The sequence below is a fragment of the Rhinolophus sinicus genome, chromosome 1 (assembly GCF_057876585.1).
Source record: "Rhinolophus sinicus isolate RSI-liver-muscle chromosome 1, RSI-T2T, whole genome shotgun sequence".
Taxonomy (NCBI): domain Eukaryota; kingdom Metazoa; phylum Chordata; class Mammalia; order Chiroptera; family Rhinolophidae; genus Rhinolophus; species Rhinolophus sinicus.
In genome coordinates this window covers 152,203,251-152,325,146 of record NC_142501.1, presented here as the reverse complement: position 1 = coordinate 152,325,146, position 121,896 = coordinate 152,203,251, and the positions used below count along the sequence as shown (strand labels likewise).

At 33.3% G+C, this 121,896-nt stretch overlaps 3 pseudogenes; all 3 read left to right on the top strand.

The window, feature by feature from the left end:
* The first annotated feature begins 225 nt into the window (after positions 1–225).
* On the top strand, positions 226–65,838 carry LOC141569999 (elongation factor-like GTPase 1 pseudogene; annotated as a pseudogene).
* A 154-nt stretch (positions 65,839–65,992) lies between these two features.
* On the top strand, positions 65,993–66,964 carry LOC109456113 (elongation factor-like GTPase 1 pseudogene; annotated as a pseudogene).
* Positions 66,965–72,668: 5,704 nt separating this feature from the next.
* Positions 72,669–74,269, top strand: LOC141566979 (elongation factor-like GTPase 1 pseudogene; annotated as a pseudogene).
* Positions 74,270–121,896: the final 47,627 nt, after the last annotated feature.

Sequence of the window (121,896 nt, the reverse complement as noted above, 5' to 3'; positions counted from 1 at the left end):
TCCTCATATACTCTTTCTCAAACTTGCATAAAGGAGATAATAACAAACCTATCTCACATGGTGTTGTGAGGATTTAATGATTTAATGCATATAAAGTGCTGAGAGTCATACCTATGGAGGGAAGTCACTCAGCTCTCTTAGGATCCTGGCTGGGTCTGAAAATTAAACTGACAAAGACAGATTAACAGCAGAAAAGCCCACACATTTTATTAATTTTTGACGTGTATGTGGGAGCCTTCAGAAGAGAATGAAGATCTGAGAAGTAACAAGAACCAGCTTTCAGAACAAGACCGTAAATTTGTGAAGAATTGAGAAGACAAAGGGGTTTGGGCCAGGGGTAGTATGACTACCACTAGATGGCTCTTAGCTTTCTGAACTGGTAAAATAAGGGTTAGATTAACAAGGTTTGTTTGCAGATTCCTCTGGTGACATTTCTGGGCTGTTGAGTCTGTCTCCAGAAAACGGAAAATTTATTTACTGCCTTAGGCAGAAAGGGGGAGCTTTTCCTGCATTTACTGCTTCTTAAGTGCCTTCAGCTCAAAATAATCGTTACATCAAAGAGACATATCTTGGGGTGACATACTTTGGTTTACTTTATCTAATATATAAGTGAGCAATACGTATTAGCTTTTCTCTGTTTTCATTATCCTAAACTGGATTTCTGTGAGTTATCTTAAATTTGTTCTTAATATTCTGAAAGATTAAAAATGAATTTTTAAATATTTTTGTCTGAATATTTTCTTTTAAATTTGAGGGAAACAAAATCTTCAAGTTTGAAATATATTTGAATCAAGTATCTTATTTCTGGAACTGTTTAATATACTAGAGTTCGCTAAGTATTTGGATTTTGTAAAAGACCATTTTTTTCCCCTAGGGGAAAAAAAGTAATACAGAAAAGTAGCATCCCCTTAAAAATTGTGGTTCTCAAAGAAATAATCAAAGGTCAGGCCCGCACGAAGGTTATGGCTTTTATTCCTGTGCTGGTGCCCATTGCAGTTAGCTTTCAAAAATAGAAGTAAATCATTATTAGACAGAGTGCTTCTTATTATTTGAGAAATCCCATCCCACGAGATGGGCTCTAACATTCACACTGTCTGCTGAATGAAAGCCCTAAGACAAGAAGAGTGAGTCTAGGCTTCAATGGAATCTGACAGTAAATACTGTTCCTGTCAGTCAGGCTCAACCAGCCAGTGGGGCTTCCATGATTTTTGATATAATTAAGCTTCATGCTTAGCATAAGAGATGGATTTAATCAGCCATATGATTCACATTATATGTCAAATGATCAAAAAATGACATACTGCACATGAGTGTCTCTTTGCATTCTGAAGATCACTCTTTATATGGCATAAGATAACAAAAAAGATAATTTGTAAGAAATGCCTTCCCTTTGTCTTCCCATACTTTTCTAGGTTCTCCTCATTTTCAAACTAAATATTTCTAGATATTATAACACAAGTGACTTCTAGCTGTGAAAATTTCCCATGGGGGTTAAATAACAAATTAACACTAGTTTGGGTAAAGGTTTCTTAATTAGCTGATCAAGGCTATCAGGACCTGAGAGGAAGCAAACCACCATGATATTCTTAACACTTAACACATTCCTCGCTCATCATCTTCCCCTCCTTCCTGCTAATTCTATACGATTAGTTCAGTGGTCTTGAAATCTGTTTAGTTTTTATAAAGAAACTTTTGTAAGTTGCAGTCTTTTTTCCCCCAAATATGTTTATTGTCAGCAAGCCAAAAGGACACTAAAAAAAAAACAAAAAATCTTCTGTAAGCTTCATCTAAGAAAGATCAAGGTTTATAATAAGAAGGCTATTTGCATATAAATTATGTCTAGAATGTACAGAGGAGTGGAGGCTGCCAAATGCTATTATTTGGATAGAAAATAGAGGGCAATCCCTGATAGAAATCCATTTTTAAAAGTTCTGTGAAATTGGATGGTTTGTATTTTTTGTGGCACAACCAGCTGCAAGTTCACGGGAAATTGTGGGCAATCTGCAGTAGTCCAAGCCAAGAGCTTGTATGACATTTAATTGGAGATGAACATTCTGTGGGAGTGTATACAAAGGGATCTGTGTGATATCAGAAAGTGAAGTTCTCCGCCTATTCTGAGTAACAGAGAAATTTAAAAGATTCTGGTGCTATTTGTGTATATCTGGAAACTTACACGAAATTAAAAATAGCAAAACAATAGAGCACTAGTCAGTAGAACACTAGCACAACAAATACACTTAGAACAAATATTCCTTCACACATATTCCTTTCATTACTGTATTAACTTTGCAAAATAGTGATATTCATGGGGACAGAACGTTTCTGACTATAAATTTGGCTTTCAGCAGTAGTTTGCTTCCACAGTCACGTTTGAAATGAACTCTATCCAATATTTTAAAATAATTTTGATGAAAAATTACAACTTGAAAGAGAAAATCTTCTACCCTGCACTGGGAGGTCAACATTCCTAGAAATATAATAACATAATTTGTATGGAACACTATCCTTGATGAACTTTAGCAATCCTTCTGCTCTCGTATTCCCATGTTACCCAAAAACTAGGAGAAACTTATGAATTGACTACAGCATGATGCAGGTGTATAACAAGAGGACCAGTTGAGTAATTTGTTTCTAATGGGGAAAAAAAAAAAAAAAAAGAATGAGGACACCTTCAAGGCATGAAGACACCTTGCTAATGAGATAACACCTGGCTAAATTGAAAACCTCACCTAGCCTGAAGTCATTTAAATTTGTTCTTTGTTCATGTCTCTTTGTTCCCTCCTCCCTCTTCTCCCTAATCTCGTACTGATTTTCACATAGTTAAGCTCCAACGTGATGGTTATTTTATTTTGATATAAATGGTGAGACTTCATATGAAATGTATGGGATGCAAATAGTACATTATGTTTTTAACATCAATAGATCCTCAAATTTCCTTAGTATAATTTAAGTCTCTTAGAGGCATGTGTCCTCTGTTCAAGTTTTCTTTTCTTGATTGTACCTCACTTAGATGCAATACACGGACTGTTTATTAAGTGCATACTGTGTACAAAGCTACATAGTCAAGATGATAAAAGTTAAGAAACACATATATGTAACGGTAAAAAATTTCCTTCTGGCTAATCTATTTATTAGGACATTCAAGGCCTTTAATTATAGGTTTTTTTTGTTTTGTTTTGTTTTGTTTTTGATTAATTTTGGAATTCTTTTCCCCCTATCAAACTCTATGCTGCATTGGTAACAAAATAGAGTTAAATTGTTTTAAATAACCGCCCTCCACTTTACCTCTCCACCAAAGATACTAAGGTTCTTTATTTCCTCTGCACATCATACTGATAGATCTCCACGACTTCTGCCCCATCTAATGATTCTGATCCTTACCAAAAATATGTTATATTTGTTTTAAAATATTTTTTATGTAGTTATCATTTGATTGTTATTACAATTTAATTAGATATTGAGTAAACCAATGAAACATGTATGAGAAAAGGCCGTTATTTCTATGAAAACTGAATTAATTTTTTTAGAAAGAATGAAGTGACACTAATAAAAAATGAAATGGATAACTATAATAGGGGAAATTCTGAACTTACATTGCTTTATAAATGCCTTTCCACTGTAGCTCCATTCTAAAGAAAAACAAAATTGGAAAGAATAGATCATAAATTATGGGTATGATTTATGAAAACAACTACATGGATTCCAATTTGTGGCCACCATACTCTGAAAACATCTTTAATAAGCATGTTTGTATGTAGTTGAAATTAAAATGGAATGTTTAATGTATGCATGTTTACAATTTCTCACTATAATGGATCGTTAGAATTAATTAACCAACAAGAGATCCCAGTAGCTTAGGCTAAAGAATGCTCAATGCTCTCACACTTTGATATTTTTATACAAGCTGTTCTGATGGCTTAAAACAATCAACCTTTCTGTTTTCCTCTACCGAATTTACTACTTGACCATTCTCTTTCTTCCCCTTCCTTATTCTAACTTGGTTAATTCAGGCATGTTTTTTGGTACTTATCTAAGACATATAATATATATTCTAACTTGTTAACAGTGAATGTTTGTTTTTATTTCCTATGCATTGGAAATAGTATTCAGGCATTTTTTATATTAAATTAATTCAAATTATTACATTAAAAACTCTACATTTTTCTTAAATGTCTATTTATACCTTATACATATTACTCCTCTGTTTATAACATTAGCAAATTTTAACAATTACTTAGGTGGTCTTTTGATTAGTACTCATTCTAATATACAAACTTAGATACATTCACTAAAATTTTAAACTGCATTTACATATTTAATACATTTGGTTTTCTTATTAAGTACGCTAATAAATCTTCTAAAGCAGTTAAATAACACTTGTGAATCTGATAAATTAAACTTATAAATATCTTTATACTTAAGTTCACTTAAGGGTTCCAGTAAAGTTTATAACCTGAGTAAAATTTCAACTTAAATGATAATTACACATATTATATTATCACGGAATATTTTTGGAAGAACTGTGATTCAATTAAGCCAAATTCTCTGAAGCATTATATCAAATATGCACAGGAAATATTCCTTAACATAAACACAGCTTTTATGTGTTATTTCATTATTTCTACACCAAACTCTAAACCTTCCTGTAGGTAAAATATACGAACTCATCAAGGAACAATTATGTAGTCCTTTGGTAGGCAGAATAACACCCCTTCCTTGTAGATGTTCACACCCCAATTTCTGGAAACTGTGAATCTTTATCTTATGTGGCAAAAGTGATTTTGCAGAGTGATTAAGGGTATGGATTTGGAGATGGAAAGATCTCCTGGATTTCTACTTTAGCCCCATCTACCGTGTTTCCCCGAAAATAAGACCTAGCTGGACAATCAGCTCTAATATGTTTTTTGGAGGAAAAATTAACATAAGACCTGGTCTTATTTTACTATAAGACTGGGTTATATAATATAATATAATAAATATAATATAATTAATATAATATAACATAACAAAGGGTCTTATATTAATTTTTGCTCCAAAAGATGCATTAGAGCTGATTGTCCTGCTCGGTCTTATTTTTGGGGAAACAGGACAATCCCATAAAATCCTTAAAAAGAAGACTCTTTTCTGGCCTGGACACAGAGAAACATGACAATGGAAGACGGGCAGAGAGATATGACATGAGAAGGACTCAATCTCCTTTTGCTAACTTTGAAGATAGAACAAGGGTTTGGGGACAAAGCCCCAGAGAGCAGTTTTTAGGCTCTCGGCCTCACATAGAAAGGTGCTGGCTCGGGTAGTAAACGGCCATCAACTGTGATTGGATGGCCATCAGCTGTGGCTAGTTGGCCATCAGCTGTAACCAGTGAGCCACTGGCCACAAATATAATTGCTGTGGCTACGCTAGCAGGAAATGGGGGCTAGCAAGAAGATGGTGGCTGGCAAGCATGGATTGCAGTTAGCATGGATTACAGTTAGCAAGTGGAGTCGGTCAGTTGGCAGAAAGCGGACAGCAGGTTGCACGTCCTGTGAATCCAGCCTCCAGTGAGACTATAGTGGTGTGACTCCCCTACCTATGGCTCTGTGGGTGTTGCTTTTTGGCCTCACCATATACTGTGTTCTCGTGTGGGGAGTGGGAGCTGAGATCCCGCATGACACCCCATGTGACAAAGGGAAATGTGACTGTCTTAAGAGATAAAGCCTTTAAGGAGGTAATTAAAGTTAAGGAGGTAAAGTTAAAAAATTATAAGGGTGGGATTAGTGTCTTTATAAAAAGAGTCTTCTCTGTGTGTGTCCAGAAGAAAAGCCATGTGAGGAAGCAGGGAGAAGGTGGTGCCTGCAAGCTGAGGAGACAGGCTTGTCACACGGGGCTTCCTGTGGGGTCTCAGCTCCCGCTCACCACACAAGAACACAGGATATGGTGAAGCCAAAAAGGAACACTCACGGAGCCATAGGTAGGGGAGTCATACCACTATATTCTCGCTGGAGGCTGGGTTGGAGACACAGGAAGCAGGAGTGACACTATCTGCAACCTGCTGTCCACTTCTCTGCAATGTGCAACCCGCACTCCACCGTGCTAACTGCAGTCCACGCTTGCCAGCCACCATCTTCTTTCTAGCCCCCATTTTCTGCTAGCATAGCCACAGCAGTTATATTAGTGGCCAATGGCTCACTGGTTACAGCTGACGGCCAACTAGCGACAGCTGATTGCCATCCAATCACAGTTGATGGCCATTTACTACCCAAGTGAGCACCTTTCCACATGAGGCCGAGAGCTTGGAAACTGCACTCCTGGCTCTGTCCCCACACAGGCCTCACCGACCATGCTGGCACCCTGATCTTAGATTCCCAGCAACCAAAACTGGGATAAAATAATTGCTATTGTTTAAGCTGCCCGGTTTGTGGTGTTTTGTTAAGGCAGCCCAGGGAGAGTTATATACTTTTCAATTAATATATAATTATGCTCATATTTAAAAGCAGGTGTGTCACTGGAGCCAGAATTCCCGAGCTCAAGTCTTGCTTATTTCCTTATTAGCTGTTGGAACTTGAAAAAAGTGAGTTAGCTTGTGTCTCCATTTCCTCATCTATTAAAATGAGGATAATCATAGCTCCTACCTCATAGACTTATGCTGAAGATGAAATGACATATTATAGCTAAAGACCTTGGAACAATCCCAGGAAATAAAATAATGAGTCATGATGAAGATGGTGGTGGTGATAATTATCCAGACTTGCTGGAGAATCAGAGCTCTAAAAGTTAATTATAGGTGATTTAATTGTGTCCCTAACAAAATGTGAAGGCCGTATCTCAGAATATAAAATAGTTAAGATGGTATATATTTGTGTTTGGGGCAGGGTTGCTGGCACAGTCAGCTTCATCTGCAAACCCTCAGCAGCACCTAAGTTTCTCCAGTGGAAACCAAGTGTTGACATCCTTAAAATATAGTTAGTATATAGAATACAGCTGCTGTTTAGACAGGTGCTCCATATTTTGAGATGATTTCAGGAACTATATAAGGGCAGCATCAAATGAAAATGGTTTCAGTTAGTGGAATAATTTCACATAATTATTATAGTTAAAACTTGGCACAAAAACTTTTTGATATCTTTTTCTCTGAACTTAAAATATTTTGAGACCCACTAACCTGGTTTTGGCATGTGTTGAAGTACTGGTCACCTCATGATCCTGCCAGCACTGGTGTTGGCTCTTACACTGCTGCAGCATTCCAGGTTTAGAAACTGAAAAAGAAAAACAACAAAAATGACATTTCACTAATCTGACCCCCTTCTTTGAAATAGACCATCAGAGTCAACTGCAAGTTTATCAGAAGAAAGAATTCCCTGAACTCTATCTCTCTTGAGCCATGGACTGACATTTCTTTGCTGTTGGAAAAGAGTGACTTTAGACAACAGTATTATTTAACTGAAAAGGAAAAACACATCTTGTTGGGTGCATAAGAGGTTATTCCTGCCCGCCTTCCCACACAAACATGCATGTGCTATACAAATAAAAAGAAACAAAAGAAAAGAAAACAGTCATATATTTCCAAGTGATTAAAAAATTAGAAAATAAACTTTTAGGAATTCATTTCATGCATCATTTTTGTTCATAATATAAGGTTTTGTGTGGCCTTTGTAAAATAAATAGATAATAAACAAACAAACAGATAGACAAATAAACACTGAACAATGAACCAACATCTAACCATTAAGAAAAACCAGATCTGAGTTGTTTGATTTTCAAGGATTTGGAAACCCACATATACAAATACAAAATAATGACACTGAATAAGAGAGTTTTGTTGTTCTTGTTGTTTTTTTAGGCTCTACATAAATTAGATGAAATAGTATATTAGTGATTGCATGAGAATAGATCCTCCTACAGTTTCTTTTTTTTTTAATAAAAATGTATTTACCAAAAATAAATTGAAACCCTATTGATTTTTTGCAGTGCAATACATTTCAAGGTTGACATTTAAACATAAATCCAAGGTTTAATAATGTTCTTAAACCAAAATGTAGTTCTTTCACAGAGACAAAGTGTAGTATTGAAATAAAAAAGAGTTCTATGAGTGAATGGGCTTACTGAAAAAAAGTTTCTAATAGGGTATTACAAGGAAAGCTATTGTAGGGATTCAAGTTATTATTACTTTAATTACTTAATTTTATTTTTATCTTTCTAGCAGTAAATATCACAGGTCATTGACTTGATTTAGAACACCAAAAAGTTATTTCAAGTATTCTAATATCAAAACAACTGCACATGAAATATTCACATACTTAAATAGTAAATGCTGACCAAAGTAAAGGACATTCTGAAAAAGTTTGGTCTGCTCAGTGGCCTGTGGCCAAGGCTGATATCAGAGAAAAGATTCAAGTCTTGAATCAACCATGAACTTTACGAAGTATATCATTTTGTTTAAGATAGTGATTATTTTTGTTTCCTTGCTTAGTTGATTTACCAGTGAAAAATGTGAATGATACAAATTAGAAAGCAAAAAATTACAGATAATGTTCTATTTATTAACAAATAGTATGTCTCATATTTGTACATACATATGTGCATATGTGTATATATATTTACACACATACACACCACTGCCCTATGGCACTTACATTCCAACAGGGAGAGGATGGATGACTTGGTGATAAGTGTACTCTAGTCAAAAGGTCTGGGAATGGGAACTAGCCTTTTTTGGAAATCAAAGTATGGCCACTGAAAAGCTGGGTGACGTTGGACAAGTTATTTCATTCCTTAAAATCACAAATTTTATCTTTAGTATTAAGATAAACATATTGTTTTAAAGGAATTTTGACCAATATTAGGGATGCTGTCTTTCAGTTTGTCAAGGTTTCTATTAATATTGGTTTCCTTTGGCAGTTGGAACTCTGAGAAATCAAAAAAATAGGAGGTAGATTGAAGCAATTTTTTTTTTAACCAATGTGGGTTTTTTTCTCCCTACCAAAGCTAGCATTGGATAATAAATACAACCCCTGACCCTTGTTTCCTTGTGTTCTGATGATGAAGTCTCTTTCCTTGACAGTTTCTAGGTTACCGATCCTAGATTCCAGATCCTGTGTCTGAGGAGGGGAAGACAAAGAGGTTGTGTTTCCATAGACACAATCTGGACACTCTGCTTCTCCCCTTTGAGACAACCTCCCTCCCTCATTTATACCTAAAATGATTGACTGTGATGACATCTAATTACAACTTTTTCATTCTCATTTGCATCACTAAGGGGCTGGCTTCTCTATTCACCATGAGAAATATCACAATGTGGCAAGCATGAAAGCATTTCTCATGACATAATGTGGGAAACAAAAACAAAGGAACATTGTGTGCTTTCATTCCATTTCCCTGGTATAATGACTTAAAGTGCTTCATGGCAATGGAATGGCTTAAGCCTGGTTCTATCAGGCTTTCTTTGTGACAATTTTCCAATTCCAAGTATTCGTAGATGACAGAGCATTGTTCCATGGAAAAGGTCTGAAATCCCCTAGACCACTAGAGATAGAGTTTTTCAAAGATCCCTGGCTACATCTATCTCTCAGTCTTTATTTCTACCTGTCTCTCTCTCTCTCTCTCTCTCTCTCTCTCTCTCTCTCTCTCTCTGTCTATCACTAATGCTGTCTACCATATAAACATACATGTAAATATATGAGTATATACATACATTCATATATGCACACATACATGTGTATATATATATATACATGCATATATGTGTATATATATATATAATATATATATAATATATTATATATATATTATATATATATATATATATATATATATATATATATATACACACACGCACACACACACATGCATATATATCTTCACCCATACATGTACATATATATACAGGTCCCAGATTTGGAATGTATATTAATGAGAAAACAGGTATATTAGGGTTCTTCAGAGAAATAGAACTAATAGGATGTGAATATATACAGAAAGATATTTATTATAAAGAATTGCCTCATGTGATTATGAAGACTGGCTAGTTCAAAATCTTGAGTGTGGTTTGGCAGGCTTCAGACACAGGAGAGCTGTTGTTCCAGTTCCAGGCTAAAGACTGGCAGGCTGGAGACAGGGGAGCTAACTGTGCAGATGAAGTCCAAAAGCAATCTGCTGGAGAATTCCCTCTTACTCAGGGAGTGTGCCTTTTAGATACCCAGAGCAAAGATGAGCCTGTGACTCAAAGAGCAATTTAAGTTTAGCATAATTTATACATATGTGGATTGTTCTTTTTTATTATTTTAAAATTTTCAATGAAGAAGTTGCCTTCCCTTGAATATTGCACATAAAAAGTAATGCTAAAATGTGAAAGAAACATCAAGGCATATTACTAAGTGAAAGAAGCCAATCTGTAAAGGCTACCTCCTGAATGATTCCAACTATATGTCCTTCTGGAAAAGGCAAAACTATAAATAAAAGGATTCATTGTTACAAGGATTTGGGGCAGAGAGGGTGGGAATGATGAATAGGAGAAGCAATCAGGAGTTTTAGGGCAATGACAATACTATGTATGATACTCTAATGATGGATCGTTCAGACCTGTACAATCTACTACACCAAAAGTGGACCCTAATGTAAGCTATGGTCTTTGAATGATTACGATGTGTCAATGTAGGTTCATCAATTGTAACAAATGTATCACTTTGTTGGGGGAATGCTGATAATGGGGGGGGGGGGACTATGTATGAGATTGGGGCACTGGACATATGGGAAGTCTCTATACCGTCCTCCTAATTTTGCTGCAATTTAAAATTGCTCTAAAAACTTTAAAAGTCTTTTTAAAAAGCTGCACTTTTAAAGCCACAGTCATCCTCATGATCTTTCCAATTCATGGACAATTTCCTGTTTTTCATATGATATATTTAGTATTATTTCCAAGCTCAATCAGGTATCCTTTATCCAATATTTTCAAGTCAGAACAAAATTCTGAACCCATCAATTTAAATGGCATTCAGTAAACGGAATAAGAAATGTCACTTATGTACTGAGATTTAATATTTAAAATTAGGTTATTTAAAAATATTATATAACTCACTTCATAACAAGAATTGCGTTTTTGCCAAAGTCAGTGTGTGGCTATCTGACTTCATGCTGGATATGGGGTATTGTCTTGTTTAATAGTTGACACTATTAGGGACATGCCAAGAAAGATGTCAAATCAGAGGGGCATCATTATTTATTACCTATGTAAATAAATATTCACTGCACTTTTCCATTGTAAAACTTAGAAGATTATTTGGCATATCATAAGTACTGAATAACTGTTTGCTAAATTGTTCACCTCTAGCTCTTCCTGAGTCTTGTTGGGTGACAGGGTTTAAAGTGAGAAAGCTAAGAATACAGCATAACATTTCTTTCACCCTTTTATATTAAAATGTGTTGAAGTACTTTCTCTTTGTCACATTTTTCTTACAAAAATGTACTATACCCTGGATTCTTTGAGAGAATCACTTCACTGTTATTATGGAAAAGAAAAGAAAAAAAAACAGCATGAGACAAAAAGATTATGTTCAAGGTATAGAGTGGTTGGCGGGCAACACATACATTTTTATAATGAAATAGAGTTCTGTTAGAAAATTCAGTAATTCATATACTATATTTATTATTGATTTACAATTAGTTTAAAAGCTAAATGTTAAGTCAAACACTTCTGGGTGTTTTCTGTCATAAGAATTTCTTAGGATTGCTTTTCTTTAATATTCCCAGAAATTGAAGTCTTTACAAACATTTCAATTAGCTAACTAAAATGTCTTTCTATAGGTGAAACTAAAGGAAAAAAAAACCCTTATAAATAGTTGGTTCAAAGCCTTCCTTGTCTTACCCAGTGTTGCACAGATTTCAATGCTCTGCCGATTCATCTTAATTTTACTACCACTTCTTAAAAGTCATGTAATATAGATATTACAAATATTCCTCATATAAGAACATAGATTTTTTTAAAAAGTATTTTAAAAAGCTTTCACAATTTTCGAAATTATTAAAATGAAAGATTGAGAAAAGAAAATTTTATAGGAGATGCTTTCATATCCTTTTGATTATAATATTTGGAGAAAATAAGATTTAGGATTTAAAACCCTCTTTTGTGGGCTACATAAAACATTCCTTCAGGCACATGTCACAAAATAAGTTGTCAGCTAATTTACAAAGTCACCATAAATCCATACTATCCATATCCTATTAATTATATTTTTAAAAGTGGCGTTGATACCATATGCACATTGGATTTCTACATACAAACCAAATTATTTGATTTGTAAGCCAGTGAGTGATCATTCCAAACCATAATTTCATCCATAAATAGGTTTGCTACAATCCAGAAGTTAATCACACTCAAATGAATTCATTAGCTAACCAACATATTTGTGATAAAACTCCAATCTGTTGGGCATACGAAACTGTCTAGGATTTGATTTTGTTGGTGTTAGAACCATATGGTATTTTTTTTTTCCCAAAAGCACATTGGAAGACCTCTTGCTGTGGCTTTTCATTTAATAATTTCAATTTTCAAAAAAAAAAAAAAAATATTTTCAAATACTCATTTGATTGTCCATTCTAATCAGTACAATTAAAGAATGCTTAAACAAAACAAATTAAGTTGTGTCAAATGCAGTTAGTTGAAATCTGTAAGAACTATGTTTATACAAATAATATTTGCTAGGCACAATCTATATGTACAGCATTTTACTAATCACTGAGAGGATATATAACTGTAAGAAATAATTACTTCCAAGAATTTTGTTATGGAGCTTCCACCAAAGTCAAGAGATTAAGTAAAAAGACTATAAAGCTACATGTAATTAAGTTGTCAACTACATAATAAAGAAAATAAATTCAATTGTATCATTAACATGACTAGTGAATTTTGATAAAGGATGCTAGAGAAAGTGTGAATTGAGTTTGTCTTTGAGAAAATATATTGCTTTAATATAGATACCAGCAGAAGAAAGGTCTCTAAAACTTGGAGAGCATACTCTTTTTTTTTTTTTTTTGAGTGGTGAGGAATAAGAGGAGATGAGAATGGTTAGGTTGGAGAAGTAAGTTTGGCTTGGGAAAAATAGAAACTAGAGTCTGATTAGATTTTTGAAAATTTTGTAGGAGGCTGAAAATGTCAGGTGTTATATAATATAATAGGTAAAATTAAAACATCAAATGTTTAAAAATAGAGAGCAAACATTTTTGTTTGTTTGTTTTAAGGATTAACCGTGTAGCAGTGTATATATACATTGGGCAACCATGGCAGGACTCTAATACAAGACACTACAAGTTTAAAAACAGAAGAAACCTGGTATTTTATAAAGAAATATTCAAGGCAAAAGGTACTGAGTATATGAATAATTTGTTGTTAAATTAAAATAAATAAGACGTAAAAGTAGAAATACACAAGGGTAATGAGTTGGATGCAGTAGTTGAAAGAAAGTACGGATAATAGCTGATCAAGTTGAGTGATTAGAAGAATGGTTTGAAAATAATGGAGTTATGTTGTTTAGTAGAAAAAAACCCATTATGGATGGTGTGATGGAGGTGACTCAGGGAAATAGAGGGTGATGGATTAAGTTAGAGAGTTATTTAAGTTTGAGGTGCTGATGAGGGTTTATTTATTCAACCACTGAAAGGCCAGGAAAGCTGTCATTTTAATGAGGTATAATGAGTACAAGTAACAAGCAGAAAACTCTTCACATGACCTCTACCTCCTTTTGATGTGAATGGACTCACTTTATTAGTTGTTTTGAGAAACTCGGGATGCTTTTAATTCATTTATTTATTAAATTATTCGAAAAAAGATTTAATGTGGATTGCATTATCAAGTGTATAAGTTAAAATAGATACAGATAGAAACATAAAGGGCAGTCAATGAAATAATATTGGGAAAGGTACTAATTTATAAATTTGTACATACTGTTGTCTTCTAATCACTGCTGCTGTTGAACCAATGTGACTATATTTTCTAGCAAATTCTCAAAAGAAAGAAACAATCTCATAATTCTTTCAGGTCTTTCAGTGCAGTTTTTGAGATTAATTCCTACAGTGTTGGTATGCTTTTGCATACTTTAAATAGTACTTTAAAAAGTTTGATCCACTATTTATCATTATTATGTGGAGCAGTTTAATGTGATCATGCCATTTCTCAGCCTTCACTGGAAGTCCTTCAACGTTCAATTTCTGTTGTCTTTTTCACCATCAGAGCCATGTTTTCTATTAAACCAACCACAGTGTGTTTGTTAGGTTGTTTGTTGTTGCTTTTTGTTTGGGGAAATTTATTTTTGTACAACTGTGTATAAGTTGGTACCAATTGTCTCTTTGATGTTAATGAGCTCCAAGAATCTCTCCGTAAGTATAACAGCACTTCACGTATTTTTGTTATTTATAACTTTCAGTGTTATTTTATTGCCCATTAGTTTTCTCATTATATATTAGTGAAATACTTCAGGAAACATTGCTTCATGACAACTGGCAACATCACAGTCTTCATTTTGCCACTATTTCTGTTTGGATTTGTCCACTTTTAAAAGATCAGTTAATGGACATAACTTGAAATATTTTTCTCCTTTACTTTTGCTCTGCTTTCTATAGCTCTCCAAATTACTTTACTCATAGAATTAATTTGCATTTTTGTTGCAAAGAACAATTTCAAGAAATGAAATATCTTGACAAGTGACTCCCCATCACTTTATTTTCTTCAAACTATTTCAAGTAAACAGAGGATAATTTTCAGAGATTTTCATAATACATTAATATACACTTACAAATCTCAATGTTTTCAAACAAATGTCATTTTTTAAATATATTTTCTGTTTATTTTTGACTTACTTTTAAGTAGAAACTCTGTATGCATTTAGCTAATTCTTCTCTATCAAGGATTTCTCTTTGGGAATTATAAAAGTCTTCATGAGTAACAAAAAATTAAATCCATCACACATCCAAATATCATGGTTCTATATAAAATTATAAAGTAACCTGAACTTTCATTTTCAAGGTAAATTTAAGTTGATAGCATGTAGCATTTTCTTTTTGTGATTTTCAAAGTATATGCAGGATTTATGGCATAGGAAGAGTTTATAATAAAAATTCAACTATTTTTGACAAGTGATATTTTAACTTCAATATTTCTATTGATTCATATTCAACAGGAAAACCAAAACAGAAACCATACCAGGTATTTCAACAGAAGATATTTCATATACAGAATTTGTTATAATGCTGAATAAGGCTGTATGAGCAAAAAGAGAACATAGAAATAACCTACAGATAATAACTACAGAAAAAAGCAGGGCTGGAAGAACAAAAGGAAGATGTTAGATTGACAGATCCTAGAATTTCTGAGGAAGGGCACCACTGATCTGAAACTTATATCCTTGAGAAAGAAATGTTACTTGCCTGCGGCTGGTCTCGCTGAAGAAGAATGAGGAGACTTGTTCTAAGAGCCTGAAAAGAAGCTTGGGGATAATCACCTGCAGCTGTTGGAAAACATAGCTACCACTAAGCAATACTACTAGGGACAGAAAACAAAAAGTTAAAAGGATTTCCTTCTCTCCTCCTCCTGCACTCCTGTCTCCTTGTATCACCTTCTATTTGGCACTGAGAGAAAATCTGTAAATAACCAATTCATTCTTTTGGTTACTCAGTATTGGAATGCATCGTCCTACAATTATATTGAATTAAAATAACAAATACAAATAATATATACTTCCGCCTAACAAAACGTAACTCTCCTTGTACAAATAAAGTCTTTGCATCCTCTTCACAAAGAGGGTAGATGCAAATTCTCAACGATTTTGCTATCTATCACTTGGCTTCTATAACAGTATTCATGTTCTTTCTCTTCTTTACTTATAATCCCAGCTGACTATCATGCAACCTAAAGGCAGCATTGTAAAATTAACCTACAATCCTTATGTAAACTAGTAAGGGAAATGGAGAGAGAAAAGAAAAAGAATTGAAGTTGAGAAACAAAAGAAATAATTGGCACCACATTACTTTTGGATAAATAAGTATTTGAAATAGAGCCGTAAAGGGGTCATGATTGAAACAGTGCAAGTAAGAAAGTGCTAACTGAAATTTAAGACTTGTGTTTTATTTTTGATAATAATTTCTAAATTTTTCTTTAACTTTATAAAAAGTTTTCACTCTCATAAATTAAAGACATCATTTACCGTCAGAATTCCCACACTGTTATTATTTTATACTTTTCTTCCTAATATGTTCTTTCCTTTGCAGAAATCTGAGGAGATATATGTAATTTCCCATTCACGACATGCTGTTTTTGATGACTAGTACCTTGTTTTTCTATCTTAGAATTAAATTCTTGGATGTTCCCTAAAAAATGTTATTTTTTTCACCCATAGTTTAATTTACTATAAAGGTGTTTCCATGCCCCTGTTATTTTTATTTATAATGCTATCTGTCATCGTCTTTAATAATCTGTTTAGGGAGTTTTTACATATGCTCAGCAGCATAAGTATAATAATGATATAACAAAAAACTAAAGATCAAAATATATAAGTCAAAATCAGGATAATTTCTCTGTTTTAATATTATGGACTTCTGAGTAATATAACAGTATAAGAAATTATTAATAACCACTGTTATTTGTTAATCTATTAATAATGGTTTACTCTGCACAGTAATACAAATATCACACTGGTATGGAACTTCAGGGTTTCCCTCCCGCCACAAGAGAAATAGAAAAACACATACACACAAAAAAACCTTTCACACTTTTGAACTCAGTTTAATTTCAAACCACACAACCATGAACTCTTCAATCCTAGGAAGTGATGATCACAGAGGGAGCTCATCCTTTCATCACAGAGTTGAAGAATTAGTTTGCTTTGTGCAATTCTACTGGATACATTGCGACAGATCTTCAATTTCCATTTATTTTCTAATCAAAAGAATCATTTCCTTGAAAGTGGTACTGGTCTGAGTAGTTCAGGAGGAAAAAATAGAATCAGCAGGGGTAAAGTGTATGATATTTGAAATATCATTCTCTATATTTTGTCGAAAAATTAAAATGAAAGTTTATTTATTAGGAGATTCAAAACCCTTTATACAAATAAAGTTCAGTGGCTAACCATGTGGATGTTTTGAGGCTTTGAAGCTTTTGGTTGCTACTAGAAATATTGATGAACAAGACTGGCAGGTCTCTGTTACATACTGGATGTGAAGGGGAAAAGAGAAGAAATGGAAAGTGAAAAGAAGAAAAAGTGTAGATAAGAAGGTAAAAAAAAAACAAAAACATATCAGAAGAAAAACTTTCATCTAGTGAGGAGTAACTTATTCTAAATTCAGGATGTCAGATATAGTTTACATTTGGGATTGTCCCGTATCTCAGAATATTTTATGGTTTGTTTTTGTTTTTTTAATTGTGAAACTTCAACCTGGAAGGACAATGGTGGTGGTAATCACTTTGATCCATGTTTACCTTCCTCTTTTCATGTTTTCTATTGATGACAATAACATTTATTGTGCTGTTACTAGGTATATGCAAAGGAAATTATAGGATTTATTTCTTGTATCCCTTTCAACACTATGAAATAGCTATTATTATAACCTCCATTTTAGATATCGGAGGGCTAATGAGGTTAAGTAATCCAATATCAGATCTGTCTTTAACCCGTACTGTGCCTGTGAATTAGACAAACATGTCCCTTCTGAGCAGCCACAGCCCTTTCTATAGTCTGTGGGTTAGTAAGTAGAGCTCTGGATAGTTTTCACTGTGACCCAAGCTGGTTTTCACCCTTGACCAGACACCTTAGTACAACAAACACCCAGTACAACTTGCAAGGTCACATAACCTGTTATTGGTAGAACTAAGATTCAAATACTCCCAATCTTGTATATGTCACTAACTACTTTGTACTTCAGACTCTCAACTGACTCGTGTCAATCCTTCAAACCTCAGATGGGTCATCTCTCCTTCCTCCAAATTCCTTCTCTAAGTGCCCACTCTGAACTGAGTAGCTCTCCTACAAGTTCCATCACATCTTGTAAATATTTCCAACATGAAGATATCATATCGACTGTGATTGTGAACTTATATATTTTCCTCAGTGAACTGGAAACATTTTGATAATGGGGATTGTCTCAGAACCCAGTACAGAGAACATTACATATTAAAATTTCAATGAATCTATGTTGCACAAATAAAGGGAGTTATATACCTCATGGAAATCTGGTAAATGTATGTCAGGAGCTCCCAGAACCAGAATATGAATTGAATCTAAATTCTGAATTTGAAAGTGTCAAATAACATGAAAATAATAAAGAACACGTGAAAGGACAATTCCTTCTATCAGTCTATCCCAGTTGAAATGGAGATGACATAGGAGCTTGAGTGGTTCGTGCAGCAGAATTGGAGGCATTAAGCTCTCTTTTCTTTTACTGTCCCCACTTAAGCTCTTTCTCTTTTATGTTCTATTTCAGCTTATTTGCTATATGTTTCATTGAAATAAGATGATACGTTATCACAGATATGAGGACGAAATATATATATTGACTTCAATATATAAAAACCTTAGTTTGAAAACAACTCAAAATACCCTCTGGCCCACATCTATTTTGTTCTTTGGTATGACATTTAAAAGAAAGATAAGAAAATGGAGTGTCATTTTTTTTTTTAAATTACTGCTCAGTTGACATTTCTAAATAGCACAGGATTATAACAATATTAGATATAACTTGACTAATCATCTTACATTTGACCTCAGTTTGTGAGCATATTTATATGATCAAATCCTACTACTTTATCAGAATTTTAAAATGCCTCAATAATAACATCTCCATGAAAAACTAAATGTTCTATGCCTATATTTATAGATGCTGTGTAAATTATTTGGCCTGTCATTTCAAAAGTCAGTTTATTATTTAAGTGGTTATTGTATGGAAATATGGCCCATAATGTGTATGGTTTGGTGTCTTTAAATATGATTGATTCTCAGTCTATGTGTACACTAACCAGAAGGTTAAAAACTGGTCAAAATTTCCAATATCTCATTGGTACTTTACCCTTGTAAACATGTTTAATTTAGTGGGTGTGCTTCCCACATGATTAGAAGGAGATCTAAAGTCTGGGTAGAATTACACAGAGCCAGGGCTCTAACCAACCCAGAGTAATTTGTGCTATATTCCAGTTCTTATGTCTTTTATTAGGCTGGTGCAAAAGTAATTGCAGCTTTTGCAATTATTTTTAACTTTTTAAACCGCAATTACGTTTGCACCAACCTAATACTTTTAACTGGCTTCCTCTTAACAATGTATGGGTTAATAGGTATAATAAGTAGTTCGTTTTTTTTTGTTTGTTTGTTTGTTTTTCCCTTATGATACTTAGGGAACAAACTCTTTGTGTCTCTCTGGAATTACAAAAAAAAGCATGAATGATAATTGTCTAATAATTGGCGAAGATCAAATTAATAGCATAAAAAATGGTAACATACCGTACACATTTTATGTAACCTATGCATGGCACAACGCTTACCACATGCTAGGCATTGTTGAAGTGCTTTACATATTTTAATTCTCCTATCAACTTCAAAAGTAAGTCCTATTATTATCCCTATTTTACACGTGAGGAAACTGAACCACACAAAGCGTAAGTAACATGCCTAAGGTCATAGAGTGTAAGTGGCAGTCTGGATTTATACTCAGGCAGTCTGACTGCAAAATCCATGCTTTTAAATTCTACTCTATGCTACCTGCTCAGCACTGTACAAATACAAGATAATACTATTCGAAGAGGAATGTTTAAAAGTACAAGGAAAAATCATACATATCTCAGCAACTGCTTCAGCTTTGACACAAAAGGATAACGACTGATGAACATATCTAGTCAATTTCTTATGACTGAAGCCATTTCAAGGGCATGATGTCTACATAGGGGGCTGTGGTTTCAGATTCACCAGGAGTGCATGGTGAACTGGTAGATAAGACTTATGATGTGTTTATTTACAGGAGATACTGAGTACTTTCCATGAGGAGAGAGGTAGCCTGCCTCAGTGGAACAGTTAAGAGCCCAGAGTTGGAGCCAGCATGCCTGGTTTTGAAAGCTGAATCTTCTTTTATTAGTTGGTAACCTAAAGTAACTTAACCTTTCTCTGCTGACTTTCCTCATCTGTGAAATGAGGCTAATAATAGTACCTGATTCTTAGAATTGATTGCAGTGAGAATGAATTGGGTTAATGTTAATAAAGTTTTGGAACAATGCTTGGCACAAATTAAGGGCTTTAAAGATGTTTCTAAGAAAATATAAATTTAGTGGGCTCAAACTTGATTCCATAAGAGAATATTTAGTTTAGGGAGAGGAAATGATTTTAGCGCCCAGTGGTTTGTCACTCAAATCCTTCCCTAACCCACCTCATGAATTCATGTGTAGTGACCACTGAAGAAAAGGAATCTGTAATTTAAATCTGTAACAGTGATTTTACTTGGTAGAATTGGAATGACTATAAAATAAAAAGAAAAGATAAATAATCATTAGCTTCTGACCTCAATGTGCCAAATATGCCTCTAGTGTATTGAGGAGTGCAGCACTATCAAAAGTGGTAAGTGAAGCTAGTTGAAGTGTTGGTAGTACCATGACAGAGATGGCAGTGCAGGATTGGTAGCAGTGCACCAGCAGTGCCCGGGGGCCAGTAGTGCACGCAGGAAACAACAGCGGCTCCTCCCTGAAACAGTGGGGGTGGTCACCGGGTTTAGGGCAGTAGTAACGCTGTAGTGTAGGTACCACTTGGAAGAGGTTGGAGTTCTCATGCCTTTTAAAAGAATCTAGTGGAAAATCCCTAAAATACTTGGGCACTGAATAGACTCAGGAAGATAACAAGCAAACGTGGATTAAAAACAGGGTTCTTTCCTTAATGTAGCTTTCATCTGTATGAGTATGTGGATATACAGCTAGTAGTATTTTCATATAGAATCATCATCATCATCACACTCATTCCCTTCAGTTTTGTGTAAATGACAGTCATAACTTTTTTAAGTTTAGTATTATTAACCAATTTTCTATCTTATTTTAGCGTTGTCAACCAAGTAGTATATAGTGGTATATTGAAGGCCTAATTTTGTAGTTCAACTGATTTTGTACAATCTAGTACAATGTATTTCCTAACAGTTAAGTAGGAAAACATTTGAAGACAGTAGTGTGAAATTACAAAAAAAAAAAAAAAAAAGTAAATGTCTTAAAAATGCAAAGTAGTCCTTTTAAGCTCAAAGAGTAGAAATAAGGAGGTGAAAAACAGATAGTGAAATGGATGAATGTTAGCCTTGTTCCAGAGACTTTAGAAGGTAAAAACAAATGGTTCACACTCAGCTCCAGAAAATACTCATGAAGTGTTATTTGAAAAGAATACCCTTTAATCCTTGAATCTGCTGAGTAAAAGCTACTACACTGTAATAATTATTCTTTATGTTTCTTTATTTATGTGTAAATGTTCTTTATGTAACTGCCTGCTTAAGACTTTGTCTCAGATACTAAGTCTGATAGTTTGACAATACTCAGAATCTCCACTGAAATTAGTAGGTCTTTTCTGGGTTTGAAGGAATTCCTTGTTTTACTATTTTGGGGCATTTTTAATGATATGTGTGTCTCGTCTCATATATTAGTATGCATTCATCATTTTAAATCTATTTCACTTGATTTTTTTTTTTCCCCGATGACTAAAGAACTTGAAAAGTAAAGAAAATTTAATTAAAAAAATGAAAGAAAAACTGAAACATTATCCATAATCCCACAATCAGGCAAAAAGATTTTCTATTTAACATTTTCCTCCCTTATTACTTTGAAGATGACAAATAATAGTACAGGTTTTTCACGTAGAAGCAAAATATGATGAAGACAATTGCAATTCAGGTGCTGTAATTCGAGGCCAAAAGACCAGCAATGATAGCTACATACTTGTATCCTGGGTCACAAATGTAACAGAGAAATGCATTAAGCAAACAGAAAACATTCAGCAACCAGAGGCAGGCAGGTGGGAATGGTTGGGGGCTGATGGTTTGAGAGCTATTCCGACTGCTAGTTTATCATCTACACTTCAGTGACCTTTATGGAAATGACCAATAAGTCAGACTGGTACAAATAAGTCCACTGAGGTAGTTCTTAATACCCATTCTTATCAAATTGAATCACCATGGAACTAATCTTCTGCAAATTATTTCAGCGAGTTGACATTTTATGTGCACATTAAAGCTTCCTGGAAAGGGCCCATCAATCTGGAGAGGGGCACAGCTGATTCTTGTCAGGTTTCAACTGGGTATTTATTAAGCTAAGTCTGTGTATATCCTTTAGCACTGAGTGAAACATGGCCATCCTTAACTGACTCAAGGTAGAGGCAATAAGAGAAAAAGTGGAGAGGAAAGAAGAGAAAATACAATTGCGTTAAAAAGAGAACAAATAAGTGTACTCAATAATAGTTTGTCAGCATTTTGACTTCAGATAAATGTGTAGATGATACTGACTCAACATAGTTTAATGGATGCACTGTCAATACTGACTGATTTGCTTTGTAACTATTTACCTCAATTAATTACAATTTCTAAAAGCCAGTGGAAGAAATAATTATCGTGTGAACACAATGAAGACGTAGCTGTACTGAAGTAGAAGTTCCCTAGGTATGTCTGAACACGTGAAAACCAATAAATTTATCTAACATAATTTTTTGAAATTTAAATAACACATTTTAGGCTAAACATATTATTTTGGACTGTAGGAAGACACACAGATATAGAAAACATAAACATTTCATTCAGTACTAAAAGTTCAGAGGGGAGAACAGTGGGGTTAAGAGGCAGAGGGCAGAGGTTGAAATACTGGGTAGCAAGACCAGAGACAGAGACATCATTTCGTATATTATTATTACAAATAATCAGATCAATCTATGTCTTATATAATTTACTTATAATTTTATTGATTAAAGAACATTATCCTTATCCATTTCCTACCCCTTTTCCTTTCTGAATTTTCCAATCAATCCTGAGATATAAGCTAGTTACTACCATTATACCTGTTATTACTGAGCTTTATAAGCGATGCATACTTCTAGTCAGGTGAAGTTTAGCTTTGACTCAGTGTTATCACTTCAGGGCCAGTGTTCTTATCACCATCCTGTGCTGTATCCCATATAAAATTACGCACATGGAATACTTGAGAATTATCAATTTTACGTAGTAAATATATTAGAAGAACCCTTTTCTGTTTAATGATATGGAAAATTTTACCACTTAACACTATGCTTCATATTGTATAGCAAATGCATTAATTCTCTGAGTCTAATGTTTATATTAACATACCCAAACTAACATTTTTGGTGTATTTAGTTTTTATCCCCATTTCTCTACCATTTCAGAATCACTAAGCTAACTGTGATCTCTGTATCATTACATTCTAAAGATATTTTGCATGCTTTATTATATTCTAACTCCAAACAACACTGACTGCATTCACCGATTCACCTCCTTTCTGCTATATTCTCTTCCCCTGGTTTTCTCCTACCCCTTAGGGTACATTTGTTGATCTCCTTTGCCAGTTTGTATCTTCCTCTCAAATGTCTGAGTTCCTCAAGTGGCTCCTACACTATTTTCCCCTATACTTCCTCTTTAGGCAATCTCATCATTACTTATAGCTTTAATGATCAACTATCTACAGATGACTTCCAAATTTAAATCTCCTTGAAGACTTCACCTGTGGGCACCATAACTATGCATTTATCTAACTCTCTGATAGGTCCTCTCGGATGTTTGAAAGAGACTTCAAACTTTACACTTCCAAAATTAAACTCATCATCTTCTCCCATCACCTCCCATCATTCTAGCCCAAACTTCTCTCTCAGCACCACCATCCAGCTAACTGTACAAACTAGAAACCTAGTAGTCATCTTGTACCCAACCCCATGCCTCTCTTATTCTATCCATCACCAGACCTTCTCTATTTACCCACCAAATATGTTTTAAAAATCTTTTCTATCTGTCCATGTCCATCACAACCACATAGTCCATACCTTGATTGCTGCAAGAAGTTTCTGACTTGTGTAGAATTTTGACTTATCCGACCTCACTCCCTACACATCAATGTTCCTCTAGAATGTAACTAGAGATATCTTTTCCAAATGAAATAAGATTAATATGATTATGTCACAACTTGCCTCCGATTAAAACATTCAATGGCTTTCTACATCTCTTATGTCACAAAACAAAAATTCTTAACATGACATGCAGGACACTTTATGGCAAGCCCCTAAACTAACTTTCTTGCTTCTGTATCACTGTGTCCAACTTCCTTTACAGTCACAGTGGACTTGTTTTACTTTCTCATATGCACCATGATGATTCCTACTACAAAGCAGGGACATTTTCTTCCCTGAATGATTGTTCTTCTTTGTCTTTTTATGGATCCTCTGGTAATCCTTAATATCTCAAATTATTTGAGAGCTCAAGGGAGACATTACCAAGATCTTTAGCCTTTCAGTTTTATAAAACCATCTGCCTTTCCATTGTAACATATTTCATGGTTGAACATTTATGTTTGTTTAATATCAATCTATCTGTTTTTCCTACTAGTCTATCCATAAAATAGGAGCCCTATTTGTCTCCTGTTTTGCCCACCATTGTATCACCAATACCTAGCATAGTTCTTAGCCAATACATCTTTTGAATAAATGAATGTATGGATAACATACATACTAACATATGTGCAATTTTAGTGTCCTAAATAATGCACCCTGTAGTCTCCATTGTACACAATATATATATTATATAAAATTAAAATTATATATATGTGTGTGTGTGTGTATATATCTATATATATATATATATATATATATATAAAATTTTCTACCAATTTTATTAAAGTTGTATCTTGGTAGAGTTTATGCTTAGAAGTTTGTTGTTGTTGTTGTTGTACTTTATATCACAAATTATGCCCCTTTTCTAGATTCTTATATTTTTAACTTTGACTAGTAACAGTTAATATCTACTGATGGTGAATAAAAATGGATACATTTCTTGTAGAGAGCAGTCAAAAGACAAATTCTGCATACTGAATGAAACAAAGCAGAAGATGAGTTTATTGCCAGGGTTTCAACGGGCAAGCCAGGAAATTCAAGGCTATGGGAGCAATGAGTTTTGAGTTGATCACAGACTAAGGAATTTTTATGGGATTATTACAGAAGTTATTTGGCTTTTTCAGTTGATTGGTTGCTTAGAGGTCTTATTTGAATCAGGGTAGCTCAGTCAGGTGAATAAGGAAGTCCAGAGATTCCATGAATGGACCCAAGTTTGTTTTGGGAATTGGCTGGTGTCCTTTGCTGATTTCTGAGAAGAGCTGAAATTCCTGTAAGATTAGTTTAAGTTTCCTTACGCACATAAATTGACATTCTCCATTTTGTCCTTGATATAAAGGACTCCATTTTAGTTTGGTTCTACAAAGCAGTTTCACTGAAATTCAACTGTATTTGATTTTCCTCTAAAACTAAGCTACTTAGAGAATAAAAATGATTAAGAAAATGGCTTTATAAAAAAGAGCTTGACTTGGTTCACTAATTTTGATATGGTACACAACCATATATAGATTAATATTGTCATATTAATTTTTTATAACTGTCAGAGATAAAATTAAAACTCTCATGATATTTAAAATAATTAAGTAGTTCAGAGCTCTTGATTCACTCAGTTTCTAAGAAAATTAAGTGGAAAAAAGAGTGAAGGACAACAGCTGGACATATACTGCACACATAAACACACACAGATAGACAGAGGTGGAGATAAATAAACTATGTAGTCTAGAAAAAATATTTAAGAATAGATAGAAACTATATTACATTTCAGAAATCTTTAGTCTCCAAATATCTAACCCCCTGATTACCTAATCTCTAGAGCCTAGAGCATGGGTGTACAAACTTTTGTCAATGTTTTTTACCAAGGGCCATATGTGGTAAAATACACAAACAGGCGGGCCACTCACTCGAGGTGAAGTACATATTGCCTCACGTGGTTTATTTAAGTAAACTAAATATAGTTTTGGAATTTACTGTGGGCCAATTAACAATGGATTTCGGGCTGCAGTTGGCCCAAGGGCCGCAGTTTGGACACCCCTGGCCTAAAGATACATGTTTGCTAAAAGATTATTTGCTTTTCAAAAGTAATACATCCATTATCTGTACTTATCAGAAAAAAATTATTTTAAATAGCCAAATACATACATCAAAGTACTACAATCATGCCAGATTTTTTCTCAGTTTTATGTTTAAAAACAATGTATTTATTCTTTTTACTTATGATACTGCTTTCAAGTTTCCAAAATTGCCCCACACATGATAATTTTGACTAAAAATAATATGCTTGATTTTGTTTCATTAAAGAAATATTCAAGAACCTATGGAGGATTAAACAGAAATTGCATCTAATTAAACTAAGGCCATGTAGCCACGCAAATTAGCCTTGTTTGAGAAATATTTTTCCTACATTCATAGATACTCCCTATTTTAAGCCATTTTACCTGTTCAAGTATTTAATTAGTATTTCCAAACATGGCTTAAACTTTTCATGGAATTGTCATATTGCTACCTTTAAAAGGAGTTTAATGATTCTGGCAAAGTAATTTCCAAACAAATGGATGGCCAACCATTTCTTTCATGGACAGCTGAAAAATGATGGCCACAGCAAGGCCATCTGGAAAAATACAAGTAAGAATATTGGACTACAGAAAACACCTTGGTTTAATATTTCATCTGGAGAATCTTTATTTCAAGTTCATTAACAAAGGCAACACTGCCTAGTTATTTTGAAACTTTGTTAAACAATTCACAACTTCCAGACTAATTTCTTTATATGATTTTTTAAAATGCACAATAAAAATAAATTTTACTCTGGCTAATTTATTAGAATATGTAAGAGGAGATAATCAACAGTAAAAACTTTGGGAAGAAGCTGTTCTTTTTTGCATTAATTAACTACTATACACAAATAAAAATTTACAGTGAAATGACTGAGTACGACACAAGTAATGAACACATTAAATCTAAATTTTATTCTTGGTTGCTGTTATTCTGATCTTATTGAAGTCAATTTTAATCTAAGCCCCATGCATCTTAAAAGGAATTTGGTTGAAACATTATGTTCTGTTTGTTTTGATTTTAATAAAGGGAAAATATTTTTTCTAATTATAAATTATTTCAACACATTGTAAATAATTAAAACAAAATTATTTGTAAACATTTAACGGATAACATGATTGTGGCCCCTATGAATTATAATATCAATTCTTACTAAATAAAAAGTATATAAACTTGACTGTTGACATCATTTTTATACAGTATTGATGAGATAACAAGGAGAAAAGACCAATTCTTTGGGCATATGATGCAACTATTTTAGACCAAGAAGGAAACCAACATCAACTTCCTCCCCAGAGGTTGTCCTTACATCTTTCAGTGGAATATTAATATCTCTGTTTTTTGCTTACAGACTATTAGTATGATAGAATGGTTAACAACTTTCCTCTCTGATCAGACTTATACAAATAATTGAAAAATAAATGTGACATATTAAAAATTAAACCATTTTTTGATGTTTCTATGTTGTGTTTGATCTTTTCCTGAAATTTAAATGTGCTTGTTTTTTTGGCATTTGTCACTTTCTAATGAATATTATTTTATATGTGTTTCTGCACATATCTCTGTGTATACACTGCTTATTTCAGTTTTCACTTGACCATACTTTAGCATTTTATATTAATATAATTTTATATTTATTTTATATTATATTTATTTTAGATTTTATTGTATTTATTTGCAGTTACTTATAATTTAATATTTTATAAAATAATACATAATATATTTTAATATAATATAAAATATGAAGTTATTTACATGCACTTTTTAAATCAGATAAATGAATTCATAAGATAAAATGTTGTAGATAAACCCTGAAGTTCTGAGAGTTTTTCTCCCATCTAAATAGTAAGTGCTGGAGCTGGATTCCAATACAGGCCATTATACCTACTAAGTAAATATGTTAATTAAATTTTAGAAAGGGGTTCCATTCCCTATTATACCTTAAAATAGTTAAGACTGCAATGGTAAGAGGAGGTCAAGTTGACTGGAAATCTTAGCCAGCATATAAAAGGGGAAAAATAATTGTTTCAATTTTTTCATGATTTCTACATCCTCTAATGGTTTTACACAGACACATGATTTTCATATTCAAATTAAATCTGGGAAATATTAATACATCCTTCAGATTCACAATGCAAATAAACATTTTAAATGATTCTTGAGACACAATTCTCCATGGGATATTGCATTTCTGGATGTTTTATGGAAGAGGGCACAGAATACCTTTTAATCTGGACTAACTTTTCAAGTATATTTGTATAGTGAACAGACTTGGAAGAGAGGAGCAAAGAGAAGCATGCCTACTGCACATTATAACGTATTTGGGTTCACTAATTTGAGTTCACTAAAGTTCACAAATTTGAGTTCAGGGTCCCTGCCTTGTAATGTGACCCACTGCATGTGCTGGCTTCCTTTGGGTCCACTCATATTGCCTCACTGGGACATAAGGGCAAGGGGAACTGCAGCAAATATCCTGATGTTGTTGCTGCCTGCTATCATGAGTAACAAAATTATTTGTTTCTGAACCAGGACTCTTATGACTTCTGCTGTCATCCACAAAACTGTAGCAGGCTAACTTGCTATCTTGCAAGTAAGGTGAAAGCCCAGATCTTTACAGATCTTAAAAATGTTCTGACAAGTTCTTCAGTCAGTAATGATTCACATTATTTAAATAAGCATTTCCAAATATCTTCATCCATGAAACATTTTAATCTGTAACATTTATTAAGATTACACAAATTCATTGTACAATGAACATTAAGATATCCCGATCTAAGTAGTACTTAAATGAATGATCTTCCAAAATACAATTTAGTTTGATAAAGTACTAAGATAAATGTATTAAATTCAAGTTTTCCATTAACACATGGTATACCATATCTTCCATTATATGTCTTATCCATGGCTGATCATTTTACTTTAGCTAACCATTTACCATAAAAAAATATATTCCCATTTTTGATTACTGGCAGTGTTGTCATGGAAATATAGGCTGTAATATATAGTTAGAGGAAGGAAGGTGAAATAACATGTATCAAAAACATGTAGTTAACTTGAGGAAAACAAGGCAATAACTCAAATGAAAATGTAAGTTGATGATACTAGTGCACTGAATTCAATTTTGGGATTTTCACAATTAAGGAATGTGTTTCTTTGAAAAATAAAATTAATTGTGTTTATGCAATATTACTTAAAGTATTATGATTTTATTAGTAATCTTATTCAATTTACAAATGACAAAAATATTCTTAATTTATAACTTGTATGTAAAGTGAAAAGAAACGACAAAAAAAAACAATGAAGTGCTTCACCACCAACCTCTATTTATTATATTTTCTTAATTACTACAGTGAAACTGCTCCTATCACATGAGGTAAATACTTTTGTCAAGTGAAATAAAACAAAATGAAGGAAGTTGACAGGAATGCTTTTAAAATTAGGGGCTTCTCTGAAAATGTGACAGTTTCCTTGGTGGTAAAGCTATGACAACTCTGTGAAAAGATATAATCATTCTGGTTTTGAAATTGCTTGTCACTCACTACTCCCATGACTTATTAGCAAAACTTTGATTTTTATCTCACTTTTAATGTCCCTAGATATTATAGTTCTCTTTTATAACACTTTAAAACCACAAATTAAAAAAAAAAAAAAAAAATGCATTGACAATTGTTAGTAAAAAGTGTTTTTTTCAATTTTTTCATTTAAAATGGTGTTAGTTCTCAGAGAGTTTATGAGCATAAATATTGCCCTTGTTCCCCAAACTCATGTATTTTAAAAATAAGTTTGTGGATTCAAGAGATCATCCAAAATCCACCAAATTCCTACGGCCAATGGGAATTTAATGCTTAAAATTTGAAGCACAGGACAGCTGAAAGAGTTAAGCCCATCAATGCATCCGTCATTTGATGGGCTTTAGTGAGTGGACTTTTCTTAAAATATATTCCTAAATATTGTGGGGAGCGGGCTGTGAGCTGACAAGGGCCTTGCAGCTGCAAGGTCATTCCCATAGGAAGCCTCCCCTCAGCAATCTTCCCAGAAAGTACAAGATAACACTAATGAAGTCACAGACACACAAACTGGCCAATACACAAAACAAAATGTTCTAATAATACCTGCTTGTTCTGCTAATACTTGTTTGTATAGATAACTATTCTAAGACTGTGTAAAAACTGTGTGTGAAATAAAGACTGCGCCACTGCTCTGCCATCCATGGATGGTGGACCTCCCCATCCCAACTTTCCTGTCTCTGTCTTTTCTCAATCTCCTCACCCTTCCCCCTCAGGCAGAACCCTCCTGGTCACGCGGGCCATGACAAAATATATATGTGATTATAAATGTAATATATGTACATGGTTATAAGTTTACAAAATAAAGAAATTAACAAAGACACAAATAAAAATTACACATGAGCCTACCACTCAGAGATAATGGCTCTGGTATTTGGTATGAATACATAAGAAAATAACTGGAAAAATAATGAAAGGGTTTTGTTTTATTTGTGTTTTAATACTCATATTTTAACTTCATATATTATCAGTATTTCCCCAATCATTAGAGTGTTTAACTAATTATTAATTTATCTCTAAGTGATATAAATGTATAATTTCCTTGAATTTTCTTTATTTAGTTTTCAAATGAAATAGTAACTTTATGAAACTATCTGGGAATATTTTTCTATTCAAGTAATGACTTTTAATTTGGTTAATTACTTAAACTTCCTTGTTGAATTGAATTATAGTAATTTCACAAGTAGAATATTTTTCTACTTCAACTAATGACTTACTTTGGTTTCTTATTTACTCTTTTGTTGAATTATGTAATTTCACAAATAAATGTTTAATCTTTCTGTAATTTATTTTGTCATATGGTGAGATGATTTGTTTTTGGTTCAGATAGCCAAATTATAAACCAATATTTTTGAGGAAATGCATGACATTCCTTATAATGGTAACATTGGCTTTTATGATGTTTTGAGATCTTAACTATACTAGAAATTATTTCAGGTCTATGTATATTGTTTCATTGATCTTTCTGTTGATTATTGCACATGTATTGCAGTGATTTTCAAAACTATTGTATGGATGTTATATTTTAAATTTCCTTACAATATCTAAAATATTTTCAACTGTTTTCAAAATTATAGAACAAAATTTAGCTGTGGTAAAAAAATATAGGGTTTTTTTTTTTTTACAGTTGTTATTGTCCAAATTATTTAGAAATGATTTCACTGTCTTGAAGCATACAGTGATAAGAATTTTGAGACCTGTTTCTATTACGTAAGCTTTACAATGATTACATAATATTCCATTAAAAGGGATCATTTCAGTTATCCCAGTTAAATGTCCAGATTTTATTATTATATTTTTTAGGTTGACAATACTGTCTTTTTTTGGACATTCTTTCTTCTTGGCTTGTGTGACTCCACAATCTCGTGGTTTTTCTCTTGTTTCAATAGATAACATCCCAACTTTTTCTAGGTCTCCTTTTTGGCTGTTCATTTCTACCTGAATCTAAAATTTTATAGCTCCTCTAAAGTGCTCAATACTTGGACTTTTTTCTTCTCACACTACACTATCTCCTTTAGTGATTTTTATCTAGTTCCATAGCATCAATATGACTGTTTTTTAGAAATTCATATCACCAGTTTAAACACTTCTGATTTCCAAGTACCTGACTTGACATATCCATCTCAATGTCTCACAGGAAACTTGAAATCTTGTCCAAATTGATTTCATAATCTCCCCCTAACCTTGGAACAATATCAACACAAAAGTTCTCCTCCTTTTCCATAGATCCCTATCTCAGTTCAATACCAAATCTACCTAATAGTTCACACCAGAATGTCATCAATGTCTTCAGTGATGCTTCTCTTTTCCTAAAGTACCACTACTCAATATCCTTTCAAATATTAAGTATTGTTAACTTGATCTTGAAATACATTTAATATGCCCTCATTTTTCCATGTCTACTTTTAATATCTCAGAATGCTTACCATTCTTTTTTGCCTGGGCTACTCGAATAACTCATTTAGGAGGTTTCCCATATGTACACTGGTCTCACTATTCTTCAGGATGCTAGGGGAATATATTGAGAATATAAATACAGTGGTTTTATTCCGATGCTCAAAATTTTGTTCTGTGGTGTTTTTGTGTGCATATAAGTGTTTTTTAATGTCCATTTGAAGAAGTTTATCATGACACATTATTTACCAATAGACAGATTAGATTAATTTCCCTTGAATTTTCTCATAGAATATTTGTCAAATATTCTATTTTTTTTAGACTTATAGATGGAGAACAGGATACAGTAACCCCTCACATTCCTAGAATTTATTAATCATACATCCTGTGCGGTTCTACTGGAGTTAAAGAATTATCTCTACCTTTCCCTGCCTAATCCTCTGAAACTCTTTACTGATAGACTTCATGAACAAAAAAGTAAATAAAACACCAGCATATCCTAATACTCCTACAAGCATTTTGTTTATTTGTTTCCTTTAAAGTACTTTACTTCTAAGGTTTGAATCTCCAATCACTATCCTCCTTTGTTTCCACCTCAGATAAGTTAGTGGGATTGTGTGTGTGTATGTGTACGTGTGTGTTGTTAATAATGATTTTGTTTTTGTCACTTTACCAGGTAGTTCATATAGAGAAGGTAAGCTGAGCAGTTTCTCGTTTTTCAGCTCTTCCAAAAATTAGTAACCCCCCAAAAATATATAAATTACATTAAAAGGTTGTTAATAGAAAAAAATAAATATAAATGTCCAATAAAATATGAAAAAATATTCTCACATTCATATTTAGATAACCATTTTAAAAATATATAATGTTTTTTCACCTACTAGCTTGGGAAATATTTCTAAAGTTTGATCCAGTACTCTTTTGGCAAACATATATGAAAAAATACCTTTTTGGACACTCTTGTAAACTTGTAAACCTTGTCAACTGTGTAGGAGGGAAATATGTTACTACTTACCAAAATGTTAAAGGTACTTTTATTTTAACCCAGAAATGTTATTTCTATTATTTGTACTTAAGATAGACTAAGCGAAGTGTGCAAACATACATGACATGTAAGTGATGTTTTCAATAGTTCTTTTTATTAAAATATAAAATAATCATATTTTGGAAGCAGCATTGAATAAAAAGCAAGTGTAGTTTTACAGAAACTATCAACATTTAAAATCCAACACCCTGAGTATCTAAATTACATTTAAACTGTCCATTAGAAATTGTTCTATAGAACTGTATACAGCTATTATGCCTGAAGGGCAATGGAGAAAGTTATACACGCTTTTCCAGGGCCCTCAGCATCATAGCTGCTGTCAGACATCAGCCTTGTTATCAGACAGTTACTCTTGTGAAAATTTAAGAACTGTCAGAGACACTGGTCATCATGTGACCTTTTTCTATTATCCCTTTAACGAGGTGCCATGGTGCCTTCCATACTTCTTTTGTAAATACTATTGAGAGATACTAAATATTATCTAGATTCTGTAAAATTCATAAAAGTAGCATTATTATTTGGGGAAAAATATCAATCCTAAGGTATTTCAATGTAATCTCTAGCAGTAATGCTGATAAGAGTTTCAAAATTATTAAGGTGAACCTGAATAGAAACTAACCTTAGAAGTTCCCAACAAGATATTTTAGTGGGTAGGGGGATGGATTTTGGGAATTTAATGAATCTCCTGTATTGCTTTAGATCTGACCTGCCAATGGGAGTCACGGCTGGATTTATCTTCGGCAGAGAGCAGTGCTAGTCACAAATTTTGCTTACATCCCAAGAAGCAAAGTAGTGGTTGGCTGTATATATACTTTTAAGTCTCATAAGAAACCTGATACTTTCATTTCAACATTGGTTGACCTGGACATCTTTCATTTACTTTGCATTTTTGAAGTTGTCAAATTGTTGGTTTACTGTCATACCCTAAAAATTGGATGGATTCTTAAGCTTCATATCAATATATTCCTCTTGAACAGATATTTTCGTGAAAGAAAGTAGGAGTGTCTGTGCATGTGTATGTGCTGGGGTTTATAAAGCTAGATCAGGAGTACAGTAAGGGCAAGATATTCACTTTATATAACTTGGTGTGCTCTAAGTGTATATACATGCCATGCATGTGGTAGATTTTCAGTATTATTTTTCAATAAATGAAAAAATAAATATGAATTGTATTTCATGTTGATTTTTCATGTTGATCTCATCTTCAATTATGTGAAATTATTTTCTCTTTCTCACTATATATGTATACATATATATGTATATATATGTTAGCACCCATGTGTTACACATACACATATTTACATATGTATATATATATATATATATATACACGTGTATATGTCTCTTTATATATAGTAATGAGCATATAGTAATAGTAATAATCATATACAGAGAGAGAGTTCATATATTTTGATGCATTCATCTATTCATTTATTTAATCATTTACTCACTAAATATTTATCACTAAGCATTTATTTAACCATTTATTCAGTAGCTATTTGTACTAAACTAGGTTATGAGGGTAATACAAAAATAAATAAACTTGATCTCTGACTTAAGATATTCATCCTTCATAAGCTTATTCATCTGACCTGTTCATTGGGTATTTATGCTCATTTACTACCTCTGAGACCAGTTCTTTTTCAGTTTCAGTATTTTACTATTTCTAGCTATGGCTTCAAGTGGGAACAACACTTGTTTCAAATACGTTTGGATGCCAATTAATTTCTGAAATGAGATTCTGCCGCACTTCTAGAAACCACCACATTTTTAAAAATACCTTTTAAACATCATGTCTCTCTCTCTCTCCATACACACACACACACACACACACACACACAAACACACACACATACATGTATATTTGTAATACTTTTTATTACATAATGGTTGAAACATTCCATATAGCTATGAAATTATGTGGAAAACATTTTAGCCAGCTTGGGAAGAAATAAATCTACAGAAGGTATTACAATCACCAAGAAAGTAGGACAGGCTGCAAAATGAAACATATGTTCTGTTTCAGAAAGCCTTGTGTTTGGAGAAGGACTTGGTTGAAATACATGGTTGAAATACTCAGAAGGACTTAGTTGAAATAAAATTGTACTTCCTGGAAGACATATGTATTAATGAATCAGCTATTTCTCAAAGAGAAGTCTCAATTAAAGGTGGAGGTAGCTTTGTGCCTTTTACTCTGGTTATAAGAGATTTGCAGTTTAGAATTCTAGAGAAAATACTGATTCATATAAATTGGAAGAAAAATCCAAGGGACTTTCAATTATCAATATTTTTCATCATTGTTTTGGTTCATCAGAATATATTAGCTTAAAATTGCACAAAAGAGGGAAGATACAAATAGTCACAGATTTAGTAAAGTATCTCATATTATGGGGGAAAATAGGTACTATACGATAACATAAATAAGAAGTTAAATTAAATAATAGATTTTAAACAACTTTACTAACAATAAATGTGGGGAAACAAATTAATTATATTTCTACATATAATATTAATAAGGGAAATGTGGTAATCTAGTAGAAAAATATGTAAAAAAATGTGCAGCTATTGCTATGAACTGGGCCTCACCCATTATGTAACAAACGTAATTTTGGATTAGAAAGATGGAAAATGGTAGATACAGTTAAAATAAAGTTTTAGAATAGCAGGATAAAACAGAGGCTCTTGAAATCACCAATATAACTTTCACCAAAATATTTTTATTGTAGTTTAAACATATGACAAAAATTAGATTATCTGTTATTAATGCATGAGACAAGAGAGTCATATCCTATAAGCGACAGAAAACTATAAAACCCATGGGGGAAACAGATCTCTCTTTTGTAATTCAAACACTAGAAAATGATAGTCTTCTGTGTATAGTGGATGCTGAATCAGAAATCAGGAGAGGGATATTTTCATTTCGTCTCTTGATACATTTCAAACTGTTCCCTGATATTCATGCAAGCCTTTATGCACACACACACACACACACACACACACACACACACACACTCAATTTATTTATTCAGTTAACTGAATGACAAACAGCTGAATGGAAAATCTCTCTGGACTGTGGGAATTACTAATAGCAACTTGGTGATGTAAGAAAGAAAGCCAGTAGAAAGCCAGCATAATTGATATTTTAGAGCTACGTTCCCCAAACTGTATTCCATAAAACAACAAAAGTTCTATGAGATTAATAGATGTCATATGGGAAAGAAGTATTCCATCAGGGAAAAAACACACTTTGTATTTCTCCGGTTGGAGATTTCAACAGTGTTTTAGCATTTTAAAGACTGAATTAGCTTGCTGTAAAGTAATCTATTTGACTTTATTTAACTTTGCATATTCCCAACTTTTTTTCCATAATTTCTTTTGCAAAATATCCATGAAAAGTCCTTTTGAATAGGCTGCCTGACTTGGAGAAGAATATGTTCCATTTTCTGGCTTCCAAAAAGGATCCATAGAAAACACTGCTACATTTGTATACATAAGTATGTTACCTGTCCTCACTATTGACACATTTTAATTATTTTTTTTGGCTGCCATTATTTTTGTAACCCTTTTAAGGATGTCACATTTGACATCTTCTCACTGTTTCCTCTATTGGGCTTAGATGGATTTTCCTAGTATCCCGCATCATCCTTGGAACCTCTTTTTCTCTTAGCTTTTGCTACCTATATTCAAAGAGCAGAGACAGAATGATGTCATGATGCCAAAGGGGAAAATAAAAATCACTTACATAAGACTAAGATCAATAGCTGCTTTCAAATAAGACAAAACCACAAAAATGTGGCTGAATTCATACTAAAATACCATGTAAAACAGAAAAACAACAATTTGTAACAGTTCAAAAAGAAAGCAAAGTGAAGACACCTCAGAAATTGGTATGTATAATCTATGACAGTTACATAGATTAGCATTAGAAACACCTGATTTTAGAGCATGTTAGTCATAAAGATATAAAGTTAATCATCATTTAGTCATAAGTGAAACTATCAAATGCCTATATCAAGAGCTCAAATGAATTTATGAAGTTTATTGATTTAAATATACATCGGAAAGCCATTAAAAATAAATATTTAAAAAATCTGATTAACCTGAAATCAATAACCAGAAATTTTGCCTAACCTTTCACAAAATAATGTCTATTTTATTATAATGTTTATATAGTGTTGGCTTGCAATTTCAACTTGCACCTCAAAATATTAACAATTGACGTCCTTTTGTTAAAGAAAGTAAAGTATTTTCTCTCAAATTCCTATTAAAACCCAAGCTCAGAAAGAAATTCAGGAAAATTTTCTGAAAGATGTGCATTCCTTATACACTTCTCACTGTCTTGAATAAAGTCTGATAGATAGAAAACCAAATATTTTCAGGTATAATATTTATCTCTACATAATATCCTTTCAGTGTGTTGCATTTTTGTATTATGTCCTTGATTTTCATCAGAGTATTATAAAAAGAACCATGCAACATAGAATATTATAAGAAGAATTGTATGAAATGCTTCCCCTTTGTTGGTAAAGAAATGTTGATTATGCTGTGCATTGTAATATTATTCAAGAAATTAAAGAATTTCTTTTAGACTTCCATGCTTGGAAAAGTTTTGCTTTTCTCAAAGAATTGTGGTTCTTCCTTTCTGAAAATACCACCATAGATTGACTGTATTTTAACACTTTTTTCCTCTCTTTTTTGGCTTTGAATTTGGAAGCAACAAAATAACTACTCAGATTTTTATTTTAGTCTGCTTGTCTATTTAGTTGAGTACCCGTCCCCAATTTTCATTACTACTTATACATAGTCTTTTGTCTTGATAATTGTTTTTTTTTTTTTCTATGCAGCTATTATCCTGATCTCTTTCAAAACAAGAAACTTGGAAGAGTTACAGATTTCTCATAAAGTGAAGACTTTCAAAATCCCAAAGGATCACATTTTATTTACTGTTTGATGGAAAATAATCTCTAACCTGAATCAGATGTGCAAAGATAAAGGTATTCTTATCTAGATTTAACTCTTTTTGATCCCCCAGGAATCTCTTAAATTTTGTTATAATTGCTTGACTCTTGAACATGTATATTTCACATCTGTCCTTTATCTGGATCTAATTCCCAGCTCCTCTTTTCTTTTCTTTATTTTTCAACTTTCCTAGGTATAGTAAATTTTGTTAAACTGAGTTCTATATTACACTGCTTTGGAGCCTGCTGGTTGGTTTTGTTCCTTCTATGGCTCCTGAAGGTATACCTTAACTTTAGCCCTTAGAAACCATAGACTCTCATGGGTCTAAAACCTGTGGCATAAATATATATATATATATTTCAACTTGCACCTCAAAATATTAACAATTGACAAAATATTAACAATATTAACTCTCTCTCTCTCTCTCTCTCTCTATATATATATATATATATATATATATATATATATATACCACATATTTGGCAATATGTCTTTATGAGTCAAACAGGTAAATGTTTGTGGTTTCAATGTTCCACTTGTTAGCTATAGTCATTACTTCCAAGGCTTGACTTTGTCATTGTAAATTTGTACTAATTAAGTATTTTTACCTTTCCTCTTCTCTTGGTTTGAAATATACTTCATATGATTTTTTCATCTTTCTTCCTTCCCATCTTTGAGGTATGAATTCAAATACAGGTTTCCCTCACTATCTGAAAGTAGAGTGTTCCTATGAAACCTTTCCTAAGCTGAAATGGCATTAAGTGAAGAAGCAATTACCTTAAGACACATCTTGCTAATGGATGCACAAAATAAACTGAGATAAAACACAGATGCTCACAGACATAATTAAAAATTATGGGGGCTTGATGCTGAGTTAGTTCTGAGGGAAAGAACTGAGGAACCACTCTCACTGCTCTGGCTGTGTGATGCCTCTATAACAGCTTGCTGCAAAACAAATGCTGAGTGCTATTTTTGTTTTTTTCATAAAATCAGAAATCCTGTTTCGATTTCTATTCATACGCAGAAACAGACACTAATGTAAGTCTTTCGTAAAAGTGAAGTAGCGTAAAGCTAACTTTTGAAAAGTGGGGTGTAGCTGTATAAATTCCCTTTGACAGGTCCTCTCCCTTCACCCTAGCTCAAATCCATTGTCTGCATGAGCAGCAGCCAGTAACTGATACCACGTTTCTTTTTTTCTGTTTGTTTTTTTCATCAATTTATTTATTTGTATAGATTTTTAAAAATCATTTTTATTATTAATTTCGGGTATACAAAGCAACATAGTGATTAGACATTTATACACCTCACAAAGTGATCACCCCAACAAGTCTAGTACCCATCTGGCATCATATATAGTTATTACAATACCATTGACTATAGTCCCTATGCTGTATTTTACTTCCTATGATGATATATTTTTTAATTATAGTTGATATTCAATATTATTTTATATTAGTTTCCAGGTACACAGTGGTTAGGCATTTATATAGCTATGAAGTGACCTCTCGATAAGTCTAGTACTCATCTGATACTATACATAATTTTTACAATATTGTTGACTACGAGGCCTGACAATTAAGGTCGTGAAGTTGTGGCAATGATGCTGCTAACATTTCTTGATATCAGAGGGATTATTCATTATGAATTTGTACCAACTGGACAAACAGTTAACCAAGTTTACTATTTGGAAGTGCTGAAAAGGCTGTGTGAAAAAGTTAGACTACCTGAATATTTTGTCAACAATTCCTGGCTCTTGCATCACGACAATGCTCCAGCTCACACGGCACTGTCTGTGAAAGAGTTTTCAGCCAGTAAGCAAATAACTGTATTGGAACACCCTCCCTACTCACCTGATCTGGTCCCCAGTGACTTCTGTCTTTACTTGAAGATAAAGGAAATATTGACAGTGAGACATTTTGATGACATTCAGGACGTCAAGGGTAATATGATGACAGCTCTGATGGCCACTATGAGCTGGCATCAGTGCATAGCTTCCCAAGGAGAGTACTTCGAAGGTGACTGTAGTGATATTCAGCAATGAGGTATGTAGCACTTTTACTAGGATGAGTTCGCAAACTTAATAGTATGACCTTGTTTATTCCCCATAGTGTATTTCACATCCCTGTGACTATTTTGTAACATATTTCTTACATATTTACTTGCTTCGTATTTATTTGCTGTTTCTACCACTTGAATACAAGCCCCAGGAGGGCAGGGATTCTGTTGATTTTTAGGAATTTCAGCACATAGATTAAAACCTGGCACATAATCGGAGTTTACAAAACTAACTCATCTCATCTTTTTAATATTGTGAGAATTTGAATTTTTATGAAGTACAACAGTTGTGCTTCTTTAAATGAGAAGAGCCCATTGGTTTCATTGATTTATAAACTCTTAGACATAAGCTCAATTCTTTCTGAGAATTGTCGCCTAATGGAAGGTAATTATCCAAACTATTTCCATCATGTTAGCCATATTTCTCTGCATAAAATTAGAGCAGTACATATTCTCAGGGGGAAAAATATAGTGTTCTTTCCTTACCAAATTATAATTAAAACCATTAAGGGACATGCAAAATTATATTTTCATGCCCATAAATGTACTACCATTTAACTTTCCATTGCTATAATTTTTAAAAATAAAATAAAATCGACACATTCCAAAAGCTGAACCATGACTTTATTTGTGGTTAACCTAGACCATTATGGATTAGATAATAGTGGCAGATGTCATTTTAGTTCCATCCAACTTTGATCCTTGGTTAAAATCCCTATCCTGTGGTTAGTTTAATGCCTAGAGAGAGAAACAATACAAAACAAAACAAAATCGCTGGCTGTAATTGATGATAGGGATAAAGGACCAATACAACACAGAAAGACTCAAGAGGGGAAAAATACAACCTGGCCACCATTCAGTAATATGACCTTAAAATGTGTATAGCCTGCTTGTCACCTCTCTTCAGAAGTGGAAAGAATCAAGTTGTCAGTACAAAAACAACATACAAAGTTATTAAAGCCATTATTATCTTTATATAAAAATTAGAGAATATTGTAGGAATAAAACAATTTGACCATTTCCTGAACCACTAATATTCCTATAAATAGAAGCTTTAAGGGAAGTTCTATGTTTCCAGCAAAAATTATACATAGGTATGGAGTTAGGGATATTTTTTTTCCCTCCGTGTACTATTTTTTCCACAAGTTGCCCTGTGTTTGATGAGTGGCAATACTGACTAACTATGACACATTTCTCATTTTGGTGTGTTTGGGGTGAAAATTTGTATATGGCAAGTCTTGTCAAATTTTTTTTTTGGTTTTACACTAATCTCCTTATTATCCTTTTGAAAGTTCTTGAGGCAATAGATCAGGCATTTTAGGAGTACCATGGAAGCAGACAGAAAGAGGTAAAAACTGTCAGTAATGTTGTCCAAAGTTGACTCAGGGGAGAAAAAATGGGAAATAACCTAATATTGCAAGGCAGAGATTATTAACTAAATTTCTCAGAATTTCTATTTTGTTAGCATTTCTAACGCAGAATCTCAAATAAAGATGAGCAATTTGGAGAGGGTCAAAACAGAAGATGAAAAGCAATTTCTTTCCAGCATTTATCACTAATTAATATAGTTCATTATTTTTTAAAGATTTCAACATTTTAACTAAGGCATCCTTTTCATCGTTGAAGCCATTGTTCTGCATCTGGGTAGCTGGGGATGTGGGGCTGCAGCAAGACACACAGCCGCCTGACCAGTGCTTGCTTTTGTCTGAATTTGCAGTGACAAGGAAGCTGTTGTTGTGGTGGTCCCAAGGTACTGCCTGCCCGATCTTCTACTACTGATCTATTTCAATTTCTACCTTCTTACCTTTCCATGGTGGGAAGGAAAAGGGCAGTTCTAATTTAAGTAGGCTTGGCCCAGGAAAGGCCTCACTGAGAAAATGCCCTTTGAGTAAAGGTCTGAAAGAAAAAAAACAAAACAAACAAACAAAAAAACACAGGGAACATGAAACCTGGGGTAAGAAATCCCATGCAGAGAAAGCATCAAGTGGAAAACCCTGAAGTAGTTTAGGAATATGAAACAGAGTGAGTGAACTTCCTATTAAAAATTGCACTTTTGCTCCCCTTTACTCTGCGCTACTTTCTTTTCTTTGTTAATTTACTTCATAACTAGTGCCATATCATATATTTTCTTATTTGTGTGTCTTTTTGTAAATCATATCTCCCCTCTCATACAAGCTCCATGAAGGAAAGTATCTTTTCTGTTCTACTGAAAACTCCATTTGATTAGAACAGTACCAGCACCAGCCATAAACATGTGACTTAATAGATTGAGTTAATAACCTATTAATTGATCTATAGAAAGAGGTGTCTGCAAAAAGGTAGTGATACATTCTGAAGCAAAGAAAATTGAAATTAAAAAACAAACAAAATTAAGAATATGTCTGTATTTCATGACAGCATTTTCGATACCCAGATCAACTAGATAAATCAGTTAGAGAACTCTAACTGAATGATATGAGGAAGCTGCCATGATAGTTAAAAATATTGAACAGGTTAGTATTTTTCAATGAGTTGCAGTATTTTTTTTTATTCAATTATTCATCAAATAACAATTGAATTCCTACTATGTGCTTCATATATACATATGAATTTATTTTTAAGTAAATAAACAAAAGACTATTTTTTTGTCTGAAGTCTAAGTGTATATAACAGGGAACAAAGGAAGATTTCTATTACTGCTTTTCTTTCTCTTCAAAAAATATTTTATTAGTAATCTGTTTACCAGAAAAACAAAACAAACAAAAGAAACAAAAAGTCAAGCATTTCCTTTTACTTATTACTCCTGTTCATCTCAGTATATGGACAAAATAGAAACACACACACACACACACACACACACACACCCTGCATCTCAGAGTATCCGTAATATTATAGGGAAGATTAAGTGCCAAAGAAGTCCAGGATGAAAGTTAGAGCAAAGTGATAAGACATAGACATTAACCAAAATATGTTAGAGAAAGAGAAAATTGGGACAATAAGATTTTCAAATTACAAAGTCTCAGAAAAAGTTAGAGCACTTTAAGGCAAGAGAATAAACTACTACAGGCCAGAATCTCATTCTCCTAACTCTAGGGAAATACAGTGTGTAAGTAGGTCTGATGAGTAGGTATTCCCCTGGAGTGACAAAGGATGAGAATCTGGCCCTATGTCTTTAATTCATACAAAATATATTTTTATAAGGGAGAGAGCTCTTAGAGGTGATATGCCTGAGAGAGTTGGAAATTTGTACTATATTAAAATAGGTTAGCGGAAGTGCTCTATTCTAGTGTCCTAGCATCACAGAGGGAGGATGCTATCCTGAGGCAAAGTGTATTTAGAAATCCTTTTGAGGTCTGCTTGATTTCTTCTCACTTCCTAGAAAGTCAACTTTATATAAAATGACGGCTGGAGTTACTAAAAAATTATTTGAAAAAGAGGCCAGAAAGCATAATTTTACACACAGCAACTTGGCTATCATAATAAAAATGAAACCGGATCTATGAATCACACAATTGTTTCACCAACAGTGTAGCCAAATTATTTAGGTAGTTTCTGGTTCTTCTGTCCCTTCATCCCTAACCTATGAATTACATGATTAAATTCTTCATTCACTTGAAAGATCACTATCATCTGCTTTGTTAATTTAATCAATAACAACTACATTTATTAAGTTCATACTGTAAAATGTATTGCTCTGTCCCATTGTTATCAAGAAGTCAGCATTTTATTGAAATGATGCTGAAAACTCAATCAATAAATGTTATATAAATCACATATTAATTTTTGTCATTTCCTATTTTGTATACATATTATTTAAAATTAAAATAAAACAAATTTACAAAAAGGTGTATTTTTTGATTAATCAACCAACTAAATTAGCAACAGTAGAATGATTTTTTTTTTTTTTCTAACTCATTTTGGCATTTTTAAGTGACATAATTAAAATTAATTTCTTTCATATATATTTAATATGTTAGGTATTGAAAATAACATATATATTTAGTAAATTCTATGTAAGAAGCTGTACTCATAAGTCAGGTGCTAAATTTAATTATGTGTGGAATTATCACTCCTGGACTTTTGATGAACATTTTATGGAGTTCATCACTTTCCTTAATACATTACTTAGCCTATCACATCCAGTGCTTAGGGATAACACATGCCTATAGAAACACTACATAGCAACTAAAACACTTTGCTTGTGTTCTACTGAGCCAATTTATAGAGTTTTGTTGTTTTTATCTGGTCTTTATGGTACAAGATAACAATTTGATATTTCTGTAGACAGCTTCCTAGATTTTTTGGATTCTTCATTCTGATCCATTTAAATATATTTCAGAAATGCTCCAATTTTTTTTTTTCTTTTGAGATTTAAAAAATCAATTTTAAACCACTTTTTTCTTTAACTACAATGAGATATTTTTATTATACCAAGTTTAATTAAAATTATGATTTTATGTAATTGACCAATTGCTCATCAGTGCAACCTAAATACCCACACAAGTGTTGATCAACTATATAAAATAACAGTTGGGATATCAATTTTGATATAATTTGTAATCAGATCAAAATTTGCAAATTAAAAAATTGTTCCCAATAATGAATAGGTGTTCAAAACCCTTTATACACAGGACAGAATTGTTTAATTACACTAGTCATACTGCTTATTTATTAAGGTTTATATTCTAAAAAATGGGGAATATACTCAATAATGTTGTAAAGATTTTTTAGGGTGTCAGGCACTTGTCTTCTTAAGGAGACCACTTCATGGACGGTGTAGATGCCTGACCACTGTGTTGTACACCTGATGCTGAAGCTGAATAATATTGAATGTCAACTATAATTATATATATATATATATATATATATATATATATATATATATATATATGGTCACAAAATGTGGAATACAGCATAGGGAATATAGTCAATGGAATTGTAACAGCAATATATGATGTCAGAGGGGTAGTAGACTAGGAAGGGGTTTATCATTTTGTGAGGGGTGTAAATGTCTAACTATTACATTGCTTTGTACACCTGAAATTAATAAAAAAAAATTAAAATAAAAAATAAGGTTTATATTCTGAAACACTAAATCTTACATTAAAAATTAGTATTAAAATTAAGATAGCTTTGGATTTAAGTAAAAGCTTCTCCATTTAATAGAGGAATTATCAATTTATGAGTAGTTCTGAACTTGTTACCATATCTGAAAACTGTAAATACAACAATACCTATCTCTTAGTGTTTGGGGGGAAAAAAAAAGATGAAATGGTGTTTGAAAAGCACTTAGCACATTGCCTTGCCCATAGCAATCACTGTGGCACAGTATAAGTTATGTGATCACCAGACTCTTGTTTTTTCTCTTCCTGAACACAGGAAAAGTACATTTCCTAAGCCCCCTGCACTTAGGTGAAAGGAACTAGATCTACGGAAGGAAATGAAGTGTTACTTCCTGGCTGAGGAATTGAACAGCCAATGCCCTTGTTGCATTGTTAGCCTTCTTCCTCTGCTGTGGTAACCATAATGGCTTTTTGGTAAGACAGTGGAGTCACAACAAGAAGCAGCCAGGATCCTCAAGTTACTGCTCTAAGGGAGCTGCCTTTGAAGCTGCACCAGACCAGCACACTTTGTGTGAGAGACAAACTCATTGTTACATGTTGAGTCATGGAGAATCTGACTAACGCACTTAACAAATGATAGCCAGAAATGGTAAGCTATCAAAATGTTAGTAAAACTCTTGTGTGTTATGTGCATGCGTGCATGCGTGCGTGCGTGTGTGTGTGTGTGATCAAAGCATGTCAACATTTAATGTAAAAATTCTGTTATTTGGTCAAATCCAAAGTAATGAGAGCAAAGACTTTAAAAATTCACACACACTACCATTTCTCTAGTGACTTAGGTGAAGTAGATTAAATTATTGAAAGAATGCATTTAAAATATATTTTCCTCACAAAAAAACTGTCGAAAATGGAGTTACCACAGATGTTTTTAGAAATTGATTTCACTTATAAAATGAAAGCACCTGAATAAAATTAATAGTAGATATTTTGGAAATAGTTGAATTTATGAAGCTGTATTATCCACAGCCAAACATACATAAACAAAATGCTATTGCCTTTAGGTTGGGGGAACTCAGTTAAAGTAGTCAAATAACTTTACACTTATAGACATAGCCAATATCCATGATAATGCTGGTGGTTAAATTTTCATACTGATAAGCACAGCACTGATCCATACTGAAATCTTGTATAATTAACTGGATAGTTTAAAATGTATTTCCTTAAATTACAAAGGTATTCAATTGTTTGTACCCTTCCACCATCTTTGAGGGACCCAGATTCATGGTCTCTCAAGCTCCCATGATTGGTGGCAATATCCTTTATGGAACTAATACAATAACCATTCCTATTACTATTCAATTTGGTCTGTCAAGTTAGTCGGCGAATGCAATGCTAGACACATGAAACTGATATTTGTGCCCATATCTGTCTTTTCATCTCCTATGTTTTGGAAAATCATAAAATAAAACTCCTTTCACTTTATTACATGTACTTCTTCAACAAAGTTAAGGATACAATTGGCATGCATGTTAATTGCTTACATAATGTTAATGATTATAATATTATACTTTACATATTGGGTGAATAATTTGAAAAATCTCAGAGCAGTGACCTCTTTTTACAGATAATTTCAGTTTCATGAGAGCTCAGTCTTCTTCACTAGAATTAAATTCATTTTTTTTATTGGGTGAATTAAGATTTTCTTTAAAAGTAAGAGGAGCAATTATCCATTCCTTGGTTTAATGCAACACTTCTAGCAGGATTGTGCTGAGTGCTCTCTATTATGAAAGAGTGAGATAGCAAATCAAATAAGAGATTTCTCATTACGTTGTCAAACCACATGAGTGATGGATGGCAATGTCTCTTTTTCAAATTAAATTACTCTTTTGTTTAGCACAAAATAATTAAAATTTACATAAGAAGACACACATAAAACAACTACGAATTAGAAAAATCAACTAAATGAGAAAGAGTGAAGAATAATTCATTTACTAATGTTGTGGCATGCAAAGTAGAGAGCTTAATGGAACATATTTAAGAAAAAATAAAAACTTAAGACTGAATTCTCCAAAATGTATATCTCCAACTTTACTCCCTCCCCTGAAATCAAACCTCATAATAAACTGCCCACTTTCAGTAAATGGTACCACCATTCACTCACAAATTTAGCAGACTCCCCTTACTGTTTTTACTTCCTGCTCCAATGCATCCATACATCCTGTTGGTTATACTATCAAACTTTATTCTGAGCCTGACCACCTCTTATCACTAGTACTGTTACCACCAGTGGTAGGCAGAAAAATGGGTCACCAAAGATGTTCATGTCCTAGTCCATGGAATTTGTAAATATGTTAGGTTACATGGTAAAGAGGAATTAAGGTTATGGATAGAATTAAGGTTGCTAATCAGTGGACTTTAAAAGGTGAAGATTATTTAGAATCATCTGGGAAAGTCCAGTATAGTCACAAGGGTCTTTACACATGAAAGAGTGAGGCAGGAGAGCAAAAACCAGAAATATGGTAGTATGAGAAATAATCAACTGGACTTTGCTGAATTTGAAGATGGAAGAAAAAGCCAGGAACAAGAACTGTGAGTAGCCATGAGAAACTGGAAAAGGCATGAAATGGATTCTTCCTTAGCGCTTCCAGATGGAATGGAACCAGGCCAACAACCGGATTTTAGCTCATGATCCCTGTTTCAGAACTCTGACCTCAAGAACTATGTGATAATAATTTCTAGGGTTTTAAACTGCTAAATTTGTGATAATTTCTTACAGCATCAATCAGATATTAATATAGTCCCACTTAAACTATTATAGTCACTACATCAATAGCCTATTAACTAGCCTTCACCTACTAGCCTTCACCAATAGCCTTCACCTATTCTTACTTCCTAAAAGTCTGTTATCTACAAAGAAGATTACATAATTATTTTAAAGTGCAAATTCTATACTTTACTCACTTACTCCATGTTGGGAAAATTTCCTGAGGTGGTTTACTGGAACCTCCAATGAAGTACTGGGCCAAGAGACCAAAGAAAGAGGCTGACAACTCCAGAATTAAAGGGAGTATTAACAGACAGAAGCAGAGTCTTGGGCTGCAGTAAGAATGTACATCTCCACTGTTGAAAGGGATGGGGGACTTAATGTATATAGCCTCCAGGAACACAGGTGGCTTGTAGTGCAGTGGCACGTGCTTATTAAGAGCTGAATAAACAACTTAATTGGCCTACTTATCTAGTATATAAGACCATTCGTTACAAGAGATACAGGTCCACCCCACTGGGACACACTGGTCCTTAGTGAGAGAAAGGAGCTTCTTAAGTTGGCTTAGGTCAAGTCAAGAATCAGAAATCATTTTGCCTAACACTCAAACCATCCAATGAGTTTCTATTCCAATCAGAAAATAAACCTGAGAATCTCACCCTGACCCACAAAGGCCTTACATTATCCGGTCCCAGTCAACCTGTCTGATTTCATTTCCTATCTCTCTCTGCCTTTCTCTGTTTATTTCATCCATTCCGGTCTTCTGTCAGAATCTAAAGCACATCAAACTTATTTCTAATTCAAAATCTTTGCTTTTTTAGATCCTTCTGCCTGGAACACTCTAGCCCAAACTGTATACGACTGGATCCTTCTTAACATTCCTGTCTCTGATTAAGCATCAACTTCTCAATAAAGCCTCTGCCCACCCAATCTGAGTTAAATCTCTTCTCTCCAGTCATTTCATTTTATTTTCCTCAGAGGACTCTTAACACTATTGGAAATCATGTGTTCATTTTGTGATTTATGTTAGCTTGTTTATTCCCATACTTCACACACCAAAAATAATGTAAACACCATGCATGAAAGGAAAAACCGTGTGTTTAATCATTGTAATGATGGTGCTTACAATAGCATCTGACGCATCATAAATGCTGCATACACATTTGTTGAATAAATGAAAATATTTAGTGAATTCAATTAAGATTTTTAAATGTTAAGGTCATACACTATTAAACACTAATACATGTTTCTTCTCAGTTGATTAAGTTCATTAATTCTCCTATTTCAAAGATGCACATCTCCTATTGTCACTATGTACATCAGAATAGAGAATCTGTGTCTCATAAGGTGATCATAATTCACATAGTACACTTTTCTATTCACTATGATATTCAAGTTTCTCTCATCATGGAGAGTTCCAGAAAGAACTATCATCTTGTGAGCTCTAACCTCCCCGCCCCACACACCGCCTGTTTTTTTTGGTAATGAATTTGAGTGGTTATTCATTTTATTCTGTGTGTTATTCGTATCTTTCATTCTGTGTTGACAGTTGTCTTTACAGTTTACATGCAAACGGAGTCTAACATTTGCACTCTAAAGCAATAAGGATGAGAATAAGTCTAGCATAGATCTTCATGTTTGGTCTCAATAACAATATGCCTGAATGAAATATTAGTTGTTTGATCTTGGGCAAATTATTTAAATTGTATGTCTCACTTTCTTCATCTACACGTATGCTTATAATATTAGTAGCTACCTTGTAGATTTGTGAGATTGAGTTAATATATAGAAAGTATTTAGAGACACATAGAATGTATTAAGTAAATCTTTGTGTATCAGCGAAATTACAGCACAAGTCATCTTGATGCTGTTGCATACATCATTTAACTGTTTGACATTTCAGTATAAAATTGTTCACCTTAAAACTGTAAATCTTAATTATGCAAAAACATTATTTATTTATATTTTTCAAACTAACAGATTCACTTAACCTAAACAACTTCTATATATTCTTAAAACTTCACATACTTTTTTCATTATGTATCATATCATGTAACTTAAATATCATATTTAATGAATTTGGCCTCAAAAGTTTTCAGTTACTTCAGTTAAATGTTCTATAACTTGACAACATAATGAGGGATAGAATATTAGTGCCCCAAATAAGACAGTAAGAGAGTTGACGTCTATATTGTTGGAATACTGGAAATATTTTTCAGAAGATATTAAATTGGAAGTCAAAACCCAGAATAAAATGTAAAACTCCTAATAACAATCACTTGTCATTCATTATCACCATAATTATAGTAAAATATTATCCATTACTTTTGTTTCCTGAACCCAAGGTGTTTGTAGTTACATAAGTGATATTAGTAAATTACAACAATTTTAAAAATACGTGTCAGTACTGTCATCAACTTAGGCCATTCAATCATTATAAAGAGATACGGGCTCCATGGAAATAATTACAATATCCAAAAAGATAAAGATAAGTGATAGGTATCTTAAAAAAATGTACAATACACTGATTAAGTAAAACGTTTGGTTAGTGTAAAATAGGCTGTAATTTGGCTTGTTGCATTCTAACATCTTCTACTTGATTTAAAAAACCCTTTCCAATATTTGGATACATGCCTCTCACTTGCCCTGAATAAAATCGTATTAGTAGACCACTAACTACTGTTATGATTTTATAGATAGAATGTGGTACAGTAGACACTTTTATGACATCTAAGCACTTAAAGAGATCAATAATGAAATGAATTATTCTAGAACTAAACTTATTTATTTTTGACACAAGTATCCCCATACCAAAGTGAATTATTTTAACAACTCTACATAGTGACTCAAAGCATATAGTTAGTAACATGTTCATCTTACATCTAATTTATTCTAATTGGTTCCCTTGTTAAAACCAGTTGTCAAAATAAGTGATTTTATCAGTGTATTTCTCTGATTAATTCTATTTCTCTATCTATATCTCTCTATATACTTTATGGCTGAAGTGGGTGATTATGATTCTGGGCTGAAATATTCAGGTCACTGATATTCTACTACATGAGAGCTGGATATTTGTATCGAGAATGCCCCTCCTTCTCTTTTTCTTTCTCTTAGTCCTCCTGCTTCTCTACTTTCTTTCAGGGAAGGGAGCAGCAGAATACCATGGATTATCTGAGGATAATTTAGGTCTTTATTAGGTACCTTCTCAGCACACCACAGGGCAGAAATGGCATGGAGATCAATTTAGGTTAAAGTCTTCATTAACTTCCAGTTTTGAAAAAGCACTATATTTATTTCATTTTTTAACCCATAAAAAACAATGTTATTTTATTACTTTGCTCTTGCCCCCCCAAAATCTCGTCTTTAATTTAACTTTTATATAGCCTTTTAGAAAACGATAGAAAATATAGATGTATATACCTATATATTTGAGTAAAGAAGTTAAAAAGAAAATGTAAAATTATATAGAAATCAATAAAATTTCATTATAAAAAGTCATGGAAAGAGTGGACTCTCTATCCAAAGGAAATACAATTTTAAATCACATTTTTTATGTAGAATGAGATACTGAAAATAAATTGAAAAAATAACATAAAAATATAAAAAGGTAATCTTAATTTTATTATGCAGCAAGAAATATGTATAAACTGAACAAATGGAGATAAAAACAATCCATATGCATGTTGATGCATTTGATATATAATGAAACTCTAATGTGAATTTCAGCTGGACTTTTTCTTTTGGAAGTGAAAACAATTTACAGTTTATTTGGAAGAATAATCCTGACAAGATATTCAATATATTTTAAAACTTATAATTGAAGAGAGGAAAAAAGACTTGTGTTACACATAATAATGATCACAATATTGTGAAAGATTAGCACCTGAAGAAAAAAAAGAACAGTGTAAAAGGGTATAATCTATAAGTAGAGTATGCATATGAGTACCAAAATATGATTATAATAAATTTCAATTTATTGGGAAAATCATGTTTCATTGTATGAATGCTGCTGAAATTTTGAGTATACTTTTGAAAGAGAGCATTTAGATTATGTGTCTCAAAATGAGTACTACATAAATTATGTTTGGTTCTAAAATGTAGTATAAAAAGTGAAATAATAGAATATTAGAAACAATAGGAGGGTATGTGTGTAAAATTTGCATTATTAGAACATTTTTGAGGTTATAAAGAATCCAGATTTAAAAAGAAATCTATTTAAGTATATATAATTTTTTTGGATAAGATTGAAGATTCCATTTTTAAAATAAACAAAGGAAGGCATCAGTCTCAAAAACAATATTTGAAGTACAACAGCTCCCAAAATTTTGTGAAAAAAGAGGAATGAATGAAAGGGCAAATAATACAAAAATGAGAAAATGCACAAAAAGGGAAATGCAAATTACGAATATAAAAATCTTTAGACAAATGAAACAACTCTCTAGGAGTTAGAGAAATGCAATTCAAAGACAGTTGATGCGATTTTTCATTTAGATTGGTAAAAGTCATAAAGATGTATCACATCTATTGCTGCTGAAGATGTGGTATGCTAGTCCAAGTGTGAATTGATATCATTTGTAAAATAAAATAATATTTGATTAAACAAATGACTTATGAGATTGTATTCCACAGAAATAAAAGCACAATGTGTGTGTGTGTGTGTGTGTGTGTGTGTGTGTGTGTGTGTGTATGGCATAGTTGTGAGAAAATCATTTGAAAAAAAAATCCTGAAAACCAATAATGATTGAGAAAATCCTATAATGATTAAGAAAATGATTGAGTAAATCCTACCAAATATATAAAACACATACATAGTATGAAGTATTTGTAGCTGTTTAAGAAATGAATTACATCTATTTGCATTGAATTGGAAGAAAGTTCACATCATGTTAAGAAAAAAAGACACAGATTGTCACATAATGAATAATGGGTAACTAGGTAGGAAAATAAATAGATCAACAGATAAACACGATATAGTTTTTCTTTAAAATACAGAAAATTGTTGCTTTATTGTTTCAATCATCTCTAATTGAATGAAGAAAGCATGTAAAGATTTCACAAGTCATTATTTTGGGGTGGAGACTGAAGGAAAAAGGAAATATTTTGAAAATAAGATATATCTCTAGATGTACTGACATATCTCTGTGATTTTGACTTGAACAAAAGTAATTCTAGGGTTTTCTTCTTTTTCTCATTTTGAATAGGAACATTCACTTTCATTCTTCCACCATTTTATATGGGGTGTGAATGTGTACATGTTTGTAAAGTGTGTGTGCAGATAAATTATCTTTTGTGTTTATAGAACAGTGGAACTAAAGGAGCCACAACCAGACATAGCACAAAGTTCGGTACCCAGAGAGCTTGACTCTGAGCTGGAGGGATTTGCCAGGGAAGATGGGTTGTTTCTCTTGAGAAATTTCACAGTATTTTGTATGTGTATAAAGAAGGAAGAAAAAGGATATTTGGTGCCTGGTAATATGGAGGGCAGCAGAGATTATTAACAAATATCTCTTTTCCAGATTGTCCTTAATTAGGTTTTCATTGAGGAATTCTATAAGAAAGAAATTAAATGAGATATTATGTTTTTTGTAGAAATGTTGGTAAGAAATTTATTAGTGAATTTCTGATCCCTTTATAATAACCCATAAGGAGACTTTCTTGTGCTACCAAATTTTCTACAGTTAATGATGAACTAAACAGCCTTTATATTATAGAATCTATGAATCTTGTAACTTGTATCTCTCTTAGATTAACTTGATGCAAAGATTGTAGTCAAAATTTGAATGAAGTTTATATTTGTATAGGATTCTCTCATTTTCAGGGTTTAAAATCTGTTTTATTTTAATATTTAATCTTTATTTTTACTTAGTACTGTTTTTAAATTTCATATGTGATTCAATGGTATTATATGATTAGAACAAGTTCTATTTGTAATGATAAAAATAAGCATAAATAAACATAAATAAAAGCCAATATTTCTGTAGTATGTGATTATATAAAGGCAATAAATGTTGCGATGTTGGAAAGCCATGTGCAAAAGAATGAAACTAGATGGCTGTCTGTCACTGTGTACAAAATAAACTCAAAATGATCGAAGACTTAAACATAATACCTGAAATAATAAACAACATAGAAGAAAACATAGGTACTAAACTTATGGACCTTGGATTGAAAGAGCATTTTATGAATTTGACTCCAAAGGCAAGGGAAGGAAAAGCTACAATAAATAAATGGGACTATATCAAACTAAAACGCTTCTGCATAGCAAAAGAAACCATCGACAAAATAAAGAGGCAGCCAACTGAATGGGAGAAGATTTTTGCAAACAGTGCCTCCGATAAGGGGCTAATATCCAAAATATACAAGGAACTCATGAAATTCAACAACAAAAAACAAACAACCCTATTGAAAAATGGGCAGAGGACCTGAAGAGACATTCCTCCAAAGAGGACATACAAATGGCAAACAGACATATGAAAAAATGCTCAATATCACTAATCATCAGAGAAATGCAAATAAAAACCCCAGTGAGATATTACCTCACCCCAGTTAGAATGGCTATCATCAATATGACAAATAATAAGTGTTGGAGAGGCTGTGGAGAAAAAGGAACCCTCTTACACTGTTGGTGGGAATGCAGATTGGTGCAACCACTAAGGAAGGCAAGAGATTAAGAACAGAATTATCATATGACCCAGCAATCCCTCTCCTGGGTATCTACCAAAAAAGTCTGAATACATGTATCTGTAAAGATATATGTGCTTCGATGTTCACTGCACCTTTGTTTACAGTGGCCAAGACATGGAAACAACCAAAATGTCCTTCGATAGAAGATTAGATAAAGAAGATGTGGTATATACCCTGTTTCCCTGAAAATAAGACCTAGCTGGACAATCAACTCTAATGCGTTTTTTGGAGCAAAAATTAACATAAGACCCGGTCTTATTTTACTATAATATAAGACTGGGTCTTATATAATATAATATAATAATAGAATAGAATAGAATAGAATAGAATAGAATAGAATAACGGGTCCTATATTAATTTTTGCTCCAAAAGATGCATTAGAGCTGATTGTCTGGCTAGGACTTATATTTGGGGAAACACGGTATACACAATGGAAGATGATACAGTACCATTTGCAACAACATGGATTGATCTTGAGATTATTATGCTAAGTGAAATAAATCACACAGAAAAAGTTAAGAAACATATGATTTCACTGATATGTGGGATATAAAACTGAAAAAAACAAAGAAACAAGAGAAACAAATAAAGAAACACAAACTAATAGACACAGACAATAGTTTAGTGGTTACCAGAGGGTAAGGCAGGAGGGGGTGGTAGATGAAGATTAACTATATGGTGATGGAAGGAGAACTGACTCTGGGTGGTGAACACACAATGTGATATATAATAATGATGCATTACAGAATTGTACACTTGAAACCTATGTAATTTTACTAATCATTGTCACCCCGATAAATTTTATTAAAAAAAAGAAAAAAAATGTTGGGATGTTGTCCAAAGGATACAGTGACATTTATTAAAAGAAACACAAGGAAAACATTGGTTTAAGAGAAAAGAAAATATTTTCTCTGGAAGAAATTGTTAATATTGAACAGTAAAATCCTGTCTTTAATTTTATAATTATTTGCTATTTTTTAAAGGAGAATGGGTATTTAAAAATGCTCATGGAGGGAAATGATTGCTTAACATTGGTATCTATCATCCTTTTGAACAATTCTATTAAATTACTTGTTGGAAGTCATATTTCATCCAAGTAGCTTAATATATGTCAAATGTTTAGTATAAAAAGAAATTAGAATTAGATGAGCCTTAAGGGATCTGATGTTATTTCAGATTGATGATAGATAGATTGATATGATAGATTAGATAGATATGTATGGATATACATATAGATAAAATTTGAGGCCAATTCCTTCTTCCCTTTTCATTAGTACATCTTTGAAAATGCTATTTTTTGAAAAGCTATCATTTCCTATATTGAGGGGCATGCTTAGTTTCTGGCCTAGACTTATGAGGATCACAGAGAGGTAGAGACATGGTAAGGAGAACAAGACCTTGCCATTGGGCAGTGAGGGAGCGACAGGGAATTTGGTGGGATAATTATTTTCCCATCACTGAGGCTTCTGATTCTTTATGAAAGAACGAAGTATTTATTGATTAGTGTTTGACATTTTGAATCTTTTATTCGTGAAAGGATTCAAAATAAATCTGACATATTGAAGGAGAGGGCACACAATCAAATTAAATACTGCATAAAACCAACACTTGGTGTTGGAATGACCTTAATTTGTAATTAGTAATTAAATTAAGATGAAGGAAGTGGTTTGGACCCAATCAAAGATCCCTATATAGTAAAAAGAATGATAAGAATTTACAGGGAAAAAAATGGTAATATACTTTCAGTAGCATCCATTTCATAATAAAATTATAACAATTATTAGAAAGAAGACTGCTCATGTATGTTCTAATACATGTATTTAAATGGGTAGAAATAATAGTCAATCATGTATACTTTGGATGATTTTAGTTTGCTTAGTGTAGCTTGTCTGGTAAAACAAACGATATATACCAGGTCGTAATGCCATGAAAACCTTGGAGAATCAATATTTATTTTCTAATAAGATCAAGTAATGACATACAAACAATGAATCTGATTTTCGAAAGATAGAAAAGTATATTTTGAAAGAATGTAGTATGGTTTTTGCAACGTTATACTTTAAAAGTGTATTTGCTATATTTCTTAGTTACACTGATATTTTGTATATGTATAAGTAATTGTAGGAAAAAAAGACAGAAAAGCATTTAAATTAAGATAGTTTATGAACTCTAAAATATCCATTTTCTTATTAATTTTAATTTCATCAGGTGTATAGATTTATTAAATTTAGGTTATAAAATTATATAATTGTTCATTATGATATATTTGTATGTAGCAATCCAAGCATGTTTTCATACAATTTATATAGCAGGTAGTTCATTTGCATGTTTATTATCTAGAAGGTGGCACTGGGTCTTACATAAGGTGTCACTTTGAAAATTTATGTTTTTAAACAATTGGCAAGACTCTTATTAAGCTGAATCTACTGCTCAGAAGAACCTATCTTTTGAATAATATATCATGATGGTGCCTCTGCACCAAAGATCTATTGCATGCACACTACAGCAGTGTGACAACTCTAATAATGTATTGGATAATTCATCACGGATGCTAAATTTTGTTGTATTCTTAATGAGTTGTTCACTTGCTGAAGGAGAATGAGACTTAGAAAACAAAGTGGGTTCAGCTCCATTGGAAGAGTTTGTCAGTCATTAAGAAGTCTATCTAGTGCATTTATTTCTCTGACAAGGAAGCTAAAGCAGGAGTTATGAAAATTCTCTTACAGGAAGCAAATGAGGCAGTGTCATTTTCCCAAAGTACTGTACAAATGACTCGCAGATGGAAGTATTTCTATTAAGTATAAGAAATTTTGGTCAATGAACACATTTTAATACCTATTTAATTATGCAGAATGGTAATGGAAGAAAAAAGATACAAAAACCCTAGTTTCTGTCTATGAGAAGCTTTCAGTCTAAAGAACTTACTTTTACTTAAATGATTGGAATAACAATGTGTGATAAAACCTGTTTTAAGAGTTGATTCATGAATTATTCGTACCCTTTCTCATATGTTGGAAGCAAAATCAGTACTAATACTTAGGACTAGGAAGACGATAATTTTGGTCAATGTGTAATTTTACAGGAAAATGTTTAGTACATTCTTAAAAAAACTTTCTGCCAAGGACATGAATGGCCAGATGTGAATAATTTGTTGACCTCTAAATTTCATTCCCAGGAAAAGCTATGTGCTGGAAAATCCCAGTGAAACAGCAAACACACTCTATTTTATGTAGGTCTACTTTTGTATAGGACAGCACAAATTTAGATTATATTTTTATTTAGAATATATATATATATATATATATATATATATATATATATATATATGATTAAATTTATATTATATTCATAAAATCAGGTAGAAGGAAACACTATTCAATTATAAAATTGGGAATATATCATCATACAAGAAAAATATGATCACATCACTTTTCTACTAAATTTCCCCATAGCTTTGAGAACAAACTCTCTTGGTATAACTAGCAAGACGGCATGATTTTCCTAACTATGTAACTAATCTGGCCTCATCTCAAACATTGGCTCCACCAGACCACACTGGTCTTCCTTTTGTCCCATGCCGCTTCCTTCCTATCTATGTATACACCCATTCCTCTGTCTGGAAAGTTCTTTCCTCTCATTTTAAGTCCTATTAGACATGCCCCCCACCCCCCCCACCCCCCCCACACAAAGTATAGATAATGTAAACAACAATCACATTTACCTCACTCAGCTTAAAAAATAAAACATTGCCAATAGAACTGAATCCCTGTGTACTCCACTCATATCTACTTCCTCCCCCACTCTCAACCCCAAATAACTAATGTTCTGATTCAAAGTTTTATTAATACCAACATTTAGCAAACATTCTGTACTACATATATATGTGTTATTAAGCAATAAATCTTTGTTTTACATGTATTAAAACTTTATGTAAATGGGATCATTGTATACACCATTGAATAGCGTGGCATATACTCTTGTGCAATTTACTTTTTTACTCCCAATATTACTTGTGAAGTTGATCCATATTTATATAGAGAGCTAGTTTATCCATTTTCATTGATATTTGATATTTCATGTACAAACACAACATTATTTGTTTACCATTCTTCTAAAGATTAGATTTAGGGTTTTTAATTCCCTTCCTTCCTGCAATCCTTCTTTCCTTACACCATCCTGTATTTTATTGAGTGATAAAACATATGCCTGTGTAGAAAAATGTAGCATATTTTTCTCATGTATATATGTATAGTTGTGTAATATACATTGTATGTGCATTTTTCAATTTTTCTAGGAATTATCGTATTGCTCCCTAAAATGCTTGTAGCAGTTTATATTTCCTCAGCAGAATAATAGAGCTGTGATTTCTCTGCATCTTTGTTACTAGTGCAAAATTCTATCTTAATAGTTTTTAATTGCATTCTTTTGATAGAAAACTTGAGCTCATTTTATGTTGATTAATCTCTTCTATAAGTTGCCTAATCAAATATTTTGCTTGTTCATCTACTGGATTTACTTTTCTCTCATTAATTTTTAATTTTTAAAAGTATATTATGAACATGAGGTCTTGTAACTATCTCTGAGCCTGAGATTATACTTTACCAGTCTGATGTCTTTCTATGAATATAACATGTTGTAAATTAAAATGTAATCAAATTTATCAACATTTTTCTTTAACATTTTGGTTGCTATGCCTTATTTAAGAAACATTCAATTTTTACCTAGATAGTGTATTATATTTTCTTTCTAAATTTAAAATTAATTGTTAAAATTAAGTTTTTTAACATGCCATTTCCCCCCGAAAATAAGACCTAACCAGAAAATAAGCCCTAACATGATTTTTCAGGATGACATCCCCTGAACATAAATCCTAAAGTATCTTTTGGAGCAAAAATTAATATAAGACCCGGTCCGGTCTTATTTTCAGGGAAACACGATACTTGTATATGATATCACGTATGGATCTACTATTTTCACATAAGGTTAATCTATTGTGCCCAAAGCACTTGATGTATAACCCATCTGTTTACATGCTCCTGTATCATACTTCATTTCCTTATAAGCATGGGTTCCCTTCTGCATTCTCGATCCAGTTCCATTGTTCTAATTTTCTCTTCATTGACTCATGCTATATTTTTCGTTATTATACCTTGATATAATAACATGGCAATTTCCTCGACCTTACTCTTCTTGTTGTTCAAAATTGACATGACTCTTTTTGCACTTTGTTTTTCCAAATAAAATATAGAAGCAGGTTGTCAAACTTCATGAATAATACTGAGTTTTACTGAAATTACAGACATTTAATTTAATTAACACCTAATCACCTGTTTCAGTTGTCATTTAAGTTGATTCTTCCATTTGAAAACAATCCATGATTTATCCAGGAGTGCTATACCCCTTTATTATATCCTCTCACAGAAATAGGCACCTGCTTTGTTGTACTCACTATAGTTGCTATTTTATATTTGTCTTTGGAATTATTTGTCCATGACTTTTCCCTGTTAATAATGATGATAGTAATAATGATAATAATAATAATAATAATAATAATAATAATAATAATATATTCACTAATACTTAGTCAACACTCACATGCACACAGATCTTGAAGTGAAGTATGCTCAGGTTACTGTTTTAACAAGCAGATTATCTAGGGCAGATCAATACTTTCCAAAAATAATCTTGGAAGCACAAGATGTTAAATAGTATGATTTACTTGTTATCTACATTTTTATGTAGGTAAATATGAACCTATGGATCAAAAGAAATCAAATTAAAAGGCAATAATATCCAATTAAATCTGTATGCTGATTTAACTATTGAGAGATTCATCTATTGTGTATCTATTTATTTATCCATCTATCTAGCTGTCTAATGTTTACATATTGAATATGAAATTGAACATTGCTTTGGTAGAGCATGTAAGCATGTTCCAAATGAAGTTTTTGTCCAAGCAATTGAAACTAATGGTTGAATGTTCTTTTACTCCATAGAGCAGCTGTTACTTTGTTCACTGCAATTTACTGTTATGAACACCTAAATAATAATGAAAACAGTGCAGGAGTCTCCAAAGTTGAATCTTCTGGATAGGGCTTTCTGCTTTTACTCATTTTAAATACTTTCACTGTTTTAAAATTCTGTGTCCTTGTCTTCTGTTCTAATCAGATATTCTTTACTTTTCTGAAAAGCAGAACAGAGATCTATGTCTAGAAATGAACATTTCTTTTTTCCAGACTGTCTTCAGCACGGGAAACATAATTTTTCCACTAGCAATTTTTTCATATTTGTCCCCCAAGAAAGATCTTTAAAAAGTGGCACCACTTCAACGGCTGCAAATGTTGTGCTCACTAATGATTTCCTTTTGGACAACTTTGACATAAATGGCAAAATGAATATTAAAGAATTTTAAAGAACAACATTAATATACAATGAAATGCAATAGAGATGAACATTTTTTTTTTAAGATGCAAAAACTCATACAGAGCTGCCAAATCTAGTTACACTAAAAACAAGTGAGAAAAACATAGACTGCCTTCTGAGCTTTCAAAACCATCAGACACTCAATATGTAGAAATGACTGAACATATTCCCTGTACTGAAAGCCTATATTAAAATAAGTGTCTAGAGAAATTTGAATTAAAGAAGATTCTGTGAAATTTGCCTAAGTACAGAATGCACATCTATTTTGAATTTTCTTGCTTTTATTTAAGACAAGTGGCACATAATTTCACAGCTGTCAGTTAATGCACATAATGAATGTCTTATAAAAGGATGAAAGCATGAAGTTGTATTCATGTTCCCCAAGTATGTAAAATAAATTCAAAAGGATGTCAAGATCTGGTATGAAACAAAAAAATGCAAGAACATTTTAGTTTAGTGGAGTGTGGGGGCAGGGTGTGTGAGGTGGTAATACTAACCCCTGTCTCCCTACAAATGAAATCCATAGGAGAGTAGGCTTAGCACTAACTCCTTTAACTCTTAGATTTTTGCATCAGTTTCTCAGGACTTTATTATATGGCACTTTTTTCTGACATGGGGTCAACTTTAATTTCTTTGAAACACTTTGTCTTTTAAATTTAATACTAAATCCTGACATTCTTTAGCTTTGAATCTATGGGCATTTTGTTTTATCTACACACAATGGATAAGATCATTCTCTAACTACAGAAAAAGAAGATATAAAGAAATTAATCAAAACGGACTACATAATGTTAACATGAGGGTAAATATAACAAGTGTAAATCTCATCTTTCTAATCTCCTATAATTCCATGTAAATTGTACCAGAGCTACTTTTTGATTTCTGAAAATGAAATGCTTAGACATTATTCTTTAAGAGTATTGTGATAACCATTGTATTAATTTTCAGGGGGAAAAAAGAATCTATGAATGGAACATATGAGATTTGTGATAGTAGACTGGCTTCAATTTACTTAAAATGTCACCATAAAATTTATGTTTTAGATATAGCACATAATCACATGCTCAAAACTTGGGACTAGATTATGTTTGCAGACTGAATGGTATCTGTCTTTCTTATTTATTTGGGTGATTCTTTATGGTTTATTTCTATGCATTTTACTGAAAAATCAGTATGGATTTGAAGTTTTAAACTTCACCTTCCCTTGGTGTTATGATCCAGTCTAATGAAGGAAGGAAACTAACAGTGTAAGCCAGGATCAATCTCAGAAGAAAATCACACAAACATCTAGTCTTGGGTCAGGACTTTGTTATTCATAGCAAGAGAAGTACGCATATCCAGAGCACCAGCATATTTTTGTCAGTTTCCTAAACCCCAATTTGCACAATGATTTTGATGCAAAGAGGGGGCCAGATGACACCAGCACATGCAGTTTGCATTATGAGAGATTAATCCAGAGTTTATAGAACTTGAATCTTTTATAACAGTGAGCATTCTTCCTTTTTGCTCCAGAACTAGATAATATCACTATGTTCTGAGACTAAGTTTCAGAACTCTAAGTTTCCCTTTGCTCTGGAAAAAGACGGTGTCTTTTATCTTCTAAGACTGTTTGCTTTACCAACACCCTTGTAAAGTTAAACCAAAACAATGGTAATCAGTTCCTCTGCTTGCAAAACATGAAGAAATCTGAGGGACAGCTGAAGAATTTCTTCCAATAATAGCAAGAGTTATTAAAAGCATCAGTGAATAGGATAGTCTGATATCGGCAAAAGAATAGCCAAATAAACCAAGGAAGGAACCAATATATATTACTTGTTGCTTGACTCTTTCTTCCTTGGTTTATTTGGCTATTCTTTTATATACACATTACACATGTACCACTGTGTTCTATACATATATATATATATATATATATATATATATATATATCACATGTACCACTCCATTGGCAGTGTCCTCAGGAAAGGTAACCTTTTCAATAAATTGTTCTATGTTAATTAGATATCCATATGGGAAAATATGTTTGTGTGTATGTAATATAATATGCACACATTGACCTCTATTTTATATTGTACACACAAAACCAATATAAGATAAGATAGTAGATTTCAATATGAGAGATGTAAAAAAAAGCAACAAAAAAACACTTCTAGGAGATAACAGAGAAGAATACTTTCAGGACTAGATTTTTAAACATCACTGAAGAAAGATTTGAAAGGTGATGGTAGCTCATTTCTTTCCCCCTTTGGTAGCTTGCCGGATACTTGGCTCACCAGATCTGTGTTAGCTCAGTTGTAGAAGAGTTTGATGGTCTATGGGTTTCAAAACGTCACCCTTTCTAACAAGTCACTTCCCAAGCCAAGAAAATACCACTTTTAGATAGTCTCACATATATTCCCTGCTCCCTTCTCCCTATAAGTAAGTAGAACACTATTGAGAAAGCCTTCTTCTCTCCTCAAATATTGGCCAGTGTGCATGCTGTCCATTTAAGCCCAGTGCAGGCTGCGGGATAGGACAACAAGAGATTCTGGGTATTCTATTCCTTCTCTTTGTCTAAGATTTTCCTGTACACCATTCTTATATTTGCACTCTTATGGTACTATGGCTTTGTATCTACAACTGCTTTATTAAGAGTTGTTGGCCATGAAGGAACATACTCCATTTTTTCAGATGCTAGTGGTATTTGAAAAATAGTTTAATTGGTCCATTCATAAGTGGGTACTATTTTTTCCTAATTTTGATGACAGGTCACTCACTGCTAGCCTTGAATGAGTGGCTGGCTATGGAGTTAGCTAGCCCATCTCCTCCAAAGGGACTGCTAAGATGTCTGTTCCAAGCCCAAACAGAGTAATTTTGCAAAGGAAAGTGTCAACCAGACACCTAGCTGGCTAGCCCAATACCCAGCAAGGCCTCTGAAATGTTTGACTTTTTTCTTGAGGCCTTTAACAGGAACAACTTGGCAGCAGAAGAGCCTGACAACCACAAAGTCCCCCAATTAGTAATTTATTTAAAAGAGAGGTGAATTTGCTATGAAAAAGAAAAAAAAAGGAGATCCCTGTGCCTCTTTAAACGTGTGTGCAGGGTGCCAAGGGCTGGAGCTGAGCTGGCAGCCAAAGCTGTCACAACAAATAAAGTGTCCAAAGGGTTCAAAGATTGGATAAAACGATCCAACTCCAGAGAAGCTCTGCTGTCAGGAAAATCGGTATTGGCTCATGTTGACCTGGCTGACTGTCATATCTAGAAATTGCAGTGGCCCAGCAGCCAAGAACTTTACATGTGGATTCTAGAGTTCATACAGAAGAACATAGGGCCAATATAGCCAAGACATTTCTAAGGTAGAGTCAGTTAAGGTACATGGACTGTAGAGAAAATGAGCAGATGTAAGGGATCACTATGAAATCCACTGCAATTCCACTACTTTATGTAAAATGTCAAGCTATCAAGAAATAGATGAACACAGAGATCTCTAACTGTCCTGAGAGCAGAAAAACTGGCAGTCTTTCATCTACCCAGATAATAAGGAATACCTGATTAAGCTAATTGACTCTACAGGGTATGTGGATTTCACCTTTTGAAGCATAAATTGCTGGATGCATTTGTCATAGGTGCATCCTTGTGACAATGTGATGGAAGGAATCCATTTACAGATATGGGTAGCTCTATGACAAGTCTGGTTGGAAAACATGTGTCTAGTTGGAGTAAATTAGTTAGAAGGCTTGTTTGATACTGGAACTGAAATTCACTCCACAAAAGGCCTATTCTCAGCTCAAACCTGTTTTAGAAGAGATTAATTCACTCATTCACAGGAATTATTTTCCTTGTATAGTTCTAGAAGAAAGAGCAGAGGAAGAGACTAAAGACAAGTGAATCCCAATCTTGAATGAGGAGGGCGAGTATCTGAGTGGAGCACTGGCTTGGAGGCTATGGATGAGTCTCACTTTTACTTCTCTCCAGAGCAAATAAACATGGTGCTTCCCAGTGCAGTGGATGGGTGGGACTTTGGAATGGAGCTCTTTGACAGAATTTAGTCAAAAGATGGGCATCAAAACAGAAGTTCTTTTGAAAAACCTGTGAGGAGATTATTATAGAATATGAAGACTAAACAAATTAGGAGGATTGATCAGGCAAAGGGAAAAAAACGAAAAAAAACCACTTTTATCTGTAAAGTTGACCCTGGGAGATAGAGTTTATGTGCTGCTCTTGTCAAAGAACAAAGAAAAAAAAAAGATAAAATAGCGAGTTCTTTAGGATAAAATATTGAAATCGAGGAGACACGTCACTCAGATATTAAAGTTCAGATCAATGCCGTTTGCTGTCAGTGGCCATTCTATCCCACAGTGGCCACTATATCTCAAGCTATTCTTGTGACAGTGTGTCAGAAACTTCATAGCTTCCTTGATATTATAGCTGAGGGAAGTGGAGGAACGAATGTGCACAAAAGGAGAAATGATTTGATTTTCTTCCACAAGAAACCCAGCCACCAAAAGCTGCTTTTATGAAATGTAGAAGTGAAGACATTCCTCCAATTATAATTATTTTTTCTAAAATATTTGCAGTTCATGTTAAGACTTTGCCTCAGAATGAGCCTTGATCTCTCACTCAAGATTACATTTCTCAGAGACATGAGGATATGAGACACAGGTACATGGAGAAGCTGGTAGGAGTTCAGGGGCAGGAGCCTTTGGAGCCACCCGAAATGGGAATGCCCTTGACAGGAGTCCAAAGAGAGCGGAGTCAAGAGGTGATAAGCAACAGATGGTGATTATGATCCCTAAACCTGTGTCTTAGGAAAGAAAGAATCTAGTGTGTTTTGTTGTAATATGCGACTTGAAGAGAAAAGAAAAGAAAGAGAACCTAAGTACAGTTCCATTGAATTTTTGAAATAGGTACCATTAAGTTTCTTAGGCCCCATTAGATGTCCTTCCCCATGTCCCTATGTGCCATGTGTGCTCTGAAAAATAAAAATCTTCTGATTAGACTAAAACTTGGAACTGGAAAATCTGAAAGAGTTATCTCTAGGAAACGTGCTAGGAATAGGAGCTCTGCAAGACTTTGTAGTGATATCTGCTATATCTTATAGCTTGTCATCTGCCCAGCATTTATACCACTTTTATTGAAGCCATCCCTATTGTCAGGGTTGCTGTTGAAATAAAATCTCCAAGTGAAATGCCCTATCTCATCAAAGAAATGAAGCTGTTAACCAAGCTGATCTATTGAAATTTAATTCAGGAAATTGGGGTTCAGGGCACATTTTAGTCACAGCTAAATTCACTTTCAATGAAGCCCGATGACTTGAAAAGTTTGCAAAAATTCAAATCAATGTATGTGAATCCATTATTCCATTCATAGAAACAATCACAAAACTCTCAAAAGTTGATATGGTGAATAAATAGTCATGTGACAAAACAAATAGTCATATACAAAACAAAAGAAAGCAACATACATGAAGGAATACAAATTGATTCTTATGTGCTAATCACCACTCCCAGTAAACTTATGCTCAGAATAAAGAAGTCAGTCAGACTCTGGGGGGAAAAAAAGAAAGTAATCTGGTTTGTTCTATGGGGCAATCGACATCCTCTCTGAATCAGGACAGAAACACCCTCATTCACCTGAAAATCGAACAGAGAATAGGGAATTAAAAGGAAAACTACAGTAACGTATAAGGAGAAAATGGAGGAATACTGTTGCCCATATCGAGTCATTTGGCCCAAGAAAATTTAGTCCTGATATACTAGTATGTAATAATGAAGACTTTCCGAACTTAGTATGACCAGGTTCATCTGGCCAAGCTTCTAAAAATGCCTGTAAGTACTGATATTTGGGCAATAGTATTGTGAGTTCTTTCCAACCAGCAGCACTCTCTGGGCCGTTGAGTGAGGAAGCTCTCGTGGGGGTCTGTTTTGTCTTTTAATGTGGAGCCTAAGTAAATCTGAGAAGCTGTAACAGTGCAGAGAAAACATAGCACTACAGTGTGAGAGAAAGAAAAGGGCTGCAGTCAGAGAGAAAATAAAACATTCTACAAACATGCACTGGAAAACAAAAGAAAGACCTCTTTCTATGAGCCTGTTACAGAACCCATTCCTGTAGATGTCTAGGAAGAGAAATAATAAATCATTAATTGCCACAAATAACCAAGGCCACAAGATAGCTCAGAAAGAAAATGAAAAGTCTCCAGAAAATGAAGTTAAAAATATGGAAATATGTGACTTAAATGACAGAGAATTCAAGGTTGCAGTTCTGAAAAAACTCAACGAGATGCAAAAAATACAGAAAGGCAGTTCAATGAACTCAGAAACACAATCAAAGAGCAACATGAGCATTTACCAAAGAGATTGAAATTTTAAAAAAAGAAACAAATAGAATTTCTGGAGATTAAGAACAAATTAAGAATGCAATAGCCAGCTTAGGAAGTAGAGTTGACCAGATGGAGGAAAGAATCAGTGACATCAAAGATAGAAACCTGGAAATGGCACAGATGGAAGAAGAAAGAAACTTGAGACTTAAAAGAAATGAAAGTACTCTACAAGAACTTTGTGACTCCATCAGAAAGAGCAATATAAGAATAATGGGCATACCAGAAGAAGAAGAAAGAGAGAAGGGAACAGAGAGTATATTCAAACAAATAGTCAACGAGACTTTTCAAACTTGTGGAAAGAACTCAAATTCAAGAAGCAAATAGAACACCTAATTACCTCAACCCCAACAGGCCTTCTCCAAGGCACATTGTATTGAAGCTATCAAAAATCAACAACAAAGAAAGAATCCTCAAGGCAGCCAGGGAAAAGAAGGCGGTAGCCTACAAAGGAATGGCCATTATATTATCATCAGATTTCTCAGCAGAAACTCTACAAGCCAGGAGGGAGTGGAAACAAATATTCAAACTATTGAAAGAGGGAAATTATGAGCCAAGAATAATATATCCAGCAAAGATATCCTTTAGATATGAAGGAGGAATAAAGACCTTTCCAGACATACAGAAGCTGAGGGAGTTTTATAATACACGACGTGCACTACAAGAAATACTAAAGGAGGCTATTCGACCACCATTAACAGGGACAATTTACGGCAACCAAAACATAAAAAGCGGGAGAGTAAAGGCCTGAACCGGAATATGGGAATGGAGAAAGTAAGCATGCTGAAGAAAATTAAATACTCTAAATATCAAACTTTCTTTTACATAAACTTAAGGGTAACCAAACAACAACAACAAAAAATCCAGAACTGAAATATATACTGTAGTGAATGAATAAACAGAGGGAAACATCATAGAATACCAACACACAGAAATAATAGACAATAACAACAATGCACAGAAACCATGGCGACACAGGCTTACTAGCAAACTAAAGATAGAATGATAGGAAATCCTCACATATCAATAATCACCCTAAATGTAAACAGACCAAACTCACCAATAAAAAGTCACAGAGTAGCAGATTGGATCAAAAAACTAAACCCACTATATGCTGTCACCAAGAGTCATATCTCAGCTACAAGGACAAGCATAGGCTGAAAGTGAAAGCCTGGAAATTGACACTCCAAGCAAATGGTATCCAGAGAAAATCAGGTGTAGCCATAATGATAACAGATGAAATAGACTTCAGGGTGAAAAAAGATAACAAGAGACAAAGATGGACATTTCATAATGGTAAAGGGGATTATACAACAAGAAGACATAACAGTCATCAATATTTATGCCCCCAATCAGGGAGCACCAAAATATACCAAGCAACTACTAACAGAACTAAAGGGAGAAAATGACCAAAACACAATTATACTAGGGGACCTAAATACATCACTGACAGCTATGGATAGATCATCCAAACAGAAAACAAATAATGAAATAGCAGCCCTAAATGACAAATTAGATGAAATGGAGATAATTGACATTTATAGAGCACTTCATCCTAAAACATCAGACTACACATTTTTTTACTAGTGTACAAGGAACATTCTCAAGGATAGACCATAAAAAGGAGATAAAACTAGCCTGAGCAAATTTAAGAAGATTGAAATCATACCAAGCGTATTCTCTAATCAAAAGGCTTTGAAATTGGATATCATCAGCAAAAAGAAAGCAGGAAAAAACACAAATACATGGAGATTAAATAACATATTTTTAAATAATGACCAGATCAAAGAAGAAATTAGAGGAGAGATCAAAAGATACATAGACACAAATGAGAATGAAAAAACATTGAACCAAAATTTTGGGGATGCAGCAAAAGCAGTTTTAAGAGGGAAATTTATGTCATTACAGGCCTATCTCAAGGAACAAGAAAAATCCCAAATAAATAACCTCACATTACACCTTAAAGAAATAGACAAAGAAGAACAAATGAAACCCAAGGTCAGCAGAAGAAAGGAAATAATAAAAATCAAAGCAGAACTAAATGAAATAGAGAACAAAAAGACAATAGAAAAAAAATAATGTGACAAACAGCTGGTTCTTTGAAAAGATTAACAAAATTGGCAAACCCTTGGCCAGGGTCTCTAAGATAAAAATAGAGAAGAAACTAATAAACAAAATCAGAAATGAAAAAGGGGAAGTTATCATGGACACCACAGAAATACAAAGGATCATCCAAGAATACTATGATGGACTATATGCCATCAAATTCAATAACCTAGAAGAAATAGACAAGTTCTTAGAAACATACAGCCTTCCTAGGCTGAACCATGAAGAACTGGAAAATCTAAACAGACTGATCACCAGTAACATAATTGAATCAGTCATCCAAAACCTTCCCAAAAGCAAAAGTCCGGGACCAGATGTCTTCACTAGTGAATTCTACCAAACCGTCAAAGAGGATCTAATACCAATCCTGCTCAAATTCTTCCAAAAAATTGAAGAAGAGACAGTACTCCGTAACTCATTTGATGAGGCTAACATTACCCTGATACCAAAACCTGGCAAGGACAACATAAAGAAAGAGAACTACAAACCAAAATCTCTGATGAATACAGATGCAAAAATCCTAAACAAAATTCTAGCAAATAGAATGCAACAATGCATTGAAAAGATTATTCATCATGACCAATTGGGGTTCATCCCAGGGGCAGAAGGATGGTTCAACATATGCAAATCTACCAATGTGATACATCACATAAAGAAAATAAAGGACAAAAATCATATAATTATATCAATTGATGCAAAAAAAGCATTTGACAAGATACAACATTTATTTATCATTGAAACACTTAATAAAATAGGTATAGAAGGAAAATACCTTAACATAATAAAGTTCATATATGACAAAGAGTCAGCTAATCTCATAATTAATGGTGAAAAACTGAAGCCCTTTGCTCTATGTTCAGGAATATGACAGGCTGTCCCCTATCACCTCTGCTTTTCAACATAGTGTTGGAAGTCCTTGCCAGAGCAATCAGGCACGAGAAAGAAATAAAAAGCATCCATATCGGGAATGAAGAAGTTAAATTGTCACTCTTTGCAGATGACATGACGCTTTATATACAAAACCCTAAAGACTCCACCAAAAAGCTATTAGAAACAATCAAAGAATACAGTAATGTGGCTGGCTACAACATCAACGTACAAAATCCGTTGCATTCCTATATGCTAACAACAAAATCTCAGAAAACGAAAAAAAAAAAATTCCTTTTGCAATTCTAGCAAAAAGAATAAAATACCTAGGAATGAACTTAACCAAGGATGTGAAAGACCTATATGCTGAAAACTATAAGACAGCTTTAAAAGAAATTGAAGAAGACACAAAGAAATGGAAAAACATTCTGTATTCATGGATTGGAAGAATCAACATAGTTAAAATGGCCATATTACCCAAAGCAATATACAGATTTAATGCAATCCTCATCAAAATCCCAATGGCATTTTTTAAAGAAATAGAACAAAAAATCATCAGATTTGTTTGGAACCACAAAAGATCCCGAATACCCAAAGCAATCTTAAATAAAAGAACAATGCTGGAGGTATCACACACCCTGACTTTAGCTTGTACTACAGGGTAACAATAATCAAAACAGCATGGTATTGGCAGAAAAACAGATGCGTAGAACAATGGAATAGAATTGAGAACTCAGAAATAAACCCCCATAAATATGGACGATAATTTTTGACAAAGAAGCAAAAAAGCATACAGTGGAGAAAATACAGCCTCTTCAATAAATGGTGCTGGCAGAATTGGAAAGCCACATGCAAAAGAATGAAACTGGAATGCTCTCTGTCACCATGTACCAAAATTAATTCAAAATGGATCAAAGACTTAAGCGTAAGACCTGAAACAATAAACTGCATAGAAGAAAACATAGGTACTAAATTTATGAACCTTGGGTTCAAGTAATATTTTATGAATTTGATTCCAAAAGCAAGGAAGTAAAAGCTGAAATAAATGAATGGGACTATATGAAACTTAAAAGCTTCTGCACAGCAAAAGAAACCATCGACAAAATAAAGAGGCAACCAACTAACTGGGAGAAGATTTTTGCAAACAGTGCCTCTGATGAGGGGCTTATATCCAAAATGTAGAAGGAACTCATGCAACTCAACAACAAAAAAACAAACAACCCAATTGAAAAATGGGCAGACGACCTGAAGAGACATTTCTCCAAAAAGGACATACAAATGGCAAATAGACATATGAAAAAATGCTCACCATCACTAATCATCAGAGAAATGCAAATGAAAATCACAATTAGATATCACCTCACCCCAGTTCGAATGGCTATCATCAACAACACAAATAGTAACAAGTGTTGGAGAGGCTGTGGAGAAAAAGGAACCCTCATACACTGTTGGTGGGAATGCAAACTGGTGCAGCCGCTATGGAAGGCAGTGTGAAGGTTCCTCAAAAAATTAAAAATAGAATTACCATATGACCCAGCAATCCCACTCCTTGGTATCTACCCAAAAAATCTGAAAACATTTATCCATAAAGGCACGTGTGCTCCAATGTTCATTGCAGCTTTATTTACGGTGGCCAAGACATGGAAACAACCAAAATGTCCTTCGATAGATGAATGGATAAAGAAGTTGTGGTATATATACACAATGGAATACTATTTGGTGGTAAGAAAAGATGAAATAGGACCATTTGTGACAACATGGATGGATCTTGAGAATATAATGCTAAGTGAAATAAGTCAGACAGAAAAAGCAGAGAACCATGTGATTTCACTGATATGTGATATATAAACCAAAAACAACAAAAGAACAAGACAAACAAATGAAGAAACAAAAACTCATAGACACAGACAGTAGTTTAGTGGTCACCAGAGGGTAAAGGGGGAGGAGGGCTGTAGATGAGGGTAAAGGGGATGAAATATATGGTGATGGAAGGAGAACTGACTCTGGGTGGTGAACACACAACGGGATTTATAAATGATGTATTACAGAATTGTACATCTGAAATCTATGTAAATTTACTAACAATTGTCACCCCAATAAACTGTAATTAAAAATAAACAAACAAGCAAACAAACAATCTAATTCAAAAATGGTTAGAGGACCTGAACTGACACTTCTCCCAAGAAGACATAAATAGCCAATAGATATACGAAAAAAATGCTCAACTTCACTAGCTTTTAGAGAAATGCAAATTAAAATCACAATGAGATATCACCTCTCATCTGTTAGAATGGCTATCATCAACACGGAAAGTAATAACTTTTTGAGAGATTGTAGAAAAAAGGGAAAACTCATACACTGCTGGTGTACTTATTGTACAAATTGGTACAGTCACTATGGAAAACAGTATGGAGATTCCTCAAAAAAATTAAGAATAGAATTACCATATGACCAGCAATCTCTTTTCTTGGTATCTACCCCAAAATCTAGAAACATTTATCTACAGAGATATAGTTGGTGTGCTCAAAATTGTATGCAAGTGGACACTTTGGTCAATGTTGCTCAAGCAATAGTTCTCTGTAATCAGCAGTGTCTAGACACTGATGGTAACCACTTTGAGCACCTCTTGTAATTTAAGAAGTCAAATGTGACTTGAATTCATCTTTTGTTATCAGTATCTATTGAGTATTACAATTTTAATACAGTTTTCCTTTCTTAAAATGTGTATGCATTTTTTTTTGGCACCCTCTGTATGTACCCGTATGTTCATTGCAGCATTATTCACAGTGGCCAAAATAGGAAACAACCAAAGTATCCTTCGATAGATGACTGGATAAAGAAGATATGGTACATATATACAATGGACTATTACTCGACCATAAGAAAAGATAAAATACTGCCAATTGCAACAGCATGGACGGATCTTGAGATTATCATGCTAAGCGAAATAAGTCAGACAGAAAAGGTCGCAAACCATACAATTTCACTCATACGTATGATATAAAACTGAAAGCAACAAACACACAAAATAAACAGGCAAGCACAAACTCATAGATAATGAGACAACAGTTTAGTAGTTAATAGAGGTTAAGGGGAGAGGGGGGGTTCGTAAAAGAAGGTAAAGGAGGTCAAATGTATGGTAACAGAAGCAGATTTGATTTTGGGTGGTGAACACACAATGCAATATATAGATGATGTATTATATAATTCTGTACTTGAAACTTATATCATTTGATTAACTAATTTTACCCCAATAAATTTAATTAAAAAACAAACAAACAAACAAACAAAAAACAAAACAGTGGGAGAAGATGAAAGCTATTCTGTCAAGATGAAAACCATGATGGCTGTTCTCAGCTCATTGAGAAGAGGACTGCCCAGAAAGGGGAAACATTGCAGCCTGATTGTTGTGGACCCTTCTCGGGACAGCTAATTGCCACCATGAAAGAAGTGTGCTTCTCTGTGCTTCAAATGAAACCTCAGTGCTTGATGGCAGTTATGTCATATGTGGCATCATGGCCATGGATAATGTGCTTGGTTAGGTTTATATTTCTTTTTCAAAGAGAGAAACTTAAGTGCTTATTGGTATGAAAGAAGGGACAGACATGTTTATAATCAAGGCTCTGTAGCACATTGCCAAAAGACTTTCTTCACTGATGATATCAGAAAGAGGCCAGTTCAAAAGTAGTGTTCAGCCACTGGAAGGCCATTCCCAGCTACTCGTTCTGGATACAAACCACTGGGGAGGAGTACTTGCACTTTGGGAAAAAGTCTGACTCAGAGAATCAGATCTGGAAGTACATTAACACAGTTATAAATTGGGAAGATCTTTATCTGGAAAAGATTGCAGCGCACATGGAAAAGCAGAGAATCCTCGGCCAAAATAAATAACTGGTATTTGCAGTCCAGATGCATGGACCAAACCCTGAGATTCCACAGTAAGGGTCCAAGCAGAGAATCTTCCAGTCTACTACTTGGATCCTACTTGGACCGTACTACTGGAAGATTCTCTACTTGGACCCTTACTGTGGAATCTCAGGGTATAAACCAAAATAGATAACAATTGTTTCCACAGTGCTTGACATCACAATAATGACTCAATAGATTGTTTTCACTTCTGACAGTTGGTATACATACCAGCTTGGACATGGATAACACTTTCTTGGACATGGCTGACAGACACTTCAGGAAGAGAAAAAGAAAAAAAAAAAAAAAAATCTACCTGCCTTTGAGAACGCCAATTTAGATGAGAAAGGATCTATAACAACAATGGGATAACATTACACAGTCAAAAGAAACAATGAAATAAAAAAAGACCGATAATACTACTTATTGTCCAAGATATTGAATGACTAGAACTCTGAAATACAGTGTGTGGCAGTTAAAATGGGTACAAACACTTACTTAGGAAAACTGACACAATCAATTAAAATTAACCATAGGTGGATCCTATGTTCTAGCAATTTTACTGCTAATCATACTCCCAACAGAAATGAGTACAAATGTACATCAAAATAATGTACAAGGATATTCATATTCTCAATAGTCAAAGACTGGAAAGAACCCCAAAACCCATCATTAGTATTTGGTAAACCAAATTTGGTATATTTATACAACGAATATTATATGATGATAAAAAGACTGAACTACTGCCACATGCAAAAATACACATGCATTTTACATACTTAACAATGAGCAAAAAAAAAAAAAGAGACACTGACGAATAAATACTGATTCAGTTTATGTAAAGTTTAAAATCAAGAAAAAATAATCTCGATTTTGTAAGAGAGGATAATTGTTACCCTGGTGAAAGAGATAATGACTAGTAGCGAACACAAATGGGGCGGAATTCTTTATCAGGATGATGGGTGTAAAGTGTGCTTATTTTCTGAAAATTGGCAGATCTGCGCATCTATGATACAGATATCTTTCTGTGTTTAGGTTAAAATTTTATAAATGGTTATTTAAACAAATACTGTGTGATCCTTCGAAAAGTAGTCACACATGATGCATCTTTTCCATCACTGCAAGTTTGCAATTTCAAAAATAAATAGAAACATCAAACGGCTAGCAATTGAACATATACATGTAAATCTGAGAGACAAGATGTGAAATCTAACAAGAGTCTTTACCCTAATTAGGATGGGCTCTGGCTTAAACATGCATTACTAATGCACCTCCAGGAAAAATTCCTTTCCTTTCTCCTAAGCTAAATTTCTACTTCCTTCAAGACCCTAATGTCTCCTTCAAGCCTCTCTTTAAAAAAGCTAAAGGGAAAAAACAAAACAACAACAACAACAACAACAAAACAGAAAAAAAAAAAAAACACTGCCTCTGAAATCTCTGAACTCCTATAGGGGATGCGTCATACAGTGCAGCTGTTGATTGCATATGTTATGTGTTCTCTGCTTGCTTCACACAGCTACTACTACTTAGTCCTTCCCAATCCCTAGCTTATTAGTTGAGGGCCGGAATTCCCTACAATGCTAACAGTCTTAGACTTCTGAGTAGAGAGAATACATAGTAAACTAAGGAAGAAATTCAAAAGGCTGCTAATCAGGATATAAAGATATAGATAAGATTTTTCTTGTATAATGACCTTTAAGTATTTCCCTACCAATATTTATTAGCTTTTACTCTTTTATCTTTACTATAATTACTTACTCTATATTTCTTAGAAAAACAATAAACATATTATTTTGTCAATTCAAAAATAAGTGATGAATTGAAATACCAGTCTCTGAATGTGAGTTGACTATACCTATATTTCAAGCACATACAATATTACGTGCCAGATGTCAACAGGGGTTTATACAGACTGATAGAATGGTTATGTTGCAACAACAAAGAATCCCACAAGTCTCAGTGGCTTAATACAAGAACAGTTTCTTAGTCACATTACCTGTCTCTCTTGGGTGAGCAAAGCAGTTGCACATCATAGTCACTTGGGGACATAGGCTGAGAGGTGCTTCAGCATGACCATGCCCCCATTCCTATTGAAGTTTCTCCATGCGTATGATACGTATCATTTCTTCTCCTATTTAGTTGGTCAGATAAAATGAAAAGTTACAGCTAACTCCAAAGAGGTAGGAAAGTACAATCTTACCAGATATACAGAAAGGGAAAAAAAATCTGGTTGTAGGGAGATAATTCTGGTGGGCAGAATTCTAAGAACACTTTATGTTTCTCATCCCTTGATGTGAACACCTTGTGTAATCCTCTTGCTTTGAATATGAGTAGAACCTCTGAATATGACTCACACCTGTGATTAAGTTATCTTACAAGGTAAAGGCATTTTGCAGATGTAATTAAGATGCCAAATCAGTTGAATTTGAGGGACTCAAAAGGGAGATTCACCTGGGTGGGTCTAACTTAATAAGTGAAAGGGATATTAGGTCCTTCCTGAAGAGAGAGTCTCCCATTGGCCTTGAAGAAATAAGCTTCTATGTGTCCTATAACTGCAAGGAAATAAATTCTGCCAAAAATCACATCACTTTAGAAGAGAATCCCAAGTCTCAGATGAGAACCCGGTCCCCGCCAATACAGTGACTGCAACCTTGTGAAACTGAGCAATGGACCCAGATGAGCCACTCCCAGATACTTGGCCCATTGAAACTGTGAGATCACAAATGTGTATTGTTTTAAGGAACTAGATTTGTTATGTATTATACAGCATAGAAATGTAATAGAACAACTAAAGATTAATGTGCTCACAACAATGTCACAATCATTTTATAATTTAGGTAATATTTCCATTTTACAAACAAAGAAACAGTCATAGAGAGGTCAGGTCTTATTCTGGTACGTGGTGGAACTGAGATTATTTCTATGTTATATTGTAGCCCTTCTACTATACAGCATTTTTTGTTTGTTTTTTTAATCATTCTAGATAATTTAAATTTGTTATTTGGAAGTATCTGGAAGGAAGAAACATTAATTTCTTTTCTATGCTGAGAAACAGAAAATCTGGAATTAAAGTCAAATAAGGTGTAGCACCATTAGCACAGAGAAATGTACGAGTGAAATAGGACAATTTTCATCTCATTCTCCTGCTCTTTTTCTACCTCCACTAAAAACCAGGGAACCAATCCATTAGTATTCTTGGCATATACTGGATCCGCATGTCCAAACATTTGCAATTCTTTTACAATATAAATTATTAGAAACTTGTGAAAGTGAGATCCTCAAAGAATAGTTTACCAAGCCAAACACTAAAGTTTAGTAAATATCAATAAACAACAAACAGTATAATCACATCCATTAATAATGCTGTTACATATCATTTATTTTATAAAAGCTAACAACTCATTAGCTAAAACATTTATCATCTTTATAAAAGTAGTGTTCTGTGAAAATTGAGCATGTTTACAATATATGATCAATTGCAATGCCATTTATTGATAATTGATAATGGTTTTATTAAACTGTTTGTTTCATTGAAACAAAATTAGTTCAGAAAATAATCAATTTGTGTACATTCCCCAACTACATGAGTTTAATATGCATTCACGTCTCATGCATAGCTAAGAAAATAAACCATTTTAAAAACAACTTATTATAGATATACCTTACTCACTGAAGAAAATAAAAAATGAGAAAATCAAAATTTAAAACAGGGGTTTCCTAAAGAGAGTTAGAAATAAATTATGTTATTGTAGAGCTTTCCCTCCAAATTATGTCAGATTATAAGATTTCTGATAATTATATATGAAAAAGTCTATGGGTTGAGAATACCTTGGGAATATCACATGGAGACAATTCATCATATGATATATTCTTATGGCTAATAGTTAATCAATACCTTTAAGTTTGGTCATATATATTGGGGGTCAAAATAACCCCAATTATTCTTCCAGGCCAGACAAGTGAGTATAAGATGTTCTCCAAATGCAAAAGCCTTTGAAAATGCCATGAGGTTGACAGTTATAATTTGAAACATTCAGTTTGCTTTGTGCAGGAATATCTAGATCAAATAGATATTTCAAAAATAGATAAAGACAAAAACATTGCGAAGGGAGTTTTAGTTTTCATAAGCAATATCTAGAGGAAAGTTGGATTACGTTCAAATAATAAACCAATTCAATATTATTTTTTGTTCCCCTGAATATTTGCATTAAACTCAATTTAAAAAAAAATCTCTAAAGTAAGATGTTTTGAGTTATATAAGTACTTCCAAATAAGTTTGTCTTTATTTTGGACTTTATCCTAGCTTGAATTTTAGCTTACTTCACCTTCCACGTTAAGAGATGATACCTTTGAAATCAAATCAACAATCAAATGTTGAAAATTTACGTACAAATCTTGAATTGGTCTATACACATTTGTCCATTTAGTTATTCTTCAGATTTAGTTTAGAAGCCTAGGTTTTTCTTGTTTATTAAAGACACATACATTTTAAACCCAGTTTACTGGCTATCTAAACACAGATGTTCTTTTCCATCGCTCATTATTGCTATCAACTTCGAGTTCCAGTCTCTGCACAGTGTTTCAGTTCCTGAGATCTTGAAGAATAATGCAGATCATTTTACCATAGTTCCTCTCTGAGCATAACCTAGAGGATTTATATTGTGAGTCACCCAGAAATTTCTGAAATATTTTTAGCCCCATTTCCTTTTCAATGTTTTCCCATCTTGGCTCATGCTGCACCCTCAATACCTTCTTCTATCATTGATACGTTTTTACATACACTGAAACTCTGTATGTGTAGTCTCTAACAATTAACCTACATGTAGTCTGATATTGGAATCAGTTACAATGAAATATTTGTTTTCCTATAAAAGGGATTTTAAATAGTTGAATATCACCCCAATTCGTATTTGGATAGATCAAGACAGGTAAAACTTTTGTTATGTAACTATTTTCAATGGTCTTTTATGTCATATCTAAACTCCAAACACTCAGCTTTATAAAGCATGGTATTATTAGTTTTCTCTTTTATTTATTTAATCCTACTTCTCCATATTTCCCATTGCAATTCCTTTGTCTCTTTTTGGAACTTCCTTTTCCTACTTTCAACATGGATGATAGTCTCTGTGCTTTGTCACACATGGCCCCCAGTTTGCAAGCAATTTCTTTTAGTCTTTTAGTTATACAAATCTAACCATTATGCTAAATTCAGTTCAGCTTTTACATCACCTACAGATTCAAAATGTATTTTTCCAGTCCATGCCAATTTTCAAATATTTTGAGCTGGTAACTATTGCTACACCACTAAAAAATCAATTATTTTCTAACGTTTTGGCATCATTAGTTTTATATCTCTTAACAAAAATATAGAAATTCTAAGTTTTAGAAACATAATTTGTGCCTCTTTTTGTTTCTCAGTAACTTAGTACTGTGGTAACTCATAAAATGGGGACAATAATATTCTTATTAGGTAAGGTCACATGATATATTAACATAAAGTATTAAGCAAAATTCCTAGAACATACGTCCTAACTAAATATTAGGTAATAATAGTTAATTAATTCATGCTTTTGGTTTGATATTGCTGAAACTACACAGAAAGTTGCTCATAATTTGATCACTTTGAAGGTTCAATTTCATATATGTAACTAATCAGAAGTAAATTTTTACAAGGAATATAATATATTCCTGCTATTTAGGAAAAAATAATTTTAACAGAGTTAAAGTTACACAATGCAAAGGGTAAAAGAAGACTTTATTAACAACTGTACATTTATTTATATATCAGTACTTGGGTTGTGTGATACTTAATTACTTATAATTATATCATTTTAACAAGGGATATGTGAGATAGATATTTATATCTATATCATCTATCTATATCTATATTTATATTTGTCTATATAATCTATATCTATATCTCTATTCAGATCTATATCAATGTTTTCAGATCAAATGTGGAAAAGCATTAAAAATTCTAAACATTGCTCTTAAAAATGCTAACCAAATTGTCTCCCTTATGATTATATGATTATTTTGTTTTTAACTGTGAAGAGTCCAATGTGACTTCTAAACCATGGTGGTGGTGGTGGTGGTAGTGGTGGTGTGTTTGTGTCTTTATGTTTTCTACACTATGAACCTGTCTCACCTTTGTCATTGGACATGAGTAAAAGCAAACAATTCCATAGTCATGGGTATCTCCCAACACTGGTTTGTTGCTACTTGAACCTCTATATCATGTGTCATAGTATCTGGATAAGGAGTTAGTTACAAGCTCATGAATTTCATCAATAAAAAAAAAATTATACTTCTCTAAAGGTAAAGTGTTTTACTTTTCTTAAGGTACCAGTAGCAATTCATTGGTCTAAAATGAATTGTACTGTCCAGTTGACAAGATGAAAAGAATCTTGTTATTCCTAGGTAGCCCTGGTCTGCTTCCGTGCTTCAGATCTGATTTGAATATTTAACTTCCTTTTGGGAAAAAATCATTATTAAATTACCAGAAGCCTTTTTAATTGTGCTAAGGCTAACAGAATAATGATATTTATTTAGGGAAAGAACTGGATGAATTAATGTGATATAAATAATCTGGTCAAAATAACATTGTGGCCCAGTACCAGTACTTTGAAGCATCTGGCACCATTTGATGTGTAAAAAACAGTTTACCAGATGAACTGGGACTGTTTTACAGATCAGATTGTTATGCTGTCATGGAACTCTTTTTATGGAAAATGGCATCATTGATTTAATAATAAGGGCATTGCTGGAGAAGATGTAACAATATGCTATTTCCTCCCAAACAAAATAACAAACATTATTAGGATTTCCAATGCAAAATACTAGAATTGATACTTTCCATCTGGTGTAAGGTCAAGGAAAATGGCAATGACATAATGTTACCAAATAGCTAAATTTTGTGAGATGCATCCAGCTTTAGATGAGATTAGGTTTTGTTAAATATCTTGGTATAAGTGGTGGAGAAAGGCCTAGGTTTTGCAATGATTTCAAAGCTCCCCTTAAAATATTTTCAAGGCAATTCCAAGGAACATGTAGGGCAACATTCTCTTTATCACCAAAATCTATTTAAAAAAAAAATGAGACATTTGTTATTGCATTATATAGGGCCATATTTTTGGTCTCCATTTTCCCTTAATTTCTTGGGGAGATAATTGACAGCATTATCCTTTAAATTTATTTTACCTGTTTTGTCCTTTACAATTTGACATGTGCAAATTTTATTATTCCATTAAATTCACTGAGGTCAAATCCTGGCTGAGGCACTTGCTGTGTGACCTTGGACTAATGACTCAGTATTTCTGTGCTTCAGTTTCTTCATCCTATTCCAGAGAGTGGCTGTGACAATAAATGAATTATTTTATATGGAGAACTTAGTTCAGTGACTAATATATACTTGAAAGGTAAAAGTCTAGTTACTTTTGGCATTATTAAAATTATTTCATCACAGTGCCAATTGACGGGTTAAACATTTTTGTTGCTTATTTTCTGCAGGTTTAACGCTTCCCATTCTATGAAAATAGAACAAATAGAGGCTAGAGTTTTTCTATCTTAAGATCTCAATATTCCTGTGCTTCAAATTCGTAATCCTATCCCAGAGAGTGATTATGAAGATATCTTAAAGTCTTTCTTCTTGGTTATTTATTTTAAGGGCTCAAAGTCATAAACCCTTAAATTAAAAAATGCAGAATCTAAGTAAGAAGACAGAATTCAAGAATTTCTGATTCCAGAACTTTAAACCATAAAGTGAATTAATATGTTATTTTGATCTCAGGTTCTTAGATATATAATCACTTTAATGTCATAAATATGCTTTATGCAAATTGTGAGAGATTAAATTTGATTTTTTAAAAATAAAGTATACTAAAATAAATGTAACTTCCAGAATTCACCTTGAGTAGAATACCCAATGTTACAATCAATCTGCAACACATATCTGCAGGTAACCATGTGATAACTGACAACTGTGGAATTACATTTTGATATAATTCTTTCAGCCTATTCTTTTGATGTGAATTTGTAAATTTTGTTGATAATATTAGTCTTAGATGCTCTTCAGCTTCTGACCACATTCCATCAAAGGGATCTAAGCCCATTCACATAATTATACTAATAGAAAGCTTACATCTTGGTGAGGTTTAATAGATTTAATTTTTATATTGAATAAGTGATTACATTAAAAAATGATTTTTTTTTAATCCTACATAACTGGTATTATTTTTTCAAGAAAAGATAATTAAGTTAGTAACTATTTCTCATGTTTCTCTTATTTCCCTAAAATTTTTCTCCAAGCAAAACAACAAATAATTCCTTCAATCCTTCCTCATGTGAAATTTTTCTGAGTCCTTCATTGTCTTGGTTGTTGTATAGATACAATCTTGTGTGTGCTAATAAATTTTGAAGACAGTCTATAATATATTTTCCATCTAGTGCAGGGCATAGAATTCTCTCTCACCATAAGCTGCTTGAATATTAGGTATGTGGACTCAGCTTTTTCTGTTAGTCAACTGGAATTTCTGGAACTTTTGCTCATGAACTGATATGATTCCGTGACTTCTCCACTGTGCTGTTGAATTTGCTTATTGAAATAACTTCACATGTGTATAGTTATTTCTATTAATTTACATCTCATCAGTTCTGCCACATTGTTTTCTCCTAAAAATATTACCATGCTATTAAAATTTGATTCATTGAGCACTTAGTAATTCACAGACAGTGCTAAGAAGTTATTTTATTAAGCATTCACAGCAATAATACATACAATATACTATTTTCATTTTATATCTAACTCTTCTCAGATTTTTGTCAACCTCTCTTAACTCATCTTTTAAGCCACTAATAAAGAAAATTTAACAAGTGAAGAACAATCACAGAGTTGATCAATAGGCTACCAAAGATGTTCTTCTTAATTTAAATGCAAGTAGATTCAGGTTTAAATGCTTTCTTGGTATATCTACCTAGATATGTCATGGATACTCCAAACCTGCATGTCAAACGATTTCCTTGTCAGCTTCTTCACTTCTCAATTTACTTGCAGTTTCTCAAGCCATAAAACTTTCAATGAAATCCTGATTTTCTGCTGCCTGCATGAATTCTTATGCTGTCCATTTCTTGTATCTCACTGCTACTGTTCTAATCCAAGTAAGTCATTACCATACTGTCTCTTCCTGTCTGTCAAATCCACACTCATGACTGCAGTCAGAGTGATCTTTAAAGAGAAACATCCCTGATTATCAATTCCCTTCTTAATACCACTCAGTGTTTTCCCAGCGCGACTTGCATTAAATTCATTGTTTAGGATGGCCTTTAAGATTCTTCATAATCTGCCCCCCTTCTTGCTTTTGGCGTGCTACACACAATAGGCTTATTTAAATTCTACAACAAATGTCCTCATTTGTCTTCGATCTTTTCAAACATGACATTTCCCTTCTCTTCTTGCCCCTCCTCCCCTTCCTCTTCTTATTCCTACTATTCCAGGCATACACCGATGAATAAAAAAGACACTGACCTTGTGGAACTTACACTTTAACTTGAGAAGACAGAAAATAAGCAAATATACAAGTAAATATAAGTTTTTTGTTTTGTTCTGTTTTACCAAATTTGCTTCTTCTACTGACGAAAGTATACTGATGTGGACCAAAGTATACTGACTGACTAAAGAATATAGACTAAAGTATACTGATATTCCATGTGAAAGCTTAAACATCACTTCCTCAAGGACGCTTGCCTTGACCTTGCAGACTGTTACTCCCATCTGAACAACATCCCTAATAGTTCCTTTTTAACATGTCATATTTGTTATGATTGGTTTAAGGTATGCCATCCCTAATAGCCTGACAACTCCATAAACTAAGTGTCTGCTAGTATATACTTAGACCACTGTATAGTTCCTGGAGGAGAGAAAGTAATCAATAGCTATTTATTAAATGACTGATTGATCAACTATAAGTTGAACACGAAACCACATACTTTGCACTTTAACCAAATGATTCTATCTTATTTCTACAGATTAACTCTGCAGAAGTCTAAAGATCGTATTTATTTTTTTATTTTTAAAATAATGTCTGGATGGGGAAGAGATGGAGAAAATGCAAGTATCATTTTATTAGGTAAAAATGCATATTAGAAAGTCACCATATTCAGAACTGTATCATACTTCTGCAAAGATAAATAAGCCATAGCTGAAATGAATGGAACTAAAATACCTAGTACTACTTAATATATGTCAAATTTTAATTATAGGAGTTATTAATCAGAGATAAAAGAGTGGATTATTAAAAACAGTGTTGGAACAACTCACTTTTTGAGAAAAGATCTCAAATGTTTATTTATAGTATCAAAATAATCCCATATTTCAAATAAAAATATTCCAGGTGGGTTAAAAATGTAATTGTGAAAAATTAAACCATAAAAATAATAGGAGAAAATGCTTATAGAAATAGGAAAGCCCTTTCTAAGAAGGGTCACAATGTCATTCAGTTTCAGGAAACTTCTTACATAGAAAATTAAGTGGTTGGTATCCCCTACCTGAATACTATGTGAATGGCATTTTCTGGAAAGCAGTCTGCAGTCTTTATCCTAAGGTGTCATAGAAACCAGAATCAAGTCATGATTATTTTTTCCTATAATATTTTTTAATTACTGAAATAGCACAATGTAAGTAAATTATTTTGAAATGCAATTCATGAATTGGGAATATTATTTTCTTTGTAAATCACACCTTTAAAGTATCCATACTATAAATAGCTCTTAGGTATTAATACAAAAACATATATAACATGTAAAAAATAATAAAAATTTTTATTAAACATTTCACTAGAAAATAAACAATATGTAATATTAAAAACTGTGTTATACATAAAAGAAGTGCCAATTAAAATAAGTTTGTTGTTTAAAAATTCTAATAGATTGGTAATGAAATAAGTGGAGAAACAGGAAACCTTATTGTTTACTTCTTGTAAATTCTAAAAATTGTTTCTTTGCTAAATTTTCATTAAATGCACAAAACATGTATGCACTGAAAATTTATCTTAAAGAAATGATTGCATATCTCTACAATCATTTATATACAGATTTTTAATTTTTGTATTTTGTCTGAGAGTAAAAATTGGAAAATAAACTAAAAGTCCAATAATAAAGTTTGGTTAAACAATGAAGATAAATTCAATATTTGTTCTTAAAATAATGACTCAACTCTATAATGATATGGAAAAATATTTATGATATAGTTTTACTCTGGAAAAAATTATAAAACAATATTGTAGTATAATTGCATTTTTACTAAAAATGCATATATGTGTATGTACATTTATATTGGAAATGTTCTGCAAGAAATCATAACACTTCAAACTGGTTATATCTAGATGTTGGAATTTATGATGGTATTAGCTTTTAAAAACTTTTATTAAGAACTGGGGTGACTGACTTCAAAAATCCTGGCTTCATAAATTAATGAGATGTGTGAATTTCTGTGGCTCATTTTCTCCATTAAAAATGGTGATAGTAATAGTATCTGCTTTACTTGTTCTAATAATTAAAATAGTTATTATATGTAAATAACTTAGAAGAACTTTGTACAGGATGAACACTCAAAGTTAACTTTTTTCCTTTGTTATTCTAATTGCTTTTTCAATATTTATCAATTACTTTCGTAATTAATAATAAAACTCATCTCACTAGAAGGGCTTCTATGTAATCTGTGGATAATACAATGAAACTTACTGGATGACAAAAATTAAATTATTAAATTTGCTAGGCAAGGCAAAGAAAACTTATCTTGTCTTCCTTCATTATTTATTTCTTTGGGATTATTTGTAATCTTATCAAATGTTATTTATCATAGTTTCCCATATTCTTAAAGGTTGTTTCCTTAAAGTTTCTTTTGCATTCAAGTCTAATTCATCCTATTCCTAATTTAAATATTATGAATAATATTCTGACCCCATCCACTTCTATTCTGTGCTTTCAATAACTGGGATTATGTTCTTCAGATTCCTGTTATCCTGTTCTTCAGGTTCCTGTTTGCTACCCCCACATCCCACCCCCACCGTCACTCAGCCAGTTCCATTTCCAGAGTTATAATCCTTTAAAGGGAACTCTCTATTTCCCTGACTTCATGTTACCATCTTGAGAAAATTAACCCAGAACAACCTCATCTTTTCTGTTACTCACTACTCCTCAAGGGTGAGTGACTTGCTTGTTAGATGAGTCACTGACTGACTGATGCAGTTCTATCTATACCTCTCGTATTGAACCCACCTGCCTGCAGAGTCTGTGCAGTTTAGTTTACTCTTTACACTAAAATAATCTAAAGCAATTGGCTGAGACCTTCAATGTGGGACATACTGAGCCAGAGAAAGGAGGCTGGGAAAAAGGATGGCAGTAATGCTGTCTATTTCAGTAGCAGTATTAGCAAACACTTTATTCACAGATCAAAACCATGACCTCCACTCGGTTATTTATAATATTAAAGCTGACATTTTGATCAAAATATTTCTGTGTCCAGTTCAGAACTTGAAAGAGACAGACAGCTTATTACCTATTTGGCCCTTATCCAATTCTGAAAAATGATACACTTATTCTCTCTTATTTTAGGAAAATGTGCTGAATCAAATGTTCTAATTAAGCCTCCTCTATGCTTCTAAATACACTTGGGACCTCAACTGACATCCTAGAACTGGATTTGTTACAATTCTTGGATTCGAAAATTTATTTGTAGGTATTTTATTTCTGCTCTAAATTTCCTTCTTCCCACCCCAATTTTGGTTATCTTTCTACACATTTAACATATCAAATTGTGCTTTATCATATGATATCTGATACCAAGCTGCCTGGCTCTGAATCCCTCTCTTGCTTACTGGCTATATCAATTTATGCAGATTTTATCACTTGTACAATAAAGGAAAAAAATCACACCTAACTGCTGCTATTTTGCTGATTAGCTGAGGGTTTCTAACATGTTAATAGTCATTCATTTTAGTTAAAAAGGCATCATTCCTTTTATCTTGACCCACATTCTTTTCAGAAACCCACATAACTAGTATCACCTGAAGAAGTAGTATAATAATATAGTTGTTAGACCATGTGTATCTATTTTGTAAATGCTCATCTATTTCCCTATCAAGTATTTTTCCAGAAGCATAGATGTTAGCAGAAGATATATTCAATAACTATACTAATAGTTGAAATCTATCATTATAACTATAGTTGTCTTTGGTGTTAGAAAAGCATCACCCATAGAAAAAGTATTTACAACTTACTCATATCATTTAATCATCCATGTAGTCATTACATTTATTTAACATCAATGATTTGACTGAGGCTTTAGTTGATAGAGAAGCTTATATCTTATCTTCCAGTTGCTTTTAGATAGATAGGACAGGACTGTAAGTATAATATTATGTGGAAAATGGTGTCAGTAGAGGAGAACAGCTAAAGTACTACTGGTTCTTGAGGTGAATGAGAAATTATAGCTGGAATGATCCAAGCAGTGACCTGGGATATATTGCAGTTGTTCTAGACATTGAAGAGTTGATATGATTTACACATCCAAAAATAAAGTGTGTATAAAAATTTATCTTGCTACATGAATTCAATTTTGCATTTAAAAGTATTTTAAGGTTATTATTTAACTAAATAGGGACTTTAGGCAAATTAACTTGAAATTCAGCAATATGTTTTTTTTCCATAATGAGTTAAGTTTTGGAAACATCCAGAGTCATTTTAGATTAAAATAATAATAATTACAACAAAAACAAGAACATCAATCTGTGAGAATACTGGAATAAATAGTAAGTGATATAAATAGTAAGTGATATTTTTTGATAAATAATATATTTCCTCCACTTGACACTAAGAAAACATGAGTTAGCTTTCGGTAACATTTATCCTACTTATCAACTGCTATTATTTTAAATTATATGTTATCTCAATTATCTAATTATCAAAATCTTGTCTTCTAACTTTTTTTTGTCACACTTGGAAAACAATCTTTCTGTCAGTGAAAACAAGCAATAGTAGTTTGCAATCCATACTACAAAAGAAAGAACAGAATTTCTGAAATGCTCAATTGCCAGAAAAAAACCCTTTGACATACTTGTATTTTCTTTGCCATCTATCAACAACAGTACAATGAATGAAGACACAAAACTTTATTAGCTACTTAGGGAAATTACTTGTTTACAGAAAGCCTATAATTGGATCCTAAATATATTAGTGCCTGAAAATCTTTTGAAGCAATTTTCATGATGCAGGAAGATAGTCAAGTAATTTGAAACTCCAATTTTGTTTGAGGATTTCAAATGTGCCAAATGTCATATAAAACCACAGACATTGTTGAATTATGGCCAGTTTGTTGCCTTATGTTGGGATTTCAAATGACATTTTTCTTTTAAGTAGGAATAATAGGAGGGAGTTCCGTTTGACTCGAGCCAAGGCATCATTTTAAACAAGCACATGCTGTCATCTTGCATGCAAAGCTTTTCTCAGACGGGAAACTTAAATGAACACATTGTATGGAATATATTGAGAGGAGATCTAAAACATAGTTGTTTATCAGGATTTCTAATTGTGAGGCTCTTTGAAGTCTTGAGGACAGCAGTTTGTCTGCAGTGAGTTTGGGGGATGAGAAGGGTGGAAAATATCTCACTGGTATTTCCTTTCTCTCAGAGGAGCCATTATATAACAGATTAGAAACACATTTCTCTGCAAGTGTCAAAGTTGAAACTGAAATAAAACAAATGCTTCATATTGATAAGATGAAAATTTGAGTCGTTTAGGAAGGGTGTAGTTTGTTCTACAAATTTGGGATATACTAAATATATTTGTAAGTAGGCTTTGGATAGAAGGTATTTTTATTAAAAAAGTAATTTTAAAGAATATGAAAGCTAGTATCTATTGCTGCCCTCAACATCCATGCTCTCATGCTCCATCTTTGATGAGAGACTTCTTTCCAAAACTCTAGATTCTGAAAATGACACATGCTTTCCCAGATACCCTCGCTGCTAGGGCTAGTTATGTAATCCAATCCTAGCCAATGTATCTTAGAAGTCTTAGAAATATCTTAATTATTTGAAAAGTGAATGCAAGACATTTTATCACTTCATTGACTGATGTCTGTACATGAAGTCTGGAACTGACTGAGCCCAATTTGTGACCGTGAGGAGAGAGACAGCACACAAGCTATGGATGGCATAGGGGAGACATGATAATCACCACCTCATTAGCTACTTCATATAGCTGTGACATCAATGTTGAAATTGCCCCACCATTATTCTTCTTATGTTATGAGATAATGAATGCTGATACTTGCAGCCACGTATATGCTAACCAAAACATATAGTGATTCTATTTTCACTGCAAAAACTATTCATTTTGGTAACCAGAAGGCTAGGTGCAATAAATATACCCTAGGGTGACCATAATGAATCATGCCGTTGTATAATCCCCTTCCTTTTGGTGTAGACAAAATGTATATATTGCTTCTAGCCAATAGAGTATGGGAAGGTGAAAGGATAATCACTTCCCAGATGAGGTTACATCATAAGACTCTATTTTAGCAGACTGGAGTGAGGTTCACCTGAAGGTCACATAGCAAAGAAGTGAATGTAATTCCTAGGAGCTGAGCACACCTCTGGGAGACACTCAGCCAAAAAATAAATAAATAAATAAATAAATAAATAAATAAATAAATAAGGAAGGAAGGAAGGAATAAATAAATAATAAATAAATAAAGAGAGGAGGGGTTCTCAGTCATCTAAGACATTGAATTATGCCAACTATGTGAGACTGAAGGAGGATGGTGAGCCCCAGAAAGAACACAGCCGGGTGACAGCTTAATTGCAGTCTTGTAAGACTCTGAGCTCAGTCCAGTGAAACAATGCTCAAATTCTTAACTTATGGTTATCACGAGATAATAAATGTATGTTATTTTATGCCTCTAAGCTTCTGACAATTTGTGATGCAGTAATTGATGACTAATATTTCAGGTTACCAATACTTCAACTGATGAGTTATTTTAATTTCACAATGACCTCAAATTTACCTAACCTAAAATTAGGCTTCTACGTCTTGCAACCTTAATAATATTTGTTTTCTAATGATTGGTAATTTTTATTAATTATTTCACCACTTTAGAGTAAGTTATGACATCATCAGATAAAACTTATACCACAGATTAAGCTTTGCAAAACTATCTTATTTTATCTTCCTACCTGAAAAGTGTCACTTTGTCTGGCAAAGATGTTTGTATACATTAAATATTAGCACCTGGTAATACTATGAAAAAATGGGCACTCTGATACAATGCTAGTGGGCATAATAAATTGTATAAACTCTTTAAAGTGTAACTTGGTGATATATTTTAAAGTCTTAAAAATATTCATTACCTTAATATACTGAATAATTCAACCCAACTGCCAAATCCAGTACTTGACACATCTCATCAAGTAGCACATATGCAAAACAAAACTTGAGTTTTTCCCTCTCAAACTTACCCCCCACCACAAATGCTCACTATTTCAGTAAATGTTACTTCCATTCACCTAGTTGTTCCAGCCTGGGAAATTCCCTTCCCTCACTCTCTAGATCATTCAAAATCAAGGTGTGACAATTTGCATCAGTCATGTCTACTCTCTAGACAGAGACACCTTTTAATAATATTATGTTATTGATAGATGTTAATAAGTAGGTAATTATTAAGAGAAAATTCTTCAATCACTTCTCCTTGCATGGGTTACAACAATCACTTCACCCAGCTTGTGCTTCATGGTCATATTGGTGGCTCTTTCTTTGATAATTCTGAGTAAATAATAACACATAGAATGTTAGATCTATGAAGACCTTAGATATCAATTATTCAAAAATTATTTTTTCATAAATGAGAAAACAGAGTCCTGAATATTTCAAAATAATGCTCCCTCAATTTAGTAGTGCCAATGATAGATTTAGAATCAATGTTTAAGACATTGTTAAATTTGAGTTCATTTTATCTGCTGCATTAAACTAGGTAAATTGATTTTAATATACTGTGTATTTTGTTTTGTTATAAAGCATATTTAGTTAATGCATGAAAAAATCAAGGCATAGAATACTGGGTACTTCCTATGTTGTTCTTTTCTCCTGAACTAAATCCCATACACTTTTTTCAATACAGATGTGAGTTTGAAATCTGACTCCATCAGAATTCTACTCCACCTAATGACTATGACTTAGAGTAGACTATTGCCCCTTTCACTTTTCTCATTTGCTAGACATATGTAGTAATTATATCTACTTCAAATTTGTTGTGAGCATTAAATAAACTTTGACACTTTATAATTGTTTGTATAATTTGGCAGAGAATAAATGCTCCAAACAAGTCAGCTCTCATGTTGAAACTCTTATTGTTATTTCTGTAATGGCAAATTAGCCAGCATAAGAAAATTTCACTGATAAGCTAATTTTAAGATTAATGCTACAGCAAAACTGTGTTATAATTCTATTTAGTGGACTATTAGTTTTCTATGCAAAATAGATCTATTTATAATTTCATTGTAATTGCAATGGGAATCCTTCTGAAATAATATCAAGTCACAGAACTCATTATTAAAACAATAGTTAGAGCTACAATATTCTTGAGGTACGGAATAAGAAATTCCACTGAGTTTGTGGAATTATGATTCATTATGTCCATCAAAATAAGTTTTCCTATAATATCAGGTCTAGTTTTTATGAAAATACTGTTACGAGAAAAAAAGAAGATTGATGCAAGTTTTCATCTTATTCAGATTAATTTTTTGGACTGTTCGAAATTTTTTCTTTCTGGTTTAGAGATCCAATTCTGCTATTGATTGCATTAATTGTTTAGTAAATATAATACATTTTTAATACAAGTAAATATAATACATAGGATATTTATCAACCTTGGCCATCTAGGATTGTTATTATTTTCTACTAATATTTTGCCTGTGCTGCTATGAGCGAAATGGAACTACTTATTTCCCACAGTTGTTTCTCAATAACAAGAATAGTACTTTGACTTGGGAGTACAATGATTAATGAGTGAGGCAACTGCTGGGCCACATATAAAGTCATCTAAGAACAATTTAGTTCCTACTCAGTGATTGGTTGCTTTTCCCAAGAGGATAAATACATAACGTAGTTGGCAGAATCTTAATTGCAACTATATTATGTCGAATTATATTCATACACTTAATCCTCGTTACATATCCAGAATATATGAAGTTCTACCTCTGTCAAAATCTGTAGTAATCATTAATTTATTTCTCATTCTTCAGATTTTCCCTTACAAAAATTTAATCTAGAAAACTGTTTTGCAATTGGCTTAATATTTGATAAAAAGAATTAATTGATGAAATATCAACTATTTTTCTTTCAGTCTAGTTTTTTCTACATTTGATCAAAATTTATTTAGGTTTTGCATTTGTTGAGTCACAGGAATATCATATCTAGTTTTTATCCTTTGTTTTTAGTATTTCTGTTTCTATATCTCAAATGAATATGCATTAAATAACACTGCAGTTTCATAATTCAATTACTTTATAAAATAGTATGAAGGAGAAAACAAAAAGGATTATGATGCATAGGGCCAATCCAGGTGGGGTCTATCTATATGCCTACCCAGGTTATATTAGGTTATCCAACATCTTCATTCAAAATTATTTTGTTAAGGTGAAATCAAGGTAATTAAGCATCGTGGTAATAAGAGTTCATACATTTCTATGCTTCAAAAGCACTTTACAATATTATTCTTAAATCTTAAAACTATGTATGGTAGTATCATTCTCCTTTTACAGAACTGAAAAATATTGATGCTAAGACCCGTAATTAAAATTGACTGGGACACACAATTAATTAGTGCCTGATCATAATGTGATCCATCTCTGCCTGATTCCAGAGCAGCTGCTCTTTCTATGGTAACATGATTTTTCTTTCAAATACAAGTATTGACTAAGAAAGCTGAAACACTAGGGGACATGGAAGTTTCTAGTGCTGAAAATGTCTGGAGAAGAGAAGAATCACTTGTTCTTGATTTTGCTTTTATGATGGCAAAAGGGCTCTGAAACAGTTTCAGGAAAATAAGTTTTGTTTGCATTATTTAAAAACTTCACCAGATAAAACATATATTCATGTGCATATACACCATAGAAGCACACATTATTCTCCTCATTTAGAATAATTACTATTCATAATTTTTATAGGTTCATAAATTTTTTAAAATTCTTCAGAATTCCAGGTGTGAGGTTTAGAACTTGGTACAGTAAATTCTGTTGTAATGATGGAAACAAGATATTTTTTATTATTTAATCACTATTTTATGTTTTTCTAGCTACAAACTATGCTTCTAATGAAATTTCATTCTCTCCAATCACAGATTGTCAGCTCTCAAACAGAAAACCTATATTTACTATGTAACAGTGTGACTTGGAAGTACATATTTGCTTATCTGTCATCCATACTATATTTGAAATTTCTTAAGAGCAGGAATTATTTCTCTAGAGCCTAACATGAACCTTAGTGTAGTATTTAAAGCATATTAGCTGAATGAAAGACTATTGAATAAATAATATTAGGTAATTAACTTTTTGACCAAAAACTAACATTAATATATTGGTTACTACTAATTTTCAAGTAGTCATAAACAAATTATGTGGAGGAAACATGAATGTAAACAAATGAGAAAACATAATTTTGTGAGCAGAAACGACAAAAAGATGATTCAGTGATTATCAGAAATATAGAGTACTCATTTAACCTAACCGATAAAAATGTCAACAAAGTTAAGATTGGAACTATCATATGAGATTGAGAAATGTCTTCAGCACAACTACCTCAAAGATAATAAATAAATACAATAAAATTGACTACTGAATGCAGAACACCAAAAATAACTCCTGGAATTATTTTATTAAAAAAAAAAAATAGGTCTGTTGAGAGTATAATGAAAGCTATTGTTGTCTGTAAATATCCTTATGGATTCAAAGAGATAATATCAATGAAAGATACATTTTAATTCATATTATGGATTAGTGTTTTACTTGTTCCTCTATTTTGACCTACTGCATAGACTGTTCTTAGCTCTAAAGTGACCTGACTTCTGTCCCCAACTCCAACATCCATGAAATTTAAAAAAAAACATATAATGACTAAAAGAGCTTAGTTTAAATAGGAAATGTATTTGGAAAATAATTTCTGATTTCAGAGGGCATCTCAGTAATACAATTTGTGTTAATGGTTCAATAGTTTCAAAAAATAAACTAAGCTCTTCATTTTTCCCATTCTCTTCATGCTTTGTGCTTTTAAATAAACTGGCTTGCAATGATCTTTTTTCTTAACATTTCTACATTCCTATGATTCAGTTGACTTCATCCTCTTTTTCCAATAGTTTTGACTAACGCAACATGAGACTGTCTGTAGTTAATGGATAAATGATAAAGATTAGGATGGAAGGAAGAGAACAAAATATACTGTTAAGCAGGGAAGCAAGAGTAGAAGTAAGATCCTTATTTCTACAGAAAAGAAGTGTTAGAGGAAGTTTTCTTCCCTGCTGTTTCAGGATGGATGTTGGGTCCATGGCAAGTATGCAGCAAAGGTCCGTTAAGAGACTCCGGGATTTGGGCTGGTGCCTTCTTTATGTTTAGCCGCACAGCTGGTGCAGGTGCATTTTCAGCCATAATAAGTAATAACATTCCCGGTGGAAACATTTGACTGTGGTAAAACAGACAGAAATCTATTACAAATGCGAGTGCAGTGTCAATGTTTACAGAAGGAGGTCAAATAACAGAATTTTATTTGGTAAATGTCAGTACTAGGAGTAGAAACATTCACAATATTTGCATTCTTATTAGAAAGATATGTGCAAAACCCATAAATATTTCATGGATTTTTTTTTTTAACTTTTATTTTTCTTCCCTCACAAGAAATCAGTTTTCTTGCCATTCAGTCTGTTTCTTATGTGCTTTCAGGTTTTGAGGTAATATGGTGAACTACAGGACAAAGAAAATGTTCAGATCATCTGTAACTTATTGTGACATACTGGACACTTATATTCAGATGTGAAACCTAGAACAAAGAATCTTCTAATGTGAATCCATTGAAAGGATTACACAAAGCTTTGGTTGGTCATCTTAAATCAACCGTTTTTGTATTGCATTGACTCATTCATTCTTCACAGAATTCAGCATAGTGAGATGAACCAGATTAACCACATGGGATCGCAACTTTTTTCTTTAACACAGGCAGCAAAACCCCCCCCAACATTTGCTATATAGTGAGGGAAACATAAATACATACATATATTGGGCAGAAATGTTGAAAATGTATGATTATTGAAAACCACAACAGGAGTGTGACATACTATGTTGTTAGTATTTTTGGTATTAAATTTAGTCATTGCTTTCTGTGAAAAGAATTAAAGATTGTCCTTTGATGGAATCGACCCTTTACTGGAGTCTACTTAATTTTTGCTGCGATGTTTGTCTATAGTCGAATGATATTTCCATGCCTCTGACTGCAATGTTCAACTTTACCCCACGAGCTCAGTGTGCCAGAAAGAAAGTTTAGGAAAATAGATGTACATTTTTGTATATTTTTGTGTTTTTCAATAATGAATAACAATAGGAAGTTTTTATAATTTAAAGTAATCATTTATTTTAATAAAATGTAGCACCCTAACTGTATTTACTTAAAATATAAATACTGTATTTTCTGTGGATGTCTGACCATTTTCGAGAACAAACTTGAAATCAATTAATGCAGTAAAAAGGTTAATATCACTATTCTTTATGTCAGCATCTAATAGCATTCAGAAGTGCTGAATGTAGAGATCATAGAGTCTTTGTTCTCTAGAGATAGGCTTATAAAGAAAATGAAGTATGATACTAGAAATAGGTTGTCTAAAAGGTTAGAAAAGTAAATTTAAGAAAACACATGCTGATTCCAGAAGTGCTACACTATTTTAACCTGATTCCATGTGAGAAATATTTTGCAACTTTCACTAAAAAACACTTTTATACAAATATTTTATAAGTGCAGTTTCTCGATTTATGGCTTGAAGGAGTCTTCACTGGTCAAACAACATGCTTTTGTAGAGAATCTCTTGTGAATCTTATTGAATATTATTAACTCCACTACTTCTATTTTAAGACATCCCTATCAGTGAAAGAAATGACCACTCTAAGCAGTGATGTACAAAGTTGGGAATTGCAAAGATACCTGATTATGCAATTGGACTGAAGCAAAACTATTTTAAAAATGTGCAGTGAGAAGATAAATGGAGATATAGAGGCTACACAAAGACTTGTGGATGGCAATAGTCTATAAGATAGATATTCAAACACAAAAATATACAGTTATCTCAGGTCAGCTTGGTAGGACTTGAATCAATATGATTAAAGGTCAGTTCCCTGTGATTTGCAGAAAGACCACAAAGCAAAACCCTAGCAAAAGATCTCTCCATGGATACATAGGTAGAATGTTAGTCACATACTTAACATGCTTTGAATGCATCAGAAGGAGATGCTTAAAGTCAGATATATCCCTATGAGTATGAGGCATTACCTTAAATTTCACCATTTGATAAGTACTCTATTTTCTCTATTTCATAATGGGATTGCTTGTGAAGCATAATACTGATTTCAAATCTTTTCAGAAAAAGAAACTAAAAGTACGCATTGATTATAAGATATATCCTAATTTCAGGAACATTACAATATAAAAAATTACAATTGAGGAAACAAAGCGTTTACTAAAAGTTAACAAAAATTAAATTTCAAATGTTGCTCTGAAATTCATATATTGGTTAAAGTCACCCAGAACTGTTGTGGACGGTATGGTGAGATACTCTGATCTCCTTTTTAGGACTGAGATACTCAGTACTCTAGCTATTAAGAGAATTGTAACTGTCAGGTTAGTCCCTGAACGTCATCCCAGTTTCAGAGACCTCTCTGAAATAGCTGAAATCTTACTGCTTTACAGTGTAATAGGGAATTAAAAGTGCCAAAGTTTTGAAGTCTTAAAAATGACTTTTAAAAGTACACCCTTGTAATGCCATAGAATTATGTGTCCTCACCTCAACATTTCTGAGGATAATATCAAGATATTTCTATTCAACACTAAGAGTAGACATGAGAAGGAAGAAATTCTTTAGGAATCAAGTAGTATTGGTTTTGAATATTCAAAAAATGTTAAGTGACATTTAAAAAGCTTTGCGAGAAAAGTGTGATTTTTTCACCCAAATTTTTTTTCTAAGTCAGTCCCAGAGTTGACTTAAGATGGAGATTCAGGAATTGCTTCTTGAGTATGACTTTTTAAAATTAATATTGGCCACTTAATATTATTTGTTTTGGAAATTTTGGGCACATAGCAACACTTCTCTCTTAAAAGGACTTAATTCTTAGAGGTCCATGAAAAGATATTTTCTAGGTCTAGGAAGTGTTTTGTTTTTTGAAAGTACTTTTTTATTTTCAAATCGCTTCAAAATTAGATAAAAGTAGAAAAATTTGAAAAACAAAGAAATCTAGTTCTCCTTCTACATACACACACACACACACACACACACACACATATATATGTACATATATATATATATATATATATATATATATATATATATATACGTACATATATATATATTCAGCAATGAGGTATGCATATGCATATATATATGTATCATATACATGGCTCTTTGTATTATAGACATAGCTCTTGCAACAAGACAATACACCAGCTCACAGGGCACTGTCTAAGAAGGAGTTTTTAGCCAGTAAACAAATCACTATATTAATACATCCTCCTTACCCAACTGATCTGGCCTCCAATGACTTTTTTCCTTACCCGAAGACAAAGTAAATATTGAAAGGAAGGCCTTTTGATGACATTCAGCACATCAAGGGTAATACGAGCACAAATCTGTTGGCCATTCCAGAAAAAGAGTTCCAAAATTGCTATGAAGGGTGGACTGGGCTCTGATATTGGTACATAGCTTCCCAAGGTAACTTCAAAAGTGACCATAGTGGTATTCAGCAATGAGTACCACTCAAATGTGAAAATGTAGCACATTTTCTAGGATGAGTTCAAGAACTTAATTGTCTGACCATATATATGTGTATGTGTATATATACACACACACATATATATACACACACATACATATATATATACACACATGAATATATATACACACATATAAATACATATATGCACATATACATATATATACACATACACATATATACACACATATATACATACATGTGCACATATACACACACATATATATATATATATTTACATATATATATAGTCAGACAATTAAGTTCTCAAACTCATCCTAGAAACAGTGCTACATACCTCATTGCTGAATACCACTATGGTCACCTTTGAAGTCACTTTGGGAAGCTATGTACTGATACCAATGCCCAGTCCACCCTTCATAGCAATTTTGGAACTCTTTTTCTGGAATGGCCATCAGAGCGGTCATCGTATTACCCTTGATGTCCTCAATGTCATCAAAATGTCTTCCTTTCAATATTTCCTTTTTCTTTGGGTAAGGAAAGAAGTCATTGGTGGCTAGATGAAGTGAGTAGGGAGGTTGTTCCAATATAGTGAATTGTTTACTGGCTAAAAACTCCCTCACAGACAGTGCCCTGTGAGCTGGTGCATTGTCATGAGGCAAGAGCCATGAATTGTTGGTGAAAAGCTCAGGTCATCTGACTTTTTCATGCAGCCTTTTGAGCACTTACAAACAGTAAACTTATTTGTCCATTTGGTACAAATTCATAGTGAATAATCCCTTTGATATCAAAGAAAGGTCAGCAACAGCGCTGAAACATGTTCATGAACTTAATTGTCAGACCTTGTATAAATATAGATAGATATAGATATTCACATAGATATAGATATATAGAGATATAATTTACATACATATATTTACATAACATGTTTGTGTACATATATATGAATTTAATATGTGAATACATGTTTATGCTTACATTAATATGTGTGTAAACATGCATCTATGTACATATATATACACACACATACACACACACATAGTCACACACATCTACATGTAGCACTACTCAGTTCCATGTTAGTAAATTCTTTTCTGACAGTAAAGTATCTGGCTCTCATTATCCTCAGTATGTTTGTTTATTTTCTCAATTAATATATTGCCTTCATCTGCCACCCATTCTTACAGTGTCCTCTGCTCACCCCTTCTTCGCTCCACCTCTACTTACTGGCTTCCTCTCCTGTCAGGTATACTGCCTCTTATGTCTCCTAGTATCATCCTTTCCCCTTAATTGCTCCTCTTTCTTGGATTCTGATACGTGCTCTCTAGATGACAAAGAAAAGGAAGGAAGGATAGCAATGGAAGAAACAATGGAAACAGACCTCATAAATGTTTTAAACCTCTATATCTATAAACAATTAAAGAATAATAATAAAACACAGTCAAGTGCTTTGTATTATAGACATGATTACATTCATGATATCTAATAATTTGGCTGGATAATTCTGCATCTTGATACAGTTTACTGGTTTATTTACTTTTATTATCTTTTTTTAACATGCATAATGTTTCACAACCATTTGCAAAATTTCACTTTTTAAAATTTTAACAATTAGTTCATATCTAGACATTCTTAGGCAGATTTGGATCATGTATTTAACTTTACTACTCGTTTATTTTATTGCAAAATACAAATATTTTCCCTCAACTAACTCAAGAAGACTTAGATTCATTTATCTGAAATGCGATTGAAATTCTAGAAAATGCAATACATATATCAATTGTAAAATATTAGCCACCTCTAAAAAGCCAAAAATAAACCTATTTGATTCCATAAATATACCGTTAACACATGCTTTAATATGCCATGTTTTAACACTAATAGCAAAAGCTGTAGGTTTCATAATTTTAATGTAATTATTATAATACCATGACAATAGAAAATTTGGTAAAATTGAGGAAATGAAAATGTTGCGATGACTATTAATTCCCAAATGTCCAGACTTCCACTATATGTAGAATAGAAACAGCTGCATGGGAAATGATTCTCTACTTAGAAGTAAAATAAATGAAATGATCTTTGGAATTTAAACTCTTTTGTCATTTAAGAATGCATTCATTGATTTTTATTACTTCTACTGTGTGCATCTTATGCTTGATTCAAGCTAAGTTGTAATATTAGATTCTGCTATCTAGAGTATGGCTAACATTTATTCAATAATTTAAATAGTACTATGTGTCTTGTTAATAACAAAATTATTATATTTTTATTTTTGTATTCAAATCAAAATTGTGGAATGTTAACCCTTGACAAGCCAAATAATTAAACTGTAAAATGACTATGCCAGTACAGAAGGTTTATCTTAGAAATGTAAAGTTTGTTTCAAATGTCTTAAATGATCTTTTTTTAAATATAGTATAGTTGATACTCATCATTTGCTTACCTGAGAATACAGTGGGTGTAAACTGAATGAGGGATGAGGGGACAGGAAAATTTGCAGGATGCATTTAATATGACTAAAGATGAAATAATTCAAGATAATTCATGTAGGAATAAAACTACTGTATGATAATCTTTGTTATATTATGTCATAAATGTACATAAGTGATTCACACCATGTTTTTTGTCCTAAGGAACTTGTTACAGTAAAGTGGTAAGAACAAAAAGACCAGGAAAATGTTGAGCCTCATCTGTAATCATACTGGAAACAAAACTTATTCCACTGGACTAGCTTGTGTGATGTTTCAATATTTACATATGGAACACTAATAAGTTTTAGTTTCTACAAATTACACAAAAGTTTATTGAAAGTGGAGAAGATACAGAGGAGAGTACTTAAATTATTTGGAGGGAGGAGGAGAGCATGGATCAATGAAGAAACAATTAAAAATTACTATGGTATTCTTCAATTTAGACAACTAAGGCCAAGGAAATGGAGATATGTCTTAAGATGCACAAATTCACAATTAGGTAGCATGTATAAAAAATCATTTCAGCTAGACTTCAGGTGATTCTCAATGATGGTTTTTCTGTAGTTTAGTTGTAATTTTTATGTGGTTGTGAGAGAAGGCAAATAATTTATAATTAGCAAATTATGAACTTTCTTACCCTTAGGAAGCAGAATTTACAAGATATACAAAAGTGTTTAACACGAGCTTAAGAAAACATAAAAATAATTAAGATAATTATTTCTTAAGAACTTATACATAAATACCCTTTAAATTTGTCATCTGTGTGAATAATCAAGCTTTCTTTATATCTGTGAGATATTTGAACAAAATAATAACCGGAATATGTGGGAAACTATCTAACCCATTATAACAACTAAAAGATTTCTAATATATGAAGAATTATTTCTTGAAATGTTGTGAAAGACAAGTGAGGAGAATTTAATAGGTAAAATTTGTCATCAGTAACCTTTCTTTATTGGATTCATTTTTACATTCAGCAATCTAGAATTCTTCAGACTGAATTTCAAAGTCCTTCTCCCTTTTTCCGCCATTTTTTTTTTTACTGGGATATAATGGAAAACCAGCTTTATGATAGCTTAACTAAATAACAGTTTTATTTTCCTCATAAGAAATATGTAGCTGTAGAAACTCAGGGCTACTACAGTAAGTCCATAATTGTCACAGGGGGTTAGTCACTTTCTATCGCTTAACAAAAACATCCTTGGGACAGGGTTTTTGTTCTCATGGCTTTCAACTTGTTGTTGCAAGATAGCTGCTTTACCTCTAGCCATTATGCTGCACTTCCATCAAGAAAAAAGGGAAGAGCAAACCACAAAACATAAATACCACCTAGATTGGATTCCTTTAAAAGTTTTCTAGGTAGTTCCACTTGTGTCTTTCACCTGTATAGAACTCTAGAAGATACTGAGAAATTCAGTATTTTTTTTCTAACAGACATTTTCCACATCTCTATTTGAATAAGTTTTCTTAGAATTGAAGAATAAGCAACAAAAAATGACTATTATTGCAGATTTAATAATATCTTATAGAATAATGTTTTATTTATTTTTAACTTTAATCAGTACTTATGTTTTTCTACAGCTTTAGGGTTTGAAAGCCAAAGTAGATTTTTCTAACAACAGGATTAAATATCTTTATAAATTAGGTTATATGAAGAATAATATAAGTAATATAAATAAAACCTATTGTTTTTTTATGTAATTACTGTATGCCCAACACTGTTCTAAGTCCTTTTCACACTCTTTTATTGAATCTTTAAATGCACAGAGCAAAATGTGGTATAAATGTGATTATTCCTATTATCCAGATGAAGACACTGAGGTATAGAAAAATCAATGAATTTAATTCCCTGTAAACAGACATCTAGGAAAAGGTAGAGAAGAGATTATTACCCAGTCAGTCTCTTACCAGAATCCAAGTTCTTAACCATTTTATGTTGGATAAAGATGCTAAGGCCACTGGTTTTATAAAAGACTTTTAAAGAAATGAAACTTTAGATTTGTGATTTGATCTATGCAGTTAATATTTATATATTAAAAGATATTACAAAATCATTCCTTGACATGGACAAAATTAATAATAAAGCCACAATTCCTGGAAAGTAGAACATTAAATATACAGCTCAGGGGCCTAAAGTTTAGATGAGGTACACAGAATTTGACCAAGCAGATAATGACATATCCCAGTGAGATAAAAATAGTGATATAAAAAGAATGTATTCTTATAAAATACTTCATAAGGTCTCTATTATTTGGCTACTTTCAGACTCACTTCAACCCTACTCAGTGTCTTTTCCTAAATCACCTCAGAGTCTCTGACTTTTAAAGTTGGAAAGATGACAATCACCTATTATGACCAACTGAAAGGTAAAAAAATAATAATGATAGGCAGAATATTGGGCAATTTTCTTATTCCTTGATAATATATTAATAAAATACATAATTTCAGAAACTTTATCAGTAAAATTAAATTAAGTTTTTGGCTCATGCTTCTGAGTTGGATGTACTAACTTATAGTAGACCAATACTTTATTACAACTAATATTTTTTTTTAAAAAAAGATAAATTATAAGAATCATAATATATTTTAAAGCTATCAGAATAATCTGAAAGAAATAAATATTAGATAAGCCAAAATTGAAGAGAAAAACAGAATTATTTGATAGAAATGGATGATGTTCAGCCATTTATTCCTGGGAGTATTTGCTGGTGATGGTTCTGTGCAGGTGGCTAGAAAGAGAGGCTTAGAACTAGAACTTAATGTTTATTAAAAAAGTAAAATAGTCTTCCAGTCAAATGGCAGAGTAGGTAAATGCTGTATTTGCCTTCTCTCACAACCACATAAAAATTACAACTAAACTACAGAAAAACCATCATGGAGAATCACCTGAAGTCTAGCTGAAATGAAGCCCCACAACTAAGGACATACAGAAGAAGCCACCTTGAGACTGGTGGGAGGGGCAGAGACACAGAACAAGCTGATCTTACACCCATGTGTGTCGGTTAAAAGTCAGGAGGGATATATCAGCTGCAGAGTTCCCCCCTAAGAAACAAGGGTTCCCAGCCCCACATGAGGCTCCCCAGCCCAGGTTTTCAGTGCTGGAAAGGGAAGTCCTCATAACTTCTGGCTGTGAAAACCAGCAGAGATTGTGGCTGAGAGACTGAAGGCTGCTGGAGTACCAGACACTCCTCTTAAAGTGCCAGTACATGGATCTACTCACAGGAAAACTCAGTTTCTCTGAGCTCCAGCACTGGGGCAGCAACTTTAGAGGTGCCGGGGACATATGGGGGAAGAACTAAATTACCTAACTTCAGGGCAAGGGCTAGAGGGGAAGCTTTCTCACAGATAGAAGTGCTGGCAGAAGCCATTTTTACTTTGTTGAGACCTCTCCCCATCCAACATGCAAATACAGGCAGATGCCATATCTGAGTCTCCATTACCCTAGCTAACAACATCACCCTTGCTGTGGTGATTATAAGCCTCCTCCACTCAACCTGCAGGCTCACCCAAGCTACTTCCAGTGGCTTTGCCATATAACAGCCTATCTTGCCTCATGCTGCAACTTTCCTAAAACCTCTCAAAGGTTCAAAAACCTCAAACAAATAGCACTTGGCCTCAGTGTTCTCCACAACTCTTGCTAAGTATCCTTAAGCTCAGCAGCTCTCGCAGCAGCTGACCTTGATTCAAGCTTAGCCTTTACCATGCATCTTATCTCTAAGCCCAACACAAGTGGCTACCACCCGCAGGTCACTTTGTAGCTCATACCAAGTGCCCCTGGGCAAAGCAAAGGAAGCAGCCGACTTTGACCTGCAACAGAGTCTCTCCCAAGAGGTCCCAGAACAAATACACCTGGTGGCCAGCTTCAGACCACACCAGAGCACCACCCAACAGCCTCCACAAACAACACACCCAAAGAGAAGACAGGACAGGGACTAGAGCCCTGCTAAAGTAAATCCTGCTCTGTAGAGTCAGGTCCTTCGCAATAGATCTTCTGCTATAGTTACAGCCAATTAGCCTATAGTCCTCACAACCAATAAGCCTAAGGGTCAATCCTTCCCACTAATATGCAAACAACAACCAAGATTAAAATACAACAAGAGGGCACACACAAGAGACACACCTGGGACACCCGGTTCTGGTGACCTGGGAGACTGCAACATGGGGTCCCCCAGGCCACTCAACTAAGAACAGGAGGCATAGCAGACTTACATGGAAACAAACACAGGGAGTCAGCCAAAATGGGGAGACAAAAAAGCATTTCCCAAATAAAAGAAAAGAACAAAGCTCCAGAAAAAAGAAAAAAAAAAAGAAAGAAAACAACAACAACAAAAAACTAAACAAAATGGAGAAAAGCAACCTACCAGAATCAGAGTTCCAAGCACTGGTTATTAGGATGCTCAGTGATCTCAGTGAGAACTTCAACAAAGAGGTGAGAAACATAAAAATGGAGATAGAGATTATAAAAAACAAAACAAAACAAAACAAAAACATGTCATAAATAAAGAATACAGTAACTGAAATGAAGAAATACATTAGTGGTAATCAACAGTAATTAGATGAAGCAGAGGACAGAATCAGCAATCTAGAAGATAAGGTGGCAGAAAACACCCAATCAAAACATTAAAAAGAAAAAAAGAATCCAAAAACATGAGGAGAGTTCAACAGTCCTCCGGGATAACATCAAGCATACTAACATCATAAAGGTAGCAGAAGAAGAGAGAGCAAGGGAATTGAAAACCTATTTGAAGAATAATGACTGAAAACTTCCCTAACCTTGCAAAAGAAGCAGATATACAAGCCCAGGGAATGTACAGTCCCAATCAAGATGAACCAAAAGAGGCCACACCAAGACACATCATAATTAAAATGCCAAAGATTAAAGACAAAGCGAGAATCTTAAAAGCAGCAAGAGAAAAGCAGTTAGTTACCTATAAGTGAGTTTTTATAAGACTGTCAGTTGAATTCTCAGAAACTTTACAGGCTAGAAGGGATTGACATGAAATATTCAAAATGATGAACAGCAAGGACCTACAGCCAAGATTACTCTACCCAGCAATGCTACCATTTAGAATTAAAGGACAGATAAAGATCTTCCCAGAGAAGAAAACCCTAAAGGAATTCACCCCCAAATCAGTATTACAAGAAATGTTAAAGTATGTTCTTTAAGAAAAAGAAGAAAAAATTTAAAAAAATTTGAACAATAAAATGTTAATAACTACATATCTATTAACAGTTACTTTAAATGTAAGTGGATTAAATGCTCCAATCAAGACATAGGATGGCTTGAATGGATAAGAAAAAAAGACCCTTACATATATTGCCTACAAGAGATTTGCTTCAGATAAAAAGACACACATGGAAAAAGATATTTCACAAAAATTGAAACAAGCAAAGAAAAAAAACCCAGTTGGACTAGCAATACTTATCCCAGATGAAATGAACTTTAAAACAAAGGCATAAAGGACCCATTAATGCCACTTCTGGGTATTTATCCAAAAAAAAACTAAAAAAATATTTTGAAGGGGCATCTGCACCTGTACGTTCAGGCAGCATTATTTGCAATGGCCAAGATATTGAGGCAACTTGGGTGTCCATGAATAGATGAGTGAGAGGTGGTACATATACACAATGATATATTACCCAGCCCTCATAAAGAATGAAATCTTGCTATCTGCAATAACATAGATGGAATTAGAGGGTACTATGGAGTCAGACAGAGAAAGACAAATGACATACGATTTCACTTACATGTGGAATCTAGAGAACAAAATAAACAAACGAGACAGAAACACACTTATAGATACAGAGAACATTTTGATGGTTGCCAGATGGGAGAGAGTTGAGTGGGTGGGTGACAAAGGTGAAGGGATTAAAAAGTACAAATTGATTGTTACAAAATAGTTACGGGGATGTAGGCTATAGCATAAGGAATATATGTATTCCTTATGTAAAAACTATGTTTGGTGTCAAATGGGTACATAATTTATCAAGGTGATCTTTCTGTAAGTTATAGAAATTTCTATTCAGTATGTCATACACCTGAAACTAATGTAATATTTTATGTCAACTGTAATTGAAAAATTAAAATAAATAAATAAATAAATAAATAAATAAATAAATAAATAAATAAAAGCAAAACATAAATTTCCTCCATCTCTCGATATTTAGGAAGCAAAGAGCAGCCATGATGGTACATGCTTCAAATTAACTGTGGTTATCTACGTCCGGGTGTTTGTCAAATTTTAATCCGTCTGTGATAGTTAGCTGGAGTATGAGGCTGGAGACTGGACCTGAAACTGGACATGCAGATAAGATGGGCAAGGTTGGACATCCATAAATTTTTATTTCTGTGGAGAGATCCAGCAGGCTGTCTATCAGAAGCCTGAGATGGCCACACACTAAGAACAGGAGTGTACCATAGGTAGACTTAGCCTTATTAAAATTAAACTCCATCTCAACCCAGATAAATTCCTGACAAAATTAATCAGTCAACTCAAACTATATGATTAAAAGAGGAAAGGGGAGACCTTCTTTGAAGGGGGATATGATCATCAGAAGCCCAGCAATTTTTTTTTTTTCTCATTGCTGGAATGCAATTCAAAATTGCTAGAGATGAGAAAAGGTAATAAATGTGACCCATAATCACATAATCAACAGAAAAGTAGAGAGTAGATATAGGTCCCCATTTTACTCAAATCTGGGAGTTAGCAGATAACTACTTTAAAATAACAGTTATTAATATATTTTAAAAAATAAGGAAGGAAAATGGGGAAGTGCACACAAATAATGGGTAATTTCAGCAAATAATTGAAATAAAGTCAAGTGGACCTTATAGATATAAAAATATAACATCTGAAATAATAATGGTTTTAACAGCATATTGGACAAAGCACAACACAGAATGTTGAATTTGAAATGCCCAAACTGAAGCATAGAGATTAAAAATGATAGTAACACAGAACTTAACATAAAAGATATTCAGTAAAATTTAAAAAGCATTAGAGAAAAAGGAATACTATATTTAAAGGAATATAATCATACCTAAAGCTAACTTCTTGGGCAAAATAATGGAAGCATGAAGGTGGTGGACCGACATCTTTAAATTGCTGAAAGAAAGTAACTGTCATTCTAGAATTCTGTATTACAGCAAAATGTAACCTTAAAATGAAAAATAAATAAAGAGTTTTAAACAATTATGAAGATAATCTTTGATAAGATAAGCACATCTGGACTAGAAACAAAACAGTTAAAGAATAAATAATAAAAAGTAACTCTCTTGGAAGTAAATACAAAACCCAAGACATATGGAAATACAGAAAGATACGAAGACTAGCAAAAAGGGTAAATTTGTGGGGGGAGATTAAATAGACTATGGAGTATTAAAACAGTATTTTTTGTCCTCTAGAATATGTGAGGCCCTAAGGAAACCCCTAAAGATCCAGACCTTCTAGTATTCATGTCCCTATATAATTTCCTCCTCTTTCAGGATCTTTGAATTGCTTAAAAACAAGAGAATGTGGCAAAGGGATGGGATGTCACTCCTAAGATCATGCTATGATACATAAGACTCCAACTTCCTAGCACACTTGCTCTAGGGACTCCCCCAGTTGACCTAAGGGTCTGTGCCAAGAACAGCAGCCAACCTCCTGGGACTGTGGTCAGGTTCTGGGACCTTATAATGGCTCTAGGAGCTAAAGATAATCTCCAGTTCCTAGCCAGCAAGAAGCTGGGGTCCTCGGTCCTTCTGCCATAGGAAATTAATTTTCCAGCAACTTAATTGAGCTTGGAGATGGATTCTTCCCCATTTGAGCCTCCAGATTAGAACACAGTTGTCTTGATACCTTGACTACAGCCTTGTGAGACTCTAAGCAGAGGACTTAGCTAGACTGTGACTGAACTCCTGACCCTTGGAAACTGTGAAATAATAAATACATTTTGTTTTAAGCACTAAGTGCATGATAATTTGATATGCTGCAGAGCAAGCCAACACTTGGAGTTTAAATTATATGTAGAACTACTATGCAAGGCACAAATGACATCAGATGTGAAAAATGTGCAAAGCGAGTCTAAAGATTTAAAGTTCTAGCTGTATTGGGGAAATGGTAAAAGTAATGTGCATTTGACTCTAATAAGTAAGACTGTATACTGTAATCTCTATGTTACAACCACTTTGGAAATATTTAGCTTGGTTGGTTAAAACTGAATATATGGACATACTATAATCCAACAATTCATTTTCTAAGTATATATCCAACATAAATTTATATATGTGTTTGATATATAAATTTATATATGTGTTTGATATATATTTTTATGAAAAGTCATATACCAAAATGTTTATAGCAGCAATATTCTTTATTGCCTCAAACTAGGAAATGCCTAGATGTTCATCAGTAGTTAATTAGACGAGTATCTGTGATTTATTGACATATGGATGAATTATAACTATATGCAATATCATGAATGAATTTCACAAACAAATGTTAAATAAAAGAAGTAAGATAGTAAAGAGTACAAGCAATATATTTCTATTTTTATAAGATATAAAACACATCAAAAATAATCTATGTTGTTAAAGTCTGGATAATTGTTACCCATGCAATAGTGAATCTGTGGCTAGAAAATAGAATTAGGGAGCTTCTGGTATGTTGGCAATGTTTTCTCTCTATGTGGGTCATGATTACAAAAATGTGTCCAACTTGTGAAAATTCAGCAGCTGTAGACATATGTAATATACATAGGAAAAATACATTTTCATAAAATATTTTTTTCCAAAGTATTTGCTTGGTGTTCACTTTGTAGGAAGCACTGAGCTAGATGTTGGGTGATGGTGATATTAGTACAAGTAACGTTCTTAGTTTTAAGAATTTCAAAATCTGGTGGTAGAGTTATGAAAACAAGAAAATGCTGAGTCATCAATCTGTGGGGGCCATGTTGGATATGCTTGTACAGCTATAGAGCATCAGAAGAGGAAATATAATCTCTTACTTGAAGAGAAAAATGAATAAGTGCTAGCAAAATAGGAAGTGGTAACAGAATGTGTGCTCTCCGTCTCCAACCTTACCCCAGAGGACTGGCAGTGAAGGGACTGTGAAAGGTGTGGTAGAAACTAAAGGGGAAATGAGGATCCAATCAAATGAAATATTTTGTTTTCTTTTATCATGGGAGAGCGTGTTCATACATATTAGGAAAGGATTTTTTTTTTTTTTTTTTTTTTTTAACAGACATAGGGTTTAAAACGTAAAGAAGAGTGAAAATTACTGATGCAATAAGGTACTATTGTAAATAAGGGGGTAAGGGGGGATAATGAGGATGTGAACACAGGTGGAGGAATCAACCTTGAAGAAAAGCCAGACACTTCTCCTGTATCTGCTGGATTTTTCTGAAACGTACTAGAAGGGTAACATGGGGCTGGGCTAAGGGAACTTATTCCTTGATGATGTCCATCTTGGCTTGCTAATCTGAGTTCCCATTCTTTTTATGTAGAGACTACTCTATGTAGCTGTGTTGAACTGTAAAAGACTGAGGCACAGAATTCTAGAACTTCCATGATATATGTGAATATAGGTTTCAGAGACTGCCTAATTTAAATTAGACCTATAAAAATCTATGCCTATGGGACTTGATAACCTAATCAATGTCATCAATGAAACTAATCAGAACTCTAATTTATACCATAGAACATATTAGTGCTACAAAACTGACAGATTAAAAACTCACAACTAGGAAAATATTTTTTGGTTTTGATGAAAATATTGTTTCATTAGTTAGAAATTTAGTATCTTTACTCTGTCTGGATTTTCAGGTAGAATCATTCTCCTTCAATATATTCCTCCTTTTTGTTTTTAAATTTAATGTTTTATTTTCTCTGTATTTTAATGTAAGCCCTCATATCATATTTAGAACTTATATTCAGCTATACATATTTATTTCCTCAGAGATAAAACAGACTGCCACAAACCCAAAATTGTTTTCATTATATGGTTTGAATTAGTTGTATGGTCTAAATCCTTGCTACTGCAAGTGTGGTCTATAGACCAGCAGTATCAGCATCATGTGGGAGCTTATGAGAAATGGCCTGCTCAGTATTTACTCAATCAAAATCTTCATTTTAACATGACGTGACATTACACACAGGTAATTTGTGCTCACTTTAAATATTCAGTGTACAAGTCTAATTCTCCTTTGTTTTCCCCTCTTTCAGGATATGTTGTATTTCTATTGCTACATAACAGAGTATCACAAACTTAGTGGTTTAAACAACATACATTTAATATCTCATTGTTTCCATACTTCAGTAGTCTGGGATAGTTAATATGGGTCCTCTTCTCAGGGTCTCCTAAATCTAGGTTATCACCATGCTGTCTCCCTTTCTTTTCTTTTCTTATTGAGATATAATTGACATATGACATTGTGTAAGTTTAGGTATACGCTTACATATTGCAAAATGATTAAAACCAGAGCCTTAGCTAACACCACATGTCACATAATTACCATCTATTTTTTGTGGTGAGAACATGTATTATTTACTGTCTTAGTAACTTTCAAGTATATAATACAGTATATCACCATACTGTATATTAAATACCCAGAAATTACTCGTAACTAGAAATTTGTATACTTTGACCAACATCTCCCCATTCCCCCCAGCCCCCAGCCCCTGATAACTACCATTCTATTCTCTGTTACTATAAGTTGGGCTTTTATAGATTCCACATATAAGTGATATCATGCAGTATTTGTGTTTCTTTGACATATATATATATATATGTCTCCATATATACACATATATGGAGAGAGAGAGAGAGACAGAGAGAGACAGAGAGTCAGAGAGAGGGAGATAGATAGATAGATAGATAGATAGATAGATAGATAGATAGATAGATAGATAGATAGATAGATAATAGATAGATAAATAGATATAGATGGATATAGATAGATAGATATAGATGGATATAGATAGATAGATATAGATGGATAGATAAACAGATAGATAGATAGATATAGATAGATATAGATATAGATGATATAGATATAGATATAGATATAGATATAGATATAGATATAGATATAGATATAGATATAGATATAGATATAGATATAGATATAGATATAGATATATGATGGAATATTGTAGCACATCTTCTTTATCCAATAATCCATTCCATTGATGGACACTTAAGTTGTTTTTATATTTTGGCTACTGTGAAAAATACTGCAATGAACGTGGGAGTGCTGCTTTGTTTTCAAGATTCTGTTTTCATTTCCTTTCAATACACACTCAAAGAGGGATTGCTGAATCATGTGGCAGTTCTATTTTTAATTTTTGAAGAACCTTCATATTATTTTTCATAGTGGCTACATCAATTTACTTTCCCACCAACAGTGCACAAAACTTCCTTTTGCTTTATGTCATCACTTGTTATCTCTTATCTTTTTGGTGATAGCTATTGTAACAGGTATGAGGTGATATCTCATTGTGGTTTTGATTTGCGTTTATCTGATGATTGGAGATGTTGACCACTTTTTCATCTACTTGTTGTCCATTTGTCTTTAGAAAAAATTGTATTCAGTTCCTCTGTCCATTTTTAGATTGGATTGTTTTTTATTTGTTTTATTTTATTTTGTATTTTGATATTTAGTTTTATGAGTTATTTATATATTTTAGATATTAACCTCTTATCAGATATATGATTTACAATATTATATTTTTTCCAATTTGGTAGGCTGCCTTTTTATTTTGTTGATTTTTTTCTTTGCAGAAGCTTTTTAATCTGATGTAATCACACTAATTTTTGCTTTTGTTGGTTGTGCTTTTGATGTTATATCCCAAAAATCACTGCCAATATCAATATCAAGGAGCTTTTCCTTAGTTTTCTTATAGAAGTTTTAAGGTAACAGCTCTTATATTTGTCTTTAATTCATTTCATGTGGATTGTTGTGAATGGTATAAGATAGGGGACAATTTCATTATTCTATTTTGTGATTATCCAGTTTTCCCAACATCATTGATTAAAGAGACTATTCTTTCCCCAGTGAGTTCTTGAATGAATTGTTAAATATTTGTGAACTGTGAATGTTAACAAATATTAACATTCTGGGTTTATTTCTGGGCTCTTGATTATGTTCCATTGACCTATGTGTCTACTTGACATCAGTACCATACCGCTTGATTACTATAGCTTTGTCACGTAGTTTTAAACAGGAAATGTGGTGCCTCTGGCATTATTCTTCTTTCTCAGGATTGCTTTGGCTATTCAGGGTCTTTTGTGGCTGTGAACTATGCCTTTGGGATTTTGATAGGAATTGCATTAAATCTATAGATGGCTTTGGGTAGTATGGACATTTAACAATGTGAGTTCTTCTGATCCACGAATACAGAATATCTTTTCATTTGTTTGTTTCTTCTTCAATCACTTTCATCAAATATTTGTAGTTTTCGATCTTTCACCTCCTTGGTTAAATTTATTCCTAAGTTTTTTATGGATTTTGATGCTATTGTGAATGGGATTGTTTCCTTTATTTCTTTTTCAGATATTTCATTGTCAGTGTATAGAAATACAACTGATTTATGTATATTGGTTTTGTATCTTAAATTTTACTGAATTTGTTTATTAGTTCTAGCAGTTTTTTTGGTGGATTCTTTAAGGTTTTTTTTATTTTTTTAATATATGTATACCATAATTTTATCTGAAAACAAATACATTTTTACTTCTTCTTCCCAATTTAGGTGCCTTTATTTGATATTTTTGCCTAATTGCTCTGGCTGGAACTACCAGTATAAAGTTGAATAAAAGTGGTGAGAGTGGGCACCTTTGTCTTTTTATGATTATAGAGGAAAACATTTCAATCTTTCACTGTTGAGTATGATGTTAGCTATGGACTTATCACATATGACCTTTACTGTGTTGATATATGCTCCTTCCATGTCCAATCTATTGAGGGTTTTTATCATGAAAATATGTTATAGATTGTCAAATGTTTATTGTGTATCTATTGAGATGATCATATGATTTTTTTTTTAATTAAAGTTTATTGGGGTGACAATTGTTAGTAAAGTTACATAGATTTCAGGTGTACAATTCTGTATTACATCATTTACAAATCCCATTGTGTGTTCACCACCCAGTGTCAGTTCTCCTTCCATCACCATATATTTGATCCCCTTTACCCTCATCTACCACCCCCTCCATCTTTTATTCTACTAATGTAGTGTATCATATTGATTAATTTGTATATGTTGAATCATTCTTGCATACTTTTAATGTTCTGTTGAATTAGGTTTACTAATATTTTGCTGAGGATTTTTGCATCTATATTCATCAGGGATTGGTCTGTAATTTTCTTTTCTTGTAGTATCCTTATCTAGCTTTGTTACCATAATGCTGTCCTTGTAAAATAAGTCGAGGAGTGTTCTCTCCTCTTAAATTTTTAAAAAGACTATAAGAATTGACATTAATTCATTTTTAAATGTTTGGTAAAATTCACCAATGAAACCACCTGGAGTTGGGTATGTCTGTGTTGGAAAATTTCTGATTGTTAATTCAATCATCTCACTCATTATTGGTCTGTTTGGATTGTCTATTTTTTTCATGATTCTTTGTTGGTAGGGTATACGTTTCTAGTAATTTATCCACATCTTAAAGGTTACCCTTTTATTCTCCTCCTGTTAAGAGTTTGATATAATTTACATATTTTTATATTGTTTATCCACTAACAAATTATTGTACCTACAACAATTTTTAGCACTTCTGTCCTTTAACCTTTATACTAGAGTTAATTAGTTAATATACCACTATATTACAGTATTAGAGTATTCTGAATCTGACTATTTGCTTACCTTTACCAGTGTGTTGTATATTGTAATATGTTTTCATGTTAAAAATTAGCATCCTTCAGTTTTTAGTGTGAAACACTCTATTCAGTATTTCTTGTAAGGTAGATATAGTGGCGATGAACTCCTTCAGCTTTTGTTTATTGAAAAAAATCTTTATATTGCCATCATTTCTGATGTATAACTTGCTGAGTAAACTACTCTTGGTTGACAGTTTCTTCTTTTCAGCACTTTGAATCTACCATTCTCTCCTGGACTACACGGTCTCTGCTGAGAAATCCATTAGTCGCTTTATGGAGATTTACCTATAGGAGAAAAAATTTTTAGGATATGTCTTAGAGAAGATCATTTTGGATTAAAATTTGGGGGTGACTTATTAGCTTCATGACCTTGGATGTCTAACCTCTTCTTGGCTTTAGGATGTTATCAGCCATTATTTCTTTACATAAGCTTTCTACCAATTTCTCTCTTTTTTTCTCCTTCTTGGACTCCAATGACTCTGGTGTGGTTCACAGGATTAGGTGGGAGTGGAGGGGTAGGGAGGAAGGCAGAGAGGGACTCAATGGCTGGTGTCAGCCAAAGCAAATGCTTGTAGGGTGACAGAAGATGAAATCTGTAAGAGGTATGCAGTGGCTGTGCTGGCCATTGGTTTGTTCAGTGGTGAAATTTGCTGAGTTTGTCTGCAGAGGAAGTCACTGTGACTTTGATGGCTCCCACTATATGCTATTCATAGCCTCTTCTTTTTTTCCATGTCTTAGCCATATTTATGTCTCAGCTTTACCAACAGACGGGGTAAAACCGAAGTGAGATTTTGTACATTGCTTTGAAAGACTGACTTACTTACCCCACTCATCCTTTGCTGGTGAGGAAATCTTATTCTTGCTGGGAGTTCTCTTTTGTGAGCAATACTGGCTTGAAGCATGGAGGCAAAATGAAACTGTATCTGTTCTCTTTTTGTGTTATTGCTCTCAGTATTTTTTTTTTTTTCTACAATTTTTCTCTAGTTGCTTAAATGAACTCCAAAGCTCTCCCAGATATGTTTTTGTTTGTGGATCGTTGTCTAATTGTTGATCTTTGTGAGGGGACAGAGACTGGGGTCTTCTATACCACAGTTTTGGTGATGATACTCCATGCTATTTTCCTTCTGAAGCTCTGGGTCCTTTTCAAAGCTTAGGTGGTTGTTGACAATTCATTTCCTTGGAGCCACAGAATTCATGGTACCTGCTTCTTCAAGGTTCAAGGGAGAATTTCTCTTATCTCAGGGAAGGAATAAGCCCTCTTTTATTTATTTTTACTTGATTAGGGCAGGTCCACACCCAAACCCTTTTGATTAAATTAATGTCAAACTAGAGATAAATGAACAAGCAAAGTCCATTCACGTTCTTCACATAATGTAAAATACCGAGGGAAAGACATGTATCATATCCACAAGTACCACCCATGCAAGAAAGGAGGAGATTATGCAAAGTGTTTTATGCCAGGAGGTAGAAATGTTGAGGGCCATCTTACAATCTGCTTGCCCATGGATATAGCCATAAAACAAAATGGGAATACACATAAAAAGGAAAAGCATGATTTATTTCCTAAGACATACATTTTTAAACTTGTACCCAGAGAAAAAAAATAAATAAACATAATTATGAATATATATATATATATATATATATATATATGTATATATATATTAGTAATCACATGAGATTACAAATTATATACCAATTTTCATTAAAAATACTACTGTTAATCAAATTCACATATTCTACCCTTTTTATTAAAACTATTGGTTTATTAGAGCAAAATATATTCAATGTGCTTCAACACTCCATATGCACACAGTTGTTATTCTTTCCTCGGTAACCAATCATCAAAAAAAAAATCATAATTCTTCTTTATAAAATTAGAAGTGATTGATTAATTTCAGTATATGTGGATGTATGTTTTTGTTACTGGAGATTATCCAAAAGGAAAATAAAGAAGACTATCGCATGTTCTAGGCTATAGAAGGTTGAACCAAGGGCAACATTCTGTTGCTATTCTGATGGAAATGCAATTTTTCACTTTCAAACTGCTGTGATTTTTCAATTGTTACATTTGGAAGTTATAATTAGCAGTTAATGTGGCCAAAAGAGAAGCATTGGAATCTGTGCTAGATTTCAAATCTTGCCCTGACTTTGACATACAAGTATAATCCTTAATCATAAGGTTTTACTGAATATAAGTTGAAATGTGTTATAAATATAGATTCATATAAGTTCACCAAGGTTCATATATCATGATATCATTTATTTTGTATAGTGAATTATTTGGTTTTAGGTGACATCCTTTAGTTTTAGAGAAAATCAAAGGACACGGTTTGGCATATGTTGGTGGGAATGAATGTCTTCTCTAGGTTACACTCTTTTTGGTGGATGTCTCTAAGAGGTCTTTGTATTTTAGTGTGCATATGTTGGTGGGAATGAATGTCTTCTCTAGGTTACACTCTTTTTGGTGGATGTCTCTAAGAGGTCTTTGTATTTTAGTGTGCATTCAGAATTCCTTCATTTTACAAATGTTTACTTATAGCCTACTATATTCTAGCATTGTTGGATACAAATGCTGAATAAAACAATATATATGAGGTTTAAGTTGGGTTTTGAGAGGATTAACTGATGTTCTTAATTTCTCAATTTTAAAAGACAAACAAAATGGGTAGATGATGGATGGATAAAAACATAAAATAAAGGTTTAAATGTTATAAGTGGAAAGGAAGGAAGGAAGGAAGGAAGGAAGGAAGGAAGGAAGGAAGGAAGGAAGGAAGGAAGGAAGGAAGGAAAGAAAAACATGGACAGTAGGATCCTGGATAGCTTCCACTTTTTTCCATATTCAGGCCTGGTATAAAAATCAGTTTGTGGTGTCTAAGCAATGGAAAAGAGAACACTGGGACCTGCATTACTTTCAGGTCACTGTTGCCTACTCAGGTACCAAACACACCCAGAAGATGGGCCCAAAAATTGTCTTTAGGACTTGAAGTTTTACGTTCTATGACTTTGTTCTTGTTAAAGTGCAAACATCTGAATTTGTGTCAGTCATTCCTATTTTAGTATGAATGGATTTATCAGATCCTTTCCAAAGTCAATTTTGATAGTGAAGAAATCATGAGAACAGAAAGCCAAATGGAGGACTGGCAGAGGGGAAGGGATGGTGAGCACTCCTCTATGTTTCATCCTGTGACAAACGGGGTCCCCAGGCCATGTCAATGTTCTTTCAAAATTGGCTCTGGGGCTGCCGTCTTGCTCATCCTATGGCATTGCTGATCAGCCGCCCTTGACCTTTTTGCATCTATTTCAACTTCCAGACCAATCGCCCCAATACTAGTTTTCCCTTTGGTTCACTCTCTAACTGTTCTGAGAGTTCTCTTCAAGAAAACAAGTCTGGCTGCATCATTCTGTGGTTAAAACCCTCTTACCTAGCCCCTCTGACACAAGGGAGCATGAATCTCACTCCCCAGCCTGGCTATGAGCCCTTGGTCCTGCACATCAGGTTCTCACCATTCCCCAAACTCTGCTCTCCTCCTTCCCCTGATGAAAGCAGAGCCTATCACACTGCCTGCTATAGGTTGGGTTGATTTGAAATTTATCCTCTTAAAGAAGGTAAAGAGAGATAAGGCAGGATTTGGTCTTAGTTTGATCAGTGAAAATCCCTGACCATGGGCCTTGCCCAGGGCCACACAGCTGATAAGTGACAGTCCCCAAGTCTTCAGGCTCCAACTCCATGCTCCCCTCAGAGTGCTTCAAAAGAGGGAGGGAGATGGTAGATGAGACCATTTAATTCCTTGGCAATTCTAGGCAGAAACTGTATTTCTGAAGCCCTAAGCCACATAGGGTCTCCACCCTCAGAACATTGGCCCCATGTTCAATCATTCCATCTGAGTCAGGGGTGCAGACTCAGAAGAAATGCACCAACCAATTACAAAAGGCAAATTCTTAGGGTGAAGCCTCTCCTCCCACCCACACAAATAGTCTGAAATCACTGCCGAGCTGGACTCAGACTGCAGCCTTATACATGAAATGGGAGCTCCAGACCTTGATAAAGATTCTGACACCAAGGACTGTTCTGCACAATGAGAAGGGCATCCTCAGAAGCCCAGGAAAGTTCTGGCATGATTTAGGGCCAGGCCCCAGGCAGTTCTGTTACTGGCCATTAGGGGATACTTGGTCATTATTTTTCTCTCCTCTGGGGACAGATGTTTTCCAAGAGCAAGAAGGTTCTCTAGACTGGCAGGGTGGTGTTAAATGTGTTATGGAACAATAGAAATATTATGTAGCCTCAAAAAATATTGAGAAAAAAGACCTGCATTTACTATTGTGAATTGACTACAATATATTGTTGAGTAGGGAACAAAAAAGAAAAAGAAAAAAACAGGTTATGGAACAACAACAACAACAAAAAAAAAACATAGAGAACAAAATGTCAGCTTTCCTACCCATAGAGGTTTTGGACTTCCTAATATTCAACCTTAGATTTCTTCACATAATTTAGGCAGTATAGTAAAATCTACTTCTTAAATATTTGGGATTAAGTTAAATATCTGTGATAGTTTTCTTTTCTTTTTTTTTTTTGTCTTAAATTTTGGTTGATTCTACAGCAGTTGATAACTGATAGAGAAATTCATACCTAGATTACTGGAAGTGGCATGCTGCCTTAACAAAATCTTAAAACATGGAACATGGGCTTTAGGATGGAGTCGTAAGTGGAAGCTGGAAGGGCAATAAGGAACTAATAAGAGAGACTAGAAATAGTAATCTGAAAATTAGTGAAAACATTCTTTGTGGTCTTGAAACATAGAAAAAGAATCTAGTTAAATTGTGGAAGAATATTAAAAGCATTTTTTTGGTTTTATTATAAGAAAATAATGTATTAAAATCAGGAAATGGTCAAATTGCAGGTTTTATTTCGAGAAAATGTTTCCAAACCAGAGTTTCCTAAGTTGGAAAATAGAATTTGTTTGCATTCTCAGCCTCTCCACATGGCAAATTATTCATAATATAAAGAAGTGGCATCAGTGTTGCCAGTAAAAATGCCCTTTAAGGTTAAAGATTGAATCAAGAGTGTGCCTATAGGACACCTTTTTTAAGATTCAAGGCAGGGTCTCTGGACCATCTTAGCTAAATAAAATGTTTGTAAGAGTTGTAAGGGTGTTTTCACACAACATCTGACTTACAGTCCGAAGAGAAGCTTATCACTCAAAGATTTGCATGCCAGTTTTTGTTTAAAGGTGTGAGTTATAAATTGTTATGTAACAAATGCTTCAGAAAATTGAAAGAACTTGTCCACTTTGAACTAAAAGTCCCAAAGAGAAAGACCAAACAAATATAGTCCTCTGAGCCTCAGTTTCTACTTGCAACTACTTGTAAGCCAACTGAGAAACTTCTATTTTTTCTACTTGCAGGAAGCCAACTGAAAAAGGCCTTTAACTGCGAAGGTGGGTCATTTCTTATTGAGAATGGAGGGAGACCTGGGGAAAAGAAAAGAGCAAGCAGGGTGGAGCTGAGATCCTCAGAGAAGCATTTCCAGGAAGAGCTTAATTAAGGGGCCCTGACAACACAGACCCAGCCACAAATACGCACCTCTTTTTTTTTTTCCCCTTTTTGACTGTGAGTTTCTACTGTATTAATCCCACTGCATGTTGGGTGTTTGGGAGCAATAACTTGTGTTGTTTGTGTGTGTGTGTTTGTGTGTGTGTTTGTTTGTTTTTGTTTTTTGTTGTTGTTGAAAGATCTTCATTTGAAGAAGAGCCACACCTGAGGAGCCTTACTTGCATTCAGTTTTGGTGCAGGTGATAAAAACATGGACTTTATGTTGATATAATGGGATGAGACTTTTGAGGAAGAAATGAATGTATTTACATGTGGGAAAGTCATGAATTGTTATTAGGGCAGAGTGGACTGTATTGAATAGTCTTAAACTGTGATTACCAATAATTTCTCCCATTTCTGTATGTACATGCCACTCTACACATCTAGAGGTAGAGTAGATTCTCCCTGGGCAATCTGTGAATGGCTTTGACCACCAGAAATCTTGGCAGTGATGTTTTGTGACTTTGGAACCCAGGATTTAAGAGGGCTGGCAGCTTGAGACCACACGGCGGGAAGAAATTATTGAAGTCCTCTTGACAAGTAACACAAATTCAAGAATTTCCGCTCCTCCTGAAAATAGTTCAAAATATACAAAAGAAGGGGGATTGGATAGCTTATATAGCATCACATACTTAGGTATGCATTGACAATTTGAAGACTGAATATTGCTAACCATCTGCAGCCAATCGTAAAACACTTCAGCCTAAAGTCCTGGCCTGTGGACCTTCCTAAAAATACACTAGATGTACCATTGTTTGGCAGACCAAAGCCTACTAAGATCTCATTCTCACTTTAGTCTCCTAAAACACCAGGCTGCCCTTTGCTTCCATATTTCAAGGTCGATCTGATTAACCCACACATGGTCAGTCATTTGCTGAGGCCAATGAGGGCCAAACCTATTTTGTGAGTGCCTGTGACCCTGGCATTTTACAAAGCTCTGCTTTATATAACATGTCTGTCATTTGTGTGGCAAAGTTACAATTAGCTTTCCAAATTCGCCAAGATCAATAATCCCTGCTTGCTGAAAATCCAATTTCTAAAGTTGTTCACCTGGGCTTCACCACTTAAAACCACTTAAAACCCCTTCTCCTTCCTTAACCAAATCAAACAAACAAAGAAAAAAAACTCACGTAGTTCAATTGTCCCACTACTACCTGCTATGGAAAAGTGACTTATTTGTTAAAGCCTATTCCTTAAACATAAACACCTTGGATACACTAGTCATGTTATTTCTCATTAAGCTCACTATATATTTCTCAAGCACCAGGCACTACAGCAGAGCTAAAGAGCCAGTTGCTAATATTGCTTTTTCTGAATTAGGAAAGCTTTTATGAAGTCACAGGCTATATTGAAAAATGTCATCTGAGAGTTAGGATGGTCACGAATTACTAAACACAGACCAGAGCATGTTCTCTATTCATGCAGCCAGATTTCAAAGAAAACAAAAATAATGAACTGGACAATACCTGTCTAGTTCCTCATTCAAATTCACCTATCAGTTAAGTCATTCTTCTTTCCCTATAGGGGGACAGGGAGAGGGGCACAAAAGGGCTTTAGTATTAGTCCAAGCTCTATAAGGCTGTATCACACATGCAGCAAAAATCACTCCTTTCATGGAGCTATAAGAATGTGCGTTATGAGAGTATGTGAGAGAGTGGTGACAGTC